The sequence below is a fragment of the Chanos chanos genome, chromosome 2, assembly GCF_902362185.1.
Source record: "Chanos chanos chromosome 2, fChaCha1.1, whole genome shotgun sequence".
NCBI lineage: Eukaryota > Metazoa > Chordata > Actinopteri > Gonorynchiformes > Chanidae > Chanos > Chanos chanos.
In genome coordinates, this window is record NC_044496.1 from 19,760,643 (window position 1) to 19,881,701 (window position 121,059).

Sequence of the window (121,059 nt, forward strand, 5' to 3'; positions counted from 1 at the left end):
TCACAATCAGGTCCTCACCGTCAGCTCTCTGTTACTGTTCGTTCTTAATCAGATCGTATGTACATCATTCACAACATAAATTCGCAACACAAAGTGCAGCTTTAAAAGTCTGTGTGTGTATATGGTCATTTGTTTGTACTAATAGTTTTTGATTTTATGACTTTCACACAATAGTTAACTACATGTTTGGAGGTTAACCATCAACCATCCATAGTGTAGCAGTTTCTGTTCTGTTTAAATCAATCAAAATCAGAGGTCATAGAAGCTAAATGTACATTAAATATTATTTTGTGCAGTAGGGGAAAGTGACAAGTGACAAGTCACAATCCAGAGATTCTTACTGTGTCTCAAAACACATCCCAGCCGCAAGTAATCGATGGAGAACAACTGTCAAGCTGTGTGTGTGTGTGTGTGTGTGTGTGTGCATCTCTGTCTTTTTGTTGAATAAAGAAATAGTGAATGCTCTTCTGCTTGTCAGTGTAAATTATTCAAGTAAAAGATCAAACAAAAATTTAAGAACAAAATTGAGAGAAAGCCATGCTACAACTCAGTTAGAGCATTGACTACTTCCACCTCAGATCAAACCACAAGCTATATTCACATCCAGGTGGGAGGAGGAAACTTATGTAGAGTAGTATTTTCATTATGTGCATGGTTGTATGTGTGTGAGTGTGCATGTGTGAGAGATGCCTCGTAGTTTGTTTTTTAATTCGAAGAGAAAATTGCAATTCTGATTCCAGCTGCCACACATTATGCAATTCAACACCTGTGACCTAAAGTTTATTATTAACATTGTACTAAATAAATCCCAACATTTACAGTAATTTACTAATTAAAAACAGGCATTTGGCACTTGTCCATTTGATATTACTTAATTGTTGTGAATACCTGAAACATTAGAACCCTCATTAAAATTAGCTTACATGGCCTAGTACAGGGATTATGGAAATATCCCATTTGTACCAGACCAAATACTGCTGAACAGTCTGAAGCAGAGCGATGACTCACAAAGCATAAGCGCCTGTGAGCAGGGAGAACAGAGAGCTGTTTAAGAGTTCCCAAGATGAAAAGTGTACCTGAGAACTGATTCAGTGATTTTATATATATATATAATTTTTTTTACAAGTAAGGTCACTGTCACAGCAATGAGGTTCTTTTCACTCAGAGAAATAGAATTGCTCTTTTTTGTTACTCTCCAGAGACGTAGTCATTAATATAGTGATGGCTTCTGCGAATTTCTTGAATGAGCTGGTCAAAACTTTGGAAACTGTCTGTTTTTCATCCAGCGTTCTGAAGAGAGATAAATAAATTATTATTTACAATTATCCATATTGCAGATAGGCTTATGGTGTAGAAACAGCATGATAAGAGCAAGAGACTTGTTTTTGTCACCATGATGATATCATTCCATTCCTGCTTTTAGTCAAAATGTATGCAAAAAAGGCAATTACACTGAAAGCTGTTAATGTATGATGCTGTGAGTCCATTTAGACAGCTCAGTTTAAAAACAACCTATTGTAATAGCAGCAGATATGACAGAACCGGTCAGTGTTCAAAAGTAATTGTAATTTTGGGTAATCACTAGCCTTAGCAAGCTAGGATGCAAAAATTGCGGGATACACTGGCTATCATTCAGTGTGCTTTCTCCCTCACTGTTTGTTAATGCCAGAACACTATTTTCATTCCTAATGTCTCCCACTTCTCTTGGGAATGCAGAGGCTTATGGCGCTCACAGATGTCCTGTGTTGCGTGATAACATTGCTGTCATTAGCATGTGATGCCCACAGAGATCCCAACTTAAAGCCCAGTGGACGGGAGAGATCTTCAGCGCTTTGCTTTCAGCGCAAAGACAGTGAGAACCCATACAGCGGTGAATATGTGCTTGCACCTTACCCTGTGGAGGAGTAACTTCCTGTGAGGAAGAAAAGTGAATTAATGAAGCTATCTTGCGATAGGAAGCAGCCTCTCAGCTGCTTACTATCACAATCTGCAGGGCCTTAGTATTAAAATTTCATGACTATTCATTAAAAGGCAAGCAAAGAGGAATGGAACCAGAGCTCATCTTTAACAGATCACCCTCTTTTCCACATGAAAGAGCAAAGTTAAACACTATATATCAACAATGAATTATGAATATTTCGGCAAAGATTTTAGCTACTGTTTGGCTTTGCGCAGGAGTGCAGAAGTTGTGGGTTAAAACCTGCCTATGTGTTGGAGGCAGCCGGATGTTCAGAACTGCCTCTTGCCTAAAGCACCTGCTTAGATCATTTCTTCCTTTACTGCATTGCATATATTCAAAGTTATCAATAGAAATTGTTTCTGACCGGATGCTATTACACAGTGAAGAGGTTCCTATAACTTACAACTGCGCTACCATGCTCATAGTATCCTCAATGATAGGAACCATATGGTACCATATAAAAATCAATACAGATTAGCATTTGGGACACATGAAATGTATGAGAAGAAAATAATAAATATACGAATGTGGCTCATATATACACACATAACTCTCAGGATGTGCTGGACTTAGGGAATGCACTTAGTTAACGGTAAAAGACGCACATTGATCACTTTATTGAATACAAACATGTGAATTGACAAAATAGCATCCAGTGATTTTATTGCAGAATTGAACTTAGAGCATGAGTGGTTGGTGTGATGAAGAAAATGGTGCTGGCTCAGATAGCGTTTCACTGTCTTCACCAAGAGAGCATGTGCTTTTAGGTTGAGGCAGCCTGCTGTAATGGTATAAACTGAGTCAGTGAAAGATTTTTTTCCCCCACAAAGAAACCAGTTATGTCGCAGACATCATATAACTATGTTCTACTGTATCATTTATCATGACTATTCTCACACTGTGGCAGCAAATTTGTGAGCTATGGTCACTCTACTTGACTGACACAGCCACTAGAAACTCTTACATTTGTGGCGTAATATGTTTGCCCAAAAGTGGTGTAAAATCAGCTACATAGAGGGCTGCTATGCCTTAACACAACTGAAAGAGCAATTATCCATCATGCACCAAATAGTATTGTTTGAGCAAGATAAGGAAGAAAATGCTTGCGAGAACATCTTCTCCCAAACTGATAGGGCAGGTTATTGTTGTTGTAGTTGAGAGTAAACATGTTTGTGATGAAACTGGACTGCATCAGAATCCATCATTTGTCTCTCTGTGGGATATTTTCTGTTATCACACTGACCTGAGCTGCCACGTTAGAAATGCAGCTATGCTGTCATTGTACAACAATAATATGTTGCTTTCACGTCCTGGTCAAATTCCCTGCCTCAGAGATAACTGACACAAAAGGCTTTTCTAGTGTCTGAATTTCCCTAAAAAATATTTAATATGTTGTATCTCCTTTATATCCCATATTCTCTTTATTTGTCGAGTTTTATTGTTTGATTGAATGTCAAAACAATCGCATTTGTTTATTATAGTATTTCAGTAGAACATTTTCCAATCTTTTGTGTGACCTTTTCAACCTATCACTAAATACACCCTTAGAAGTTACAAGTTAAAATCTAAATGAAACTGGAATAAAAAATCTTTTTATTTAGTGACTATCAAACCAAACTTTACAGAATCAAACACATGGTGAGCCTTCATAGTCTGATGCTCTAGCCAGCAATTTAAATATAAATTCATTCATTTTCAATGCTGTTTCAATATTGAGCTAGAAAAGAACTTGTACATCATTTGTAGACTTGTTATAATGGCATTTTTTGTATTATCATGGGAAAGGATTTGTCTTTGAACAAAAAGTGTGTATTGGGGTGTAGTGACATTAAAGTTCATCAAAAGGAATATAATAAAAATCATTTCATAATATATTTATAATTTTAGATGTACTTGTAATCTAAAAGGTATTTGAGACAGCTGTGAAACAATGCCCCCATGTTTCAATATGTGAGAAACCCATGGGAAAAAATCAGATATTATTTTAAGTTATGATAACCTGTAGAACCAGTATAATTACATACAATACATTCTTGGGGCTTAAATGTTTTATTATTATTATTATTATTATTATTGTTAAATTATGGTCTGTGTCTCTTTACATTTTGGAAATCTTTTTTTTTACTTTGTTATTTGTTCCATAAGAACACAATGCAGAAAATATAAATGTCTGAAAATGACTATTGTTCACTTCTTTGTTTGAAAATCTTCAAATAGTAATGTGACAATGCAGTCCATAAAACAAATACTAATTACATATTAGTAAACATAACTAAAAATTACAGAAAATCTAATGGTTACTTTGTCTGTGGCTTGATTCCTGAGAACAGACTTCTACATCTTTATGAGGGTTAGGGTCCTTTTTACATCTGAATAGATTAGGAACCTATGACGGTTGCTCCACTTATGTCCAGTAGTGGTAGGTAGATGTATTCTCTTTAAATAGGATTGCTTGGACATTTGTAATGGAAATAATTTGGTTAATACTATTAATTAAATGTTTAAAGTGTAAAAAAAAAGAAAAAAAAAGAAGGAGAATAAAATAAAAATAAAAAATAAGACTACTAATGAAGTGTTGGGGTTGTTTCATTATTAATTAACAGTGAGAGTAAAGAGGGCCTGAGATGTCTCCATCAGACATAATACTGATGCATTATTTGGGGAATTGGTGATCCATGAAGAAAACCCCAAAGCTGGTTGTGTACACTATACTGCTACACTACACTGCTTCTTGGGGCCAATCAAGACTCTGACCATGTCTCTCTTTACAGCATTTGACAATTTGATGTACCAGGCAATGAAAGCATGGTTTCTGACTAATCATTCTATAATGCAAAATGAGAATTGTTCTGCAGATGTACCCACAACAGAAGCATAATTCTTTACTAATATTACTACAAATTGAATATTACTGCATTCTTTTCACTCTCTGTTAGTCATGAACAGACATACAGATAGACAGATCACACACACATACACACACACACATACTCACCTGGTGCCATAGATCGCTCATTGATCATCAAAGATAGCAGCCTCCTGTTGAAATGAAATCTTGAAAGGGAAATCGTTGGAATCTGGTTTCTCTAATGTCCCAAAGACCATGCAGAGAGATCAAATGGAGAATCTCTGTGGCATGGCCATGCTGTAACTTTTAATCTGCAGACCCGAGGGTGCTGTCATGCTCACTAATGAGGCTCTATTAGGGTAAGTCTACCTGTGGAGAATCACCATGTCCCTCTGACTAACATGAAACCAGTTCTCACATACTACAGTTGCTATTTCCCTTCAATATGAGCTGTAAAATTTTACCTTGTCAAGAAAACCTACATCTCCTAAATTGGAATAAACAACTTAAACTATGCCTATAAATTACACAAGTTGTAGAATAATGTGTCTAATTGTAAGATGTCATATTTTCCTTTTTTGCAGCAGGACTGGTGTCAGAGGAGTCTGGTGCTGAAAGGCACAGTTGTCTCTTTAAAATGCCCTTTTTTCCTGAAATGATTACATTTATCACTGATGGGATAACTGCATAGTTCATTTGCACCTCATTAATAAAATTTCACTGGGAACAGCTAGAATAGCTGCAGCTCTTGCCAATCTCTTTTGTTGAGAGTAACAATAATTAAACATTAATGAAGGTCTCTGCAGCAGACAGACAGCTGAGGTGTGAACAGAAAACACATATAGAGCCCTGCCTTCATCTGCCTTCACTGGTGCAAAGTAAATGTAAAAAGGATGTTTCAGGGTGACTAATAGAGGAAAATGTACTGTGTTTACTCTAATTGACTATAGTGTACATGCAGCGGAGTTTCAAGAGGGTAACTGTCATAATTTTTTCTCTTTCCAAAGCAGTGGGTGGAATTTATTCAAAAGATGCCTTGGCAGTTGTGTGATACTGTGGCAAACAAGCATCATAAGTGCACAAGAAAGAACTATAAATGGACACATTTATACAACACAAGACTTTTGTAGACATGGCAGTTGGCCTATACTGGTATTCTAATTCCAGAAAGGCTTTTTGAAAAGAAGAAAAACATATTTCATAATCGGGCACCCATTAACATGCTTTTTTTTCCTTTGAGGACTGTCAAAAAGACAAAGAGAGAGAGAGAGAGTCAGAATTCAAAATGAATGGATCATTGTCTTTTGTCTTTTTCCCTGTGTTGGGGGTAGTGCATTCTCATAGAAGTGTAGCTGTTACTGCAATGCAGACAAATTTACTGAAGTGGAAGCGTGAGTGCTTTGGTAATGTCCCCTGATAAATAAACATGGTGTCTTTGCCTCACAGATGGACTGAAACTGGATAATTATAACCATTATTGTCTTACATTTAGGTTTTTCAGCAGATGAAAATGTTTATTAGCTTTGTGGATGCCGTCAGATTTCCTGGTGATAGGTCTCGCCTTGGATGCTCAGTGTGCCTATTCACAGGGTTCTACTGCTGATACTGTCAAAAGACAAGACATCTTGGTGCAGTTAAAACGAGAAAAGATCTAAATTTAACCAACCAGGCCATTTTTTGTTTCTTTGATATGGGCTAACACTCACTTGTACATATAGAGAGCCACTTCTTAATCAAGATCAGTGGAAATGGAAAACTGACAAGGCACCATCACTGTGCTGTTGGCTCTTCATACTGTATTTCAGGATGCCCAGACATGCTTCCTGATTAGTAGTGTACAGAAATAAAACAAAAGCATTAGAAGAGAATTCCAAAAGACACTCCTCTCTCCAGCCATCCAAATATCCACGCGCAGAGGCTCATCTTGAGCCCAGTCTCTGAGCCATACGTCTCTGCCTCCTGTCCTGGCTTTGCTGTTATTGATAGAAGTAGGAGCCACTGCCTTTCACAGTAATCCAACAGGATTTCACTTCCTTTTCAGAATGTAATACAACTGTCTATTCTGCTGCCATCTTCATGTCTCTGTTGTATTCCACTCATATGAAGGAGATGTTTGCATGGATACTGAGCTGAGTCCCATTTTTTTTTCACCTTGCCAGAAAAAAAAAATCCCAAACAAACCATTACATTATATCTTTTGTTTTCTGCCCACATACATGCACAGTATTTTCTGTTCCATTCTTTAGATTTTTTTTGACATCTGCAGCACAAAGAGGTTGATTATACATTTAGTCTTGGTACTTTGATTAAAAAGCTGTTAGCTAGCTTTGTCCATTTGTCAGTGACAGAGGAGGGTAGAGAAAATAAATGAGATATTATCAGGCTGGCGTGACAACACCCTAGGAACAGCAGGCAACACACTGAGTGACATGTTTAGCGCATCAGAGAGTTTTGAAGACCTCGCAGTTCAGCATACAGACCCAAGGGGTGTCGTCACTGAGCATCTCTCACACATCTGACTGCTGGAGCTAGCACCCCCCACCACCACCACCACTTCCTCCCGGCCCCCACCCCCTGAGCCCTCACACTGGCAGGAGCACCTGTGTGCTGCAGAGCCTGAGAGAAAGATCAGATCCTTCCCCATTCCTTCCAACATATCTGACAGGCTGCAATGAACCTTAGGGGAGTAAATGAAAACACACTGCTTGTGTCATAAAAAAGAGCTGTAAAAAAAAATCGCATCTTTTTAGCTACATGCACGATGACTCATTGAGAAATTTAAAAAGCATTCTCTCATCTTTTTGTTGCTAGAAACATTGCACATGCCTCTCCACTATGCACATTATTAGTATTACACATACCTGAATGTCATTAGGAAAGTATTAGACAACCTTTCTACAAGCTTGATTTGATATGGTTTTCAACAGTGTTATCTATCATTGAAATTCCTTCACTGTAATTAATATCTATCATTGTAATGAAACTCCATAATAGCAAGTTAAGTATCCTGCCTGAAAGCCCCTGAAAGACACTAAAGATGTGCTTGTCATATTCTCTAGGGTGGAAAATGATCATTTACCATTCACTGCTCTGAGCTTCACAGAAGACTGTTAAGGCTTTAAAACAATTGTGTGACAGAATATTAAGAAAAGGTCAGGGCTTCCTCAACCTGGCTCTTCCATGCAAATGTCATGAAAACCAATCTGGTGAGGTGTGAGGTGGTTGCCAGTGATGGACAAAAAAGTACCGGGTGCTTCTCTTTTTGCCCTGACTGTGACCTCCACACTCTGCTGTTAATTACAGCCTGCTGTTGGCAAGTTCCCCACAGGACTGCCACATCACGTCCAATAGAGCGCCTCAAAATTCTCACAAGACCTCAGGAACAAAAGAGCTTCTTGTCAGCCCCCAATTAGCCTGAGTTTAAGCTCTTGCAACTCATGGTATGAAACACTAAAATCTGATACTTCTAACATCATATATATGGGGGAAAAGGAAAACAATCTTTGATAAATAAGCCCTGAGAATTTGCTCTGTTCATTATATTAACAATATTCTAGTATGTAATTTACATCAGTGGCCTGTGTCAAACACATCCCCTCTAGACATTGTAAAATCACAGGATGGGACTGAAACAAATTAAATGTCATCCAATCAAATATAAATATGGCTATTTTTTGTACTCATAGCCTAAAATAGAAACAATTTAATTTAATATGCTTTTTGTGGGGCTGTTCATTACCAGTGCTTCTCAATCTCAGCCATCAGATCTTCTAGACCACCCAATTTGACTTTATGCCTTGGTTGATAATAAACACCTTAGTGTTACCATTTTAATCATGCTGATAAAACACAATCGTGCACACAGCAATAACAAATTACAGCAGGACAATTATCATAGCAAAGAGTATTGCTCCAGAACAGAAGGGTTTTTCAAAATGATAAACTGAACATGCATTATTGGAAACTGAAACTAATTTGTAACATAATTAAAGATCTTTACAAGGCTAATTGTACATAATATATATTATAGTCTGAGTGGGTACCCCAACCACTCAATGTAATGATTTTTCCTTCACTTTACCTCTCAGATGCTTCAGATTCTATTGATTCTGAACCTTAGATCATTCGAGCTGAAGCAAGCTGCAATGACGCATAAAGGTGATGTGTGTCTGACCTGAGAGAGAGAGATTTTCACTGTAGAGAAGTATGAGCAGCACAGCCAGTCAACCCTTGATAAGCGTTCCCTTGGAGATCCAGTTGTTTATGCTCACCCGCACAGTAGAAGGGAAATGATGGCGTCTTTCTGCCAAAAGGACTGCTTTCAAGGTGGCCTTTTGTCTTTGCAGAGGCTGTAATACGGTATGTTACAGAAACCTTCCTTACCTTGGAGATCTGCTTGCTACAGCATGAATCTTCACACTAAAGAAGAATAGCTATGGACTATTCAGTGTATCTTCATATTAAATCAAGCTGCCTATATACCAATCTGTGTATCTTTATACTAAATCTTTATGTCTTTGCTCTCCACAGTGTGACTATTGACACAGAACATGTTCATCGTCGATGGCCGCTTGACTGAGGGAGGTTTAAGATGGTAATATTTGCAGGGGGAAATAGTAGACAGTGGAACTAATACATTCATAAATCAAATCTTTTACTGAGGTAAACACTCTTTGATGATTTGTCTCACTTTGCGCTCTCCTCCATTTGTACGGTGATACTGATCAGCAAGCAGGGCAGACAGGAAGTTGACAGAAGAGAATCTGGGACACAGAGAGTAATGAAGAACTGTTTCAGGGGAACCTGCCAGACAGAATCAAAGAATTTTGATTGTAAACACATATATATCCTTCATTAGACACACAAATTTGGGTACCAGTGGTTGATAGGATAATCAATAAAGGAAAAATATTCAAATGAATCCTTAACTAGTTTTGATTTGTTGGTGTATAGGTAATGCCATAACGCAGGAAACACCGGCTGTGTTGTATTACAAGATCAGCTTCAGCGTTACATTACAAGTCTCTGGAATACTATTAGAAAAAAGGAAACACATTTTTTGAATATGAAATTACACCATTTTGTGTTTTGTTGATTATAGCAGAAAACAAGCTTATTGACTGAATAAGCTAGACCTAGTGATATGATATTGTGACAATGTGTCTATATGAGAGAGAGAGAGAGAGACAGAAGTCATAAGAAACTTATTTGTATGTCTCCCAGACAGTAGCATGTAGGAACTCTTAAAATCCCAAAAACAAGGTCTTCCCACTCTTCATTAAATATTGTCAATGAACCAAGATGTCACAGCATGGTGTGTGTGACACATGCAATACCCTCCCCTGCTGAGTGAGGTATGTATCTGACTTGTGCGGTACAAGTGAACACTGAAAGCACGGTCGGAAAAGACCATCTGTTTTGTACAACTGTATGTCGACTGAGGAAGAAAGACTCTCTAATCCAACATAAGAAATATATAGGTCAAGAAAGCATTATGTAGAAAAGATACTGCTAACTATATTCCATCTTACTGATTATTCATTGTAATACATCCGAACTGAAATATTGCCGGACTTGTATTGTTGGGATCCCAGATCACATGACCCACAGTCTTCCTGAGCCTGATCAGCAGTGCGTCTGCAGGAAGCTGACCTTTCTACCGAGACATCCAGTCCTGAGAGATTTTAATGGCAGCTTCTTCGTTTGCTTCTGACGGCGGTGAGATTATGTGTGAAGCATTTATGTTCAGCTAGAATGATTTTTAACTGTGGGTCCCTGATCATTTTACACTAGAAGGCTGACTTCAAATCGATTTCTGACCATCTCTATGTCAGCCAAATGCAGCTAAAAGACTCATGATCACTTTGCCTTTTGATCAATATCACCATATTCTTCTCTTCATTTTTCTGGATTTCAACATGGAAAAAGTGTGTCATCACAGAGAGCTATGGGAAATACTATTTGGCAGTAAAAAGGAAGTAATTATTTGGAGATGTGCTTTGCTCTGTTTGTGCCCTCAGCTCTCTCCCTGCTGAGGAGTCCTTAAATAGCCTGCTACTTTATGTCTACCCCTGTCATATGTTGTGCTGGGTCACATGAGGTCTAGTCTGTGAAACAATAAAACGAATGTGACTTGGCTTTCAGGTGAATTACAGATCCTCCACTGCATCCCCACAGTGAGGTTTGCTTTCTACAGGCTCTGTCTAGTGCACAACTCCAGATGCCTAGCCAATGAACAACAGTAAACAATGACTGTTAATTATCATTTGAGGATTGGAAGCATACTGTTCATTAAAGCATTTTTGGATAGCTATGGGTACATTTACCAAACCCGAGAGCAGAGGCGGTTGAAGACCAAAAAAGAGGATAAAAAAGATTAATTTGAGACAACGGGGAAGGAGAACAGTTCTGTCCTATGAATAGATGTTAACATTAAAGGCATAATGCCCTAATCCATTGGATACTTTTTTTTTTTGGATACAATTATGATTTTATCTTACAAAGTGCCATAAGACTGTCTAGAGATCTAATATTCAGTTTCAAGGCCTTTAATACAGCTCTGGGGACTCCATAATAGCCTTGCTGTTTCATGACTTCCACTGGCATTATGAGCCATTACAGATGCAACTCTCTCAACCGAGCCATTTGCAGTTTTGTTGCTGCTCTAAATTAAGCCATTACTTTTAGTGAGTTATATAATACTTCTAAATGGCAGTCATCATATTTTGGATGCTAAGCAATGAATACACGAGTAAAGCCAGGAGTGTATCTTTATTTGATCTAAAAAAAAAATGTAACACTTTCCACTTGTTTAAATTGTTCCTTTAATACAACATAAAGTCGATCCTCGACTTTCACGGGTTTAGCTTTCACAGATTTGATTATTCACAAGTTTGCCAGCAATAACTGGGAATGAAAAATGGGAATTTTTTTTGAGTTTTGCAGCCCACTGCAGAAAATTGCAGACGATGCGCGTAGACTAGACAATTTAAAGAAAACTAAAAAAAGTTTAGTAAGTCATAAATACATAAAATATATGTATTATTAATCTATTTTATCATTTACTACCATAAATATATATACACAAATTTATCATAAAAAGTTAAATTCTGTAAAATGTTTCAGTGCACGCCACGCTCTTCGTCTTGACACTAGGTTTGGGGGGGCCTAGAGATATTCGTGGTTTTTTCACTTTCGTGGGGGTCCTCCACCCCTAACTCCTGAGAATGTGGAGGGCCAACTGTATTCTCAAGCAAACTGCCTCTCATGCATACCTCTAAATAATGTAAGAAAATATTGGAATTCTGGTGTCATTTCTGACTGTCAACATGTTACAACAACTCTGCTGAAAATGTCATTCGAGGAGTATGCATCATCTACCTTTGTTCACCCAATCAATCTATACGTGACATTGTGCTTATTTAGTGAAGGAATACCAATACTGACTTGCTTTTTTGGCACTTGCTTCCTCGAGTTTCTGACAGTAAACTACGAAGATGTGACAGCAAAGATCATTTTTCAAATGAGAGTGAAATGTCAATGAACCCCCCTAGTAATGGGACAATGACAGTCAGTCAGTTATTGACTCACATTAAATCCCAGCCTTTTCTTCTAACCTGTTAAAAGCAAATTTTACATCATTTCTTTTTTCCTGCAGTGCCCTATCCGCTTCATACTAAACTGCAGATTCGTACAGCATGTAATTTTTTTTTAGGAGATTTAAAAGTAATGCTACTGTCAGTACGAACGTTAGAATGGTACACCGTTAGGAGAAGATATGAGCCTTCAAAGTGTTTAAAAAAAATGTAGAATTTACAGAAAAGAAAGTGATTTTCAGCTGCCTCAGCTAGTACTGAACGCAAGAAAAAGCAATTTAAGAAAATATGTATGAAAGATTGAACACTGATGCTCAGCATATTATGAAGCTACAGTGCTGTATACTGGTGCTTAATTAGAATTTGGCACCAGGTGTTTTGTGACATTTTGATTGTATTTGCAAGAAAATAGGTTCCACCAGTTATATCTCAACAACTGCATTTACCCTTTTGTTCGAAACATAAATGGGACATTGAGATTTTGTATTACAAACAAATTTAAGGAAAAAATGTGTGTGTGTGTGGGGGGGGGGGGGGGGGGGGGGGGGGGGGGTACAACACTGGGAGAAATTTTGAACTGTACTGAACTTGTTGCATCAAAGGCAGTTTGCAATGATCATTTAGGCCCGATTTACATTTTTTTTCCTTCGGCCAATTACCACGAACTGTGACCTGTTTTTTAACAAGAAATTATTTTTGCCACAAAAAAATTATGTACCCAATATAGCAATATGAAGAGTACAATGACCACTTCACACAGAGCTCATAAAGTTCCAAGCCATTAAAAAATTCTGAATATATTAATAAATCTGATTCATTTTGGTAATGAACAGCATGGTACAGAGGGGAATCATAGAATTTTTGCAATAAATTATGGTAGTAAGCATCTTTCTTATGCCAAAGAAGTTTTTTGGGGGGGGCTGGACACAGCGCAGGTCACTCTATTCAAGTGAACTCCCTGCTATGGACCAAGAGCCATTCTGAGACAATACATGCTTTGTTATGAGGAACAATGTCCTACTAAACATTTCCATGTGATAGAGTGTAAAATGCAGTCATAAGAGAATACATCTGGCAAGGAACAATGTTCAGATATGCTTTTAACGGTCAAACATTGCTCAGCCAACGTAAATTGGTAACAAACGTACCAAGAAAATATTTTTACCACCATCAGTAACTTACACTGTTGACACCAGGCAGAATGGGTCCATGGATACATACTGCTCATGCCAAATACTGATTCTCACAACAGCACAATGCAGCAGGAATTAGAATTCTTCAGACCTTCCAAGGTTTCTCCTCTGCTCACTTGTTCAGTGTTGGTGATTGTGTAACCACTGGAGGTGCTAATTCTTGTTTACAGTTGACAGGACTGGAACCTGGGTGCAGTTATCTGGTGCAACAGCACATCCATGATAAGGGCTGATGAACTGTGCATTCTTAGATGCCATCTGCATACCACTGGAGGTTGGGACTATTACATGTCTGTTTGTGCCCTGCCTGTTCGCTAACATGATTCTCTCTTATGATTCTCCTTCAACTTCTCTTATAAGTGACCTGTTTCCACCCAGAGGACTGTCACCGACCATTGTCAGTAATCTTTAGACACTGCCATATGTGAGGAGTCCAGGAGGTCAGTCCTTTCTGACATGGTGGAAATGACAGCCAGGCTCCAATGATCATACCAGATTCAAAATTGTTTAGGAGCTCAATTTGTCCATTCTGACATAACAACATGAAAGAGAGGATAAAAAAGACTGATTTTAACCGAAGTTGTCATTTAGCATTATTTTAATAGCAAAAATAAAATGAGTAAAGGATCAATAACACCAGTAAATTAGTATCGCCCACAGAGTGTGCATAGGGAAAATTCATCAAATGTGGTGATAAGAAATGTATTTATGGTGAACAAGAAGCCCTAACTGTGGCAACCATTATGACCCAGAGGAAAAAAACTTTATCACGTGTCTGTTATTCTTCAATATTCTGAAAATTCTAACCAGTCTTGTGTCACATTTGTTCACCAAATCTAAGCAGTATGTCAAGCAGTATATTAGCAAAAAAAAAAACATGACTCAGCCATTTGATCAGTACTTGGAGTTTAGCACTAGCCATGATGTATTGTGGTACAGCCAGCAGGTCATCTAGTTAAAATAACACAGCAAGTTTGCCAACACTAGTGAACAGAAATAGTTCAACGGCAAAATTTTTGTTGCACTAAATATCCTAAAATCTGAATCATTTCAGAGGCATTGTAGATTGAAAAGAATTGAATATAATGAATGACATGGCTATATATATTGATAATTGAATATAATGAATAAAATGACGAATTATTTGGGAGACGAAGGCCTTTTCGGCGAAACTTTGAATGAAGAAGGTATTAGACCTTTGCTGAGATTAGATAGCTAACACTTAAATCACATTGGCATGATTCTGAGTCTGAGGGAGGAGGCAAAAATCACTAATATGGGATTAAATTCATTGTGAGTGTCATGATCATGGATCTGAAAGAGGTTTAAATCGTTAAATCAGTTCTACATCCACTGGGAGTGCATGAAACCAAATCTATTTATGTCATGAAAGCAAATGTTCTCCTTTAAAGATTAACATTTGGGTATCCCTTCATTTTGTTTCATCTTAATGAAGTGTAAACTAGTGAAATTGAACTCAGCTAATCCATTTGTGTGAGATGTAACTTCATTCACAGAATATGTTGTATCACACTTATACACTGGAGCCACTTTCAACAAAGTTCAGCAGGAGTTTTCCAGTCACTGCCTCGGTTATAGCAACTGTGACAGCGAGTCCCCTCTGTGTCTACCAAGGTCAGTGTAAGCTAAATTGTGCTCCTATTTAGCTAACAACTCAAGCATTGAACCAGACTTTATTTGTCAAATAGAAATTGACACCATCTATAAAGACTTCTCAAAGAGTACCGGCATTGGAATGTTAATTTCAAGCAATTTGCTGGAGGTAGAATCGGATGTCTTGTAGTCTACCTAACATTTCTCATCATCCTGCCAGTGCCATCCTGCATACCATGAATCCTAATGAACAATTATCATAGTCGTCATCACCATGAAAAGTTGCCTCAATAAATCACCACACTGCAAGGCAGCACTGCATACATATAGGGAAACCCAGAGAAAGGCAGGGGTATGCCTTAGAGATGAATGTGATTCTTCTTATTTTGTCAGACTTATAGGCACCTAGCAAACATTGATTTTTCTTTACATACCCGGTAGAAAACATGAAAACTCCATCCTTGACCATTTATCTGGTGACACAAAGCTCTACTCCAATACCTCACAACTGGAGCTGCACAAGTAGTCCAGTACAGAACCCCTGAGGAGAGCTGATGAAAACTGAGAGAACTGGATGAGTTTGGCATGTGTTGACTGGATTTTTACGGGAATGATTTTACAAATTTGGGCAGAAAAAATCTGGTAATTTAAAGCATATTTTAATCAGGAAACTTTACATATAACAGATAGGAGTCATTCACTTCCTTCACCTCAGCTGACTCTGTATCTCAGTTGGCCCAGCTTATTCTTTAAATCCTCCCTCAAACTAATTAGAATGTAATTAACTAGACAAAAAAAAAGTATGATGAATATTTCTGAATATGGCACTGACAGAACTGGGGACCTCATGCACCACAATGAAGAGCCACAGTGTCCAGAAACACAGGCTAAGTTTAATAATGCACTATGACTATTGCCATGTGAATTCTGCATCTTTCCTGCAGGACATTTTCAGCATATGGATGTGAGGATAAGGTAACTGAATGAGAAATGTGAGTTTTTAAGTCAGATGATGCTGGACCATGACAAGGAGCTGACTTTCCCACAAGTTTACAGTTCAACTACACTGGCAAAGGAGAGTTGTTATACAGGCTATTGTAATCTTTCCTCAATGTATGACAGCTCTGTCAAAGCACCAAGGAATGCAGAAGAAAACCACCAAAGTTTGTTTTAGCGAGCCATTTGCTTATTTTTTGCATAAAAATGTAACCCTCTAATTAGCAATATTTCATTGTCATTACCAACAGCTTCAAATAACAAAATGCCGTTAACAATGCAAAAATGGGTCCTCAGGTGCCATGTTGTCACTTAGTGTCTGAAGATTGATCAGTAGCACTCACTTGATGGGCACCCTTTAATGAGTATGACAGCTGATGTTGTCTAAGCATTACTCCTCTTGTCGATACCAGAGAAACCACTTCATCCCTTCTTAACAAACCAGCAGGCTATATCTCTCTGATTCCAAATGTGCAGCATGTTGTGTGTGTGTGTGTGTGTGTGTGTGTGTGTGTGTGTGTGTGAGTGTGTGTCAGTGTAGCCGCAGACTGCTGCTCAGAGATGCACTTTGTTTGAATAGTATGCAAGTAAAATATATCCCTTTCGGAAGACTCTATAAAAATTACAGTGGGACAGCAGTGAGATAATTATTTTGCATGTACTGCCTTAGCAGAGAGAATATTTTACAGATGGTTTAAGCAGATGATTGAGGCTCCATTGGAGCAGGAAAATGTAGCCTTCAGGTCAACATTAATACACCATTAACAAGCTCCAAAAATGGGCATATTTACCAATGCACACTCTCAGTTCCCACAAGTGATTTGGAGATAGAGCTCTGTTATTACCCTGTCCATAAACTGGATTACTAATCCACTGCTTATGCAGCATTACCACATCTAAAGGACTGAGTGCTGAGGGCTGGTCAATTTGGCCATGTATAAAACAAGGTCTGCCTTGGATGAACTGGTTAAATTACTCAGGGAGCCCAATGATTCACCCTATGAAATGTACCATATCACAATAACACTGCTAAAAGTGCAGGGGAATTAGTTACAGATTTTGACCAAATTTGAGCCAATTCAGAGCACTAAATGGAAAGCCATAAGTTCAGGTAAGGGAAACTGCTCCGACATATTAAGTTGAATAATATAGCAAAGATGTGGAAAATGTTAGAAATGGAACATAATCAATCAAGTCAAAAATTGACAGTAGTCTCAGCATTGGGCGGATCCCAGTACACACTCTTGTGCATGCAAATCACTTGAAATTTGTTAATGAATGTGACCGACATTTGCGTAGTCAGAAAGAAATTAACAGTGTGATTTTTGCCTCAGATTATATGATTATTTTCCATGAGAGAGAGAGGGGGAGAGAGAAAGAGAGAGAGAGAGAGAGAAGCAAAACAATACATAATCTCAGTGTAATGAAACTTGTTACGGTGCAGGTGGACTGTGCATGTTGGTATGTGTTTATGTTTTTCCACACTGGGAACTGTCCATGTGGTTCCTGACAGGTAGACATTGCGAGGTCATTCAGAAGGTTACATGATATAGTCAGGCTGGGGCAGAGGGTGGACATCTTTCAAAGTTCCTCATGAATATTACACAGTTGTTTGCTTCTGAAAGTTTCTCAAAGACAATGAAAACTTATTAGTAACAGAATATGATTATCAGATCTGTCTTTTGGTATATAAAATGCAGTATTATATCACATAGCTAGTATTATACATGTTGTCTGCTGAGAGCTGAAAACTTAACCTTGAAATTCACTTTGAAATTTTGATACACATATTTTAGTCAAGAAAAATCACACCAGGTCCTTGAAGACCAAACAAAAGCATCAGCTTTTCATGGCACAATGAACGGACGTGCCCTTCAGTTCTGCCTGATTCTTCCAGAGTTTAAAGAACTCCTACATGTCAGGTGCAGTCTACACAGATTAGAAATACACAAGCTCTGTTATTTGTTCAGATCCCACCTCCACACTCTCAATAATCTGGGCTGCAGTGGGAGGCCAGGATGATGTTGATGGTGACTCTGGCTTTTAAAATACTGGTTGGCATTGCTTTGCCTCTTCAGCTCTGGAGCTTATTGCTTTATTGCACAAACTCTCTCCACCCACTCTGTGCCTGACATTTTAAAGGATTTGACCCATACAGTGTATGGTTACCAGTGAGCTATAATAATAATAATAATAATAATAATAACAATAATAATAATAATAATAATACAATTAATAACAACAACAACAATAATAATAATAAACAATAATAACAGTAATTATTATTATTACTGTCATTATTATTATGTTGTTGTTGTTGTTGTTGTTGTAAGCAAGGGTGTATAGCATTAAATGAGATATCCTCGTATTTTTTTATTCCAGTAAAAGTCATCAGATGATTTCAGTGTTCACAGTTTTATCGCCAATGTATCAGTTGAATGTAAGGTTTACCCTATAACACTTTACAGTTTGCTGAAGAAAGAGATAATGAGGAGATAAGGACCATGTTAATCACTTTAATTGCACATTAGTGTTAGATGCAAAGAAAGAAAAAAAAAATTAAATATTCAACAACTGGATTCACAGCTATAAACAATTTGGCCACAGGGGTCATCTTTGTGAATAAAGCAAACCTAGCCTGAGTAAAATTAAGCATATTAATCACTTCAGGAGGCTGTCGTTATTGGAGGTACAGATAAAATGTCATTTAGCATTTACAAGAGGACAAAATGCAATGTAACACTGTAATGGTTCCTCTGCGTTTAAAAACATGCAAGGCTCAGACATTTTTAAGCAAGATATATCTTCTCTCTGATGTAATATATTTTTCTTTTTCTAACTGGGATTCTGTTTTTAATGAGAATGAATCACAATAACTTAATAGAAGTCATTCAGAGTTCAGAGTAACTCTGAATACTCAAATTTATTCACGGTTGAATATATTTGACAGAAAACATTTGTAGCAATCAAAGGCTGCAGTTGGGGTTTTGAAAAGGCCTGCTTTACCAGGTAACTGGATAGGGAAAGTTCTTTTGGGCTTTTGACAAGCACACTGATATTTAATGAATTCTCTGGTGGAAAAAGTTACCATACTGATAACGGTGCCAGAGATCAGTAGTGTAAAAGCGGATTTCTTCTTTATGAACACTAGAGAAATTAACCAAAGCAACCAACATGTATTTCTTTTTTCGTTCTTCCAGCACAGTAGTGTGGAAACTTTTGCAGCTTGACATTAAGTAACCCACTGAACTTGGTTCAGTTCTCCAATCACTGCTGATTTATTAGCCATATGAAACTGTAGTCATGTATGATATATCCTGTGATTGACAGATTGTGGTCAGATACCATTAAGGTTGTAGAACAGACACTGACGGCGTAAATTTATCTGCCGCTCCAGAAAACGTCTTTTCCATTCATGTTAGGTCATGTTGTGGTTTTAGTTTTGTTAACGTAGAGCACACCTGAGATTTTTGTCCCAATTATACTGTTTTTACAGGTGAGGTTGAATAATGCAAACAAAAGTCTGATCTTTCTGTTAGGATAAGAATAGCAAGTCAGTAAATTTGGGAGCAGGTACATGAACCAGTACAGTCAAAACCATTTGGGCACTATCATAGAATAGTCTATTAGCTCCAATGCTCTCAGATTAAAGAAGTGCTGAAGACCAAAGATACCTTGGGAAAAAGGTGCATGTCCAAATGTAACACCATGTTGCCTTTACTGATAGGCATGTAAGAATGATCATGTTTCTGTTACCTATTTGAAAACACACTTTTCATCATTAACAAACCACATTTAGTCAAAATATAGAATCCATATTTATATGTAATCCTTTTTAACTGAACTTAGTCGCATGGTATATTAGGTGCTGGCTTCCTGTTTGGGTGGAACACATTGGTTCAAAGCCAGAATCTAAAAGCTTTGCTGATAGTGCTAATTATATGCCCTGGAATGACTTCCCTTCTGATTGAGAATGAATACCATGAACTTTAAAGAAGTGGAATAAAAACCAACCTTTCAAAGGCCTTATCTAAATAACTTGCTAATAAGTCCATTTCCACTGTATCTACTTTCCCAGAGGCTCAGCTCAGCATTGACATTTCATGTGTTTCTTCTTGGGAAGGTTAAACTCAGTCTGCAAGATTATTCACTGTTCTGATGCACAGCAGGTAATTTGATGGGCAAACAACCATTTACACCAGAGATGTCAGGTAAAGCCAGCAGATATCAAATATGCAAAACTCAACTGAGGTTTATTTTTCCAAGGAACTAAGACCTGCCTGCAACGCTTGCAGCTTCTTAATAACCATACCACTCCTGTCACACTGTGAATGACTTACATTACTCCAGTTAAAGAGCCATTTGAGGAAACATATATACACACACACATGTAAACAAAGATTTAGTAATTTCAAGGTGTGATCAAACATTACTCAGAATTATGATTAGCAGATGGCACATTGAAATTCACCAGTCAGTTTCATTATCCAATCTTGCCATGAATAATGAAATGCGATGGATACTGGACTGCCTCTCATGTCAGGGAGCAATGAATATCAGGACTAAAATGAACAAAATGAGATATCATATTATTTTAATTAAAGTTGCTGTTCCAAGGCCTCGTGGCATGTAAAAGAATGAGTTAACCAAAATGGGATCAGCTCCAGCAAATGCATCGTTTTGAATTCTTTTCATTTATCAGTCCAGACACATTAGGACACTGAGGCTGTTGTGTCTGTGGGATTTTTTTGTTCATTGAAGCCATCTGCACGTAGGCATTGTGGTTTAGATTACACACTTATAACACTCATTGACACTGTCAGCATCGTACAGTTTCCAAAAACTGATTTTTTTGTTGTTGTTGTTTTTACAGTTTTACAGTATTTTAATAACCTCGTTTTAACACTTTTTAAAGCTACCTATGACTTATTTTCCTGCATTTCAGTGAACAAAATTAGCAAGATGGTCAACTGACTTATTCTAAATTCTTAAATGAAGACACTATATCACAACCAAGTGTTTTCATTTGAGGACACTTTGGTGTTGTGAGTTATTTAGAACATTAAATCATAGATCCAAATCCAGAACTCTTAGTCACCTCCTCTCTGAATGCAGCCACCTACTGTCACAACAAGGCTGAAATGATTATTTCTAGACATGTAGATGACCATATTAACCCAGCACGAGTATATATTTACACCTCATCTCGACCAGTCGTGTTCCATTATCGAGAGTGCAATGCAACATTATTGACAGTCATTTCCTCATGTCACTCAGGCAGCGCTCATAAGGATCAACAACAGATGTTCATATATTTTACTTGTGAAATATTTATTTGAAATGAGAGACACATACAGCGGCAGATTTAGGTATAGGCAACGTGGGCAGCCGCCCAGGGTGGCATTTTGCCAGAGGCGGCACGGGGCACACAAAAAATATTCGGAATGGTGACATTTGCGCGATTGGTTTTCTATCGCTCATTTGCACATCACGTCAATGATATCATGTCACCGTGTGGGTCAGTTAACCTTGTCGGACCCTGATTCTAGTTTGTGAGCTAGGTAGGCTACTGCCTGGGAAGGTCTCCCACTCAGTAGTACGAGATGGGGAGGGCAGTGGGGGTGGGATGACCTCAGGTCTCCCCACTGGAAGCCCGAGGTAAGGGGAGCTGGGGAACCTATTGAATAGCACACCTCTGACTTTGTACAGTACTGATGCAATTAGTGAAATCAGTCACACTACGAAATGCTACCAAATAAGCCAAAGTTCATTCGTAATACTGTGAGTATACAGTTTCACAGACATATTGTTGCATTTGATGGTGTTGGGGGATGGGTAATGTATTGATGTCCGAGTGCCAAATCAACACAAATGGGTAGGAAAAGGTCTAAGGTGCCCAGTTTACGAAAAAGAGGAAAGAAGAAGAGGGGAAACGCGCAAAAGATAAAGGTACACATCTTTGTCATCTCTTAATCAGAATAATATTATGCATGTAATGAAATAGGTTAGTATAACAATTATGTTTGTTATATCGCTATGTTGCTTGCTGTGCTATCACACATAGGGCAACAACATTCCATTTTCTGTCCAACTTTCTTACATAACATTGGATATAATTCCACACAGTTTCATCATGGTAATGTGTGTAGCCTGCAGCAAAACGATTACAACCTAAATAGCACATTATTGATTTTCATTGAGGTGACATCATAAATGTTTTCTGAGATTGTATTGACTAAGTCCTGAGCTCAGTGAGGGGAATTTCCAATGCTGTAGGCTAACCTAAAAGACATCTACATTATGCTGATACTTTGTATCTTTTGTGATATATTGGGTCTTTTGGGGTGTCTTATGTCTAGAATTAACCTGCTCTCACAATTTGTCCTACTCTTTCATTGAAGCAAAAAGGGGCTGAAGCAAAAAGGAGCTTTTCAAAGCTGAAGCTCATCAAATCCTACCTGAGGTCCACCATGGCACAGGGACGACTTAGTGGCCTTGGCGTCATCAGTACCAACCATGCAATTTCTGGGTAGATTTCTTATGATGATGTAATTGATGACTTTGCATCAAGGAGGGCAAGAAAGGTTAAGGTTTAGATGGCAGCTGTGCAATTTAGTTTGTGTGTTTCTTGTTTGAAGTGCCATTAAATTTTGGAGCAGATCCAAGTCACAGGGTGGATTCATCTGTTATTTTCTACTTTCATTAACATTTCGGGATAGGGCAATGCGCAAACCCATCGTATTTACAGTGAATGGTGTGCTGCGGCTAAACATACAACAAAACTTAACAGCAACCTCAAACATCACTGTAGAAACAAATGCAGCAGGTATGTAAGAAATAAGCAATGTGTAAATTATCCTTACTGTTTTTTCCAAGTCGATATGACCAAAATAAGTCTATTTAAAGGTTATTGCGGGCTTGCATAACACTCGCATAATCGCTAATCGCTTCTTACAGTAAATTAGCTTTCACAACCATACATTCTGACTTTTTTGTTCTAATACTTTTGGAAATATATTGAGACATATATAGTGGTAGGGGATCTGAATGGGGGGAGGGGGGTTCACCCTGGGCGCCATACAAGGTAGAACCACCACTGGAAATATAAGTTCTTTAATAAGTAAATAGAAGGAAATTTCTTCTCTATACATTGTTTTGATTGAACATCATACATTTCAGATCATTACTAATTCAAGAAAATATTCAGTTTACACTCTTCAGAGTCCAACAAAACCCAGTCTATTTTTAAAGATATGTTGAACTCCTCTGATAGTAGTAATGTCAAATCATTTATGTTATTAGTTATATTATGTAGGAATTTTATACAAAATTTACTCTATGTATACAAATGGGTATAGGTCACAATGAGCTTATTAAAATGAGTGGCATGTTCATAGTATGTTTTAATTGCATTATTTTGTATTTGATAGCAATGTTTGATACTGACTTTTATTTGAACAATGATTTTACTGTGTTTGAGGACATAACAATGATTGTAGTTCTATGAACATACCATCTTATGTTGTGTCACTGTAATAACTCTGAGTGGTCCTATTTTTCACAGCTGTGTTTCCAGCATAGCTCTAAAACACCAGTTCATGAGTTTTGTACATTTAAATGGTAAAATGTGCAAGACTGTACAATCTGTTAAACTAACAAATAGAAGCTGCAAGTGACATTTCTGTTGACAATCTGGGAGTTATTCTGTTTTATCCCAACAGACAGCAACAGGAAATTATACTGTTAGGTTCAGTAAAAGTGCATCTTGTAAACACTGCTTTTCCTACTAAATCAAATTTTGCCATCTAAGTCAGACAAACCCTTGGGAACATTTCTTGTTCTGCCTTGAAGATGAACAAAAGAGGTTTAAACAATGTGTCATCACATTAGCTTTTGAAAAAGGAAGCCACCCTGTTTTATTAGATATGTGTAAAGATTAATCGGTATTTTCAGCCAAATGCACAATATTACCCTTTCCGATTACCAGGAAACATATAAATAATAATATCTGTCATTATATGATACTATGGCACACTTAACATGGTTATTCTTACCTTACACTTTTATTAAGTGTGCTCTTGATTAACAGTTTATATGCAAAGCTTTACTTTGAGGATGATAAAATATTAATAACATTCTGAACTCTTCTTAGATAGCTTTCTCTTCTCCTCGCATGTACCAAACTCAGACATGGATGGGTGCAATGAGATGAGCTTTGTGTCTGATGACTTCTGTCTGTTTACTCCTTTTCTCAATTTTGAACACTTAAATTATTAAATTTGCTTCATGCATTTAGAGAGGACATATCGGAGTCTAATGTAATGTGATAACATTGTAAAGTGCTGCAGTGGATCTCAAATGCCATCATATTCAACTGCACAAAAATATCCACTCTTTCAAACCTACATCAGTTTCAGTTCTGAATACTGCAAGCAGATATATTTTATGAAAGCACACACACACATTTTGACGAGACTCGTTTTGTTATTGGGATATCAAATAAAAACATTCCTCGTTCCTGTTTCTACTTCCACCTCCACTAAGCCCTTTCTGAAATCCTTTTTGTCACCCAATTTAGATCATGGGATTTTTTTTTTTTTTTTAAGTATTCAGAATTTTTCAGTTCTGGAGAGTTGTACGTACATAGAGAGAAGGAGTGAATTTGCCACATGGTGGTTTCTGGGTGGCAAGTATACTGGTCACTTCACACTGAGAAACAAAAACCCAGAGTAACTGAATGAGAAAATGAATAGGCATTTGTAATGACTGAGATTGTGGCAGTGAGACAGGGAGAGAGAGACAGAGAGACACAGACATGGGTGAACTAATACATTTGTACCAGTGAACAAAACAGTGTAACTCTTGTAGGCCTTGTGGCAATTTTCCTTAGCTTAAAGATTAAAGCACAGCGTGGACACATTGTTAACAGCAGTGTGGAACAGTCTTCGACTGTTAACTAAATCATTTACGCTCTCTGCTCTGTTGACAGTGCCAGGTAGCACTACTAAATCACTATCATTGTTTTGACACAGAGTTATAGGGTCTCCAAAGTGGTCTTTTCCTGTACAGACACTGTTAACTATGTCTTCATCTCTGACAGCATTAAAACTTTTCAATTATCTGTCTGAAACACAAATATGGATTTGTCCAGATACCAAACTGGAGGTGTCATTCCTTCAGAATCTACTTGTTTTCGGATGGTTTTTGCGATAGGAAGTGTGTGAAGGGAAAGGGAAATGGAAAAGTTCACTTGTTTTCTGATGTGTTGTACCGGACAGATAGAGAGCATTCAGAGTATGCTGAGGACCAAAGACATATAATTATATTACTCCAAAATTAAGTAAGAGAAGTATTTTTAAGCATTTTTCTTTTTTTTTCTTTCGTATTCTCTAAGATAGTGGAGCCAAATTTAAAAGATAATCTTAACGCGGAAAAAGCAATTCAGTGGTTGGAAGGTGAAAGTGTAAAATGAAGAGAGAATCGGGGTAGGAGGGAAAAAAAAGCCAGAGATGATACATGAGATACATCAAGGAGCATCAGAGGAGGGAGCTGGAGGCAAATCAAAGGTAGATTTTCCCTCTCTTGGGGTAGGAGGAGATGGCTAATTACACCTCAGTATCTCCTTCCCTCCAAGTGGAATCATTCTTTTCCTCAGTAGATCCTTATGCCTTAACTGAAATTCATACCAATCGATACCCTTCTTCAGCAGCAGGGAATCCACCCGTACAAGTGTGCATTAAAGTCAGTCTGACACAAACAGTCAATGAGCTGTTTTCTCACTAAGTTTCCTTTGTCTCTGGGAACTGCGCTGCTGTTGATTTTATTGTCAATGAATATTTATACAGTCTTAGGACAATTTAACTGCGGCAATAAATCAAGGCAGTATGGTAGCCTGGAAGCTGATTTAGTCATCAAAAGAGGATTTATCATGATATATGTACTCTGTCACAAAATTAAAAAAATTTATGTTGATTTAATAATTAAAAAAAAAAAAACGACAGAATGGATAATCAAGACTGTTGTGAAAAAGGCATGGCAAACAGAAAATATAATGACAGGGAACAAACAAATAACTTAGACCCCCCCCCCCCCCACGCCCACCCCCAAGATTTGTAGTAATTTTTTTTCTTCTGCTAGTGTGCATGCTTATATGGAGTTGAAATCTGCTGTCTAATGTGTTTCAGTTGTCTCACATAAGGAGCAAAACACTTGTCTGATATTCAGCAAAAAGCATACACGTCGGACTGCTTATAAATGAAAGCTTATTCATACCATGGCTTAAAGATTAATAATGTGATCATGTTTAGACTCTTTTAAGAAAATGTTTTTCATATTTATCACCAGAAGAATAGGATCCTTGTTTAGTAATACTTTATAAAATTTCCCTGCGATACTTTTTTACTGATCAAGGCCTTCATCAAACAGAAATTGCTTGTGGCTCTTCTCTGTTCTACTGAAGGTAGAGAGCAACACAATCAAGGCCTTTTGTTTTTCCTAACAATCGCTACATAAAACTCAGCCCAATTCAACTATGCCCACACATCCCATCTCTCTCTGTGTGCTTTTTATCCCGGCTCTCTCTAACCACTGCTCTCCTCTCCCAGCGCTATCACCATGGAAACCACCATCATTCAAAGCACTCTCACAATGGCAGGTAAATGGAGAAAAGGCAACTGAGGGAATCCAAGAGCAGTGTAAACCTTGGCACCCATACTGAGGCTGCCACGGGACCAGGGGGCACCGAATGTGTGCACCGTTTTCTTAACGCCGATAACACAGGGAGACAATGCAAATGAAGATGCTCAGTATCTCTGAGAATGGTTTGAGTTTCATCCTTCTTTCAGATTCACACCGAGCACAGTGAGGAAATCCTCCGTGGAGCCAATCACCTCAAATCTGCGAGAAATGAAATATACAGTGAGAGCATTCAGGACACTGTGGTTTAACATACGTTACAGTGGCTTTTGAACATCAAATGAAAGAACCAGCCACAAATGATCAGGGGAGGGAATGTGTGCCAAATCCATGTGGCTGAGATATTCAGAAGACAGAGCCTCCAAAGCCCTAGATTACAAATGTAACGCAATATTTCTCACTGCTATTGAGAGCAACACGATTCCACAATCCATTGTGCAGTGAGCTTTGCATGGACTTAAGTAAAACAATGCAGTGCGTTTTATCATGTTCATTGTAAAAATCTGCCCTTGTTTGTTTTTTTTTTCTGCATGTGAAAAACATAGTTAAGAGGTGTGGAGGTGATAAGCACACAGAGTGATCATTAACTTACCTATCCTACAGACATGTCCACATATAAGGTGCATGTAGCAGTGTAAAAATTAAGCTCACACACACACACAGACACACATTAAAACTAATTGGAAACTTCAGCTCAAGGACAGTGGTATAGAGACAGATACAGCTATCCCATCCAGTTAGAATCAAGAGATGCAATGTTGGAAATAAAATGTCTATGATTTTTTTTTTCAATTAAAAAGGTACCAAAAAATGACAAAGGAGAAACTGTATTGCATTAAATTCTTTGAAAACTTTACTGACCTTAATACAAGATAGAGAGAACATACTACAAGAAGAAGGTGGAGGTAAGACACAATGCATCCCCACACAAAATACTACAAAAAAAGAAACAAACAACACCTTTCAACACATATCTGTGCATGCAGTAATTTACATTTCTTAAAATTATGCAGGTGGTTCTCTTGATTGGTTCAGCAGTATGTATTTCAAATCCCCTTTCACAGAGAACCGGTAAAAGTTTTTTTTTTCTTCTTGCTCTTCATCATTCACTATCAAGGCAGAGGAACAGAATACTAACCAGAGGCGTCAACAGTATGTATGTATCACAATGCTGTGTGTCTCAGACCTTATACATTATGTAACAGGAGTAATCTGTCCGTAACCTTCTCAATGCACTGGTCAAAATCAGGCTTTTTTTTGGAGGAGGGGGAGAATTTATAGATATTATTGAGTGCCTCTAAGCCCTCTGACTTTCCTCTCCCGGTGGTGTTCAGCACTTTCTCTGTATAATATGCTCAGGCAGCAAACAAGGTGGCATTGAGCCTGGAGAGAAATGATGATAATAATGTATTCTTAAAAGACCCAGTATAAGAATATTTGTCTTTGCGTGTGTGTGTGTGTGTGTGCGTGCATGTGTGTGTGTGCTTGCGTGTGTGTGTGTGCGTGTGCGTGTGTGTGTGTGTGTGTGTGTGTGTGTATGTGTTGGAAAAGGACTATTTGTTGAGAATCTAGGGGCATTTTTATATAAAGATGCAGGTTGAAGTAACCTTAATGATACATTTACATTAGGATGATCATGCAATGCGGCCCAAAGTGAATGCATAAATAATTAAACAAATAAATAAATAATGCAAGGATATTTAAATTCGATGGTCGTGCTCACTGATTACTGTAACAAAATATCACTTGATGTCCAGTTGGCTCTTCTTCTCACATGAAGCACTTAATCTGTCATTTCTCGACAACATGATGTCAAGATCAAAGTCTTCCTTCCTTTTACATTTATCTGAGCACCCATGGCTCTAGACCCTGCCTGTGTGCATACCACATACACATATAGTGTTCTTCAAAGGACAGCAGAGCACAGCATGGGAGAAAGCAATGATGAGAGTTTAAGCTCATTTATGGAAATGTACAGTGCTACTCTACAGAGGAGTGGAGGACACATCAAACGAAGTGGGGGACAGTCAGCATGACACTTTCACATTGAGCCATACCATGCCATCATCTCAGGGGCTATGAGATAAATAAAACAAAAGAACTAAAAGCTTCCTTCAGTCCATTCACTTTAAGAATAAAATGTATTAGTAAGCAAGAGAAATAAGCATGCACATGTCAAGCGAATGTAGCACTGAGACACACAACATAAGCAGAACTGATTCCATACATCTCAGTTTAGGAGAACAACCCTAAAATCAAATGTTTGGAGATACAGTTCATAATAACCATCTTAAATGTCAACGTTCTACAGTAATTCTGTGGATTTTATGTTTAGTATGAAAAACATGTCATGGAAAAAGCTAGGAGCATGACAGCACCAAGGGAGGTCACTGTGTGTACTGTGAAACGGACCGTTCAGTCAGACTAATACATTATGTGTCATGTATGAGATGCTTATAGGGAAATGTCTACCTAGAGAGAATAAAGTAGGTCAGAGGTTTTAAGTATTTTTTTGCAGAGCACTGCTATTATGATGAGTTGCAACTAGCACAGTAACTGTTTATTAACGCATGTACCCATGGTTTATGATGCATTATACATGACATAAATAGTTTTAGAAAAGATATAACACATTATGAAGAGAATATTAATGGGATATGTTAAGATTCACAAAGAAGCATATGGAAGACACTGTACTCAAGGTTAAGTAACATCATAGATATTTCTATTCCTTTGCATGTCTTCTTCATATGCGTGTGCTCTCATTGGCCCCGACAGCACAGTTTCCAAGCAGGGTTAAAGCACAGGTTACCTGAACGCTTTCAAACACATGAAGAGCACTAACCTGAATGATAATTCATTTGACATTATCTGTCATTTGTTGTCTCAGGAAAACACATGCAGATTTTGTCACCTTAATACCTCAGATAAAAAACATTGAACCGGAATTGAGAGAGCTGTTCATTGTTGATATTATATGCATTAATTTGGCAGAAAGAAGCCATTTCTTTACACATTACTTCCCACAGTACACCATTCTAAAGTCCAGATTTCATGGGGGTAGGTGCGGGTTAGAAATATTTACATAATGAGGGCTTGCTTATTTGTTTGTTTGCATGGACCATTGCATTTTTGTTCAAAAACTGTTAACAAAAACTACCACTGAACACTACAAAAGAGTGTGAGATACTGCGTAGATGGTTGTAATTTTGTGCAACAAAAACAGCACTACCCCATAAAAATACTCAGAACATGATTTCAGTTTCCTAATCCAACCTTGTTAGAAGTAGTTCCTCATTTTCTATACCTTCACTTTTTCTTCTTAAAGTCAGTATAGACATGGAAAAAGGTACATTTGGAATGTAACACAGGCATAATCACCCAGAGCAACACTATCTTACAGAGTAAAAGATTCATGCTGTGACCTTCCCGATCATTCAACATTGAATTTTTTACTGTTGGCCATTTCAATATCATATGCTATCATATCATTCAGTGATCAAATACTAGAGCATCATAGTCCACTCTTTTCATTCAAATTCCTTTCTGGTTTAACATATAGCTGCCAGTAGCAGACTGATCAAAAGAAGTCTTTGAAGTAAAGGAAGATGGAAGGGAAAGGCCAGAAAACTTGAGCATAGTACCCAGCAAGCAGTGGGAAGCCTGAAAGATTCTCTACAGCCATGGTATATCAGCAGAAGGTGGCAGGAGGTGGCATTTGCAGGACAGTTGTCAAGAGCTACTCAGATCAGAGGCTCCTCATCCTGGTTGGAGCTGCTGTCTGCCCTCACACAGACCTCAGTAAAACAGCAAGATGAGGGCTTTAGTACACAAACTGGGAAAGCAGGCACTGAGCCAAGCAGAGTTCAGCAATCACACACACACACACACACACAACCAAAAGCACACATCTTAGAATCCTTTCAGTCTACACTCTGTGCAAAAACCTTATAAAGAGAAAAAAACAACAATGCAAGTGATGGTATTTTTTTTTCCTCTAGAGCAGCTATCCTCACGTTTCTCAATTCAGTACTGCTCAGGTGTGCAGGGCCAAGCCGGGTCTTACACAGGTGTTTAGCTGTTATTCAGGTGTATTGGCAATTGAATTAGGAGAGTCCACAACTGGACACATGGGTGCAATGGCCTTGTGACTGTAGTACTCCACTACTTGTTTGGGCACCTCTGCCAAGACGCACTTTGCCAAGGCAGCAGGGGAGGCCTGTGAAAACAAAACACATGTTAGAATGTCATGGAAGATGCAGAGCAGCCCCCAAAGGGTTAATATCATCATAATGAGGGCAACACAAAGCACAAGGCAACAAAATCTATTTAGACCTGGGTTTTAATCTAACAGAGATGGGAAAGCACTATTTCCTTTTTGGTCTATTTAGGCAAAAGCCAATAAAAGAATGTGCGGAATGCATATTGTGAAAATGTTTTTTTTTATCTCCCTTACTTTTTCACAAGTGGATCTTTTGTGGCTACTCAAAATATTTGCAGAAATAATTTTCCTGAGGAAATCTGCGAAGCTCTTTTCTCCCCATCTGCACCACTAGCAAAGCAAGCACACTGCCATGATCACTGGCTGCCTGCCTAATTCGCTATGGACCCTCTTGAGTGAAATGCTCTTTTATGAAGAGGTTTGAGCCAATACATTGTGAGTATTTATGCAGCAGGAATTATAGAAATACTCTGATCTGTGAACCATAACTGCCCTCTTATTTTCCCCTCTGTGAGAAGGAAAAGCAGATTGTGAGGTGTAAGGGGTGGATACTGACCGTTTTGAAATCTCTGAAGGGAACAAACTGCACTATGTCTCTAAGGACCGGCTCTCCTTTAGGCGAGCGCAGGATACCATCATCCCCGTCCAGGATCTGCATATCAGTGAAGTCAGCATTTCCCACGCCCACAATGATGATGGACAGAGGCTGATAGGACGCCCGCACAATGGCCTCCCGTGTGTCAGCCATGTCTGTCACCACCCCATCCGTCAGGATCAAAAGGATGTGATATCGCTAGGAACGGAAAGGGCTTCGTCATATACAGGACATATCAAACAATCTTAAAAACAATACTTGTGATGTCTTTCAGGATAGTCTATTTTAACAGCTGCTTTTTCTTTCATTAGGACTGAGTATCAAATCTTAAGCTACGACAAAAAAATTAAGTGCGCTGTGAGATTCCTATAAATAACTCACATAGAAGTCCCTGGGCTGAAGCCAGCAAGAAACATGCTAAGTCCGCAGAATAAACAAATGGCCAGAAATCTCTACATTGATCTCTTTTGGCTCATTTCCTGAAACCTGACCAGTTATGGGGAAGGGGTGATTCTCAAGACTAAATAATTAATGAAGACCCTTGCAAGGACAAAAAAGTGAAAATAGAACACAATGTCAGAGGGTCATATTAAGAATAATTTTAGATGTTAACTACAGGATTGCCACATTCAATGTCCTGGATGACCATAAAATCTATAAAAATAATGACAAAATGAAAACCTGGTTTTACTCGCCATAATGTAATGAAATCTATGCTTTAAATTCTCATCCATGTCAGTTAAGTAGAATGTCTTTGAGAGGGAACTCAGTTCACTGTCAGGCAGGTACAGTGTTTAGTTGTGAGGAGAGCAAACTCACAGAGGCATCTTTGATGGTTTCTTCCCCAGCTGCCAGCTTGGCTATTCGGCTTATGATGGGGGCCACATTGGTGGGACCGTAGAGCTGGATCTTAGGGAGGCAGTTCTGGTAGGCTTCCACTACCCCCTGGATCTCTGAACAGAGGAATCACAAGAATCCATATGACTGTGGATTGTCTTTCTCTAAGCATGGTGAAGGTTTGGTTGTACAGCTAAAGTAGGATATTTTAGAATGAAGCCATTGTAAAGGCTGTGAACTAGAACAATTTCATTGAATGGTCTTTAGCAAGCCAAAGATTCTTCACTGCACGACATATTCACTCCAGATCTTTCATCCTTCACAGAGCAAACGACTTCAAAGGGCATTCAGTCAAAAGAGGTAAGGAATGCTTCAGGGAGATGTTCACAAACACATTTTGAAAGCAATTCTTCTCTCTCTTACCCTCACATTCATCGTCCTCTGGGTTGAAATTGATGGCAAAGTCATGTGAGACCTGGGTTTTTCAGAAATAAAACATAGTCAGTAATAGAGAGCGATATTTGGAAGAAGTTCTCCTTCATTTGCGATACTGCTCAAGGCTCTGTTCAAGTAATGAGAGAAAAATAGAAAAGAAAAAAACGGGCTATTTAAGCACTGTCGCCATTTATTTATTTATTTATTTTTCATGCAGGGCTGTCAAGTCATAAAAATGCGTAAAGAGTTTTCTTTTGAACAAATGACCATGGAAAGCTCGGTCAGACCAGAGAGGATTCTGTCTCTTATTTTTTTTTTTTTATACTTTAATGACTCAGTGTGAGCTCATTTGTCCAGATCCATACATTTCAGTTAATCTCCATCTTGACCTGCTGGGGCTATAGCACTGTATATCTCACTGAGCTCTCTTGTTCACCAGCCCACCTCATTCCCAGGGGCTCTAGTTAAAACCACAGCTAGCTCATAGAAAATGAAATCTTGAGACATCTCCCTGTGCACATGAGGGATGGTTCAGATGACCTGCTAGTCCTTTAATTCCTATATTTGTCTGCCTAACTTCATCCTCCACAGGTTGACATTTCAGGCAAAGAAGCAATTAATAAAAGTGCACATAATTATGAGTTGCAAGGCGTTGACAGATGAAGGTATGGTGCCAGAGAATGTGGAGCAATCATATTTGTGCTCCATAAAAGGTGCTGCTCCCTGCACAATGGCAAATACAGATGCCAGATAAGAGCACATCAATGAATTGAATTTCAATAGTATAAACAATCTCTAGGGTCATAAGGGTTTAGTTAAAAAAGGAAACGAGAAACCTGAGATGGACCAGAAAACAAAGGAGGAAAAAAACAGTAGATAAATTGAGCTGGATGAAAAAAACAGACTCTTACCTCATAATTAGGCGGAATTCTTGCACCAAATCCCAGAGCAGAGAATCTTTTGTCACTGTCAAGGAAACGAAACGATAAAGAATTCTTAACATTTAATTGCTGTCAGCTTCACATGATATAAAAGCACTGCATTCATCATTACTTGGAATCTATGCATCTCTTCCCTTACAGATGCCTTCTTAGATATCAAACCACTTAGTTGGTGTAATCATATGAATATCGACAAATGTATCACCTGCAACCATTACTCTGTGGTTCTGACATCATTAAACCAAGAGCAGTAAAATGTTTTGAAGGCGGGCACGGGATGTGAGCACGGTATCTTGGGTTGTGTATGGATTGTGCTGGATGATGCCAGAGTGGAGCATGGCAGTCTGTTTATATGAGAGATCTCAGAGAGAGTGAGGGTGAGGCAGCCTCAGCGGGAGTGCACAGTCACAGATCTGAACGCTCAGCATGCTGCCACTCACAGCTCAGTCTGAAACTCAGAGGGGGAGGACGAATTGGGGCGGGGGTGCTCCCCCAGGTCAGCACCACAGGAAGAACAAGTACAGATTGCTAAGGAAAAGACACAGGGAATCTGAAATAACCAACACTAATCAGATCTATGAACACTGTGCCAGTCTTTCATTTGCCGGTTCTTAGCCCTATCAGTACTCTGTGACAGGAAACAATATGATTTCCAGAGGGCGAGAAAGTTTACAACCAAGCCACAATCTCTTACTGCCACTATCTCTCTCCCAAGAATGATAAATGATAATGAGAGCGAATGGGGAACGTCTGTTATCTCTACAATCTATCTCAGATTAATATCTCTACATTTACCCTCTTTGGCATGTCTTACCATTCTGTGCCGCTTTGCAGTTGAGCTAATTTCCCCCACATTAGTGCATTTGTTGCCCAAAGGCATGATTCTGTTTAAGCCATTTAGAACGTGTTCACATACTGAGCCATGACAAGTATGGAGATACAAGGACTGCACTATGCTCCAGGCCGCAAGACAAACTTCCTTGCATTTCATTCCTCCTTGAACTTTTTAAGTGATTGTTGCAAGCTGTTTATGTTTCTCAGTTCATCCATTTCTAAAGCATCTGGTGAAAAAAAGCTAATTATAAACACTATTGCTCCTCTGGAATTCCTGAAAAGTGGGTATGTATATATATGTGTGTGTGTGTGTGTGTGTGTGTGTGTGTGTGTGTGAATAATATATATAGCCTATACATACATATTCTTAATCTTTTGCACTCTCTCTGCCAGGGAGAATATGTATTGCAGTGTCTGGTGTCTGATAAGATGCCATCTGATGACTTAAACTTTCACACCCTTGACTGAGAGGGGATCTTTACAGATAACTGTAACATCTTCCCACACAGCCAACTGGTTTACAGATGGATAAACAATTATATTCTCCTGGTTTCTTAAGATGATGCTGCTTATTCAAATTTCTCAGTGAAACTGGGTCAAGGGAGCTATGTCCTGGGGAAACCATTATCCATTACTTTAAATACAAAAGTGGGGAAATTTGCTGAAAGTACATGAGTCAGTTTATTTCTTGCACTCCTCATGCTTTGTTTTTTTGCTCATTCTTTTGGCAGAGAAAGAGAGATAGGGGAGAGAGAGAGAGAGAGAGAGAGAGAGAGAGAGAAAGAGAGAGAGAGAGAGAGAGAGAAAGAGGGAGAGAGAATGAAAGAACAGAAGAACAAGAGAATGAGAGAGTTAAAAAAACAAACACATTGAAAAAAAGTTGAGTCAGCTCTCTGAACACGTACACTTGAGAGAGCTATTTCTAGGAGCAGAAAAACAGAAGCAGGTTTAAAAGCCCTGGTCAATTAAGAGAAAAAGATATGAAAGCTTTTTCACTGTTCCTCACAGCTCATGAAAAATAGTGCTTTTTCCATTTTCCTCAACAAAGTTTCTCACAGTTCCTGAGAGAAAACACAAGAGCAAACATCCAACTAAGGCCAAATGGAAAGACACTGGCCATGTGCACCACTCTACAGGGAAGGATTGCCTGCGCAGCTGTAAATGGATAATCCTGCTTTTAATGAAAGCCCAAAGGACAGCACCAGCCAGGTGCTAGGCAAGAGGACAACTAGCAGAGAGCTGTGGAGAAGGGCTTGAAATACACGTTTATGTGTTTGTGTAGGAAGCTATTATACGGACACGACATCACACACTTAAACAATGCATCAGTGCATTACGTACTCAACATGTTTCAGTATTCTATTTGTCCTCTGAAACACACATTACTTGTCCTCTATAACCCACATTACTTGTTCTTTATACACATGCTATATAAAAAAAATTCATCCATTTGACTCACCTGTGGTCATGGTAAAGTGTCTGCTTAATGACTCCAAATGGATAGCAATGCATCAGCCACACAAAATGTGACCAGTACCTTTTGATTTTCACTTTGGTTCCATCATCAAGGAACCTACGATATGAATTTTTTCTCAAGGCAATCTGCATGCAGTGCACTATATGGAGTGGGGGTCCATGTAAATTAGACTTTAAGAGCAACTGAGCATTTCTGAATGTATTCCATGTGTGAGAATTAGACAGAATGACCGGAATGAAAAAAAAAACCACTTTTCAGACGTACAGTTGTATGCTTATGATCATAATTTGCAGGGAAGAGATAGCGTTTCCATGAATGTTTATATGAAGTTAAAATAGATCCAATTCATTCTTCACATTCGGAGCCTTAAGCAATATGATATATAATGTAATATATAATGTCCACCATGTCTAGATATCATACAGGACCTTGGAAACTGGTTGTCCTTGCTCTTTGGAGGACTGAATGATATGGGCATTGGGAGCCAAAGTGTTCTGATAGTAATCCCACTATGTAATCAACCTTACCAGTACATCAAAATAACAGTCCTTTTCTCCATATTATGAATGCAATGCGTTTCTCTGTGAATGTGTACAAGATATATCCATGCATGTGCCTGCCTATGTTCGTAATTCAGATGGCAACAACATCAAAATTATTCCTGATAAAGCAATGAATGAAATATAAATCCACCTGCATAAAACAGATTGCAAGCAGAGACAGATATGAGAATGTATCTAACAATGGCAATGAGAGCAAGATAGACATGGAGGATGGAGAACAGGATTGATGTGGAAATTTCCTCTCATTTCTTTTTCCCCATGTGTAAACACATCCAAGTATAGATAGAAATATGTGACTACCTCTATCGTGGACCAAAAAAAGTAAAACGCTGTAGCTAAAAAGCTCAAATCCTTAAGCAATTCCTTATCTACATCTTCGAGATAGCCAGCTGTGCATGGCTAAAAAAACACATCCTCACAGTCAGTAAGGGGAAACCCAGACAGCGTAGGTGACAGATCCTGAAGGGGGTCATGTATGACAACACAATAAAACTACAGTACTTCTAAGCAGCAAAATTAATGCTCTTCAAGTACACACCACTGGGAAAATGTCATGGTCTGGCATTTTCCATTAATCACAAAACATTTCCTGTCATTCAACAGGGTGATCCCTTTACGATATGGTCTAAATTCTCATTTGGCCATGTGCCTTCAGACCTAACCATTTTCCCCCTTAGAACACAATCTCATTATTTAATGTGTAATCAGCAATTAACTAATTTTCCCATGGCCAATGCATAACCCAAACAGAAACATAACAAATGCTGAATTAGTCATTGTGAAATAAACAACGTAATGAAAGAAGGGAAGACATTCAGATGAGATGAGTCACTACAACCTATATGAGCAGCCTAAAACGAACATAGTGCAAAATCCACACACGATAGTGAGGAGGGGAATGGAAATGACTTGAGTTCTCACATTAAACCATACATGACAATGACGGATTACTTTTTTCTCTTTTAAATGTAATCAAAAAAAATAAATAATAACAGCCCCCTCTGCTGCCATCAGAATTTTAAAAAGCGGACATGAGATTCCATCAGAGATGCTATTCATTCAGTCCATCTTCTCGTAGCCTCCCACAGCTACGCTGGCTCCCTATGTGTGGGACTTGTGGGGGTTTGAGCCTTCTGTGCCAGCAGAGCCTAAATATGCTCCAGTCAGCTGGCAAAGGCTCAGTGTCTGCTGCTGGCAGCATACACCATGGGGCTTAGGAAGAGCCCAGAGGAGCTACACGGTCTCTGTCATTTGATCAGACAGTCCACTGACTGTTTCACAAGCTGCCAGGAAGCTCCCAATCCATCAGAACTGCGACAGCATCAGAAGTACTAACAGAAAGCAGTCAGACGTGCAGACAAACGGCATCTCAAGTACCCACACTACATCCGGCTCCGCTAACTGGAGTGTTCCCAGGAGCCTGACTCCTAGTTTTGTGTGTTGAGTTTTGTGGTTTGTTACATTTGGTCCTGTTAGCCAGTAACAAACAAGATTCCAATTAACCACAGGCAGAATGGGAAAAAAAGAGCTGTAGAGAGACGCAGACACTCATACATTTCACATTGAGCTCATGAGTCATCAAGCTTTGAAATCCCCAGACACGTCCACACACCAGCGTGTATGCCCTGCACTCATTCATCAACTTAAGTTTTCCCTTTTTTTCATGTATGGAACAAATAATGTCAATATCATTCTTTTTTACACCTGCTCTCCGTCTTCCAGCACATTTTTTCACACCCTTAGTGTCATAGGCAAAATTCCATGAATACTCTGTTCCATGCCTTTAAATATCAGGAGTGACAGATTTCCATTTCCATCACATCACTCAGATCCAAGTGAGACTGAGCCACTCGATCAGTTTATCTGACAAATCCTATCACACTCAGTGTAAAGCATACAGCACACTTCCATTTTCTACACAATAAAAAAGAAGGTTTTCACTGTTAGAGATCAGTATCTCCTCTCTATTTCATTACAGTCTACCTGTCATAATCCTGGCAGATCTCCCCAACAGCTATCAAAGCCTTCAGATACTCGTTCGGCTGGTAAGGGTTGATATAGTGTAGAGAGCAGCTATTACGAGGATCTCCATTAGATGCGGTGAAGTCAATGGCCACCTGAAAGAAATCAAGATTGACAGGTGAACATGTTTACTGTTATAATTTATAAAATTCTACAGTCATCCTATATGTGAAATAATCGGAAACTCAAGGAGCTGTCCGTCAGAATGTATTGTAGTGTTTAAGAGTAAAAGCTTTGCCAATCAGTCAAGAGACCAAACAAAATGGAGCCTGATGAAATCCAAGGGCATAATCAAAAATCTATTTGTACAAACAGTATAAGTGCTTACACTTTACAGCATGGAAATTACATCATCAGAGGGCAGTTTCATTATGTATTCAGTGCAGAACAGAACAGAATACAGAACAGCACAAATAATGGAGATACCGACAGACAATGGCGAACAAAAGTACACATAAATTTAAACTCAGTCTCAAGAACTTGAAAGTCAGTTCCAGTTTAAGCTGTGGAACTGTTGAGGGGCATGGTGTAATTCCGTCATGTGCTGCCTAGGTAATAACCCAGGTGAAGTAGGGTTTAAGGCATCCATAGATTATTGTGCCTTTTTTTAGCAATGCTCTGATGTTGCAGTTCCCATAATTAAAATTCATGTTGCGTCATTAATTCACATGGGAACTAAGTTTTTGCTCAGTAGATGTCAATGTGTAAAGAAAAAAAGAAACTGGATGAAATTTTAATTGATTCTAAAATATTACCTTGGGCAATTTCACACTCCCAATGACATTCAAACTGCCAGCAGACTTTTGAAAAACATTCTTATGTAAACTAATATGCTAGATTAAGGCACAGAATATCTAATTAAAAAGACAGGATATTAAACAAACCCCAGTTAAAATTAAAGATTATCCTGTTCAAAATCAAAACCAGCATTTATATATATATATATATATATATATATATATATTAAAAAAAACATAATTTAAGAGCACCAACCACCAATAAACAAGCAATCAGCCTGCAACGATGGCAGCCTGAATGTTGCCAGGATAAGGTTTGCATTCCTCTGTGCACTAAGGACAGCATGCAGCAGAACACTGGTGCTTAGCTTACTGTGAAATGTATTTGGCATCCGCCCATGATGTAGTCCAAGAAGGAATAGATTCTGTGAAGCTGCAGACAGGAGAAATGGAAAAATGAAATGAAACCATCAATATTATTACAAAATAAAACTTGAGATAGGTTAGAGTTTATTTGTGTAACCGTTTCTATTCAACTGAGTACAGATGGATAACACAAAGTGAACATCTGTGACACATTCATATAGACACACACACACGCACACGCACGCACACGCACGCACACGCACGCACACACACACACACATATACTGTACATGCGCATATCCATGAACATGCATCTTTCTTTTTCATAAGTGAAAAAAATAGATATCCCTAGGATGAGCAAATTGACCTAAATGAAAACAATAAAGTTTTCAAAATAAGATGATTAAAGGGACTTCTGACAGTGACATCAATTAAAATAAATAAACAACTTTCTTTTTGAAAAAGTACATCAATTAGACATACACTCTGGAGTCCGCCCACAGCTCTGTGGGTTTAAATGGGCATGTCAAACTCTCTCTCACAGTAATAATGGTGTTTTGTCCTGTGTGTTTATGCAGCCCAAATCAGCAGTAAAGCCGCTGCCTGCAGAGACGGCAGTGATCCTTTTACATGCGGGTAAGAATGCAGAGCTTGCTCCCCTGTGCCACACCACTGCTGGCCTTACCTTAAGATCATTCAGAATGACCACCCCTGAGTTCTTGTAATTCTTTTTCTTTAGTTTGTATTTTGGGTTGATGCAGTCCCATGTGACCTTAAATGAGAGAGAACAAAGACCCATCTGTCATTTCGTCACTTCTAGTAAATACTGATAACAGTGCTGTGACATTTCATCTGTCTCTTTCAGCTTAAAAGGAAAATGGTTCTTCTAAAATGCACAAAATGCATGGCAGTGGCAAAGTGTCTTTCTCACTAACCTTGTTTCCTGTAGAAATTTTCTGCATCTCTCTAAAAGTGGCATAGAATTCTCCAATGAAGTCATGCTTTCCCCTGGAGTCATAATCCCAGACTAGGCACTGTGGTTGTAAATACATAGTGATTTATTCCTTTCGTCAATGAGCTATTTATTTATGACACTGTTTCTTTATTCCATCAAGTATTATAATTGTTCACTCATTTATTCACTCACTAACATGCACACCTTTAACTTCCTGTCTTCATCACAGCTGCACAGAGCAATTAAAGACACTTTAAAGGGCTCCCACACTGGGTTCAGGTTGTTTTTGATTACCTGAAGGAAAGAAAATTACAATTAGCAGCAAGAAGCCTCACCAACAGCAACAAATAGAAGATTATGCCTTAGCAAACAGAGTTATAATCTGTGATCTTGAAGGTCTTACTTCAGTTCTGTGAACAAGCTGTTCTGTACCATCATCATTGATGCGGTAAATTTCCAAGAATGGATCCGACTTACTGAAGAGATCCTACAATGCAGCCACATGAATGAAATCAGAAACAAAATGATTGGCATCTTCAACACAATATTTTAAACATTCACACAAACAGAGAGACCAGCAGGTAAACCTATGCTTTATACACTCTAGAGATGAGATCTTGAATGAGAGTAAATTGATAAATTCCTTTTTGATGCAGTTCATTGTCTCTCATCCCAGTTGTGACAAATACAATTTCAGAAGTACTGACAATAATCACCTACTTGGTTCAATTGATTCTGCAGAGCTCATTGGATGTGTTTAAGTGTGCATGTGTGGTAGAGGAGAGAGAAAGAAAGAGAGAGAGAACGAGAGAGAGAGAGAGAGAGAGAAGGGGGGAGTATGAATAAGCCATTTAAAGTCCCCATTTCTCACTGTATTAGCTTGGTGCATCTCCACAGGGACAGGGAAAGAGGCAGTAGCAACCCCTATCTCGTTGTCAAGGTAACGACTTGCCAGCGCCTTGAGTACAGACTGATTTAGAGAAGTGATTTGTCCAGACTTAATCCCCACCCGGAATTCAAATGTTTCCCCATTTATACAATTAGCATTCACACTCGTCACTGAAATCGCACATTTGACAACAGCCAACGTCTCTGCAAAGTTCAGTATGGCCACTCTGAATCACTTCATGAAGGACCTGCCTTTGAAAGCACAGAATCTTAAAGAGCATGAAGCTTTCATATGAAAATGCATCTAGATGAAACCAAAAAAGAAATGTTGAACTAAGAGCTATTCTGTAGTTCTATCTGTTAAAATCTCTCATGGAACATAAACAAGCTTACAGAGATTGTCTTTGAGGTATTTGCCTTTAAGTAAGTGAAGGAGAGATCAAAAGACAATTTTACAGAGGGGTGGTCGGGGAAGGCTCTGGCAAATCATATTAATGAAGGATTTACATTCCCACTGATCCTGACAGCATTGCTCCTTTCCCATTGCCACTTATATCAAATACAAGAGTCTAATCGTAGCTGACAGTGCCTGTGAAGGGAGGAGTATATAGTCAGTACAGTTAGGTTTCTTAATGTGCTTTAACTATTCTATACATGTTGCTCAGTCTAATCTGGTCCTCTTAGTCATGTGACCTGACCGATAAAATCGAAAGGTTGGAGAAAATCCATTATTCTATCCAACCATCTCAAAAAATCCATCTTTGCTCCCGCTCTGTGTCTCCGAAGCCCATTTCCAATACAGCAATGCGTGGGTCCTTAAGCAAATCTCAGTCAATTTGATTCTAGGAGACCGGATTAAGGCTGAAGCCTCCCTAACTCAGACAAGAAAAAATGTTATCTGAAGATTCATGTATTTCATCAGTAGTTCTCTTCGGATGAACAACACTTCTCTGCAATTCAGTCTTAACATAACTTGGATCCAGAGTTATCCTGGTACTCCAAGACCTGGATGATATTTACTTTTTGCTGTGAGAGAGAAATCAAAGGGATGTGGAGAAAGGGAAGTGCAATGCAAAGCTCAATCCGTCATCTGCCACGGGAAAAGGTTAACCTGTCACGATGATGTCATAACAAATCGAGAATGACTCCTTGCTACTTCTGGCCTCTCTTAGAGGATTAAACCCCCATTACTGACAGTAGAACAATAACACAAATACAGAATATAACACAGCTCATAAAACATTCTCACCCTTTTTGGTGTACCTGGGCATTTCAAAGAACTAAACAAATATGAGCAATGGCAGAAGTCATACATTTTTACATGGGAAGTAATATTATAAATATCCAGTAAAGAACACATAGGGAACGCGTCAAATTGCTTAATGAGAACGTAGACATGATTAAAATTTTGGCAAAGCTAGTGTAACATGAAAGACACTGTGGCTGGTAGTATGAGGTGAGCTGTGAGAGAATGAAGCACTTTGCAGCACTCAAAGGAGAAAAGCTGTATGGTAAATGGAAATTATGTCAACAGCAATAATATAATTATGTTCATCCTGAGAAAACCACATTTAAATTAGAACCTAATGAGATTTATTGGGGAATATAGCTGGTGGGGATGATTGCAAACAATGTAAAAGTGAATTTGTTTTTTATTTCCTTCAGGAATTTTCCTGTCATTAGCCTTTCTTATGTGGGGTGAATGATATTCTAATAGCCATGCTGATGAGCTCAGCACAGAACATGAAATAAATTAATTACACACCCGCTTGTGCATCTGCTATCATAAATTTGTGATACAGCTGTTCAATGTGTTCTGAATTTCCGCCCGATTTTCATTCTTTGGTCCCATGAAGACCTGGCTCAGGATTTGGCTATATAGCCACGGATTAAACATGTACACCGTGACCTCCACCCGAGCTTAAAAAGGCCACAATTCAGGGCTGACTTTTACTTTAATCATGGAGGTGGTTTGTGAATGGCATCTCAGTTCATGAAAGTGATAATCTGTGCCTCAAGATACATGTGGGTGCTTTGGCTGTGTCATTTAAGGGTTCCAAAAGCTAAGCCACTCAATGACAGAGAAACAGCCTGCTCATTTAGTCAAGCCCCTCGTTTGACATACTGTCTTTATCCCTCCAACTCTGCTCAAAAGTAGGAGAAAGTCCCAAAAGGTTACTTTCCTCATCTAGTGGTGAGGTTATGGAGCCTCAAAGCTGGAGTGAGCGGGTCGATGATCTCCTCAGGATATTGACATGTTGTCTCTCTTTAAACTGCTTGAGATGCATGAATTCATAAATATCAGATGGAATGGAAAAAGAAATGAACAAAAAAAAAGCTGTATTTTGCTGATAATCGCTCAGCACAAGTGTAGCTCCAGGCAAAGAGAGAAAGTGGGAGGGAGAGAGATTGAGAGAGCTAGAGAGGGAGAAAGAGAGAGGGGGGGGAGAGACAGAGAGAGGGGGGGGGGAAGAGAGGGAGAGAGAGAGAGAGAGAGAGAGAGAGAAAGAGAGACATATAAATACAGACATGGCAAATGAGTGAAAGATATGGGGGAGGGAACAGAGGAGATGGTAGGAGAGTTGGACAAGAGGAGATGAGTAAAATGAGTGGGAGGAGAAGTGCAGAGGTGTTTGTGCACTGCACACTACCACTGTGGTAGGAACAGGCACCTGCAGAACCACAGGGCAAGCAGTACACAGTGGGGTGGTTTGTGTGGGAGCTACTGTTTGCACACAGGGGGCCAGCCTGCCATACCATGTCTACAAAGGATTTGCACTTACTGCCATCAGCCTCATCATGTTTCTCTCTCTGGAGAACGTCCGTGACAACAAAAGGGAAGAAGCTGAATGGCCAACTCCAATACAGAAAAGTGCCTTCTTTCAGACACTATAATCACTTAATGATTTTTATTCTGATGGCTCCAATGCAAACGTATATCAGAATCTATTACTCCTCCTTGAAAGCATGCTAAAATGCTAAAATGATTTGCAGTTAGTATAATTATCTGTTTTGTGTAATAAATAACCAATGATTGGAGGGGAAAGAGAAATGAATTCCACCCTAATTTCACCAAAAGTAAAATTACAATGGGTGGGTGTTCATCTATGAACAAGATTTTTTTTCCAGTAGTGACAGAATTTACCTTGTCATCCAGTTTCTTGGCACAGAAGGACAGTTCAACATAACCATTGTTGCCAGAAATTTCTTCAGCATGAACCTCAAGGGAAAAAATGTAATTAATTTGTGTCTTTTGTTAATACTGCTGTATGCAACAGTGTAAATGCACAGGCCATAAAAGAGTATGATGTACAATATAAGGTTTTATGCATCCCACCCTCTTAGATGTTGGTCAGTGGTTGCTCAAGACAATGCACTCCAAAAATGTATTTTGTCGAGACAATCGTAAACATTAAGTGTTAAGAGTCATCAGAACCATGTCACTGATAGATTTGTAAAAGGGCTCATTTCAATGGTTATCCATGGCTGTCCAGTCCACTCAGTACTCCAAAACAGAAAAAAAAAGATACTAAACAGGTACATACAGTCAAGCCACTTTGGTACAATAATATCATGAGGATCACTCAAACTAAGTGTTAAGGTACATTATTGATTCATATAAATATGAAATATTTATTACATTTACTACATTAAATTTGAACACGTGCACTCTAAAAGAAACTACAGCATCTTCTTCATTATGTAGATGAGCTCACAGCTATTCTAAAGACAGGGGTCACTCAAACGTGACCCGTCGCAAAGAACTGACTGCACTGAGGCTCATTATGTGAATGCTAATGGAGTCTAGAACACTGTGTAGTACTAATCCAAAGAATGTATTAATTCCTCTCATCACCCACAAACTGGTTTGATAGCTTAACGAATCCTGAGAACCCCCCCTTCACAAGCCCTAATAACACACACTAGTGAGCTCATGCAGTCTGTGCTCTTCATGGCCTATTCCAGGTGCAGTGACAAAGAGACATGACACCCACCGCTCTTCAAACACTTTGCACCAGCAAGTATTCACAGAGTTAAGTTTTTCCAATGATTTCCTTTCGTTGTCAGTATTGCACTAGAGGGAAAACCACTAAGAGACGTACATCCACTGAAAGTCCTTGTTGTGTGTGCTTTTTTCTGTAATGTTTTGCTCTCAGTCAGGGAGTGTGTGGGTGTATGTAAACAAATGGTCTATGTGTGCCATTGTTTCATAAAGGACTCTCCACATCTCCTTCACATTCTTGGTTAACACTATGTAATTCACAAAACTGGATTCCCTCAGCAAATGCAGAGAATCAGTTGTTCCAAACTAATAGTGAAAATTCACACTTTGATTGGATGAGTAAAACAAAAAAAGCATAACCTGAGTCTGCTTCTTGTCAAATTTGCTAAAACAACATATTTTATTATTATTTTTTAATTAAAAAAAAAATAAGTGAATGAATTTATGTTGTTTAATAAAAACAGTTTAAAGGCTAATTTAGCGTCTAAATGACATCACATCCTGCTTTTTTGTAAAGGAAAGTCCTATGAATGTCATTTTACGATAAATGAAAAAACACACTTACTGTAATTGTGGATTTTCCAGCATATTTTCCATATTTCAATAACAAAGGCTTCACCATCTTTTTCTGGGCCACAATCTGTTGTACAGATAAGAATCATGCATGTTATTGTTCGGCAAAAAAACAAAACAAGTGAACGAATTGTGTTGCAGTTAAATCTGGGAGAATGTCCTCACCTGACCAAGTGTGCACTCAACTCCACCTAGGAAGTCATCGTCACGAGTCCCAATACTGTGGGTTCCATGTATGTCATATACTTCAAAGCGCAGCTTCTGTACCTCTTCAAAGTAGTAGTCGAGGGTGAAAACCTTAGCAAAGACTGGGTGCAGATTGCTCTTGATCACCTCTGTGCGGTCCAGCTGAATAACAGAGAGAACAAGTCATCCAAATGTTGAATTTTTTGAGCTCCATGGGATAGTCATTCAAAAGTTCAATTCAGTGAACACCATGGGAGGGAAGCTCAGGTCAGCCATTTCATTAAAACTTCCTGCTACCTCTAGTATGCTGCTGAGGCAGAGACAGAATCGGTTAGAACCATCATGTATCTGAAACAGTGCTTCTCTCGGAATCTTGGGACTTATCCTTAACCAGTGCCGTTGTATGTTTCCAATTAACCGAGATCACATTCAGCTTTAAATGAAGTCTTGAAGTATTTATATGAAAAAACCCAATGACATATGACAGGAAAGATGAAGTTCTTGTGAAGTCTGATTGTCGAGAGCCCAGTTGAGAGCACAGCTGGGCTAATCATGGATTTACTCTATGCAGAGCCTATTGACTCACGTGCATCAATAATTATACAGAATATGTATTGGCAAGCTTTCCTTCCTCGATTTCTATATGTACATTTTCAAATAAAACAAACTGATAGACATATTTTTACTCCTAAACCTTCTCTAAAACATTGCAATCTTGGGATTCAACAGAAGGATTTTTTCAGTTCAGCATAGGATGCATATCGCACATCAATGTATGTACAATACTGTCAGGAAAACAACCTTATTGCAGCATGTAAAACCAAAAACACAAGTCCAGATCATCACCTCACATTACTTCAATGTTACAAATCATTGTTATTTAAAATATGGTGTCTTAGACATGATGCATTGTGGCTCCATAAAACACGAATGGGGACGAATGACCTTCCTTTCACAGCCTTGTCAGTGGTTCAGTGGTCAGTGTCAATTGGGCCCACATTCTCTGGTATCCTCATATGAGATGTCTGCAGACTTACTAAGTATTACTAATAACAGTTACAGACTGGGATGTTGTTCAGCTGGCACATCCAGTTGCTCTATGCCTGAGCTCATGTATATACACATAAATACATTTTCCATATTAAAAATTGATGAGCCATTTATAGAATGAGCAAAAGAAAATGTTAAGACAGTGCCGCAGCCAAATACACAGAAATGGAAAGAGAGACAAACTCAAATCTAAAAAATATTATCCTGGAAGGACAAGACCACTTTCATTACAACTTGATTTAGAAGGAACGATTCAGAGGCGCTAAATTGATGCAATAAGACACAAAGGGCTGAGTTGTGTTGTAAATATTGTCAAAAGCGATTAGGTTAAAAGGTGGAAGACCTTTTAAACTGTAACAATATTCACAGTGTACTACAGATTTGAGTGCCTTTTATTGCTTTTATAAAATGGTTAACAACATGCAAGATGTAGACAACTGTACTGAGTTGTGTGAAGCATAAAAGCAATCATGCACTGTGAATAACTTAGCATGAAAGTTAAAAAGCATTGGACGAATAGCAAAAAGCATTGAGCTTTAATCTTTCATCCATTGTCATGTTCCCCAAAAGGTCAGAATTCATGTTAAATTTGGTGAGCTTCAGATAAATTTTTAACTCAGTTGCAGTATGTAAGTTTTTAGGTGTTTCTTAAAGCTCATCATCCATTTACTCAAAGATCCCATTGGCCTAAATGTTCGTATCGTGACTGAAGCAGTTATCTGTCAACTGTCAGCTGACTTGAGTATACAATGAGAAAGCTTGTGCCTTGATACACCATGAAAATGCACGTGGCTAGAACGCTGAACTGACCATTCATTATCCAGGCCCTGTCTAATTGAAATGGAACACCGGGAGAACCTCCAGCAAGACTGAGGAGATAATGCCGGCGGAGAGGGGGAATTTCATATAGAGTGGCTAATTTCAGAAGACATAGCAACAAAAGAGCTGCTCAATCAACCGCTGTTTCTCCATGTGCCATCTGTCGGGGCCATTTGGAGAGCCATGACTTGTTTGTTTGTGTGGTGCTGGTGCCTCAGTGACAGGGCTGATGTGATGCATAGAGCCCCTGCTCTCCAGGCTAAGGCTCGGAGGAGAAAGACTGCACAATATTTACTATGGATAGATATCTGAGGTCCCTATCTGAGTCTTCCATTCTGTTGTTCTGCTGGTCACTTCAAGCTGACATTGCCCTTGTGATTCCTTCAGAGCAGACATGAATCTAAAGTCCCTTGGAAACCAATTAAGTTATTTTCATGAGTGTTCAAATGACTAATTTGATCTGGCAAGGCCTGCTAAATACATCAAACTGCCAAAGGTGCAGAACAGAGAGGTCTTTTGGAGTGAATAATATAATGTAATTTAAATAAGTTATAAAAATAGAGTCTGTCAGTAAACCATATGGTAAATAATACAGTGAATGCACCAGTCACAGAACATTTCTGAATTCCCGTGACATGTCAAAGGAACTATAAAAAATCTATAAAAAAAAAAAAAAATACCAGTGTTAATTAAGCCAAGATTCAACTAAATGTCATTTCCATTTCAATAATGTATGTCAACTGACAAAATTTGCTTTGTTAAAGTGCTCAGCTGGTGCACCAGAATCAGCATGTCAGCATGGATTGACAATGATGCTTAGCTGATATATATTCAGCCATTTGCCTCACAGCAGATAAAAAAAAGAGAAAACATTGTCTGCTGTGTAAAATTCTATCTTTGCTTCCCTTGATAAGAAAAAAAGAACAAACACTGAAGAATGGTCTCAGAGAGAAAGCATCACAGTTTGAAACCATTTAAAATATTGTTCAACAACATGATACAGGCTGAGAACAGAAAAATCAACAATTACAATGCCCAACAATTAATCTCATTAAAAAAAGCATAAACGACCCCCCCCAAATCTTCATATTAGCAAGAGAAGGAGGGACAAGGATAAGCACTGAGAGGGAACAAGAGTAAGTGGAAGAGGGGGATTAGCGCCCATTCGTGTTGGCTTCAGTGTAGGCCTATGACATGCGTAAAGATGGGACCCTTCCAATTACAGAAACTGGAGACTGAGGCACCAATCTGTTAATGTTCACTCTGTCATTCACAAAATGACAAATTCGCAGTTTTAAGGTTTGTCTTTAAGTATGTTCAAGCCACCTGTTCTGGTTGAATATTTTGCATTTGTCCAAACTGTATGCAGTAGTCAGGATTTTCAAGAAACAGGCAAGAAAAGTACCTGTACTTTTTTGGGATTAACTTCTTACCACAGTTGACTCTCAGAGCAGCAATGAAAACTAAGGAAGTAATGAGAGTTGAAAAGGATGCTCACAAACTCAATTTAATTGCCATGCAATATCTGAGTCAGAGACAAACTGATGACTTGGCTTGGATGTGTTGTTTTATCTGTAGCAGCATGAGGTTCAGATGTGCTTCTAGCACCAGGAAAAACCTTCAGATCTAATGTGATATAGTTCTAATAAAAGAAAACAGTTACAAAAGGAAGGAACAGTTTGCAAGAACAGGAAAAACATTTTCAAGAAGCACATGGCTTCAACAAGAGGCTTTAAAGTAGCGAAGAAGAGGCCTGATAACCCTCCCTCAAGAGGCCATCAGATTCAGCACTTTATATATGGAAATGATATTTATTCTGTATTGCAGCCACAGAGCAATGGACACCATAGAGATCCATTGCAAAAATGAATATGATCATAATATTCTCTAAATCTTTTTAAAAGTCAGAATGTTTTCATATGTTAGTGAGATTTTTTTATGTATAAAATTGTCTTCCTTCTGACTTCAATTTTCCTCCAGTTATGACATCCCTAGTTCCATGATAATTGTAACCTAACAAAAGGCCACACAGGGCCTTTGAGTGACTACATCCTGGAAGCTTTCCTTCACCAGTAAGATCTAATCAATGAAATAGAGACTAAAGCTAACTCCCAGAATCCCACTATCTCCAATACTTCAGATAATGCTATTACAACCCCATGACACCCCCAGTTTAAGTTTTCATGTCAAATCACACATGTATGTTAATTCAAGAAAGAGCTATAGATGTGCAATGGTAGCATAAAGGTCTGAACCGGGTCCTGCTTGAGCATCTCCTCATTTTTCATGCATTTGCCATGTATTCAGTCATTTCAGGTCATAAATCGCTCTCTTGACCTGTTTCCTTTCTATGAATATTTGATTGATTTCATAGAGAATGGCACTGCACATGAGTTAGAACCATTTCAGATCCTATCAAAATGCAAAAGGTGTTCAATAGGAACAGTCTTCACTGGAACTCATTTGGCTTTGCTCATGTTGCTCAGTTTACCAGTTCTAACAAAGGAGTTGCTTACTAACATGTTACTAGACAATTTGTCCTTCAGTGTAACTGAAAGCGACACCCATATTGTAGGACATAATAATTTAATGCTTTGTCCCTGACATCAGAGACACTATTTTAACCTCATTAAAAATAATGATAGCCATAAAAATAATAAAGTCACATTTTTATGCCCTATGCTCAGTGAAGACATTCAGCAAAGTCTAATTATCTGTTACCTTTTATCTTTCGCAATGTCAGAGCAGCTTTGGTGTGACTTAATTCGTAAACAATTCATGTTTGCATTAAACCATCAGAGTGTTCTATCTAAAATGTACCCTCTGGATTTCAAAACATATTATAACTATCCATACTGACATTTGGAGATATTTTAGCAGTCTTGCCCACATTACCTAAAAGAAAATCATGACCTTTAATTCACATAAAGGCAAAAACAGCACAATGTAAGCTGAACAGTGTCCATATTACTAAATAGTAGTGACATATATAAAGTTTAAATTATTAACAATTAATGAAAACCATGTGCTGTTAAAACACCATGTAATAATGCGTATCCACAAATAACTCCAGTACTTATTTGTGTAACAGAAGTATCGAGGCTGCTTAACATAAAACATGATAACAAAAAAAAATCCCATAAACAGGCCAACACCTGTCAGCAAATAGTGACAGTGACATGAAGGAGATAGACCAAAATTCTATATTTTCATTGATCTGTTAAAAAGAGTCAAATATGAGTTTCTGTCTCATGAACCTACATGCTTTTAAGAACATGTACATAATACTGTATATAATCCTTTCTATAGACTCTGCATTAGCAGTTCAGTCCAGACAGGCAGTACAAATACCCTTAACAACACAGCAGTGTCTAGTGCCAGGATTTGACTTTTTTCTCTTTGACAAAAACAGCCTTTTGCCAGTATCTGAGGAACAGAGAAGGTGCCTGTACATACAGTGAGTCACAATGCTGGACACTGATCAAATAAATCTGGCTCAACAAAGAAACTGACAACATCATATCAGTTTAATTAATATTAAATTGGCTGTTATTTATCATCTATGTAGTCTGATTACCCTTGTGTTTAAGCTGCAAAACATTTAGCATTGTTATTATGATATGGGTGAACACAGTCACACTGAAATATCACTTCTTGTACCGTTTCACTGTTCAAACATTTATTTATAATTATTTTATTGCCTAGTGTCAGACTTGGAAGGTACTTTGGCTATGCATTTGTATGTATTTGGAGAATATGTGTTTGGAATAATAAACTAAACTAAATTTTAAAACTATGTTCAAAGAATAAAAAGGATCTAAAACTTGATTGTTTAAACAGTCATTGATTGTTGAGATTGCTCAGTTAACCCATTAAGCAGTCAATACACCAGTACACACATTACAGGAGCAAAGCTAGTTACAGGTTACACAGTATAATATTATAAAATACTCCTGAACACACTACTGGAAATATCATTCACTCACTCACTCACTCACTCATTATCTAAGCTGCTTATCCTAATCAGGGTCGCGGGGGGTGCTGGAGCCTATCCCAGCGCTCATAGGCCGAAAGGCAGGGAGACACCCTGAGCAGGTCGCCAGTCCATCACAGGGCAAATATTATTCATTAACACATTATTATGACTATGTCTATGCACAGCACTAAATGGCACAATGGAAATGGTATTGTTCTATATGAAATTATATGTTCCCTGCACACGACACCTAAGAAGCATTTTTTATCTAGCAACAGATAGCTTGTGACAAACATTAACCCTTCCTACCTATCCAAAACTAACCTTTCTAATGTTAGCACTTCTAAGCATATCACAGACAGTCTATTAGGAAGTCCTCTGTGTTAGGCGTATTCATTCATTCAAAAAAAAAAAAAAAAGTATCTACTACAAAAGGAATGGCAATTCTACGGAGCCTGAGCCAGCGAGCTATCTCTCACTGGCAGTACTTTGTTCTCTGTGATGTGCTACAAGGCACAGCTGCTGGAATAATGGGGCCAGGATTAAGATTTCATCCTTGAGCCTGACACATTCTCACAGACAGCTCACTTCCTAATCACAGACCTGCTGCAAACTACAACTGCGCTGCCAGATAATGTTTGTCTTAATGTGAGTACTGTGATCTGTGAAAATAAGGCCCCTCTCCTGTTGGGTGACAACACCTTGTCAAGTTCTGTTATGTACAAACAAGAATTATCTAACTTCCAATGCGCTAACTTCCTCAAACGCTCTAGCAGTCTCCATGACCTAAAACACCTTTGATGCCTGAAATGGATGAGACACTTTTATTTCCCTTTCTAGAACAGTAACATGCTGTCAGGGTGATAAAAATACATATATCTCATGAGACCAGTTATTCTGAAGCTGAAGCTGTATTTGAATTCAAAATATACTGAAAGAGGGCCAAATGGGAGAGGAGAAACTCACCTCAGTCCACTGTCCCTGGGTTTGCACCATGAGAATAACACATGGATCAGACTTGTTCAGTGTATCTCGATCCAGCAAGGCCTTGCAGGATACCCGCAGCTCCACTTTGGACACACAGGCTGCTGGAACGCTGCTGAGGGCAGCTGCAGGCGAACTGGCATCCTGTATCTCATTCATGCTGTCTCAGTGAGGAGGGAACAATGGACCAAAAGGTGGCAGGAGGCTGTGTCGCTGAGACTTCAAAGCTAAAATTATCTCAAGAATGTAGCCTTGCTGATTTGTGCATAAATGGGTGTATGAACTGACTGATAAAGAAAGGCTTCAATTTGCGGTTCAGATTATCATGTGAAAGGGCAAAATAACATTAAAGTAATATTTATTTTTTCCTGTGAATAGTTATCAATATTCCTAAAATTTATTTGTGAAGCAGAAAGACCCACAATGGGATTATTTCCACTCACTATGTTTGGGAGGCAATTGGAGGAGGGTCAAGATACCCGAAAAGTCATTAATATTTAGAGTTCAAGAACTTATAAGAAAGGCCGTTACTGAATCTGAACTAGTGTAAAATGTGTTTTGTATCTTGTTGAGGAAGGAGTCCATGCAAATCACAGTATGTAATCCCAGCAGGAAGGAAAACAGTTGAAGTCTTCTTTTTTAAATCCACGGTGATTCCTAAACAAGGGAGGGTGGGAGGAGTCATCCATCAAGGATATATGGTGGTTAGTGTACACTTCTCAGTATCATTTTTGCTTTTGTCATCTTAAGATTTAGAAAATTCATAGAGAAAATTCTGAGGCTTCAGATAAATGAAGTACATTGTAGCACGATCACATAATGGTGCGGCCAATAGATAATCAATAATGGCATGGTTTTTCAAATGTGGAGAGCCAAAGACTGTCAGTACCTCAGTTCTGTAATTGCCGTCCATATTTCAAATGATGCGAAGTAATTGATAGTAAATAGTTAATGTTGTACATAAATGCATTGTCATGCATTGAACTGAATTCCCGACTAAACGTTAAGTAGTTTATGATTAGTGCAACAATCCATCATGACCTGTCGGTAATCACTCAGTCTGGAGCGTGTTCTGGAATGTGTTTAAGTTATTCCAGCTACATGTTCCCAGGTATCAATACATTTGAATACAATTAAATGTGCAAGGGGGACAATTACCAATCATGAATTAACATAAGTCACAAAAACGCCCAAGAGGCACCAGTATGAGCCCTCCCTGATTTCAGCACCAACACACATGAACAGCTACCATTATTACCGCTTCACTGCAAGTTATCTCAAATACTAAACGGAACTGAGGGGTCAAACGGTGGAGACGTCACTAAGTGAGTAAACGAACCCTGAAGACAAATTGCTGCTATTTCACTTTAAGTGATAAGATGAAAATTGTGCATACAATATCGTCTTCTACAAATGAGATAGAAATCTGAAACTTTTCCCTTCAACTGACTAATTTTTGCAAAGACCAGGAAAAAACACATTATCTACAACCACAACAGGCATACAAAACGAGACTTAAGGTGTCACTGAAACATTGTGAATGAAGACTGTCCAGAACTCCTTGACTGATATAACTGATGAGTCAGTTTTCAATTATAAAAGACAGTATTATAGTAGTACCTTGTGTAACGTTCACCCCTGTCATACAACACTCCACTGTAGTAATTCCCAACGCGACCACCAAAAATGACCATCGTCAGATTGCTAGTAAAATGCTTGGCACGCTCTTTGATCGGTCATTTACTCAAGCTGTTTCTTTTGTCGAAAAATAAGTTTAAAAAATAAATAAATAAAATGTTAGGAAGTTAAACCCGGCAGCCTATGCGATGATATCGTACTGGTCCTCACCTTTACAATGGATATTGTAAAAGAAAACTGTACAGCAAAAGTCACAGGTAATCCTCTGATCTACGTAAACTGGTCATTAACAGCAATAAAGGATAATGTCACAAGAAGGATACCTAAGCAATCATTGCAATTTTTTAATCGTCCGCGCGTCTCTATTAAATATTCCGTACTACGTTATTAAAACAATAAGGTTGTACATGGCTCATGTCATAGCTCCTACCTGCTGTTGTCGCTAGGACTTTCACTTGTTTAAACATCTCCTACAGCACAGCTTGATTTTCGGAAACTCGCAAGTAGCAGAGGGGAGGGTACAAGGGGTGTGAGAGCGCAGAGAGAGAGTGAGCTATGCCCACAACAGCGATGATCATACGTGCACCTCCATTGCCCGCTAGAGGGCAACAATAAGGCAGAATACAAAACGATCTCCCCCTCAAGCGCATATGCTAGACGTAAACAGCGTAAAATTATGCGCAGTTTGTGCAGAGGACAAAATTGCTCACTGTGGCATACTTAATGTTTACGTTTGTCATATGCGCTTGTTTTACTGATATGATAAATTCCAGAGTTCTGTGACTGACCAATTAACGACACATAAATAGACGCTTAAACTGATAGGCTATAATCTATCCGAAGTACGTGTGAGTTCGATTGTTTACAGTAGCAAGTATCTACATTAGGCTGTTTAGGCCACCAGAATAATATTTGTTGAGTAGAGTGAATAAGTATTATACATATAAGGATAAACTGAGCATATTAAGTTAGTCCATCCCATACAGACTCGCTCCAGTGACGGCAATAACACACAAAGATTCAATCGTCAGGAGTTGTCTCTGTGGTTTAACTCCCATCCAAACTGATTCAGCCGCGGGGTAGTGAAGACTTTTGACGATCTGTTCACATTTTCATTAAAAATGTAAGGGACAAAAGAGATACAATTTGCATATGTAATGTGGGAGGCAGAGGCCGCAGTGTCCCACAGTGCGAAACATCATTTAAAACACGCCCTCACATTCGATTACACATATGTACGCGATCACACACCAAAAGCCCAGAGCTGTGTAACTGCAAGGCTGCACGAGCAGAGATGGCTATTGTTGTGTGATGTAGTCAGAATGACTACAAGAGGCCGTTTTAACAAATTTTCACAGGTATCAACACCCACACATGCACATGTTGAACACCACGCATACTTCCGTGCTGTCCACTCTCCAAATACTTTAAAGGTACTGTGCACTCAAAACTGTTCAATGCTTATATAATGTAGGTATTGTTCATTCTCAGTTCCAGGCTAAGTAGATGGCCTAAAATCATTGATGGAGTATGCACCACCACTGCAACTCATGTGTCATCTCCTCCCCCATGCATTGGATAACAGTGAACATTATGCAATAAATACATTTCCTAAACATGCCAAATTTTGGGTTGTGGTGCAAAAGAGAATCAGGCTCTGCTCATTTGTGCTTTGCTCTCACCCTCTACCCTCTTTTCAAATCCACAGCACAAGTGCCCCCTTTACCAAGAGGACACATTATACCCACTTGGCTGTTTTGGAGATTTCAAGCGAACCTTATTAATTCTGGAAGAACTATCTTCTGTCTTTGGCAAGAGATGTTCACGTACCAAGAAGAAAGTATGGTTACGCCTAAATAAAACTGCTGAAAACAGGTGCTAACCAATCAGAGTGAAGAAGGCACATTCACTTGCTTAGACAGCTCTTCAGTTTGTTCACATGAAGACAAGAAAATACTGATGAATTTAGATTCTTTCTCACTTCACATATACAAAAAAATGACAAGATTTAACAGCGTCAGTAGAAACCCAACAAGTATCTGAGCAATAAGGCAATATATTAAAGTCAGACAGAGAAATTAGTTTATTGCAGATATGCGTTCGGTACTGTTACAATGCTGGCAACTAACATGGACATAAGGGCTGATAAACCACCTCTCCATTGAGTTCTCAGCACCTCTCACTTTTTCAAATTAATTTTGATACGTTTAATCATCCCTTCTCGAGTACATTGTAATATACTGCAGCTTTCACTTTTCAATGACAATCTCTTTTCCATTCAGCTTCTTAGCCTTGGGAATTGAGATAGAGTCAGCCCCAGTTTAAGCTCTGAGTCCACCTGAGCTCCATCACACTCAGCCGCTTGGCCACTGCCATCTGCTACTACAGGGACAGCAAACTGTTTTACAGAGAAATCCTTGTTAGGACAACAGTGATGCCTGCTTCCATCAGTTCATTTGAAGAAAACCATGGAGAAAAGGTTCATGAAGGACGGATTATAAGAAAAACATGTAGAGCGCTTGGGTATGCCCTGTGAGTACATGGTGTAACATCTGAGAGATTCATATCCTCTTGGAAATAAGTTGTTGTATTTTTTGTTTCAAAGTGACAGAAAACGGAAGCATCATTAAAAAAATAACCTGGGTGACTGTTTTTTACATTTTGACAGATTGCCAAAGTTTGCCAGCACTTCATCAAAGGGAGACTGAAGAACTTATGTAAACTCATATGTAATTCTCTTCCTGCATAATTCCCCTGTGTCAGATATTCTTGGCCACATTGATTTACGTGTAGGCTTTTTGGTTAAAGCTGCCAATGCTTCATTGATTTCTAACCCTTCAAATAGTATCAGTGCCGACAGAGTTTCAACTTTAAAAATTATTCGGCTCATTGAAACTTAATGAGATAATTGTCAGCCATCAACCAGTACTCATGTCATTCATTCAAAGAGCACACCATATTCAAGCTCAATGATTTACTTTACACTGACTAATCAATAACTATCAGGGAAAAGCTGTTTCTGGAAATACCTCATGATTGGAAAAAGATCACATTAATAATTGTAAATATGGAAAATACTGGTGAGCTAAACCAACAAAAATAGACAATACTACCGTATAGGACTACAGTAATTGCATAACACACCCACAACCATCTATGCCTTCAGATATCAATCTTCACTCAAAGGTGTGATATCATTTCAGTCCAAGGAAAGGCTGAGACTTCCTCACACAAAACATATACAAATATTTAATTCCCAAACTTTTAATTCCGTGTTAAGCACACTTTACCCAACAGATAATCGCCACAATAATTGAAGTGCTTGATTAAATGAAGGATACAAGGCATATTGAGAACAGGTCATCCCACAAACATATTTCTCCGTTAATTAATCAGTTAATGTCAGTATACTTAGCAAGCTCAGTTTCCTCATTATTTTGGCTACCAGGGTTAGAGAAATAGATTTTAGAGCCTCCAAAAGAGGGATGATTATTGGGACATGTATGGTAGAAATTTCAGTGACAAAGATTACTTTACCTGCTGAGGTTTCACAGCAAAAATAGCCAAGGTGATGGTGGTATGGACATTTAAAGGAAACTCATCAGATATGATCAATCAGATATGGTCGGAAGTACATACTGCTTGGCTGTGCTTTGATTCTAATCAGGCCAAAGCGATTGTTCCCCACAGTGGAGGACTCTGGTCAACTTGCTCTGGTATTATGGAATGTTGTCCTGGAATGTTTTGGTTCCTCTCAACCCTTTAGAAGGCAAGATAAATGCCACTCTGTCTGGTCATTGTCATTCTATGGTGAAGAGATTCTATCCTGATGGGAGTGGTCCTTTCAAAGATGACAGTGTCCCCATCCACAGGACAGTAGAGGTCACTGAATCACTGAATGTTTAATAAGTCTGAAAGTAGCAGGAACCACACGCAATAGCTACCCTCAGTCACTGGATCAGTAAAATAAATTAGGGGGGATTCTTGAGAGGTGCCTGATAACATGGTTTCAACCACCATCAATGAAACGCCAAATGACCAAATTTCCTGTAGTACAACGGCACCACTTACATCCAATACAATTCCAGACAGTTGTAGAATCTAAACTAAGACACAATGCAGTTGTTTTGGTGGCCCAGAGGCCTATTAAAACAGTGTGATCATGTCCCCATTTTTGGCTGCTACTTCCGTATTGACGACAAAAATTGTCATCAGCTTTGCAGATAACATGCAGTGGTTTAAAGGCACAACCTGAACAGTGGAATGGTCGCTGGAAGAGGGAGACAATTCTGAACAAATATAACCACAATTCAGCTAGATATTTAAATCTCAGATATATTTATCTGAAAGCCATCAGAGGTAATCTGCTGCCACAATCCATCCACTATAAAGTTTTCAGTCCCCAGTTTGGGTGTGACACATAATTAACTATATCGGCATTGATATTTTTGGTTCTGATGGCAGCTTAAATAAAAATAAGCAGCAAAGTCAATAGAATCAGAGTATTACCAACCCATTTTAGTAAGTACATGTGTGACTACCATCTCAAAAGTCAGCTAAAAGTGACTACTCCCCACGAGTGATATTCTTCAGCTATTCTCCTACTGGATATTTTTGTCCTTTGGCTAAAGCTCAAAGATTAACTGAAGTCCTCTGCAGAACATCTCTCCATTCATTCATTCATTTTCTAAGCCGTTTATCTTTATTAGACTGGCAGGGGGTGCTGGAGCCTATCCCAGCACTCATTGGGTGAAAGGCAGGGAAACACCCAGGACAGGTTGCCAGTCCGTTGCAGGGCAGAACACCTCTCCAGGGCCTTCAATTTAAGGTGAATGTAATCTGGTTACCTTGCCTGTGACTACCACCTAGTGGTGAAAAAAGAGCTGTCACCTGCTTGTACTTTGTTACAAGTGACTTGCACATACATTTTTTGTCCTGAGAATTACAGCACCACTTATTTATATCCTTACCGTGAGTTTACTAGGGATTAATTAAGAACACCGAATAAGATTTGGAAATGTCCACAAATGATCTTCCCCCATTAATCTCCCAATAAAAGAAAGGTTGTGCAGATTAAACCAACATATGCTGGTGCTTTAGGGTTTGCTGTTCCTTCAGTAGTGAAAAGGCAAGACCATTACAATGTAAAAGACGCAGAAACACTGGCAGCCCACAAATTATGCAGCGACAAAAAAAAAGAATGTTTTCCCCACATATCTCATGTTTTATTTTTTTGAAAGTTCCATACAAATTGACATTTATTTCTTCTTCTCTACATCCTGCTCTGCAGCCTCCTTTGCCCTCTTGGCACGGATGCCAAACAGGCGGGCATTGGCACGGGCCATGCGCAGACTGGCAAAAGCCTTGAAGTTCTTTTCATCTTCAGAAATTACCCGGGCCTTCTCCTTCTTATACCCCTGCAGAAAGAAAAAAATGAATCAGTCAAACTACAAGATCTAGTAACACAACCCAAGATCAGGCATTGCCCATTTGACTCAGCTGTTTCAACAAAATTTCAACCTCGCAAATCAAGATGACCCCATTGGCCTTTTGTTGTCTACAACATTAAAGTGTTTATCATAACAGAGAACCAAGTCACCCACTCAACTATGGTTTGAAGTTATTGTGTTTGACATTTCCCAGGAACTAATTGTCTGAATGTCACGTACACAACCATTGACGATAAACTGTAACAAAGCAGTCAAATTTGATTTGATCAAATATTCTTCGGTTTTCAAAATGACATTTAAAGATAAAATGTAGTAAAAAATATTGTAAAACTGGCTGATAAATTTGGTTAGAGCACACAACACAAAACACTGCGACTCAAATGATGTAGAAACTAAACATTAGGTACCGCCTGTTCCTGAAATAAAAACACTTCCCGCAAGAGCAGTGTTTTTTTTTTTTAATGAATGAACATGCTGTACTTAACTGTTTCACTGGGTACATTAACACACCATTAACAACTATTATCATCGCAGAAAGAGACAATGCTCCATGCAAACATCTTGCTTGTTTTATAGAACATGACTGTAAACAGACCACGACATGTTCTTCTCAAACTCATACTAACAGTGAGAAGCACGAGATCAGCAGAAAAAAAGGGTTCAAGGAACTTCAAGGTTTTAGACCAATTTCAGAGAGTGTATTTCAAAAACATGAGTTATACTGACAGTTGAGCTGAACATTTTGCCCTTAAACTTGAAAGGACCATTATGAAGAAATTGTTATAGTTGCATCACTATGGCCTGACTAAGGCACTGACTCTGGTTAAAATAAATAATTTTTTTTTTTTTTAAAGGATTAATAACTGTTTGACTCACAGCCCTTAAGATTTTTATGACTAAGTAAAAGGGCATGTGTCTTAATACTGCTGGACCTCCAAGACTTTGGCTCTTTTTTCCTTTTTTTCTTATTGTCATCACAAGAACCAAATTAATAGCCTGCCTTCACTGTGGGGTCTTTAAAATGAGCAAGAACCAGAACTAGATGGGCAACTATGGGTTACTTTCAAAATCAGATTAGAGCAATAATTCTGAACTGATCCCTATGGAGGCCAGTATGATGGGCGCTCAATCTCTTTTAGATTCCGGTGCAAAATGCTCAAACGCTCTGTATCCTGGGTGTCAAGACATGATTTTTCTCTGGGAGGCACAAAAGGAAAACAGACATACATAGATACATAAGATACATACATATTTGATGGGCATGACTGGTCCAGTGAGCTGCGTAGCCATCTTGAGCTCTTCCTCCTATAAAACAAAACAGAAGATCACGGGTTGAGAATAAAAGTCCTTTACATTTTAAACAGCATCAAACTGATCTGTGCAGTCATCAGCTGGAAAAGGGTTCAAAAAGTCATCAACATAGTGCAGAGATTCCGGAGAAATTGTCATCATTTGACTGCAACTTCTAAAATCAACCGCAACACTTAAACCTGCAACTAAAATCCAAAGATTCATAGGTCATGAAAATTTCAGTCTACAGAGATTTAAGTACACGTCCACATTTGTGAACCAATCCTTGGAAAGTCAAAAGCAATTTATCAAGCAGACTAAACTCATGATGCTTGTTTTTACATGAGCCAGAGGGTTAGATTACTTACAGTGCTGTCTCCCTTCCTAGGAGCAGAAGCCTTCCTGGGGAAGAGGATGAGCTTGGAGCGGTACTCCTTCAGCCGCTGCACGTTGGCCTGTAGAGACTCTGTGGATCTGTTGCGACGGCGGGGGTCCACTGCGATGCCAATGGTGCGGGCGGCTTTCTTGTGGATACCAGCAGCCTGACATAAGACAAGCCATTCAATCTAGCGTTAAGAATTCTTGTATTGGACGCTTGTTTCATGAAACAAGACAATCTGCAGAAGAGACCCAAACATGTTTTCGTTTTCTACTCAATTTAAAGGTGAGGAGCAAGAGACAGTCATCAGCAAAAAGGGTTCAAGGAGAATCATCAAAGATTTACAGAGATTCCGGAGAATTTGTCATCATCTGACTGCTCACCATTGCCTCCTTTCAATTCCACTACCATCCTTTCAACACAGAGTTACGATTCTGACTACTGTCAGATGGCTATCTGGTTAAACAACACTCTGAAAAGTTCCTTTTTCAATCTGTTTAAAAGTTGACGACAGCCAAAGGCTAACTACCAGCTCCACACAATCAACTTGTCTTAAAACACACCACAACCGACACCAGGGCAGATACGAATGCTTTAGTCCTTACCTTCAGCTCCTCGAGGGTGAAGCCACGGCCGGCACGAACTTTGTTGTGATATCTGATGGTTGGACACCTGACTGCAGGTCTAAGTGGTCCAGCAACTGGACGAGGTGCAATGCGACGGGCCTTAGCCTGTCGTGCCTTACGTCTGCACGGATGGACAAAAAACAACAAAAAAAAATACATTAATAGCACACACACACACAACTAAGCATACGGTTTCCAGTAAACCACTAGGCATTTAAACACTACACTAGAAAACACACATACACAAAATTCAACCAATCCAGTGAAAGGCAACAAAGGGATTTAAAATCTACACAGCAAAGGCTCACTGGAAGTTTCAGAGGTCAGCATGTATATAGAGCATGTTTCTCTTACCTGCGGATTTTCCTTGCAGGCTGGTTGAACCAGGTGCGCACTCTCCTTTGCCAGTCTTTGTGGAAGTGAGGGTTCAAAATCATGCCATTCCTACTTGGGGCCATGGTTGCTTACTTCCCTAGAGAACATACAACACAAATTCTCAATCACTTACTCTGACCAATTTCAAAAGGACAGGCAACGTGGCAATGAATCGTCTGGTTTGTCGGCCCTTAAACCTCAGTTAGCGATCGATGAGAAATTTGTCTGAACGACCTGAAGCTTCTGAATGTCCAACTAAAGGTGTCTCACAGACATGCTTCAGATACCCATATCAAGTGCTAGTACCTGGCTCGTCTCGGGAGTCACACACTTGCACAAACGCGATACAAGTCGCTTAAACGAGAAACCGTTCTACGTACTGAAATTCGAATGCTCGAATACAATTCACAGACGCTCATGTGAGGTGTTTCACATAATTCAGTAACCCACGGTAAATGAATACACCTAACTGCAGCGTGTAACTTCAGGCTAAATCTTCAATGCTATAATAAAGAATTTTACTGCCCTCACAGACTCTACAAAAACAATAATGTGTGATTTGGTGAGTCAAGAAATCAAGCTTTAAAAAGCAACACCTTCCGCTGTAAGATAATATTTTGAGACTAAGGATTAATGTGGATAAATTTGTTGTTTCATGAGACACTATAACATACCGTCCGGGGAGGAAAATGGCCGAAAAGAAAAAGGAAGTGCCAAAGCAGTGCTTTCTGGGATATATTGCTAGCATCCAATAGTCAGCGACCATGAAGACGGAGCACCGGAAGTTTGGTTTTACTCACTTGCTTTTGGGCGACATCCTATGGTATAACAGCGCGTGGTTGCCCTCTGAAGTCTTCGCCTACTTCCTAATAGCGATCAGAGCCGTTGGTAGCCGGCTCTGGTAGCGATATTACTCGGATAGCAAAAACTTCTTTTCCCAGAATGCACTGTGCAAGGGACGCAAGCGTTCTGTAGTCCAGAATTAACCAGGTTTCTATTGAGTTTTTACTTGGCATGTCGTCAAATGTTTTTGCAAATAAAGGCTTTAAACCTACGCCAGATTTGTAAATAACGAAAAAACATATCAGTCCCCACATTTTACATTGCTTTTATTTTTGTTTGGGTTTTTTAGCCATTTTAGTTGGTGTTATAGTTGTGCACCTTCTCATCCAACGTGTAGAAAAGAGATCATTGAACATGACCATCAATGAACATTTCGTTCAAACCTTAGTTAATATAAACATTTCAATTAGAAAGTCCCATATTGTTTCAGAGGTCCATCGACCGGTGCATTTATTATCTATATCTGAATATGTCCCAGATTTGAGTAGGCAGACGAAAAGACTCCCTTATTAACTAATTCACTCACATCTTAAATGAAATCTCCAGGTTTGGTCAATAGAGGGCATCATAACTCAGTACACTGGTGACTACAATCAGTGAGCGTATCCAAGTCTAGACACACTGAATGAGATAATTGAGGTACAAGCTATTTTTGCATGCTGCTATGTGCTTTATCAGGTGGTCAGGTGCGAAGTGCAAGTATTAGTTCAGTTGTTCATGGAACAGGCATACCTCAGTTACCATGCTAAATGATGCTTAAAGGGTAATTTGCAAATATTTAACAAACTGTCATTGAAATTTGGATCGTAACGATTTCTAAACAAATAATCATGGTGTTAGTTGCAAACTATGAGAGCATGTATAGACACTTCATGATATACAAGCACGCAGCTGGCTGAAGAATTTGATTCAAAATGACGCCGTTTCTAACTTGACAGCCCTGAGGAGGATAATGAACACCAGCCTCTGTGAAACAGATGGGACTTTAGTTAAATCCACATTTGTTGTACGTCAGTAAATGTACTTAATGTTTTGTTACATTAACTTTTATGCACATAATATGAATGTTTTATTTAATCACACGATGTTTAAAATGGTATGAGACATATTATGGAAACTGATACATTATGGAAAATAATTTACAAGATTTGTCAAGAGCAAAAGACTGCAAGGAGGTTATGTTCTCATCATTTTATTATACTGATTCCATTAATGATAATTAAGTTCTATAAAGTATTTATCTCCATTTTACACTTTTCAACTTAGTGTATATTGATGAACTTTATCAGTAAAGGAACTTAAGGCTTAAACGACTGAGATTTGATCTCTACAATCCTCTTGCTTTAACCAAACTTGTCTAAAATTGTAATGCCCCATGGTATGTGGATAATAATGGATAATACCACATGTTCTGGAACCCCTACATGTCTATGGATGATTGAATATTCCATCATACATTCACCAAAAAAATATTTTTCAGTTAATGGGTCCAAATTAACTTTTTTTTTTAATTTTCTTTTCTGCCTGAGTGTGCCTGTGGGCAACCTGTTGGTGCTCATTTATTTTTATAACAGCTACGTGGGAGACAAGAACAATGTTCCCTGAATGGAGCTGAGGGGAATTTTCAGAACAAGCATATTTAAGCACATTTATTTCTGTAGGAGCATTATGAAACTATTATTAGCAATTTCTTTTTAGCAAATAAAATCAAAATAGTTTTTAGATAAAAATTTCTGCATAACTGTACTGCACATAAAGATGGTGAACAATCTTGGAGAGCGCTGTATGCTTAAAGACGAAAAGTATTAAAAACAATGTTGATTTCTTTTCAGTATGACACTCCAAATAAGCATCTGCCAATCCTGCTCCAAGAGACTCAGATTAAGCGCCTTCCTGCTCTAACAAACTACTTCTGATAATCAATAGTTTAGGACTTGGCAGATGAGTTGAATCGAGTGTGCTACAGTAGGTAGAGATCTAGAATGTGCAGATCTGGGGCCTTCCAATTGCATGAACAGTCTCACCTACCACACAGGTCATTATCTTCTGTGAGCACAGCACATTCAGTTTGTTTTTTTTTACCATGTACATGTACTGTCTACAAATTCTTCAGCTGGTCGGTAACAGGGACTCGTGACAAGCACTTCATTAATCATTTATCATCTCTCTCCTGCCACTCATATTTATCTTGATCTGAGGCCAAAGGTCAAGGTGGGCAAAACTGTCATTTGACAAGAGGCAACTCTTTCCTTGTGCACGTGTCCTTTTTACAAAGCTTTCTGATCAGCGTATCAGATAAGGTTAAAGTTAGTTTAAAAACTGCATTTCAGTTAAAACAAAGATAAACAGATGAATACTGCACTATTGCACAAGAAATATTAGGGGAAACTAGTTCGTTGTTAACAATGGTCCTGTAGGAGAAAAAGGATGCATTTACACCCATTACAAGCTCATAATTTGGCCTCTGCTCAACACAAAAAAACATGTTTGGGTCTCACATTGTGAATATTATCTGCATGTTTTCCTGAACACATGCTCACCATAAAAGCTACAGCACAGTCTGGCAGAAGAGAGGCATCCATGGCCAAGGTATACTCATGAGTTCTGTCAATACCAGCTTGATTTCTCTTGAGTACCAAGAACATTTACTGATTAGAGATGATATATTTGCTGCTTACAAAACGCTTGAAATTCTCCAATCATTTTCACTAACAGATAACAGTTAATAAAGACTCTGTACTTTGAACCTTGGTCACTTTCCTTTTTTACAAAGAAGCAGCATGGTTGGAGCCCTGTGGGCTAAAATAAAGCACTTTTGTTAATCTTCTTTATAAGAGGTTTCTCAGAGAAAGGTGTCAGACACTTCTCTCATTAACAGTAGATACGTGGTATCTGACCTGAACCAAATTTCAAGGCAAGAGACTGAGTGCAGTCAGAGCTTAAACAGGAAGCCAGCAATGAAGTTACATCCAAGGGATGCATTTTATTTGACCAGACATGCCATTTATAACAATCACCAGTCAGTCAATATCCTCCTTATGTTTCAGAGCCCACATAAAACACATGAAACTGCCCAAACTTATTTTGCTACAAGGCCTGTGATCAGAAGTCTGTTAAATCTATGGCTATCTATTTACATTACAAATAAGAGATTTGTTAAATATTCCAAGACATTAAAAATTATGATTATGTTGACAAAACAATTACAAACATAAATCAAAATAAATATAATGAACATAATTTTATTAGTCCTCAAATGCCGAATTTATAACAGTAAAAAGAGTATTATTTCTGAAGGCTCTTCATGATTAGTACCATAGATAGGAATGTTGATTTTCAGCAGCGTTACTCAAGTGATTTGATGAATTTCTCATAGGCCGCTTCATCCATGAGAGCATCAAGTTCTTTTGGATTGTCTATGGTCATCTTAATCAACCATCCTACAATAAAAACACATTACACAAAAATTCAATACCACTACAAAGGGTTACATTTAATCGTAGAAAAAGGAATTTGCCTATGACGCTAAGAGAATATTTTTGCCAACACTGTTGCTCCTGGATCTATAGGCATTATTGGTGATGCAGCTGAAGACAATTACCTGCTTCATAGCAAGATGAGTTTACTAGGCCAGGGTTCTCTGCCAGCTCCGTGTTGATTTCAGTTACCTCCCCAGTCAATGGAGAATACAATTCACTAGCAGCCTTCACACTTTCTAAAGCACCAAACTCCTCTAAAAGACACAGGGGACAAATTATCTTGAACACTTAGCACACTGTTTTTACTATAAATGTAAGAGGACAGAGAAAGTCCTGTACTGGGACAGAACTCACCCATTTGCTCAAGCTTTGTCCCAATTTCTGGGAGTCCACAGTATACCACATCACCAAGTGCTTCCTGAATTCAATGCATAAGACATAAAATCAATTCTGAGTGTCTAAAAACTAGCCCAACACAATTTAGCTTGAAAATAAAAAAAGCAACACTCAACTGATTAAATAAGAAAAAAAAAAGTCTCATATCCAGCAAACAGCCTGATTATTTGAGAAGCAACAGATAAAACACAGAAATAAACTTCTTCTTTTGTAGAACAATGCTGACTTCAATGGAAACCAAGTATATAGTCAAAACAACAGATGGTTTAACTGAACATAGTAATGAAGCAGGAAGAATAAACAAATACCTGTGATTGGTAAAAAAATCTGTTTTATAACTTACACATTATTAATGACAAACCTTTGAGTACCCTAATTTACTTACTTGAGCAAATTTGCTGATGCCAACAGTGCCAGTTCCACCCTCTACTCGTACCCATTCATGCTTGTCTGTGAATTTGAGAGCTGTGCACAGGAAAAACATTATGAGTGCATCATTGTAGCGAATTTTGGATCATAAGGAGAATAAAACAGACATTTTAGGACTACAAGCTTTGCTTGCTAGCGTGCCCACTGCACAGTTCCATCAGTTTAATGTCTAGTGATGGAAACTTGGCTCACCTTCTATAATCAAATTTATTCACATCAAGATTTCCTTGACTTTCTCCTGCTGCTGAGACACAAACACCTCTTCCATATCTCTGTGATTTGGAAATAGATCATCTAAAAGTAGCAATTTTATTTAATCCCTGCTATGTACAATGAAAGCCATGAAGCATACTGGGATAGGGAAAGTGGAACTTTTTGGGGGAGGCATGGCCACAAATAATAATGTAAATGGAGAGAAATTACCTCCCTCACAATTGACACTTCATTCATGTTGATCAATGATTAGAGGACACTAATGTACTATGGACCTAAGCCATAGGGTCTCTTGTGCAACAAAGCAAACTAAAATCACTACAATGTTAGAGCACAAAACCTACAACCCATGAAAACCATAGTTAAAAAATACCGAAAGCTCATGATAACCAGAAAATACAAAGTCTCAATATCTGGCGCACGTGTTTCTGTGCATCTCTTAAAGTCACCGTGAGTCAAATGACAGGACATCCAAGAGAGTTTTCGACGGAGATTACCGCATAGCATCTGTGATATGAACAAAACATAAGAAATATGACGTAAACACTGAGGCTAATCCTTATGGGTTTCTATTTCATTCTACAACTGAAACCTCGCATGAGGAAAAGTGATCATGAGAATGACCGATGAAGGTTATCTAGCAAATACTCATGTTAAAGATGCCTGGCGGAGCAATTTCAATGCTTCAACAATTTCCAATGCTAGAATTAGCACATGCAGAGAAAGACAGGTTTGAACCAGATTGTGAACCGAGTCAGAAGCTAAAGCATGGCTGGACTGAAACACTCATTTGTTCTTTTATATGTTCAAATCGGAGTAACCCTAAAAATCGAATAAGTTACTTTAAAGACTATAATCAGACGTGCGAGAGGATGACAATTCCGCTGCTCAGCCACGAGACATTAGTTGAGACACCACTCTGGAGGAGCTTCACTGCCGTCGAGTAATTAAACACACATGATTTTCTTCAGAACAAATTATGACATCTGCGTTCAGACATAAAGAATGGTCGGGTCACGTTTGTGACACTGGTCATGTGGTAAATTGATGTCCCATTACATTTGATCAACTATGCGATTCATAGGACTGAACTCTTTACATGCCGCCTCGTTCGAACGTAAAACTGTAGTATCAAACAAAATGGAATGGTTATCAAGTTAAGTAAGCTGGGAGACCTCTTAAGTGCAGACTACTAGCTAGCTAGCAAAGTTTTTTTTCAATGGGAACATAGTAACAAATAGCTTTCAAGAATTTAAATATTGCTCAATAAGTTTGATGGTGGTCTAATTCCACAAACCTTTTAAAATTATTCAGCAGGTTTAAGGCATCGAACAACGAAAGGCAATTTTCCCGTGAGAAAATGGGCACAACGCAGCAAAATTAGCAAATGTTAGATAAAGCGACTTAGATGGCTTAGCTTAATTAAAAAAAGGAAAAAATCTAAGTTTTACCCTCTGAGAGATGACAGGTCGTGCTAAGCGTCCGTGCTACATTCGCCTGCCACAAAAAGTGGCACGACGACAGTCGTTCAGGTCTTGTTAGCCGTGGTACGACTGCTGAAAAGTTTGCAGAAACACACCGGAGAACAGCACACATCGCCATCTTCACCGATTCTAGCACGCGATGAATAACATACCAACGCACTTGACCGTGAGAGAAGCGCGCGCCGTAAATTAAGCGCGTCCTCGCTAAAGGCTCTTGTAGGCGAACATTGGCTCGTATCGGGACTAATAATATGCCTGATAAGTAGCTGCCTACTCATCACACCCATACGCTGTTCCCAAAAAAACCCCTCTAAATCATTAAAGTAAATGATTGTAGGACTGTTGAAATGTACCGCAGAGTACAGTACAGTGGTCATCTAGCTTAGATTACACTCTTGCTGAGGTGGTAATCACGTTCGCCTTTTGTAAACGTTGTGCTGCATTTTTGTATTTGTAATAGGGTTGTACCACTTCAGCCACTGCTGTAACAGTACAGTGCAATCTCTTCAAAACATGACTTAAATATCTAACTTTTATTACCATATAACAGCTGAGTGCCAACATCTTCACAATTCGTTTTCTTATACACTTTAACGGTGTTAGTTAACCACTGTAAAAATGAGACTTTAGTTGAAATGAGATAACGAGGGCTAGTCCAGCCTAAGCTTATAGTGATCTTAGGTTTATCTATTTGGTCTTCTCAAGTAATGTAAAAATGAACTTCAAAAAGTCTCCGGAGTGGCAAGAACACCTCCCGGCAAGACTGCACATGTTATAATTTCGAGCAGCTCAGCTTATACTGTAAAAAAGAGCAGTTATCACATTACAGTTACACAATCAACCCTAAAACACAACTCACATAGTCCATCTTTCTTTACAGAAACCCCAAATAAATACTATTTAGTTTTAACAGAGAAGACAAGAAAATGTTCACCAAGGTATTTTATTTCTGCAGGCAGAATGATTTTGCCCATATTTAGATTAAAAAAGGGGACAGCTGGACAGTGTACACAAAACTTGATCAACAGTTAAAATGTGGCTGAATTTGAATCTTCATCTGCTTGGTCACTTCAAGCCACGAAACAGATGTAGGAAAAAAATACAGACACCACTGAACAATATGGATTATTTTTCAGTTAAGCCGAGTGTTTGAGGATAAATGTAATGTTGAAAATCATTCCCTTATTGAAGAAGATCTTTTGACATCCAGATAATAACAAAACCCATGACAATTCAAGTTGTACTAAGATGGTCAAATTCTCTGCTTGACCAGTCAACTTGACATTTACTACTCTGCAGACAAAACCATTAGACTGAAGTCCCCTCTGCAGGTGGGGCTGGTTTGTTATCATCAGGTTTCATGGCAGGAAAGAGTAGGACCTCCTGTAGCAGAAAACAAAAACACAGATGGTTACTTTGTTGCACCTTTAAGCTGTCTCTCAGGTACAAGTGTACAATTGGTAAATTCAGCAGGCTGCAGCACTGCAACCAAAAGCTGCAATACACTCTTTAAGCTGCAATACACTCAAGACACTCTGCAAAAGAGAGATGTTTATTGTATTTCCATCAATCCATGAGTATGAAAATTATAGTTCAGCATCCATTTCTGTTGTGCTTCCAGACTGTTTTAGGTCAGCTGCATTAATGTGATGCTTCTCTCAAGCTGTTTATTCTAAACACAAGCAGAAACTTAAAGGGTAAATCCCTTTAATAAATTAATGGTCAAATATCTTTGAACTAACTAGAAAGGTGCACATTGAAAATGAGTAATTATTCATAATTACTGCACACTCTTGCATTTGTATTTTCATTTACATTACTGATTTTTAGATCTAAATTTACGTTTGCTATTTACTAAGTAAATGTCTGTCTTTCAAAGCTATGCACAACAATATAGTGGAGCCTTGTTTTAAAATTCTTTGCTAGAGCATGGTTTTACAATGCATAGTTCATTACTAAAATGCATTAACTCCTTGTAAGAGTAAGCTGTAATCTGCCTGCCGTAGCTGTAGATATGGGTGGAGGGTGGTACCTTAATGTTGTTAGAGTCAGTGAGGAACATGGTGAGACGGTCAATTCCCATGCCCCATCCTGCAGTTGGAGGAAGGCCATATTCCAGAGCAGTGCAGAAAGTTTCATCAATAAACATTGCCTCATCATCACCCTCTGCCTTGGCCTGTGGAGAACAACATTAAAGCATGTGTGCTGGTCAAGAACCAAACCACCCCCTATTCTCTAGATATAGAAAATGGACTCTGGGCATGAAAGGTAGGGGCTGTTCCTAATCTACACTGCTCATTTACCTTTGCCTGCTGCTCAAACAGCTCTCTTTGTCTGATAGGGTCGTTCAACTCTGTGTAGGCATTGCAAATCTCCTTCTTCATAACAAAGAGCTCAAATCGCTCCGTCAGTCCCTTCTGTGATCTATGCCTGAGCAGGGAAAGCAAAGAGGAGAGACAGGAGAAGATAGCAGCTGAATGTGAGAATTAATGACACCTCAGAGCCGAGACACAGAGAAGAGCTATGAATATGCCTCAGATGGAACAGGGTACACAACAATTCCTGAAAAACTGACAGTATCAGACTACAAACCAAGGTGGGTCTTCATGCTTAATTGACACTTTAAATGTAAATCCATATTCATGTTACAAAATTTCTAGTAATAAATTAGACAAAGATTCTATCATGTTTCAACTGATAATAGTTTCAAAAACATACGAAATACAAGTACATATTCATCATACAAAACAAATGTGATTATTCAAGAGGTCAGTGAATTAGATTAGGGGACTTTCAATAAAGCTCCAGACAAGAATAGAATAATGGAATTGCAGCTGACACTAACAAGATAGGCCTGGGCATGTGCAGTGGTCTGAGTAAGTGCTCACCATTTTGCAAGAGGACTCATGATTTGTGGATGGTCACAGATGAAAGTTGGGTTAATACATTTGACCTCCAGGAAGTCTCCCACTAACTGCGAGAAATAAAAGGAAAAGAAGAAAAAATTCTTTTTTATAAAAAGCACCACACAGTTTTGTTTCCCTGAGATAATTAGAAAAAAAGGAGACCATATACATTTGTACAAGACTACTATGACAATGGATACTGATATACATCATAATGCACTCACAGCAGGCAAGTTACATGTTAACATATGTCTGTACCAATATGACTTATAAAACCGCTCAGAACTGCTTGAATGGTAATACCTCTATTATGACAGTACATGATACCCTGGCACTTTAGGGCCATTACTCAGGGGGCAAAACAAGACAAACCAGTAGGTAAAAGGAATTGTTTAAATAGGACCTACATTTGATGTATTCAAACAACTGATATCACTGGAGCGCTATCAAATAAAGTTCAATTTAACAATGACTTCACTTTGACAATTAACATACTCTTACAAGTATAAAGCTCAAATGTTTTACTATCAACGCAAGAATGTTCTAGAATTCATTGCAGTTATTTCACCTCTAAAATTGCTAATATCTGAACAAATTCGGTCTATGATTTGTATTTGTCTGTAAATTCATGGGAAATGTTCCGGTCATGTAGCAGCATTTATTAAACAAGCTTCCTGTTGTACATTCACTAAGCCTTACAGTCTAAAACACAAAAGAACACCTTATCTAAGAGACGAGCGGTTGTTCTGGGAGGAGGGCATTCAACTCCTTTCTGGGCACACAGGTCATCCAAGAACTTTCGTGTTTCTGAGGAGAGTAAAAATGACAGGAAAATAAGACAAAAAGAAACACTTTCAACTGCAGTAATAACGCCGAGCTGTTTTGTATAATTATGGATAATCTCGCTACAAATGTAATGCTGACCTAATTTCTCATTCCACTTGCTAATATTTTTATTTGTTAATATTTAACAGATGTAAAACTTACTCACTGCAAGATTACTGTGCTCCACCCTAACCTTTTAAGGTATGTAAAGGAATGAAGGGATATGAGCATGTTGGCAATGGGTCTTACCATCACTGTCAAATGAGTCAGTTGGCGGCATCTTCACCCCTAACTCCTTCCCCAGTTCTGCAACCATGCTAATCCTTCTGAAGGGGGGAGTGAAGTCTAATTCATAGGCCTGCCCCTCAGGACCATCAGGATGATATGTCACCTTATAACCTCCAGTAATGTGCTTCACCATTCCTATGAGGGGATAAGGACAAATTTAGACCATCTTTCCAAATACTTCTCCATTAAGCTCCTCTACCAAAGACAGACAACAGCCAAAGGCCCAATACACTGAGCATCAAGCAAAACTTAGAAAATACTTGAGATTTTGAAATATCTGAAGTGTAAAACAACGTGATGATATGGTTTGGGTATCTTTAATAAACAATGCTTAACTGGCAAATGCTCATTCAAGCACTGTAAGATGAGTGAGACAGACTTCTTCAGGATCTCATCAGATGCCTGGCACAGAGCACGTGTTGGAGATGTGCAGCTTGCATCATAGCTCAGAAAGGACACACAGGACATTGGGGACTGTTCTTGTGCTGTGCTTGACCATTTGAAATGATGGGCATATACCTGCAGGCTTTTGTTTTGATTGTATTTGTGTTCTTATTTCCATGTTGTGATGTTATGACTTTTGTTGTGCCACCCATTGTTCTGTTTATGCTTTTTACTTATTTGTGATGGAAGCAACCTGTTATTCACCGTCTTGTTTGTTTAGTAAAGATACCCAAAACTGTGCTTTTTCATTAAATAGTGCTGTCAAATATATTTGATACTTTTTCTGATGCTCAGTATACTTTGTGGCAGTTTAAAAAAAAAGTATGTGTATTAGCACAGTGTTCTCAAACTATGGGCCGCAGACCGATGCTGAGGAAACTGCCAGGTCCCCGGCCCCTTGACTGAACTTCTTGCTTTGAAAATAGTAACATTTTATTCAAGATTCTAGAATGTTAAGCGTCCCCGCCTGCGAGAACTTGCTTAAGATTCTAGAATCTTGAATAAAATGTTACTATTTTCGCCTTGTGAGTGACAGAAGCACCGAGCATAATTTGACTGGTGCGGGAGCAGGGCTCTGAGGACTGGCAGTTTCCTCGTCACGGACCAGCCCATAGTTTTAGAAATGCTGTACTAGCAGTCTCATGTCTTGGAAAATTAGGATTGGAAACTAATCTGCACCAATGGAAAGACAAAACAAATCATGTCAAGGCCAACGTCACACGTTCAGCATGGTATCTAATCAAATACTTAAATACAAACACCACTCCAGAGATTGTAAAGTAGTGAAGTGAGTACAATGTGTAATTTTGATAAACCGTGTATGCCTGTTGATAATTTAAAGAAGGATCCTATATAAGTCAGAGTTTTTTTTAAGGTGGTGGTTAGCTAAACTGTGTACTAAGCTAAAAATGAGAGGAAAGGCAATTGATGCTTTTGAGGCCTCCAACAGACCAGACAGCAGTTTCTCTGTGATCTCCATCAGGTCGTTATAATCTGCATAGGCCATGTAGAACTCGCAGGTAGTGAACTCTGGGTTGTGGGTGAGGTCGATGCCTTCATTTCTAAACTGGCGTCCAACTTCATAGACACGGTCAATGCCTCCGACCACTAACATCTACACAAAGATCAGAAAAACAGTTTAATATGCACTGGGAGATAAACAAACGCACTAATAACAGTGTCCAAACCTGGAAATTTTTCTAAACATTTCAGTGCACAATCACTGTAAAAAAAACTTCAAAGAACCAGGCATGCGTTGTTTGCATTAGGAAATGTGATTGGAGACAAGAAGTTACCTTGTGATACAGTTCAGGGGCAATCCTCATGTACAGGTTCATGTCCAGCTCATTATGATAGGTGATAAAGGGTCGTGCCACTGCTCCACCAGGTATCACATTCATCATTGGAGTCTCAATCTATAATGTAGAGGAAATCCATCAGTGGGAGAGAAGTCTGTGCATCTAAAGTTATTTGCTATTTGGATATTTAGAAAAGTTACACTTTCTTTCATTGATGCAAGTTTCTTCTACAACAGCCTGACTATGGCAAACCTTCTTGATGGATATTTAAGCACATCATCAAAAGCTCTTTTATCTGCTCCATCCAGAACACTGCATTAAAAGCAAGCCTTCAGTCTCCAGTAGACAAAACACTCACCTCAAGGAAGCCAAGCTGATCCAAAAAGTTTCGCAAGTAAGTGATAATCTTGGCACGAGTCACAAACTTCTGTCTCACGAAGTCATTGAGAATAAGGTCCAAGTATCGCTGACGGAATCTTGTTTCCTTTAAAGCATGGTTAAGAAAAGAGGTGGATGTTTGTAAGGTTAAAGCAAAAACAATTACACAAAACAATATGCACTATACATAATTTCATTTAGTGTTCACAGTTTAACTAAAAGTTATGTTTTTAAATGAGTACAATATCAATAGGAACTAGTTACATCACTGTATTGTCATCATCTCTTACACTAAAAGTCAAGCCAAGGCTACAACTAGGCCTTATGACTGTGTGTGCCCTTTAAATAGGATATATTTTCCATATAGAAGCTTAAAGGTACTCACTTTGTCCTTAAGGCCAAAGTGGAGGTGAGGAAGCATGTGCAAACATGGAGATAGCAAGGTCAGCTCTATTGGGATAATGCTTAACTCCCCCTTCTTTGTCTTTCCAGGATTACCACGAACACCAATGATGTCCCCCCGTCTTAACCTGGTGTTGATTTTTAAGAACTCTTCCTCTGATTTGTAACTCCTACAAAAACAGTGATGATAACTATACTGAGGCATGTGGTGATAAGTATAGGAGAAAACATAAAGGACAAGTACAAAGTGTAATTATTCTGAACAAACAAAAAGAAATTCCTTATAAAAACCTGTGTTTACAGTGATTGAACATTCTGAAAAGTAGTGACTCCAAAAACTTTGATAACTTCACTTTTTACTGCATGGAAGCACATCACCTTATTAACTAGAAAGGACTAAGTTCATACTTGGAGTTAGCCATCACTTGTAGCTTGACACCCTCTCCTCTGAGATCATAGAACAGCAGCTTGGAACCTGAGGCTCTCTTGGCATGGATTCGACCTAAATGCAGATAACATCATATAACTGATACTGACCCAATATGCCTGGTTCAAATACAGTACAACCTTAACATGCTCTTTGAGGAATTACCAGCGACATTGAGGACAACGTCAGTCAGCTGATCCCCAGGCTGTAAGTGGTTGTATCTCTCAAGGAACTCCGTGAGTGACAGATCCACATGGAACTTGTGAGGGTAGGGGTCTTCAGAGCTACCTTTCAGTGCTTGGATGGCTTGTGTCCGGATCTTGAAGTATTGCTGTGTTGAAATTATTGTTGTTACTACAGTATCACAGGTAGTCACAATGGGTCTTGTTTAATGACAAAAAAAACAAAACAATAAAGATAAAGTCATATGGTCAGTTAAGGTCTGTCCACCTCTGATTTTTAGCTCACTAAACTGTCCTGACCACTTATAAAAAGAACAGATTCTCATGTCTGAGACTTGTAATGACCTCAGCATGGGCTTATGGGAAAACATTCCTCACTACAAACAAAGCTCTTAAAAGTGTAAATCATTCAAGTTAAAAGAAATGCTGGCTCTCGAAATGCAATGCTGACATCATGCAAAACCACTACTGCAACTAAAACCTCTCTGAACCGTTTATAAGACAGTATCACAAAAGATGTAAAGTCGTGCAAGGCTAACATTGGGATCCAGAGACTCCTCATCAGCTCCAAAGATATTGTGCTCTTGCTTGTCATTGGTCTCCTTTTTTTGCTCCAGCTGTTCTTTGACCTTGGCTTCCTTCTCAGCAGCTTTCTTCTCAGCTTTCATGCGCCTTTTCAGCTCACTGAAACAGATAAAGAGAAATGCGCTTAAGAAATTCCTTAGATTACATAGAATTATATTCTAGTGGATTTTCATGGCTAAAAAAAACATTGTGTGGTGACAAAAAGCTGGTTGTTTTTCACATTAAATGGAATCACCACCAACCTTTTGTCACCATGCCAGCGATTCCCCTGAATAAGCACAGGCATGGCTACTGGGCTGGCAAGCTTTGATCTCTGTGCCCTGAACCCAACAGCATGGCACAACTGCTGTCTGGCAACTCTGACCAGAGTCCACATGCTGGACGAGGCTAATTTACCGAATCAGTCAAGAGCCAACCTAAGGAGAGACGTACAAAGCAAATCCAGCTACATTTTGTTGCATAACACAACGGGCGCGAATGCTTTACATGCCTAAATTGTGCAAACTAGACGACTGTACTCTAGATACTCTAGAGTACACAACCTTTTCTAGCCTGCATGTTTTCCTTCTCCTCAGATCAAGCTATCTATGTACACAATTTTGACCACCTGCTACTATTAACGTGTTTCAAAGCTGGGTGTGAGTCAATAACCTTAAATTTCCCTTCTACACAAAAAAATGAGGTTTATTTTGCCACGCTCTTTTGCTAGCTCTTTTGCTAGTGGCAAAAATAAAGCATTGTTGAAACTGCTTAGGTGCATTATTGCACATTACACATGCATCGACAGTTCTGTGTCACACAGAACAAGGCCCACCGAATAAGTCTGACAATTGCCTTTGACAAAGTGAAAGTATCACGACCCAACGCGGTTAGCTAGCCAGTTAAGTTAGCGAATTCAGCCACTACACACAAAGAGGTGCACTGTCTATGGCTATGTTATGATATACTGCTAACTATAACGACAAACAACTAGATGCCTTTAATGACAAATCCCAAAAGTAATATCTGTTGTTTTAAACTGCTCTAACGACCCTGGCCGTATGTTATTTAAGACCCAGCATTTAGTTCCAGCCGATAGGAAAACATGTTCCGCGTAGACAGCGAACCATATTTAGGTGCACTGATGAATTCTGGGAGCAGTAGTAGACAACTTTCAAACAGCTGCCACTGGTGAACATTCACTGCTCAATCGCAAAGACCCTGACCCAGTCCGATGTAAAACAAATGCATATGTGTAAATACAGTTAAATGAAAAAACTAGTGACCAAGTCACGGCGCTCTTGGGGCGTATGGCACAAAACCACAGGACTTGCTTACCACGTTTTCCGCTTCGAGTTTCCTCATCTGATGTAATAATATGCCACTCTTAATAACGAAATATAGCAGCTAGGTAACTCCTAAATGTTTATCCCACGATATTGTCTATCAAATTCATTCGACGGCATATTATTGTAACAATGGTGGTGTTAAGAGCTTACTTTTTACTGAGTTTCTCCCCATCCACAGTGGCCCCGTCCGCCATCTTCTTAGACTAACTACGCCAACTACACCACGCCGGTCAGGGACAGAATGGAAAAGACGAGTATTATCGCGCGAAGGATTGTGGTATACGAATCCCGAGGCATGTGTCTCTGCGGCCCTCCAGAAATTCGCAGCTCCGAGACCTCCGAACGGGAGGGTTTTAAAATGTAAGTTGGTGGAGAAACTAGCATAAATAAGTGGGAAGACCGGATATTATCATTTTCTTGGTATTTTTAAGTCAGCAAACAGAATGATCATTCAAATTTGAGTGCTCTCTTGTTGGAAGATGACAAACAGTTGAACTTTGTTCATGTCTCAATTTATTACGATGATGATGATGATGGTGATGGATAGGTGAAGCTTTCATGTAAAGCTTGTGCTTGATGCAAATGCGGCATAGGATCTTCCTTCAACAATATACAAGGCAACCAAGATCTGCTATCACTTACTGCAGAACAGTAAGTTATGTAAAGGATAACAGTGAGTTATGTTTATGGAAACACAGATGCAGTTAGTGTGCTGTGTTCTTCTCAGTCCTGTGAGTCTTGGTACATCCGTTTAGGTGTATGCTTATAATTTACAATTGCGTTAGACTAACTCCAATATTCGTTTACTTAAATTATCAACATCCAGTAAAAAAAAAGACTTTTCGCAGAACAAATACAAGAGAGACAAAAATACAGCAAAAAGTAAACATTGCAATCTATTTTTATTTAATGATAGCAGCAGATTTACAGAAATATAACTGTGAGAGTATACAAATGCCCCAAAAGCCAACAATATATCTAAATGTCTAAATATCTGTCATTAAATACATGTTTACTTTTTCAAATTTAAAATAATTGTATCCATACCAGTAACCTTCTACTGATATCTGGGTGACAATTACAAAGAGTAAGAAAACCTCTCACTGAGTTTCATATCAAATCACATCCAGTTAGACAGAAAGTGGACACAACAATCATGTGGGAACAAAGTAGTGAATAAAGCTTTTTTCTATGAACAAATTATATGTATCTGGAAAATATCTGGCAATAATCGAGCAAAGATTTCAGATAGTTTCCAGTTAATTAAAATAATCTTCAGAATACCACATAAATTGTTGTGAAACTTTACAAAATTAGGAATTACTTTACGAGCAACATAAATAAATCAAAAGAATTACAGTAGTTACAACTCCCCTTTGTTACAAAGTAGGAGAGGCTGGAAAGAAAAAAAAGTGTATTCAAAGTAACAGATTTAAAATTGTATTGAGTCAAACTGCACAGTAGTTTGAAACAACAATTCAGCTGCACTTGAGCCAGTCATGCAGTGAATATTTAAGTAGAAGTAGATCTGGTGATATAGGGCAAAAAGAAATATTTTATTTGGGTCACTTTGGGTGGTATTTTAACAAATCAATTCTTTCTTTTGGTTTGTAAAAACAGGCAACTCAGTGCAAGTTGTTAATTTTTTCCAAGGCACAAATATTTTATAGAAATAAAAAGGTACCCACTGCCTCTCCAGTTACTGGCATTCTCTATGCTGTGATATAGAATAAATCTATCAAAGCAGATTGGTTTGACTTACAATATAAGAAAAGCACAACAGTAAGGCAGAAACACTGATAATTGCCATATGTAAAGCAAGAAATGAAATAATATTGTTATTAATGTCATCATTTCACATTCACTAATTCATATTATATTTAATCCCATTTCACTTGCAAAAAAGGGAAAACTATCCCAACTTTAATTAGTCCCATCATGACGTGCAAACTTCGACATTGGACACAACCTGACATTCGGAATAGTTAGCATTTATTATAAACAGGAACACACAAAGGACCAAGACTTATGTTGCTATCAAAACTATTTACATACTAATATCAAAAAATATAATATATTGATAATAATAATTGGTCCAGGATTCATGAGGTGGTGTATTCTGCAACATACAGCATTTTTGTAAACACTGTACAGTTTGAATGGCTTAGATTTCCCAAAATATATTCTGTGCTCTCATATTAAATGGGAGGCTGTAATACAATGGTAAAACAGTAAAATATGAAAGAGGACCATATCACTATATCACTGTGTATGCGGCGCCTCATAACCACATTAAAGGCAACATATTTACCTCCGTTTATTCAAAGTCTGACAAATTACACGGGACCAACACAAATGGATATGTGTGTATATGTGTACACATATGTAAATTTATGTAATTTATGTTGAACTGAGACCAAATATTTGGATAAGCCAATCTGCAGAGCTAAAAACTTTGCGGGAAACAACAAATATAAAGACACAAATAAATTAGTTATGTTTTCTATAAAGTATTATAATCTAAAAACAACCAGTTAAAAATGGGAAATGGTAAATATTCACATAAATATTCAAATGCAAGTTTAAAACAGCACTCAGTATAGTAGAGAGACAGAGGGCTAATCACAGACAGCTGTTTTACCCAAAGCAGATAATATGTAAGCAGAAAGTTTTTGTAATCCAAAAGAGCACTGCTCTCTTAAACAGTTGCTCATTAAACAGAGTATTCTCCATTTAAATGCAAGAAGGTATAAAATAACCAAAAGGTCAACACACTTCACAAAAAAGACAACAGTTAACAAAATAGTAATTGGCTCCACAGAGCATTTTCTACATCAGAGAGACCTGTTGTTTCTAATGTATATACGTATTTCCATATTTAAAAATAGCACACAATCATACAAACAACTCCACTCCTGTCAGATCATTTGACCTTGTAAAACTTGCCACACAATTAATTCGGCAGGTTTACAACTTGCCTGATGTTGGCAGCATAGACTAATGGTAAATAAAACAGATAAGTTCTAAAATATTTCTTGTACTCCGAATTATGATAGAATGCTGCAAGCTGGTGACAAACCATTTATATTTGATAAATAAATTTAATCTGTCCAGATAAAAGAAATCTACCACACATTACTTAAAACGTTTCAGTTTTTCAAATGACATGATTTTTCATGAACCATTTAAGAAAACACAAGTATATTTCAGACACAACAGAAGGATATATGTCTGCATGTATAAAATTACAAGCACAAATAGACATTATATAGACATCATTCATAACATTAAATAAACAGGACAAGTCATATAAGACAGCTGTAAATGACCTAAATGTTTTCTTCATTAATGTTATAGCTAAAACGTTTGTGTGTGCACTTACATACTTTTTATGGAAAAAAAAAATTAGGAATGGGTAGCCATGGAGAACGGTAAAGGGTAAGAGATCATTATCGGTGATACTCTCTACAAAATATTACATAAATGATAAACATTAGTAAAGTAGTAGTAATATCTACAGTAAACTTGGGTATAGAACTAAAGGAAGGTCACAACAGAAAGCATTATAAAGTGCAAAGAAGTCAAAAAACATAACAAATTCCATGTTTGATTTTTTTTCTATTTTCAATCATGATTAACCTAATTTTTTTGAAAAAACAACAATGCAGGCAAGCAACATCATCAGCACCCACAGACATCTCTGGAGTAATTCCAAATGCAGAATGTTTGGGTGTCGCAACAGCACAACACAAAAAATGCCAAACATTCTACCTTATGATACATTTCATTCACTGCTATGGACAAACAACAGAGTATCACTCCATGCTCATTTTGACAAACATCTGTTCAAAAAATTTGTTTCGAGCAATATTTTGAAGGCATGTTGACTGATATCCTTCACATCCCGATCTTTTCAGAAGGTATGCAGCAGAACTTTCACAAAAGAACTGAACTTTGACAGGATACAGGCTTAGAGTACAAAAATACCATGTTGTGAATTTGCCCTTTCCAGAAGGCCTCTGAAACCTGAGATGGGTGAAAACAGAGAAATGGGTCATCATTGCTTTGTTCAGTTAGATCAGATAAAACAGTTATTGTATACAAAAAAGTACTGGCAGCCATTTTAAAAATTGTGTCATGTCCATTTAAGGGATCTTCTGAACAGACAAAAGTACTACATCTTATGCTACAACCTAAAGTGTTATCATTCAGACATAAGGGAAACCTTAAATACTTGTCTTGTATTTCTTGATGGGTTCTTTTGATGATGTTGGTATCCTGTACTCTAAACATTTTATAAAGAGAGAGTATTGGTATGTACAGTATGTCTTCCTGTTTCTAGTTTGGATTTAAAATCTTAAATACCTAAACATGGCCAACGACCCTCTCGTATCACCTCTACTGTTTGATCTGGGAGAGGCTGAGCAAACTTACGTTCACAAAAGAAAGCCTGGACACACCTGAATATAAACCTAGTAGGAACGGGAGAGGTTGTTTCCTTGCTCCTGAAGGCTCACAAGAAGGTCATCAATCTTCTCCATGTTCTGAGAGGTAGCAATGGTGGTGTTGCTTGATTCAGACATGGACTGGCTAAGCAAGGACTGTATCTGTCCATCGCTTGCTCTCTGGCTCTGACCTGCCTGGCTAATGGCAATGATCTGATCAGACAGTGTGGGTCCGGAAGAGTTCATCAGCTGACTGCACCCTGCAGAGGAAGAAAGATAACTCATGTATTCTGAATGTTGCTCATTTGAAATAATCCAAAATCATGAAAATATTCTGCCACACTGAGAACCTGGGTTCTCTATGATTTCTCTGTATGCCCAAAACACAAACATCTACTACTTCTAGCCACATGGAAAATGACTACTAGTTACGAGGTACTAGTTGTTTTTGCTTTGAAAAATGTGAATGTAAATGTGAGTGACTGATAGTTTACTGTTCTGGATCTCAAAGAGGAAAAGGCTGGACTGTTGACTCTGGCTGGGCTGGCTGAGGGTTCCATTAACAGTTGTTTGGAAGAGAGATCCTGGCTGCTGCACAGGAGAGGAAGTGGTGGTCTGAAGCCCCGGCACACCATTCTGTGCTGCAAAGAGCACTTCCTGGGTAGCCATTCTCCCTGGCATGTTTGACTGAGCCATAAAGAGGTTTTCAGAGCCGCCCGGCGAGTTCGAGGCCAACTGCATGGGCTGCTGTTCCTGGAAGAGGTTCTGCTTGTTTCCTGATGAGCTGCCTTGCACTGTGCTCTGATCTTGAAAGGACATGGGCTCAGATGGTTCCTGCTGTCTTACAGTAACCATGCCGGTCTGGGAAAAAAGAAGAGAAGGGTTCTGTTGTTCAGGAGAAGTTAGGGTGGTACTGGCCATAGAAGATATCTGGGCTTGGCCTCTGAAGAGCAGATTGCTTGACTGCTCTGGTGTTACTGCAGAGGAAAGTGGGTAAAGTTGGTTGGGGGGGATTTTGTTGGTAGGTGACTGAGGAATGCCGGGGAATAGGGAGCCCTGTTGCGGTTGTGGGGGCTGCTGTGACTGTGATGACTGCTGCTGTTCCATGGGGCTGCTCTGCTGCATGGAGGGTAGCTGATTAGGGGCCTGAAAGACTGACTGGGTATCCAAAGCAGATGTCTGGAAAGAACTAAGGAAATTCAGCTGTTGCTGGCTGCTGTTTACACTGAGCTGACCAGGCAGTCCATTCTGAGCAATGAATGGCCTGGGAGCAGAGGACTGTGATTCAGTGGTAAGGGTGTTCTGAAATAGGGGAGCTTGGACCTGCTCCTGGGTAGGTGAGGTCTTCTGAGTGTGGAAGTGTGTCTTCTGTGGATCTTGTGCCTCTGACATAGGAGCAGGGTTATGGAATAGGGGTGGAGAAGAGTGGGAGGGTGTCGGTGGAAGGAAACTTGTCTGGATGATGAGCTCCTTCGCCTGCTGAAAGAGAGCTGCTTGCTGTTGCTGCTGTGGCTGCTGGAAGAGAGAACCATTATTCTGCACCATGCCTTGTGGTTGACCCTGCTGCTCTGGATGACACTGCATCTGCATCTGTGGCTGAAATAGCTGGTGTTGGAGGTTCTCCAGAACTTGTTGTTGTTGTTGTTGTTGCTGTTGTTGTTGTTGTTGTTGGAGATGCTGCTGTTGGAGTTGCTGCTGCTGTTGCTGCTGCTGCTGTTGTTGTTGCTGTTGCTGTTGTTGCTGCTGAAGCTGGTGCTGCTGTTGCTTTGCTAATGAACTCTCAGACTGCAATGGAATGTTACAGAAGCCATTTGCTTGCAGCTGTCGCACTGCCTGCTCCAACTGTGCTACCTCATCAGGGGGTAAGAGTGAGAGCTGCTGCTGAGGAGTGTCTGCCATTTGGGAAAGCCCTACCACAGCACCAGCACTGCTGCTAGATCTTTCCTGTGTCAAACTGTCTTGTTGCTCCAGGAGGAAGTGTCGGGCTCCGTCCTGACACAGAGATTTGCTAGCTACATCAAAAGAACTGTTGGGTGCAATGTCTTGTTTTTGGATGGTGCTTAAAGTCTCTTTGGTGGAAAAGGCGACACTATTTGACTCTTGCTCTAAGGTCTGCTGGGTATTAAAGACATCTGAGGCCTGGTGGGATACCAAGAATGGAAAAAACGACACAATAATTATAGTAAATAGAGTTTAACAAAGAAGATGCAGCATTCATTTTTTGTGGAATGTGGTTAGTCTGCAATAGTTAGATTTCTTTTCCTCTCAGGTATTAACCTAAAGAGTCATCTTGTACTGAGGGAATCTCTGCACTTGTCATGGAATATTCACTATTAACTTGAGCTGACAAGAAGGAATTTACAGGTGCCACCAGGTGGCAGTATGCGCTATAAAGCCAAATTAATAAACCCGATGGAACCACCTGAAATACGACAGAATGTGCACGATTTCATCATCACGACATGATTACAGATTATCTTTGCAAGTGTGACCTCTGAGTGTTTTTATTCTATGGAATTTTATTTCACTAAACTCTAGAGTAAGTGGGATCTTAGTCTTGCTTAGGTACTGGAAAAGCACAAACCTCTGGGGGCCCAGGACCAAGAAACAGGATATTTAAATCCAGCACTCGGGATGGTCTATTTAAGATGGATTGTAGATAACTCTGGGCTAAAAATTCCATCGTTTGTATTAATGTAAAAATAGTTTCAGTCAGGAACATGCATGCCTCAGCAGTGAGGTCATTAAACATGTTCTGTATGTTTCAAGAAGCGTGAAACTCCTGTGCTTTCAGAAACCATGAACTGAACTCTAAATGATATGGTTGTATTTGAGAATGGAACAGAATCCTCCTCACAAACAGAGGAAGAAAGAAAATTTCAAAATACTAATCGCAGGGTTGGTTTCTTAAACAAGGAGTACTTAAATGGAGCTCTGCAGTCAGAAAGCTTTAGTTTGTCCAGGACACAGTTATCCTCATCCAAAAAAGTGACTCTTTATGCTTTGCAGCTTTCAAACAGTGGTTTAAAAGTACCTTGAACACGTTAGTTGCTGAGGGGTTACTGGAAACCTCCATGGGAGTGACCTCTTCTCTTTTGACAAGAGGTAAAATAGGGGGCATCAAGGCATTCTCCATGGCTGCTTCAGAAGAAAGACAGTACATCAGCTTCAATTCAACTGAATTTTTATATATGAAATTCAAGCTTATTTGACTATGACTTTTTATTAAGAATATCATATGTGATTGGATGTTGGAACCTCAAGTGTTATAATTAAAGTGCATTCATCAATCGCATACAAGAAAAATTAAGCATCCACAAATTAAGAAGGAGGAATCTCTTTACCTTTCATTTGCTCGTAGGAGCAGGGCTTGACTGGGGACAGTGTCTCTTTTTTTACAGCCACATCTGCTGTAAGTGACGAACACAAAGACAGGTTCTTTGGAATACAACAGGCAAGTTTGTGATTGCTAAAATTATGTGAAATTTAACTATCCCTTCTGCTCATTCACTGAAAAAAGCAATTCACAAAGAAATCTGAATGCTCAGTAATAAACCTGAATGAAAGGCTTTGCACTGCAGTGCATGAGTCATATGGAGATATTAATGTTCTACACGCAGAAAATCAAAGCCTTTTAACTGCAAACCCCACAAACTGTTTTCACCTACTGCATCACTGACATTCCTGGGATTCAGTTCATTCATTCCAGAGTTGCTTTGACTTTAGAGTTGTATAGAATGGGACAGACCATTTTGAGTATGCTTCGCTTACTGATACAAGAGGCAGACTGTGCAAACCTGGATCTGGAGTGTAGGTAAATGGTTGAACATCATGAGAACGTCCAGCATTTGTAATCACATAAATCCCAACAGATACAGGAGAGGTGATCGCTGGATTTTGATATGGTGGGACTTTAACAATAAGATGATTCTAGATAAGAAACAAAATAACAGAAGTACTATAAATATATTTTTCGCTATTCACTGAACACAAACAGGACTTAACGTTTGGTTGAATGAACTACTTAATGTAATGGGGAAATCATGCTGTGTAAAACTTTAAAATTTTAAAAATTTGTGAAGTCAAAATAACTTGAATGAGTCATTTGTTTGATAATACATCAATGTATGTTTGGGTGCACTGAACAATCTATTACACCGAGCTTCTCCGCAGAGCCACATAGTTAGACAGTATTAATAGCAGACAAAAGCTTCAGCGCCAAGCATTCACAGACTAGACCTCCTTATATTTATTTACTGTCTCTATTTACAACATTTATGTTGTTATTTGGTTTTCTTGGGGGGGAAAGTGGTGAACTCCAAGGTGGCATTCATCAGTTTGCCCGGAAAACCACCCAATATTTGTTGTCTACAAACACTGACAGTGGCAGTATTCTCTCCATACAACCTCTCATCGTAGTGCACTGGCATTGTATGCCACGGAAATGAGTATGTGGTGGTATGGAAGTAAGTTATTGTGTAGGATAAAATGACTGCAACCGCCACACACATTCAAGACAATTAACACACACACATTTAATACCATATTAAAAGACAACATTTGTGTAACTCTAATTAGATGACCTGGCATAGAAAAAAAATCTAGTTAAACAACCAAGCAACAGTCGAGGACAGTTGAAAACACACTCATTTACCTGATGAAACAGTTCCATGTCAATTTCAGCCTCTGTCTTCCAAGATGTTTCATCTGATAAGAGAATACAAATGTTGTGAAGTATGGGAAATTCACACAGATGTAGATTCATGTGTGAGAAGAGTATGCAAGCATATACCTGATGCGTTTTCATGGAATATGACTTTGGTTCCTTTGAGAAAATTCTTTCCAATGATAAAAATTTCTTCGCCCCCTTTTACTGAGCAGCTGTGCAAACTTTTCTTCAGAATCTCAGGCATTCCTGCAGGCTGGGCTATAGACAGTAATGTAAAACACATTAGCAAACATGGTCAAAATCCATTCAACTGAAACACAGAAAAACTAATCCTCTGACTTAAACGGTAAGAATGAATGTCACCTCCTAATCCTTTTATTGGTATATGTACTGAGATCACCAGTTGGGATCCTCATACAACCTGGGCTAAGAATAAACCAAAGCAGGGGGCACATGGGCGGCATCATGCCCACCGCTGTGAGTTTGAAGGAAACAGCAAATGCCTCCAACATGACACATTTCCATAAAGATGCCTGTAAACTGGGCAAGTAGGTGTCAGAAGAAGATGTCTGACTTTGCATGTTTCAGAGGAAGCATTCACTACTTTTCGATGTCCTGCCCTCATGTAGGGCTAAAACCATGGCAAGGATTTATGAAAGTATAGGTGATTCCAAATTGGGAGGAAAGTCCATCTCACCATTCAAAAAAGCCCACAAAAACAATGACAACAATAAAAAACAGAGCCACGGAGAAACTCACTGCACAGAATGGGAGAGGATGGTGTTTGTAATGTGAGCAAAGAGCCATCAGGTCGAGGGATATTGACCCGAAACACCAGCCTAGCACGGGTGCTCTTCTTCTTGGACCCAGCCACTCCAATACGAGCCTCGACGTCAGCATTCCGGAGTTTCAGGATCCCCACACAGTCCACCCTAATAGAAACACTCTGCTGTCAGCAAAACAACACTTCTCGCCAGCCCTTTTCCAACCTCTGACATTCTGACCAATAACTACGATAAGTACTCCGGAGCAACATTTACACTTATTTATACTAAGTTCTAGAACTTCTTGTTATATCAGTTGTAACACATGTAAAAATTCAAACATGTGCAAAGAAGGAAACGGGTTACACTTACGCTAGAGTCATGTTGTTGCTAGGGTCGAGAGAAACTTCAATGACCGTGGTGCCCTCAATGTCCACTTCCCTGCAGGCAGTGGTGTTGCGTCCGGTCACTCTGCAGGCTTGATAGAAGCCGTGCGGTTTCACACGGCCAGCATCGCTCCCTACAAATACTTGTAGGACCACTGGCTCTTTCACACCCTCCAGCTGTGAAGATCAGGTAACTCAGCATTAAAGAAATAAAGACTGAGCAGAGCCAAAGTATAGCATCTTCTCTATTATTTGTTTAACAGTACAGAGAGAAAAAAGTGAGCAAAAACCATTTTCAAAATGAAGAGCAAGTCTGTGAACATGGGCAATAGGAGCTGACTGAGATGTGGGGATAGCGTTAAGTATTTGAAAAATGTTCTCAAAAATATTATTAATATTCAGCAAAAAGTGAATAGGGTGGTGGTACAAACACGAAGGTAAAATTTACACAGAGGTAAAAATTCTATGCAAATTCAGTTCGTGCAAATTCAGGACATAACTAGTTTTTCAAAAGCTTCAGAAAGCCATAAATATACTGGAATGCCAACTTAATTCAGTTACTTGGGAAAAAGAACAACTTTTTTTTCTGTATATCAGACCAGAGGGCCCACACATTAAACATGTCTTGGTACACAGACCTCAAAGAGGGAATAAAAATGAGACAAAAAAAGTTTTTACAACATTCACCCACAGTTTTCACAAAGGTAAAGGAAACAGCCGCAGGCAAATTCATTGCTTCACTTCTTAAACAAGTCTCAACCAAGATTGAGACAATCACTGATGGGAAAGCTTACTCATTGAAAATCTGTTACGCAACCCTGCAATGAGTGCTGTGGAACAGATAAGGACATATTTGTAAAACAGAGTTCTGTGTGTGTGTGTGTGTGTGAGAGTGAGTATGTGTGTCTGCCTGTGAGCTGGTGTTTGACAAACCTTGACGGTGGGAAAGCCCTGTTGTGTGCGGTCTTTCACAGATCCCCTGCTGCCCTCTGTCAGGTAACGTGCTCTGTGCTGAGTCTCTGGCTGGATCAGGATTTTTAGCTCCTTCCCCTCACTCTTTTGTGGATACTGAATACACAGTGTCCCACCTTTCTGGCCAGATACCTGTGGTTCATCAGTTGAACTAAAACAAATAAAATATTTTCAGCAATAAAAGCGGCCTTCAAATAGGACTTTGATCATTAGAATGGTTGACTTCTTAGATGTGCAACAACCCTTTGTGATGAAAAATGAAAAATCATCATGTGACTGTCAAATTGACACAGTCTAAACCAACAGAAGATGCTCAAGCCCTGGCCTTGAATGTAGACACTTTCTTTTGGTTAACGCAACTAAGTTTACACTATAAAATGTCAAATGTGCATTCACTGTTTTATCAGACCCTGCTCTGGCACCAAATTTGGTCTATGGAATAAATGTGACTGTAGAACAGCTTCACCTGTCCAAAGAGAATAAAGATAAGGATGGGACAGAATGACGAACTTATCAAACAACTCATTACAAAGAGATTGAAAGACATACACCAAGTCTGACCATTGTTTGTGTTTGTCCCTATGTTAGATCTCACCACTCATCTACCAGGGGACAGGAAAGTGTTTTACCTATGGTTTCAGGTTGCTGCTGAAGAACAAAGACTCTTCTTCCTTAAAAATTTCAGGGGGTGCGATAGAGGCAGAAAAAAGCTTTTCCTTTTAATACTTGGCACTTACTGCTAACTAAAGTGTTCAACATGGCTTCAGAGCTTCATTGTTTGAGTAACCAGACACTGAGTATACCTAATAAAAAGTCTCGAGTCTTCAAGAGGTCAAATTCCTCCTGTTGAACAAGAGAGCACCGAAAAACACTTCTAGGTTAGTGAAAGAGAATAGCTATTAAGTCCATACTTAAGAAAGCCAACTGAATCCTCTCAGATGGATTTTACAGACTGAACTGAACGCTTAAGACTCACAGAATTATGCCTTATAGATTTGCGACAGACAGAAATGATATGTAAAACAGATCCCATTTGAAATTCTGGATCAGATAATCTCTTCTATTCTGTAACTTCTTGATTCTTAATGGTGTCTTTCCTTTAGAGTTCATATGGTTTTGTTGATTTACTGTGATATGAAAGCCAAGAGGGAAAAAAGAAACTAGAGGAGTAGGGTTACCTACCTCACTTTCGAGCAGGCCTTAGAGTCTGATCCTAGCTGTGAAAGGACAAAGTGAGGAGCTTTGGCACTGTCTGCATCAAAGACATCCATGCTGGCCTCTCCAGCTGGGACTGGCTTGGGCCCAGGACGCTGACGGGGGGTACGTTTACGGGCCTTGCGGGGCACCTCTGTATTGTCATTGTAGGAACTGGTACTCATGAGACTGAAGTTAGAAACAGAGTTTTCCATCCACATGCTGTTACTCTGCTCACTGTCTAAAACCAATTCATCTTGGCAAGACATACGGCTGTTGTCAAAGAGGTCTTCTGGCGGAGGTGAGATGTTGAGCACTGGTCTCTTGGAAGGCGTCATCTGATGGTGCTGCTGGGATGCCAACCCTCCTCCTGTGTCACCACCACCTCTGCTACAAGCACCAATACTGCTGCTGTTGATGAGCTTTGCCTCCACCGCCAGCATCTCAGCCTTTCTTCTGCTACTTACTTCTCCTGGAATGCCACCGTCTGCAGCCGGGGTGATATCGGCAGCTGAGGTAGAGGAGTGCATAATGGAACTGGAAGAGTTGGAAAAAGCACTGCGGGGACTTCCTGTGGTCTTAGCAGAGGAGACGGAGGAGGCATCTGCAGTGTACACAATTACACAGTAAATAAAAGCATCGGCACTGACAGTGGCTAGTATTCCCTTTCAAGCAGCGAAATACGACTTATATGACTGCCTTTGTCTTTTGGTTAAAATCATATTTTTGCGCATTTCTGTGTGTCTTTGCGGAATGATGAGTGTATGACGTCTATCACAGACTGCAGTGACTGAAGTCAAGCCATTTAAGGAAAAAAAGAGCTGTCTCAGTCACTTTTTGACTTAATGCCCATTGGCATAGCAAGTTCCTCATGTTAAATGATCAAGCATATGTTTATCGCTATGGGAAATAATTTCTTTACATTTCAAATGTGTGACACCACCATAAGACACAACATTATCACAAGCAGTTTATGAACTCATGTTTACATAGGTTTACATAGTGCTGGTAAACAGAGGAGGTGCAGTGAGTACTTAAAAAAGATCACACCCTGGATGACACATTACACATGCTGTGCCTGTTGGTGGCTGACAAAGGTACTTATTTTTATGCATTGAATATAACAATGCAATGTCACACTTTGCCCATAAGACTGCATGAAGCCCCTGGACAGGACCTCTAAAAAGTGTTAATGAATTCATGTTGTGTCACTGAACTCTTTCTAAAACGTCCTTTTTAAAAATGCTAAATGAAGTTGAATTTTTTTAAATGTCATGTCAAATTGCAAAGTAAGCATCTGGCAAATCATGACTAATGTGTGTCAAATGATATGTGCCAATTGGTACAGATCAAAACAATTTTGCTGGAACCATGTTTAGCCACGTAAACAAAACAAACCAGCTTCTGACCTATGAAGCTGAGAGCTGCAGACCATTTTATATGCAGATGCTCCCTGCTTCAGAGGGAACTTCCTGGAATAAAAATAAGACAACGAATAAGTAATAAAAGCTCACCAAAAAAAATTCTAAAATGAGGGAAAGTTTCAGGTTTGTCTACCTCTCTATTTGTTATGAAAATGTAACTCATGGCATCCAATGTTTTTTCCCTTGTCTTGCCCCCTTAAACAATTTTCTAAGGTTTACTTGAGACACCCATTTAAGGAATGAGGATGATATAGTAGCAAATGTTCCATTTTGAAAGCATTTCTTAACAGATGTTGCTGTTGAATATATGATACGGTATAGATCATTATGCTGAAAGAGGCAGGCTGCGAAAATGAGGTGGCAATTTGAGGTATACAAAGAAAGTAATTAAAATACATTGTAATCTGGTGCCAACCTGACAGTCTAATAATTTTAGCTGTCCTAGAACACCCTAAATCACTCTGAAAACCAACAGCTTGTGGTGAAGAGAAAACATAGAGAGAGAATTGTAAGGAGCATTAGAATTATTAAAAAAAATACTCCAGAAACATTTTGATGTGATAAAAGTTTTCTAGGGATTGAGAAGATTGACTTAATCTGTTGGAAAAAGTTGCTAGTGTTTTCCAATAATACAATATGTTGGTAAAGTCTTTGAATAGGAAATTTCCCTAAAGAGTTCCACTGGAGAATACTGTGATGGAGGAGTCAATAATAATAACTGAAACATAAACGTATTTATAACACTAAATTACAAACACCTGACTGAATGTTTCACTTCTCTTAGAAAAAAAGTCGCACCAGTGCAACACATGGTGTGACCAAATTCCAATCACTCCCAGCAAGCCATTTACTATTCCTCCCACAGACAAGTTTTCTCATTCCAAATGCTCAAATATGTGGGAATAATGACTTGATGCAACAATAAGTCAGGGGAGTTAGCTAATATTGCTTTGTAACTTTGATGATTCATCAGCAGTATGATCACTTCAAAATTCTATTTGTTCTATAAAATCAATTAAACCAGAGCCAAAGCAGGAACTGAGGATATACCAATACAATGGGCCACTGTAAACACTCATACAGTAACAAAGAGACATTAAGACATGCAGGCTTGAGAATACAATAGCCACTGGGGATTAGAAGTATAAGAATGCTTTCAAAAATGCAGAACTTTGCTCCCATCAATAATTGTCCAGGAAAATATTCAAGTCTTTAATTTCTAAGTATTTCTGAAATCCAGTCCTCGGGACCCACTTGACAACACTTTACAACCATAACTTCACAATTTCACTTCACAATTGTCTGCTTATTATTCAAGTATCCCATGTTGGCACAATACTATAGTGTAGTCCTGTGGGTCTCAAGAGGACTACAGTAATTTATGCAATTATAAATTAAGACAAGCAAAAGAGAACAAATAATGGTCAAGCTGGAATCACAGTGGATGATTTGCAGATACTTTGAGCGCATGCCACTACAGTGAATACTACACTAGGACACAGAACTCGTATGAGTTAACATATTTCAAATCTGTGAGGACAATTCAGATTTTGTTAAACTCAGAGAGATCACTAAAAGGCAGGTTTTTAAAATAATTTTTACTCCATACCAGAGGATTCTTACTAAAGCTCTTATCTTAATTCTTTTCATTTAACTTAATGCTACAATCTAAGGTCATACCTATCCTCCATTCTGTTCTTGTTTACACTGTAATCTAAAATATAAAGGGTGTGCTTTAACATATCATCTGGATCCACGGGCTGGTACTCCTTACAAATCTGAACATGAGGGTGATCATATATCATCCAGGATAGAGACAGTGCCACAGTGCTGTCTTGTTGAATTGACATAGTGTGGATTTAACAGCCTGACCTCACATCTGCCTTAATTTATGGGCACAGCCCTCAGATGAGACAGAGGACATGGTTGTGTATGCCTTTTCACAGCATTCCAAATTCAATCAGGAAGTCATCTCTCCAAGTGAAAAAGGCTGCCTGACATGATTCAGTTAAAGCATCACCAACATTAGTGGCCCTCATTTCTCAGTTCTGTAACATGACTGTATATCTTTATTGTACAAAGTCACTTTTATTCTCTCTTCATATGAACACTCTAAAGATAACTAAAATGTCTCACTGAAGACTTGTAGTCTAATACCACCAAAAGATGATGTCTCAAACATAAAACACATTAGCACAAGGCCAAGAACAACTAGAACAATAACATATCTCAACGTGACACATGGAGACAAGACCCTGCTTTGCAGACTTATGAGATATGAAATAATTTTTAAAGACTTTAATACGCTTTAATGGCTTATGGAGGAAAAATGACCACTGACGAAAAACTAACAATAAACTAACAGCCAACATGACTGAAAAGGTGACTAACCGCCAACATGACTGATTAGCTGTGCTGAAATACAAGAACATCCATTATTGAAAATCTAAGTCAACAACGTTGCCCATGCAAATAAACCTATTAATGATATACATTAGAAGTCAGTGTCAAGAGGAACCCTGCTGAACAAAAAGCAGATGGTTGCCACACATATACAAAAACAACAGCGAGCGTTTCAGCAGGTTTCTGGCATACTACACCACTTGTCTGAACATGAATACCAGTCACATTGTTTGTTGCAAGCAGCATCAAAAATGTCAGAATTCACCATCAGATAAGATCCCTTGGTGTATGCCTTTATTTCAGATTGTTCACGTAAAACAAACAAGCATGCCAGAATACCATCAAATTTTAACTAAAGGTAAAGTTGAAATGTCATTACAACAAGGTTCTGGAAAAGTGCTGGAAGGGTTTACTACCATCTGACACCACTGACATACTACTGTACGCTGTTGACTATTCAACATTACAGTTTTTTGTCTTTCACCACAAATAATGACATACATTTTGATAACACATAATGATAATGATGCACATAATGATAGAATATCAGGACAATAATAGCACTTTTATTTACAGGAAAGAGCAGAAGAAAATGCTTTAATATTTTAAGGATAATGAATTTTGCATATTTTCATAATACATAATGCATATTTGATTCAATTTTTCCCTTTAAAATCTTAATGTCTAGAACCGACCAGGCTGAAAGTAACTGCAAATCACCTCTGAGGAAATGTCAGGGCTGAGGTATGAAAGACAAGAAATATGATGATCTGATAGTCTCAACAGATGGAGGCAGGTTAAGGGGCTATGTCTTTACAAGTATGAAAACAATATGAAAAATCCCTGTCTCACACAAATGGACAGAGCTCCAGATAATATTTTACCAAAATGAGGTCCATATAAAATGTTGCGATATGGAAACTGCAAAATCATTTAAGATGAAAATCAATCAGATTTTAAAAATATATTTTATACCACCGAATATCATAACAAGCAGTAGTTCAGCTTTGGATAGTCTGTATTGCCACTGCCAGCTTTAGCGTACATATACCTCTTGCCCTGGCCTCCAACTGTTTGACCATCTCATATTCTAAGCTACATTTCCAGTCCATTATTACAACTGTGTTCCAAAAATACCTCCTAAATCTAGTCAGCATGAAATCTTTCAAATAAAAGACATGTAAAAATCTAATAATGTTGCACGCAAAGAATTGAACCAAAAAAGAACTATCCCAGAACCCAACAGAGCACCACCGAGATCAAGCTTTAATGTGAGTTGATAGGAAACACATCTATGGAGCACAAACAAGTGAACATTTCATTTTTGAAATCTTCAGAGCACTGACTGAAATAACTGACTGAAAAAACTTTCAGCAACATTCTGTTTCATTTTAAGGCCAAAGTACAGTACTTTTTACAATAATTTTTTTTTTAGGGCCTGAGCTCTCTTGTATGGTTCTCTTTAACATCAACTAAACTAATTGTTCTTTATTAAGTTTTGAACCAGTCGCCTGCCTTGAGCCTGACAAGAATGTCATTTTTAAGCTGACTGTTTTACACCTCTGTTCATATAGCTTTCTAGTTAGCAAAAAAAGATCAGCATAACCAATCAATATAATATAATTTCATAGAGAGTTCATTATTTGTTCCTCATCTGGTTCTCTCATAATTCATAAAACTGTAAATGTTCAGTTGCTACATTTACCCTCCCTTGGTCTTCACTCCAAACTCCACACAAATGAGTTAATATTTTATATGTCCTGTCTAGTCATGGTTTGTGTTGACCATGAAAGTGCAGCCTGCTTCTTGCCTTAAACAGATGATGAGGTATGTATAATTGCATTCAATTGTAGTCAGTATTAGTGGACACCAGAGACACCACCCTTCAAAAGGCATAGGACAATTCTCAATCATGAACCAGTCATTTGACTGTTAAGACACACTTCAGTCTACAAGCATAGTCCTACTGATCTTCAAGTAAACGCTGAGGGCTATGAATTCAATGTAAATTCGTTTGAAATAATCCTTTTCTTCTAGACTGTTCCTGGGTAGTTATTCAGTGGCAGGTGCAATATATGACACCAATAACTTGGCCAGTGTGGGACCCTTGTTTGTATTGATACCTTTCGTATATTTTCAGTTATTAGAAACATGCTTCATGTTTAGAAAAAAAACAACAATAAAAGAAATTTGAAAATACAACAAAACAAACCAACAAAAAAAATGACAAAAAAAATGACAACACTGAACTCATGCAGTTGATAGTTTGACAAGTCCCTCCAGGACCCCTACCTGACAACAGGACACCAGTCAGCCCTGGTCCTTTTACAGTGCCAGTGGAGTAGTGCTGGAGACTTGAGAGAGGGTGGCCCACGGAGGGGGCAAGGCACAAGCACCATGGGCCACAGTAGCAAACGGACCAATGGATCATCAATTATGGATCCAAACATTTTCAGGGGAAGACATACGTTATTGTCTTGTACCAGACACCTGCTGTAGATATCCTGCCTCACCATCCCCCCACCACCCAGCCAAAAGCGCTCTTCTACTTTTGGAATTTTTCCCCTTAACAAAAGGCAAAACCTAATGGATAAACTGAAAGGGAACGCAGAGTGTTCACTTAAGACAACGACAATTCATGCTCAATTAGGAATCTTAAAAGAAAAAAAAATAACAATATGTTAGATTGCTGCAATGTAATGAAGGTGAGGGCAGTGGGAGAGCAAAAAAAAAGTAAAGTAAAAAGCAATAGAAATGACATCCAATAGCAGGTGATACAGTTAAGAGCTGTCACTAAAAAGGCATCCCTAAAAAAGCAATCCCCAAGAAATACGCTGCGGTCATGTTTAGCAAGTCATTTCTCAGAGGGGCAGTTAGGGAGAAGAAAAAACAGTGCAAGCTATGAAAGCCTGAGGTAAGAGGCAAGGATGTGAAACAGGGAGGGCAGGAGAGGGTAAGGGAGGGCCAGGTCAAGCTCCAAGGCAGGGACGCTGGCAATGGGTGTGTGGTGACAGGCAAAGCTATGAATAGCAGTCTTAGGCAGGAAAAGTGTGAGTGGGGAATAATATCATAGCTAACAGTACCATACACCATGTGCACTGTAACAAGGGGGCTTAGCAGGGCACAGCACAGGTGCAAAGACCCCAGTCAGCACCTCTCTGGCTTACAGAGGCGAGCTGTTCAGGGGGTATACAATCTGCTGTTGGAAAGGGTGAGAACGAATAAACATATAGGCTACAATGAGTTCAGGGCCTGAGCGACAGGCGAAATTCATGTGTGACCAAAAATGAGTTTAAAACACAGGGGAGAAACACTGGACACTCCCCTACCAAAAACCTTTGTGTGCCCACTCCAGCAGTATATTCAACTGGTTCTCCTCAGAGGACAGAGAACCCTCATAACAGTCACACAACTCTCAGGCTAAATGCTCCATTGCATTAAATAAATAGTTGAGTCAGGGCTTTGCAGTACACAAACAAACAAGGTGTAAAATAAAAAAGAAGAGGAAACAGCCAGAAGATGTAGGGCCAATTTGCAGTGAAACCTACAGTCAGTCCCGAATTAAAATTCATTTTTAAACTGGAAAAATACTTCACCTTCCTTCAGCTACAGCCAGCATGTCCTGCCTCGTCAGAGGGATGCAATTGGCTGCAGTTAGGTACTGATGTCCAAAGAAGGCAACGGACTTCTGGTTTACTCAAACTCACCCTAAACCTGGGCACTTTGATAAAGGGGCAGAGTAAAAGAAACTAAAGTGAATCGCAGTTTGAATGTTCACTTTTGAATGTACAAATCTGAACTCAAAATAATGGTGGTAATAATGGTAATTATGGTGTTTGTGGATTCTTTCTTTTTTTCCCTCTTGAATGAATACCAGGGGTGTAACAGGAACAGGATAAATTGATGAGGAATGTCCTGTGCTTTGACGTAGTTACTAATTTTAACAATACAATATGATACTCATTTTTTAAAGAATTTTCCCATATGTTAAAATTTAAAACATACAAGCTAGTCTTCTATAAATAATAGTTCATTCAAATAGCGTTGGCACTAAATAAATAGTTGAGTGACTAAGCGTAAAACCATGTGTATCAACAGTTAGTAATTTTTTTCTTTTTTTTTTTTTGCAAAAAAGAAGAATCATTCAAATTGTGGACAGTTTTGGATCACAAACGGTATTTTTTGTGAGCAGTACCGAAATGGTTATGGACCAAAAATACTTGATTTACATTTGAAATTACCCACATACACACACCCTTGGCAAGGTTTAAGAGCCAATTGTAATTTTGGGGGGAAGCTAGTCTGTCATCCCAAAACTAAATTTGAGAGGGTGTGGTTTTCCCTTACTTTTTCTTCCATTGTAAGGTTTAAACCTTACAATAAAGAGACAGGACAATTTATGATCACTAGTGCAACTCGGCTTTATGTTTTTTTCTGTCTTGACGCCTTAACAGAGTTGATGCTGTTGCAGAGAGAAATCTCTCCTTTCAAGACGGAGGTTTTCCTTAGACTCCAACTGCAAGGCACAATGTTCCCACCAAGGGCAAGATATTGCTCTTATCACATATCATTTGATTCTATACATGTGTCAATTTTCTTTGCTACAATGAAGCCGAGGAATGTTTTTCTTTCCGTCATGCCCTGATGGGAACATTCTTTATCTTTCTTGTCAAAATTTGTTAGGGATCTAGGGACTATCTTCATCTTGAGAGTCATCTCTGACATGCAGTATTTCTGGTCAAGATGCAGTATTTCTGGTCTATCACTGCAGTGTTTGTAAGTCCCTTTGCTTTACAAAAGCCTAAAACCAGGCAATACATTTTTTTCCCCAACTTACTCATGTTCAGCCCCTGTTGGGCCAATGTTAAGAGGAGCCAACCAGCTGGAGCTGTTTAATTGCACAGCTGGTTAACGCCACCACACATGTATGATAAATGCTGAAAGGTGTTCTTTTTGCTCAACCATTTACTGGAAGCTGTCTGAAAGAAGGTGAGGGAAACTTGCAATCAAAACAAATGAAAATGCATAATCATTCTCAACCCTCACAACACCGTTCAAGACTTTCACAGAAATCATCCAAAGGGTGAGGCTTATGTATGGAATATGTTTGCTGTGGGCCACAGGACACCCATGGGAGAGGGCATTTAGGCCTCTAAGCTCCAGTCTTCAGCAGCCTCAGACCTGTGCTTACATGCTAGTAGGATCATAAGCATGTAAACATCAACAGGTGAATATGACAGAATCCTCTCTGCACACATTTTGGCTCTTATGTGCAGGTTTCATGCAGCCTAAACCTAGTTAGAAAGGTCTTGCAGGTAGCCTAAAGAAGTGTGGACTCCAGGAAACAGGATGGAACCATTAGCAGCACTGCTCACTGTTACCATGGTGCTAGAGAGACAACAAAAGTAAGAGCAACGAAACAGAGAAGACAACTTACCTGAGGTAAGAGCCGTTGAGGTGGGCAGGCCCACCTCTCCACCACTTTTCTGACTCATGGTTGCTGTGTTCTGCTCAGTAGTTGATGGCAACTGCAGCTCTTTGGGGAGAAGATCATACACTGATTCTAAAGTAAGAGAGAGGATAATGATGCTTTAATGACATATTCTCAATATAAAGCCCATACAGTGGCAAAGAACTGGAATGCCTCTAAAACATTAAACAGTGATTTAATCTCTGTTTCACTGTATGTTGTGAAACTATGGTCTCATAAACTAACATCAGGTTTTGTGATTTCTGGTAATAATCAACTTTCCCATGTGATACTGTTAAAGGCAATTGAGGCTACCTTTATTAGACTAAACTCAGATGAACTAGAATTCGATCTAAGGCAAACTAGGAAATAACTATAATGTTTGGCTCCACCTCTCACTCAGTAGAAGTGCAAGGTCAAATAAGTTCACAAAATAAGACGTTGCCATGCCCTAATCGGGTTTTCCTGAGCAAATCAAGAGTGAGCAGGTGGATTGTATGAGCTCAGGAGACAGGAATGACACTGAATGACACGACATGGCCCAGAGAGATAAGGCGGTTAAATTGCCACAGGCATTTTTTCCCTCTTCATTCCAGATACCACACTACTCCTTACTGTGTTCCTTTGTTGGTCTTTGCTGTTAAGTAGAAAAAGTATATACTGAGACGAAGCGGATGAAAACTAAATTGCTATGACATGGCCAACTGCCAAGTACAGTCCTGAAACCAAATAATCTGTTTTTTAACATTTCAATATGCTGGTAATTTTTCAACAGAAAAAAATGCACACTGTATTGTATCTTACATTGTACTGATTTTAATTCTCTTTAGTAAATACAACTGACTGTATCTCTCTTGTACCTTTACATCTGGCTTCATCTTGCGCAATTTTGATTTCTGACAGCTAAAACCACATTGCTTGCTAAACAACTGTAATTATCCCCTGTAGTAGAGACTATGAATGGGAAAACTTGCAGTATTTACTCACTATAGAGCTGAATGTACTAGCTTTTATGGAATTGTCAATAGTGCATTACTAGTGGTTCTATAGTGAGTGACCAATGAGGCACAAAGCCTGAGGTCCACTGGAAGAAAACACTTCGATGTATCGTAAGTCAGTACTCTTGTGTAGTGATTCCAACTGGTAATAATTTTACAACATGTCTTCTTTTAAATTCTGTAAATTTAGGTCTAGTTAATGAATAGTCAGTCCTCTTTGATCTTTGATATCATGACAATTAAATACCTGTAGCCTATTTGCAGCAACTTGGAGACATGCAGCAACAAAGCCTACATGGACTGAAATACTTGCAAGTTTTAACACACTACGTTCAAAGGCTTATATAGGATATCTACTCTGAAGATAATCAAGGAGTACTTGTATCTGGTACCAACAAAGTCTTCAAAAGAAATCTTGTCTCCTTCTGCTTGAAATTTACTTAATAACCGCAGGACATGTACCAACCCAGACTATTGTCCAGCAAAGCTGTCAAGCTTGAAAAAGTGTTTATATGTATGGACAACACTATGAGTGAGCCATAGTTTCATACCCCCGCTGTCCATGGATTCCGGACATGTGTCAATGATCTAAATTATTTCCAATCACTCCCCACTTTCATGGAACCACAATCCTTTGAATGTTGGCCCCTATACTCTCTGACGACAGCGAGCTATTTAAGGAGAACAAGAGCACAATGCCCTCAGGCCATGTTTAGTATGCTGATGAGCACTGCTTTGAAAACAGGCTGACTGAAGAGAGGAGAAGGTGAGATTTCCAGTACCTTTTACAACCTTGAGTGAGACGTTTCATGAGAGGAGTCATGGTCAACAGCTAATTCATTCTATCGTTTACTCACTTCTTCATCTAAACTAGGAGTTGGAATCCTAAAACAAGCAAGCTACACATACTTTTCTAAATGTGTACGACACTCTTATATTTCTCATGTTTACCACAAATAAATTGTCAGATAGCATACTCAACAATGTTATGTGTCACATTGAGGCCAAATCATAGTTGGCTAACAAGACTGAAAGCAGAGTTTGTTGCGTGAAAGCTATGTTTCATTTGGAAGTAAAGTGGGGGTGGGGACATGGGGTCCTGAACAATGCTGAGATGTAGTGCATGGTCAGGTCAAGTTTGACAACTAGTTTCTTTAAAAATTAAAAATATATCCACAATGGGTGTAATGGTACAAACAGGAAAAAAAACACAATTAGTGGGCCCATTTCTTTCCAGATGGGCAGATCACAGAACATTAGTGAAGAAGTGGGAAATCTCTCAATTGTAATAGCAGCACATCTGTAATGAAAAGATGCCCTGTTTTAAGAGTTTCAAGAATGTTTGAGATAGGCCTACTCCATTCTTCATTTTTGCAGCAAAAAAAATGTATGTTATGATAAGATTTCTGAGTTTGCAGAATTTTTTAAATGTCCAAATATAAAATTTTCTTTTGAAAAATTTCCTCTCCTATGTTTTCTTTGGCTCTTCTTGGTAAAAAGGTTCCTAACTCGTGATTCAAACTACTTTTTCTGATCATCAGAAATGGAGTCCAGATGAGCGTGCAAACAAGCTTAACATCATACTTTATCAATAAATTTGTGTGACCAACCATTTGGGTGCAGAATTTTAAAGGTGGTGCCCATCCTGTTTTGGCATTCCATACAGTTCATTAATATAAGAGGTGCTGTATGTAATTCCTCACACTGATGAACTCACCAGGTGGATATGTAATCAGAACGCAATCCAAGGAGGAGCACTGTTGTGCACCCTTTTTTAATGACATGAGAGATTTTACACAGCTTAGAAACAGACACACCTACTGCAAGGAAGATTTAACTACCAAACTATAAAGAGACAAAAATAAAGTGATTCCATGTCATAAATAACACAAAAGCCATGAAACATATTACCTTTGACATCCTGAGACTTCAACAGTAAAAGGTTGCCAACAGTTCATATAAAATATTGCTAATATAAAACATATTCTAGGCTATTTTTTAAACAGCTAAACTTTCTTAATAAACAGCAAATGGTTATTTTTTTAGATAAATATTAAACATTTGAATACTGTATAAAATTTGAAATGACATTATGTCTGCAGCCCTGCTTCTAAGTACCCCCCCCCCCCAAAAAAAAAATATATATATATATATTTATCATGCCATCTTTGAACTTGCAGAATTTGTGCTGCTGGGCTGTGCAGGTAAAGGTAAAGGCACATCCCTTGGTTTGCCCAAAAGCAAAAGCACAGTTAAACATCTGTTTGCAAGGGCATGAGAGGACCTAACAGAGCTCTTTCTGTTCTTTCTCCATTTTGAGAGATCTGGATCCTGAGAGTGGTGTTTAAAAGGCCTAGAGCAGCGACTTGACAACACCTTCACAGCCACAACCCAACCATCAAGCAAATATTATAGTACGAACGTCAAGCATACAACACAACCGTCTCATTCTTTCCAAAGAACTTGCTTCAGATATGCATTACTGGTCTTACAGACTGCATATCTTGTTTCTCAACAGGGCAGTGTAAGAGGCACTCACTGATACATGGTGACTGTATCAAGAATCTAAACACACTCTGTCAAACCTGGATCAGTATGAGGGTTCCTACACAATTCCACATTTCTTTCTGCATCAGCTAAAGGCAGTATTGACAGCTTTATCAAGAGGGAACTCTTAAAAAACTAATACTTCCAAGACATTACAGAATGGCTCTCTGTGCCTCTCTTCACTCTGCCCTTACCAACTGCTGTCTTCCCTGGTCTGTCTGCACATGCAGAAACATGTGAACTGTGAGCAGAGCCCTCTAGTAAATAGACTGCCAACCACACAGACAGAAAATATGTACGCTGCCCTTAGACTGTGGCTGTAGAATCAGTAGCTGGCCTGTTCAAAGTGTTTCCACACAATTTTAGTACAGAAAATTCCTATTCTGCTGCATAGTTTCCTCCCTCGCCGACAGGACACAGTGCTTGCTGTTCACATGGCAAAACACACTTTTCCCTTTCACTGAGGAAAAGGTAAATGCTGTTTACTTAGACATAAATATAAAAATTTACTTGTTTTACACCAAAAAAAATCATATTTAAACTGCCATTTAGTACCAAAGATCCAATTTTTAATTAAATGAACCTTCCATCACATTCATAGAGTGTTCCTCTTCAGGGGTGAACATAAACTTGTAACCAGAGAAAAACAGCATGATGAAAATAGTTACCTTTAAAAATCAGATTTTTATTCTGGTCAACTATGTGCCATTTAACCAGAGTAAGAATATCTACGCTCCTCAGCGTGAGCTGTGATCAATAAAACTTACACAACATGTCAGTGAAGTTCTACGGAGGAAAAAACGAAAAAAAGACTCACCATGTGAGACACAGGTCTTAGACTTTCATTCATTTATGCACATTCCTGCTACTTGCTCTTACTAGCCCTGACACCTGGGGTGTGGCAATGTTTTTTGGCTGAGGGCCTGTTAACCCCTAACCCCTCCCACTTTTTTCTTCTTGTTTGCTATGTTAGCAGACCCCTTTCCTTTTGTTAACTAGCTTAACAGGTTTGTGCTTTTGTGATGAGAAAGCTTGTCAAGCAGAAATGGAGACACACTGAAAAAGATAAACAGACAAAGCTTTTTCAGACAAAATGGTGGTAAGACACCGCTTAACATGGTGGAATCACAACATGAGATGTTCAACAAAGGAGAAAAACAAGATTCAAGTGGACATTGCTTTTGATAGTTTAAGGGGCCAGAGACTACCGTTCAGGTGGCAACAGAGATTCAAAGCGAGTCATTTATAGCTCTCCACAAATGTTTACAACTAGGTCCACTTAAAGGCTGCCGATAACACCATAGCAACAAGAAAGAAATGCCCACCGCCATTTCAGGTTTTCCTAAGCTTTAATAAAGCAGCAAAGGCAGATATAAATGGCAATCCTTTATATAATGTCTGACAGGAGAATTAGCTGGAGAATTATACTTGAGCCTGGCTGTTGACAGGTCTAATGCACTATTGTTATCTGGCTTCTTAATTACTCAATGTAGTGTCTAAATTTCTGAGGTCGTGGCAAGAGGACTGTCTATCACATAATCAATCATTGTTAGATATAGGCTAAATCAGTTCTGATGTTGTACTAATTCTGAGATAGCCTAACACTGCTTTGTTATAACAAAATCTACAAAGAAAGAGAAGTTAAAATCACAGTACTATGAAATCATTATTCATTAAAAAAAAAAAAAACAGGATTACAAAAATAAAAACGTAAGATGTGTTTCCAAAATTGCTGCTTTCTGTCATGCAGAAATACCCTCAGTACAGCCAATGTTTCTAGATAAGAGAAAGCAGTCATCTTTGTATGTAAACCACATATTTTCAATATTTCTACATAAGTAAACGCAAACTATTGCCACTGATGTGAGAGTGACAACTGATAAGTGAACAAAACACTGGCTCTAGTGAAACCCCTCACTCTGCTTTGATGGCAGATGTACTTTAAAGTAGTCAAAGAAGATGTTGAGCTTTAATGCCAAGCTTTAAAGTCTGCTGCACTGAGGATGTATATTGAACAGTAACACAGGAGCACCCTTATTAGAAAAAGGATACGACACACCAGCTGTGCATGAACAGATTAATGCGGACAATGACATCCAGGTCCTGTGATCATTCAGAGCTGGTGAACTAGGCATTTACAGTGTCATACCAACGTCATCTACCCTCATGACTCGACAGTGTGCCCACGGCTCAAATGCAGGTGTTGGCACAGCCCATACAGCCAAGTGAGCGGCATGGGCACAAAGTCATCTCAGCTGTGTTCAGAGAAAGAGAGGGGTCATCGTGAGGGATAAAATGCATATGGTATGTAGGCCGTGATACAGAATACGTGTGGTCAGACACAGTTTGATAAGGTTACCAGGAGAGACATAACAATTACACTGTGTTCTTTCCCAGGGTCCCAGTTATTGAGGGCAAGCCCTCCCACAGGTTTCAGGCATATTGCTGGACCATCTTTACCAAACATGAGAAACCAAATGAAATTACTGGAACTGAACAGGAAGTCGCCTCAAGCAAAGATATTTTAATGGTTGTATATACAAGTTTTGTATACTGAACCGAGAGGTCACATAGAGATCGCAGTTGCATGTGCATTTTTTTGTCTCCCTGATGTATGCACATGCATCCAAATCTAAATTGAACCTCGCAGAGAAAGCCAGTAATCGGAGCTCGTGTGAAAGCTACATTAGGTGGATTCCTACATTACTTTTTCTGAATATATGAAGTACTTGTTTATCACAAAAACAGGCTGTGCCACTTTCTAAGGCAATGTGATAAAGCCCCCTTTGTTTATCATCAACAGCAATGTGCCAGTGCTCTTGCTCTTACATTCAAAATCTATTCAAATAACCAGGTGCTTTACTTCCCGTCTGAAACCTGTATGGACGAGATATAGAAAACTGCAAAACCTGTATGGACTGGATATAGAAAACTGCAAAACACACATCTTCTCTTATAGAACGACTGAAGAACAAGCTCAGGCTATCTTGAAAGAAAAAGTTAGGATATGCTGATTTTCTTTTTTTATCAATAGCCTATATTCGTGCCATATTTCCTGTGAATACAAAATAAGCAAGATAACCTTGCCTTGTGTTGGCAGTATGTCAATGCTGCTGAGACAAAAGTCTTAAACAGTTGTTTATCCAACAAAGGCATTCTTGTTCAGGTATCAATGCACAATGCATTCTAGTATTCCTTAGTTTCAAACTAATCAAGACTGGATTCTCTTCCCAAGAAAGAGAAGCAAGACAGATTTCAAGTTTAATTCAGTGATGATAATAGTGATGATGATAATGATGATGATGATAATGATGATTGATGATGATTGTTGACGAAGGCCCTGATCATGTGAGGTGATACTGCCATGAAGAAAGGGTGTAACTATCTACCAAGTGTTAAGGTATATATTGAGTCAATGTCAACACTTTTGGAGTGTATAGTAAGTGCTACAAATAACTACCAAAATAAAGAAAACACTTGAGTAAATGAGGGATACAAAGCACAGTGAAAATAAGTACCTCCATGCAGGTGTGACTCTTGAGTTAATGAAGTAATTCTTATGGCGGGGATGGCCAGGTACAGTATTCGGGATTCGGGACTACCAAAGTGTCCCGGCTTTCACCAAAATTAAAATAATAACAATACTATTATACTTGTTTTCATCGCTTACATAGACGTTTATCATGTTCTGTTCCATTCAATATTACCTAACCCAATCAAAAAACACAATGTGACGCGCATCTGAATTCAACACTGATTTGTCTGTTTGTGTGTCAATCATGGTGTCGTTGTCAATGTGTCTGTCGCTATGACGCTTGTTGCTCTGCCTGACAGAATCTGTCAATAAGCTAACAGTTAGCATCATGCCAAAAAAGAAAGTCGACCTTTTCTAAAGACCTCCAGAAGACTCGCCCATTTCTTCAGTGAAGTAGCCAGCAACGAAAATGCTGTGCTCTGCACACTGCATTTTCAGTTGCGCACGGTGGAAATGCCAACATAAAAGATCACATTAATGAAAGCGCCTATAGTGCATGCATAAACACATACAGTACATGTACGTGTGCATGAACGTACAGTACACTTAAGGGTCCCGGTTTGGGGTTTGAAGATGTGGTAAGCCTACTTCTGATCGCTCCAAAATAGCCAGATAAAAATTTCGATGTGATGCCCAGTCCATACAGTTGTTTTTATAGCACTTCAATTTTAAACTAGCCTTATACAACAGTTTGGAGTAATTCCATGTGTGTTGATATTGAGTATAACAGCACTGGGACATTTTACTATTATGTATCCCTTCGCTTTACAGATGTTCTGATGCAATCGCTGATTACACCAATGAATTCTCTGACAGTTTTATTTCATGCTTTTAAAAAAATATCCCAGTATTGATGGTATTGTAAAATTCATGCAGTGGCATGACGTAACTCCACAGACAACTATAATACAGAAATACCGCCCACCCCTAATTAGCAGGTCTCTACCCAGTTGAATACATCTTGGAGATTTTGGATCAGCACTTGAGACAGCGTTCTCCACAAAATGAACAAAGCACCAAATGTCCCATTCCCCCAACAGAGCTCAAGATGTTTGTAGAATCTAGGTCAAGGCACACTAAAGCTGTCATGGGCAAGGTGGCCGAACACCCTATTAAGACATTCTGTGTTAGCCTACTATGCGCCTTTGTTTTGGCAGTTACAATGCATTGCAAAGAGTAACATTCTATACATAATTCATACTGACCTTCAGAAACCGATGCTAAGAAACAGTAAGGTACTGCAGGTATATGGAAAATCTGCATTTTGTAACAAGTTTTGCCAAAAATAAATCTACTACAGCATTGAGATCCTTAAGATCCTCAGTGAAAGTTACGCTGCAGAGAATATTCAACTCTGTAATCAATAATCATCCAAATTAACAGCATCATTTCATGCACATTGTGTATACTGTTCTATTTATTACCTATATTACTTATATCCACAAGAACACAGTACATTTTAACCTTAACATGCACATCTATGACAGCTCAAGTTTTTGACTCCGTCAAAAAATACTACTTTCACACGTGTTGGGACTGCTAGGTATAATGCCATTTGATATTATTATTACAGCGCCAACATTCTTCCTACAAACAATAGCCTAACCTTGAAGTGCGAACAAAGGCAGACAGAGACACACCTCCAAAGTGCCAGGGGACAGAAAAAAGGAAGGCCTGGGCAACAAAGCGGATGTTTTTTCCATCTCATGTGCAATCATGTGCTTCCTATCATCTGTAATCTATCCTATTCAGTGGTGTGGTGTGGAGAGACCAAAAACCATTGTTTCAAAACCCATTTGGGAAAATTAAATGCGTGGCTTAGAACCCTAAAATATCACTTTAATTGAGACAGGAATCAGCAATACACTCCACTCCCGCATCTCAGAATCTTATCCTCACCGGTTTACAAGGACATGACCATCTCAATACACAGTCCACTAATTATAAGTAGTGTGGGATTTAATGTTCTTGACATAAGAATACTCGTCACTAACTGTCACACTAGGTTCTGACATCGGGGCCTGGGACACCTTCTGGTAATCTAAATCTACACTCCAAAATGTTATGAATTTGTTTTTTTTTCTTTATGTTTACAAAAGATCTCTCAAACTCAGGAATAATGGTGACCGAAGGTCCACTACATCTTAGAGTTTCTGTAATGGAACGTGACTATGCAGCTCAACGGAGTGGCACAGCACAGAAACCAACTTGTCTGCTCTGTTTACCAGTTGGTTCACAGGGAGGAGGTGCAAGAGAAGGGACAGACATTGGGCTCAGATGAAAGCAGGATCTCAGAGCCCTGTGGAATTCAAGCTATTTACATAAGCCAGGCCGCTAAGCACACGCGCGCGCGCACACACACACACACACACGCAAGCATACACACACACGCACACACAGACACACACACAACATGATTGTATAAAACACAATATTGGAATTATGAAACTGACGCTAACAGCTAAGCTGTCAGATGATGGGCAGATGACAGTCAGATCTGTAGAAACACCCATCCATATCAAAAAATAATACAAGGCTGGGCCTACATTCTCTTCTTTTGGTAGCAATCCGAAGATTAACGTGGTGTTCGGTGCACCGACAGAGGCATTTAAAGGGCAGCTTGGACAATCAGACAGGAAAAAGCAGGTACTATCCTAACTGAGCAAGCCTGAAAAACGAGAAATATATATTTGCCATGACATACAGTGCACTCAGCACGCTTGCTTTCAAGCGTTCACACAGCTTTGACAAAAACACTGAGAAACATTCAACTAAAGAACAAGAGACCTCCATTCTTAGTCACATAAAAGAGGAAAAAAGGGCCAATGTACTTCTGCACCTCACCCCAAGTGAATGATTGATGAACAATGGTTTAAGGTTGAGGCTGTATCAGTTCCAGCTATGTTTACAGAGGGGAACCATGAAAGTTTCAGTCCATTTACCCATCAGCCCATGAAATCCACAATCAAACATCACCTTTAGACGGTGGCTCAGAAAGAATACAGAACGAATAGATTCTATCTTCTGAGACTTTAGTGTCACCAGTCTGTACACTTGAACCCTATTAAACTGGTCTCAGAATGAGCATTTATTGATGGTGACAGGCCTGCGCATGTTCTCTATAATCTGGCTACATCAGATACGGAAACTCAGAGCAAAGGCTGAGGTCTTGAAACCATGCAAAACTGAAGCAGGCAGCATAAGACCACTCCTTAAGAATATTAATCAGAGCATTTTGCCAACACTGCAGTTAAGGCTGTTGAATGTGTGATGATTAATCAGAAAGAGTCAAGGAGAACGAGTTCATTATTAAAGTACTATGAGTGATCTGTAGGTGAGATCGGCAATTATGTGACTACTTTACAGTTTGGAAGTTGCAAAGGTAAGAAGTGTCAGTATGTGGAGAATATTATATTTTGTGCTTAAACTATTTGCCCTTTTCAAAATTTTGTTTTCTTAGCCATGGTGAGCTGTTGCTAAACATTTTGCAAAGGAGGTTGGGAAAGCAATCAAGAAGCTATTTTGATAAAAATATTTGCCTATTGGGGCTTTGTGGATTGATTCATGATCAAAACAGGATTCAGCAAAGAGGGCCCTCAGACAAATGGTATCTCTGCTGAGGAACAGGTTTCATCTTGTTCTGGATGTTCACGTCTAGTTTACATGCCCTTCACAGGGTGGTTATCCCTGAGCTCCTGCCAAGCAGTTCAGCTTGATGACCCCAGGCGTGTTTTCACAACATTCCCACGATAAACACAAAGGATCGCAGATAAAGAGGTTAGGCATCATGCCAAGTGTGAGAATATTTTATATCCCTAAAACACTGCTCTGCAGCATCAGCTAAATATTGCACTTGCAAGCCAGAACAAATAATATTAATACATCCATAACTCAGTGTAACAGACATCGCACACACTGGGTTCACTGCAAGATGTGGTTAGACATAATGTTAAATGCAACCAATTCCGAAGAATTCTGACTATTATGAACTGCTTTACACAAATGAAAGCTTTGCCATGCAGCTCACATTCATGGAATTCTTGCGGCTTTCTTGGTCATCTCACAGTATTTCATTTACAGTATCTGATGAGGTCACTCATCTCCTGCTGCTAAAGCTACATCTTTAGAGCACAGCTCTCAATGCTAATTTAGTCACTTCGTTGTATCACTTGTTATAAATCATGAAGTGGATAAATTCTTTAAAATTAGAGTAGATGTACCTATGTGCGATGCCTCTACAAGGTGAGATAAGCATCACAGTTCTGACATTTGACACGCCACTGTGGTGCAAGACACTGGGTCTCATTTTATATTTAGTCTCCCCTATACTAATGTATTTACACAATAACTATACCAATACACCAATACACACAGTTAGTGTGTCAGCAGTGTGTAATCCCAATCTAATTAACCACGCTTACACATTAACACGTGCACAAATATCACCGATTTTTTACCGCTTTCTACCAATGTATAAAACAGCTGCAGTCTGTTTACTAAGTATGCACCAAACAGTAATGCATAACAGATATCTATTTTTCATGGAAACAACAGTGAATGTGCATGGGTTGATGATATGTGGGGTAGTGTCCAACTGTCCATGGGGTACATCTACCTGGTAGGAAGGGGGGAATCAAATTTTTAGTATGTATGTGGTTCATCACAATGATTAAAGAGAAAAACAAACTTCAAAATTTGCGAGCTATTTCAGAGCAAAAACAGTTCTGCATGACGCACCAATCTCAGGCAATTACCCCCACAGCAGTTACATTGGGAGATTTTACCTCTTACCAGCAGACACATGGAGAACAACAGTAACCTCACGTAGCATGCTAATGTTGAAATGCGAGGGTGTTGTTTTATATACTTTCAATGTCAAATGCAAACGTTCAGGCAACTATGTAATCTTCCCAGTCTATATCTTAAAACAAAATTGTAACGTAAGGAGAGGTGAAATAGAGCGGATATTGAAAACGGAATGTCAGTGTGTATGATATAAAATCTTTCCCCACAGAGAGGCTACAGGTGACTCACCGAGAAGGAATGAAAACACAGGATACTGAGATTGCACAACTTTTTCAGGCAGGGTTTTTTTTTGGGGTGGGGTGGGGGGGGGGTTTGGAGGGGGGGGGGCTACACTACCATACTAGCTCATAATTATGCACTGTAACCTGCTGTCAGAAATATGTTATATCTTGTTGTCTCAGTGTTGTTATGTGCAGTATATCAGTAATTTAAACAAGAAATCCCTTCATGTGCCATTACTAAAACTGTACAATTAGAACATACCTTAAAGTTGACCTGTGGCACAGAGAAAATGGGGCAGTTGTATGACTAATTCAGTTATGCCGGGAATAAAAGTGGTAAGGGTGTGTCTCCTGTTAGGGACAACTCCACAGGAGGAGATAGGCTGTCTGATGTGGTACTGGTATAAGCTGTAAACCGATCGAGTAACCTGACTCCTCTCCATCAGACAATGTAAATGTTAGTCCTGGGATCTGTGATGAAACCCCTAAATATTTCATGCTTTTGGTGGCCTGAAAAACATGCCTTTCTCGCTGAGGTAAAATGTCTTGGCAATCAGAATGCACTGACAATCCCTGATTGTCACACAATGCTGTCAGTGTTCTGTCACTTCAAAAAGAGAGCGCACAACAAAACAATGAGAGCTATCCTGCTTATCCTTGCAGCGTCACTGAAATGCCAAAAAAGGTGGCTTCACGGTTCAGGATGTGTTGTCCGTTTCTTACTGTTTTGTTTCAATGCATTTTTTAGGATGCTGAATGATACAGTTCATAGGGAGCTACAAACAAAAAGGACATCATAAACTTTTTATGCATTTCAGAAAACAGTCAGGTAACAGGGGCAGCCTGGCACTTCAGGCAAACTACGACATATTAAAAATATACATACAATGTTTACAATTGTACCATAAGTCCTGAAATTGATCATTACTGAAATAGATCAACTACTGGAATTAAGTTTGGGAATGAAGACAAATGTATGCACCTGCTGGTAAAATTTGCTTCTGAATGTTGATAGAGCATAAACATTGACTTTAAACTGTCTTTTCTGCTGGGTGAGAGGAGAGTGTTGTTAGTGCAGTGTGACTGTTGTCACGGTTGCTGGTGGTTTAACCACTCATGCATTACATTGTGAGTGCTGAAACAAAGTCACTGTCAAGCATAGCAAATACTGGGGAAGGTAATATTTCGACCCACAGCTAATGAATTTTTTTTCTTTCACTGTGGTTTGGTTAATGTTAACCATTAACTCCTGGGAAGTTTTGAGGCAAAAGTTGCTGGAGCAAGCCAATTTTACATTAAGCGACCGATTTGAGTCTGTGTGACAGCTGAGGATTCACATACACAGCACATACAAGTTCTTACGAAATCAGAGTATGGGTTGCTTTTGCAGTGTAAAGATTAAATCGCTCAAACAGGTCTATGCACATCTTGGTAACTGCTGTCATTATTCCTATACAACTAGTATCAGACCTGAGCAAAGGTATGCATAGCTAAATAGTTTCAAACCCGAGGTGTCAATGAACATTCACAGACAATGAAAGAGCAAAACCAAACTTACAACCAAATCTCAAAGAAATATCAAGCAGTTTGGTAACACGGCACTCACACTTTGAAATGAAATATTATACATCACTGCCTTCCATAGGCATGAATAGCCTTCTAAAAATGTTTTACAATAAGTTAATATTTTTCTACAACCTCATATTTCCTGATGGTGATGACACAAAAAATACCAGCTTTAGCAGCTTTAAAGTTACTATAAAAGGCACTTTTATAATGGGTTAACATTTTGTAACATATTTTAACTGCCTCATAAGCATGCAGGTTTTTCATGAGGTGATACTGTCACTAGCTAAGCTCAACAGAGATCGTGTATCTCTCCTTCCTCAAAACAGAAAAGCAATACATACAGACTGTGCCATCCAAGTCTTGTTTGTCAAAACAATGGCACAGCGTGGCTACTTGTGAAACAGCCACTAAAGAAACCCAGTGACCACAGTGACACAGATCACAGATACACACTACAAGGCTCCAAAGAGTTTCAAAGAAACTGTTACACATTCATGGTTCTGGGATCACAGAGTTCAACTGAAGCTCAGATGAGTTCAAACAGGTTCGGTTAAATTGTCTGTGGACATTACAGAGGAAGACTATTCTAGGTGAAAAGAAAGTTTCCCAACTATACATTAGGCCATGAGGTAGACCTGACCCACATCCTTTCAGGCTTGCAGTTACATTGCAATTTTGCTTTGACAGCATTGTGTTGAAGGGATGCTAACGTGTTGCAAACCAGCTATTGTAACACACAGTGCATTGTAATACAAGCTGAGGAGGCTGCAGAGCACGCTGTAAGAAAAGAGAAGGCGTGAAAGAGATAATTGTTCTTTTTTTAAAAAAAGGGAAAGCTCTGCTTCATTATAACTGCTGCAGAAAGGGGAACAAACTACTATAAATATACTCACAAACAAAAGGTAAAGGAAGGTGTTGCCCTCAAAAACTGACTTGAGTATTGGCATATAACAAGTGTGTTTGACTTTTCTGAGCATTTCATGAAGATAAATAGAGCCTGGTCTTTATTTATGTGTCAAGACCTATTTCCTTATGTTTAAACTGAAAACATGAGAAAGCATTTCTTTAACAGCATATGGCTCAAGTGCAAAGAAAACTATGAGCTGTTCCAAATAAACTCTCGACTTTCTTTTGGCTTATACAAAAATCTCTGAGAGAAACAAATGAAGACACACCACACATTAATCAACCTTCCAACCAACTTTACAAATGCCGAGTTGTAGAAATGCAGGTCACATAGATTTTAAAAGAATTTTTGTGCGGCCCACGTAGCGGTATAAAACCTGACTTTTATACGTCCATACGTACAGACATAAGTCAGAAGTGGATATCTTCTGAGAATAATTTGACACTGAAACATCTGCATTTCTGCCTCACCCTTTTCCCACTCACACAGTTCCATGTCTCTGACTATACACCAAAGCTTATAAACTGCTACCTGGTGACAAATCCATTCAAACACCTTTTGGAGTCCCTGGAGGTGTTACCCAAGTCTATGTGTCAGACTGGTTTGAAAATTTAAAAAAACAGCTCACCAAGGAGTTTAAGACAAAAGGGAGATATTTTTAAGTTCAGTGCTCTTGACAAAATAATAAAAAATCAAGAGGCAGATTAATGAAGAAAAGATGCACACTGATAAGTACCTAATTTTCATACTGGGAGAAAAACAATGTGTGGAAAGGGAACATTCAAGGGAAAGAATAAATTTCCTTTAAATATAAGCTTCTTTCCCTATCTTAATCCAAAAGGTCAAAAAGCAAGGTATCACTAATCCTGCTTTGTGCAAGATTTGAGATTGCATACATGTGTTTATTTATGTGTGAAATTGTAATAGTAAGTGTTAGTATGGATTTACCAAAATAAACTATGTTGCATTAGGTATACAACCAGATTAGGGTCAAAAATTGTAACAGTGTCATTTCAAGTCAGAGATGGCACTAGAAACCGAAGAGACCCCAAATAAGCCAATTAAACCCTGAACACCCACATAGTGAACATCAATTTACTTGTTAGAATGATTATGATCTCTGTTTAAGTATGTGAGGACAAGCTCTCAGTTCATTAGACTTCAGCTGTCTTAGTTTGAAATAAAAAAAAGCCACAAAATAGAAGTAACGATGATCTTGTTATCAGTTTTAGAATAACTGTTTATTTTCTATGAGAACGGCAATATTTTGTGTCTCTGCACTGCTTACTGTACTTTCAATGGTACATTCTCTGTTAAGCATTTTTTAAGCACTTTAAGAAAAGAGAGACTCAGGGTTATAGACTCTTTAGTTTGTTAATCTAAAGGCTTTTTTACATTAACAAAGTACCTATATGATTTGGAATATGAAATAAAATGCAAATGTGTAACTATAAATTAAGAAAGCTGAAATAAAACTCTTCTACACTGTCTGAGCACATATACATGTTTTTTATGATGGTGTCAGCAAACACAAACTAAGGTATATTACAGTGCCTGTGATATATCAGGGAAAGTTCTTACCTCTTTTCCCAAAGGTTGCTTCTTTGTGACACGGATGACAAGTTGTATTGACATACGTAGTGACATAGTTATATAAATAGTAACTACAGCTAAGCATAGTGGCCAATGTCACATAGCAGTCTTTGTTTGGGCTGGGCAGTGTGGATTCGAAACAATGCATTCCCCAACAAATATTCAAAACATAAGTCTTACGAACTTACACACAGGTCTCCGTGACATTTTGACATCATTTAGGAGATGTACAACCATATGCCACCCTGCATCTCCACAGCACTGTACCCATCACTTTATATGATGTCCTAGTTCATTAGTACACACATGCAGCTACCCAAGATTCTTCCTTGGTCCTCATTTTCACCTCCCACAATCATTCCAAACAGTTTTATGAGCCTTTCCAAATTTGTCTCGATCATGAATAAGCAAATACAGAGCAACTAAAAAAAAAAGTTAGAAAGCTTGTAAAACTAGTGGGGTGATCATTTGTGACATCAGTTTTGTAATGAACAGATTGTGTAAATTCAATGTTTTCGCAAATACCACATCATTGGAAACAAAGAATTTCCTTTCACTGTGGAATAGCATGGTTTGCACCTTCTTATTAACATGCAACACTGCATCAAGACCAAAGCAAATGAATGCTTGGTTCTTAATATAGCATGCAGACCATCAGTGAAGTTAACTGTAATCAACTTATATATAACTAAAGGTTTATTAGAGTCAAAGACCATGTTGTTACAATAAGGGTTCTATTACAGATATGGACAATGAAACTCATTTACTATACACACTTAACAATGTTGTAAACGATGGTCAACGTCAAGTTATCAAATCTTGCTCTTAGGGTAGGCTGGTGATTCCATTTGTAAATTCAGACAGTCAGTGGAATAGAGATGTGGACTGTCCTTTTTTCTTGTTTATAAATTCGTGTTCATTCTTGAGGATAGCCTAACTGCTTTTAAAGAGTCCCAGTGCCTATGACCTTTGGTGTAATGTTGAACTAATTATAAGAGCCTGGTAAACTCCTTTTACAGCCTTGTTTTTGCCTGTTTTCCAAAGCAACTGCTCCCACATGCAGACTGTCGAAACAGAAGGAGCATTTGTCCGTCGTAGACTGGGTTTCAGTTTTCGTGCATGTAGGCCTTGCTTCAAAAACAGAAAAGAGAGAAGGAGAACCACTAAATTTATATCAAAAACAGCTACCAAACAGGAACATGGCATTTAGGACTGTGTTCCATTTCCACACTACACAATGCCCTAATGATGAACTAGTTAACGGGAAGAAAACAAAAATAAAAGATAAGCAATCCCCCATAAGCTTTGGTGTCTGAGCCTCAGCTGTGCTTAAAATACCTGAATAAAAACAACAGCAGCAGCCAGCAGCCCTTTCCCTGGATTACCCACAAGATTATTCCTTATATAATGTGGGCACTGGTTCCAGCCCCAAGTTCTTAGCCAAATGGAGAAAATGCAGAGAATAAACTATGCTAGAAGAAAACACTAACAAGAAACTCTGTACTAATGACAGATTTTTAAATGTGTTTCTAAAAAATCAATTAAGTTGCCACCTTTGATCTCCAATTTCCTTAAAAGTTGGACCAATGGACAGAAAGAGCAACGAATCTTCACCAACAACAGGAAGAGTGTCTACTTCACAGGAAATTGAAAATAAAGCGTTGGACAGAAGTAAGAGGAAACTGTGAATGCATAACGTGATTCACAGCATACCTATTACATGACTTTATGCTAAGAATGTTTGAGCAAAGTCAGTTTATTCTTTGACAGAATGCTTCATGGCGACTGCGCAGGCAGCATAAGAGTAAACGGCCACCGCTTTATAACATCCTTATTAAGGAATAGACTAGTCAGTGATAACTTCAATGGCTTTGTGGCAAATTTATAAAAACTGAAAACAGATACAAAACAATCGTATCTTCTCTCTGAACATTTCCCCCACTGCTCTTTGCCTTGAATTACTCAAATGTGCATTGCATACCTGGCATAAGATGCGAGTTTACAGCAGAACGTACCATTTCGTTTGAACTTCCTGACTGTACTTACAGGAGAGTGGCAAGAAACAATTAATTTCACGTAATTTCTGCTGCTAAAGATAAAATGCCATAGCTTCTGTTCTCCATAACAGTAAGGTACATAAATCATACCGTAAACTGTACAAGAGACTTAATATAAATTTATAGAACATTTAAATACCTAGATCACATCTAAGACAAGGAATGTGTTCCATACCCTGAAAGTTTCTGCTAACATTTCTGCTACGTTTCTACTGAAGATCTCCGAAGCACTACAAATACTCGTGCTTCGTTATCTGCCGAATGAATGGAGCACGACCTCAGCAAGACCGCTTGCTTATTTTATGCTCATTCACGTTATTATCTGTAGCTGATATCGCACAAAACTGTCAGTATATATGTAGGCGAAAACACAAAGTTGTCGTGCAAGGGATTAGGCGAGCGGCCAGAATTTGTGCTCTTTCAAGGCGAACAAACCCCATTTAATCAAATTGAAAAAAAAAAATCTATATCAGTCTTATACGTTAAAGTTTTGTCAGACAGTTTTAAAAAGTAACGTGGCAGTGCGCCTACCAGCAGAGAAATGTGTGTTAATTTCAGAAGGAAACACTGATATCATGATATCACGTGTTAAATCAAACTCTTACATACAACACTAACTGACTGTAATTAGCGCGTTGAGGCAAACAGAATACTGGCGTCGTGCTATAGGCAACTGGAATTGACAGCTATGTTGACGACAAAAAGGCCCGTTTAAAGCGTCTGTTGACAGCCTCGCGGTATACTCCGCCCCCCTATTTTATAAGGAGCCATGCGCCGTGTTGGATGAAAAACTTCAGGGCTCGTTTTATTTCTTCTCAAAACTGCTTCTCTCAGTAAAATATAAATAAAACATTATTGTACCAATTTATGTCTGTTAAACTGCAGTTCATGCGACTTATTACTGATACTTAACACTGAGACATATTACCGACAGCACAGTGACGACGGGCTGCATCAATAACATTCCCTAACGGAATGAATCGGATAACTCGAGAGGACAGTTGCAGACCTTAAACTACAGTTTATTCAACTGACTAACCTAAGAGTCTGAGAAACACGCTAACAGAGCAGGTGTGTTAAAATGACTCATACCTTACGTACAGCAAAAGCATTTCTGCTAAGGGATTACGGATGAAAAGTTACATAGCTAAAAACAGAAAAAGTTACCTTTGGAATAAAGGGAGTTTGGAGAATTCAGGTCGATATCCGCGCTGAACAGCGGTATGAAATCAGAGGGCATTGCAATGCCTCTGAAACGGTGGGAAAAGTCGCTTTACAGTTGGTATGAGTCGCTCATAGCAACTAAAAAACGACCGTATGCCTCAGTTAGCCTCAGGGAATAAAAAACAAATCAATAGCGAAATACTAAAATATACGATTAACTTTGTCGTCAATCATTCATCAAATATCCGAGATGTTTCCACCAACCGTTGTACGCGTACACAGCGCTGGCAAACTAACAGAAATAATAGCACTTTCTTCGGTTTGTGTATTTCCCATGCGGCCCCTCCCACCATACGCAGGCGCACCATGGTGTAATCTTTGGACAGAGACCAGACACGTGATTATGATGCTAAACAAACCCAGATGAGTAGAAGTATGAACGTTTTATGAACATACAACAAGTACGAGTTTATCTTTAAACCCAATTAGTAGAAGGGCTGAATTCATGCAAATTAATTTATGCAATATTTTTGATTTTAAAAGTAACTCATTGGAGCTGTAGTATGATCATTACTCTCTCTCTCTCTCTCTCTCTCTCTCTCTCTCTCTCTCTTATGCATAACACACTCAGATACACACACACACGTCCCTTTGGGTTGATGTAGGAAAGCTCTTGGAATGTAGAATGTGGAATCCAAAAATAAGTTGGCACTAGTTAATGAACAACAATTATTCGGTCAGTTGTTTTGAATGAGTTCAATGCTCTTTCTATAAAAAGAGAAGAAAATCGGAAGAACAAAACTTCAAAGGGCCAAAAGTCCCAAAGATTATGGCCCTGTCCTTGAATTTAATGGTCTTTAGAGGCAATCTACAATTCAATTGATAAGTGAACCTTTTCACCAGACA

At 38.8% G+C, this 121,059-nt stretch overlaps 5 protein-coding genes, 1 long non-coding RNA gene and 2 other non-coding genes across 13 annotated transcripts; 1 reads left to right on the forward strand and 7 right to left on the reverse strand.

Annotated features, from left to right (window-relative positions):
- Positions 1–30,982: 30,982 nt before the first annotated feature.
- On the reverse strand, positions 30,983–53,523 carry cpne7 (copine VII). Its single transcript, XM_030794278.1, has 15 exons — positions 53,347–53,523; positions 46,515–46,697; positions 46,342–46,416; positions 44,919–44,993; positions 41,289–41,372; positions 41,090–41,179; positions 40,866–40,964; positions 40,616–40,702; positions 39,938–39,997; positions 38,789–38,922; positions 33,902–33,956; positions 32,979–33,030; positions 32,538–32,671; positions 31,680–31,916; positions 30,983–31,120 (listed from the first exon to the last, which is right to left on the reverse strand). The coding sequence occupies exons 1-15, from the start codon at positions 53,521–53,523 to the stop codon at positions 30,983–30,985; spliced, it is 1,680 nt and encodes a 559-aa protein (XP_030650138.1).
- Positions 53,524–60,200: 6,677 nt separating this feature from the next.
- On the reverse strand, positions 60,201–63,840 carry rpl13 (ribosomal protein L13). The gene is made up of 6 exons (XM_030765800.1): positions 63,797–63,840; positions 63,102–63,219; positions 62,727–62,868; positions 62,111–62,284; positions 61,701–61,757; positions 60,201–60,419 (listed from the first exon to the last, which is right to left on the reverse strand). Exons 2-6 carry the CDS (start codon positions 63,203–63,205, stop codon positions 60,261–60,263), a joined length of 636 nt encoding a protein of 211 aa, XP_030621660.1. The 5' UTR covers positions 63,206–63,219; positions 63,797–63,840; the 3' UTR covers positions 60,201–60,260.
- LOC115806242 (small nucleolar RNA MBII-202) lies at positions 61,823–61,903 on the reverse strand. Its single transcript, XR_004025144.1, has one exon. It is a non-coding gene; the product is annotated as a small nucleolar RNA MBII-202 (small nucleolar RNA).
- On the reverse strand, positions 62,409–62,491 carry LOC115806243 (small nucleolar RNA MBII-202). The gene has a single exon (XR_004025145.1). It is a non-coding gene; the product is annotated as a small nucleolar RNA MBII-202 (small nucleolar RNA).
- A 3,083-nt stretch (positions 63,841–66,923) lies between the features above and the next one.
- gcshb (glycine cleavage system protein H (aminomethyl carrier), b) lies at positions 66,924–70,162 on the reverse strand. The gene is made up of 5 exons (XM_030766230.1): positions 69,934–70,162; positions 68,226–68,305; positions 67,799–67,862; positions 67,567–67,698; positions 66,924–67,405 (listed from the first exon to the last, which is right to left on the reverse strand). The coding sequence occupies exons 1-5, from the start codon at positions 70,082–70,084 to the stop codon at positions 67,311–67,313; spliced, it is 522 nt and encodes a 173-aa protein (XP_030622090.1). The 5' UTR covers positions 70,085–70,162; the 3' UTR covers positions 66,924–67,310.
- Positions 70,163–70,893: 731 nt separating this feature from the next.
- On the reverse strand, positions 70,894–79,249 carry kars1 (lysyl-tRNA synthetase 1). 2 transcript variants are annotated; one of them, XM_030764612.1, is made up of 15 exons: positions 79,180–79,249; positions 77,944–78,117; positions 77,656–77,800; positions 77,100–77,265; positions 76,916–77,009; positions 76,491–76,677; positions 76,086–76,211; positions 75,725–75,844; positions 75,381–75,543; positions 73,947–74,120; positions 73,594–73,679; positions 72,855–72,940; positions 72,270–72,396; positions 71,999–72,142; positions 70,894–71,349 (listed from the first exon to the last, which is right to left on the reverse strand). In XM_030764612.1, exons 2-15 carry the CDS (start codon positions 78,075–78,077, stop codon positions 71,275–71,277), a joined length of 1,827 nt encoding a protein of 608 aa, XP_030620472.1. In that variant the 5' UTR covers positions 78,078–78,117; positions 79,180–79,249; the 3' UTR covers positions 70,894–71,274. The 2 variants fall into 2 exon arrangements, with proteins under 2 accessions (XP_030620472.1, XP_030620473.1); XM_030764613.1 differs by lacking the exon at positions 77,944–78,117 and having other exon boundaries at positions 79,180–79,243.
- On the forward strand, positions 72,396–77,104 carry LOC115804272 (uncharacterized). Of its 2 annotated transcripts, XR_004025107.1 has the most exons (4): positions 72,396–72,562; positions 73,847–73,898; positions 76,036–76,121; positions 76,598–77,104. It is a non-coding gene; the product is annotated as an uncharacterized LOC115804272 (long non-coding RNA). The 2 variants fall into 2 exon arrangements; XR_004025106.1 differs by lacking the exon at positions 73,847–73,898.
- Positions 79,250–79,914: 665 nt separating the features above from the next.
- Positions 79,915–120,405, reverse strand: nfat5b (nuclear factor of activated T cells 5b). 4 transcript variants are annotated; one of them, XM_030765905.1, is made up of 14 exons: positions 120,157–120,405; positions 100,724–100,849; positions 91,448–92,063; positions 90,227–90,416; positions 89,280–89,470; positions 88,903–89,075; positions 88,267–88,401; positions 88,129–88,181; positions 87,272–87,404; positions 86,819–86,881; positions 86,509–86,612; positions 83,969–85,613; positions 83,490–83,734; positions 79,915–83,055 (listed from the first exon to the last, which is right to left on the reverse strand). In XM_030765905.1, the coding sequence occupies exons 1-13, from the start codon at positions 120,227–120,229 to the stop codon at positions 83,502–83,504; spliced, it is 3,735 nt and encodes a 1,244-aa protein (XP_030621765.1). In that variant the 5' UTR covers positions 120,230–120,405; the 3' UTR covers positions 79,915–83,055; positions 83,490–83,501. The 4 variants fall into 4 exon arrangements, with proteins under 4 accessions (XP_030621765.1, XP_030621764.1, XP_030621763.1 ...); XM_030765904.1 differs by having other exon boundaries at positions 86,509–86,615; XM_030765903.1 differs by having other exon boundaries at positions 86,819–86,884.
- Positions 120,406–121,059: the final 654 nt, after the last annotated feature.

Bases quoted from the DNA above. Each gene is read 5' to 3' on its own strand.
- gcshb (XM_030766230.1), bottom strand. From the start codon at position 70,084: ATGGCGATGTGTGCTGTTCTCCGGTGTGTTTCTGCAAACTTTTCAGCA. The intron at 68,306-69,933 runs GTAAAACTTAGA...TCCTGTGCACAG, and splicing joins GACCTGTCATCTCTCAGAGG to CTCTCAAATTCACAGACAAG. The intron at 67,699-67,798 runs GTGAGTTCTGTC...TGTGTCTTTTAG, and splicing joins GACAAAGCTTGAGCAAATGG to AGGAGTTTGGTGCTTTAGAA.
- nfat5b (XM_030765902.1), bottom strand. From the start codon at position 120,229: ATGCCCTCTGATTTCATACCGCTGTTCAGCGCGGATATCGACCTGAAT. The intron at 89,471-90,226 runs GTTTGTCAAACA...TGATCTTCACAG, and splicing joins AGGGCTTTCCCACCGTCAAG to CTGGAGGGTGTGAAAGAGCC. The intron at 88,402-88,902 runs GTGAGTTTCTCC...TACTGTCTATAG, and splicing joins ATCCTCTCCCATTCTGTGCA to CCCAGCCTGCAGGAATGCCT.
- rpl13 (XM_030765800.1), bottom strand. From the start codon at position 63,205: ATGGCCCCAAGTAGGAATGGCATGATTTTGAACCCTCACTTCCACAAA. The intron at 62,285-62,726 runs GTAAGGACTAAA...GTCTTATGTCAG, and splicing joins TCACCCTCGAGGAGCTGAAG to GCTGCTGGTATCCACAAGAA. The intron at 60,420-61,700 runs GTATGTATCTTA...TTCTTTCTGCAG, and splicing joins CAGTCATGCCCATCAAATAT to GGGTATAAGAAGGAGAAGGC.
- cpne7 (XM_030794278.1), bottom strand. From the start codon at position 53,523: ATGAATGAGATACAGGATGCCAGTTCGCCTGCAGCTGCCCTCAGCAGC. The intron at 41,373-44,918 runs GTAAATTCTGTC...GCTGCATTGTAG, and splicing joins CCAAGAAACTGGATGACAAG to GATCTCTTCAGTAAGTCGGA. The intron at 40,965-41,089 runs GTGTGCATGTTA...TTACAACCACAG, and splicing joins ATGAAGACAGGAAGTTAAAG to TGCCTAGTCTGGGATTATGA.
- kars1 (XM_030764612.1), bottom strand. From the start codon at position 78,077: ATGTGGACTCTGGTCAGAGTTGCCAGACAGCAGTTGTGCCATGCTGTT. The intron at 75,544-75,724 runs GTAACTTCTTGT...ATCTTTGTGTAG, and splicing joins CCCCTGAACTGTATCACAAG to ATGTTAGTGGTCGGAGGCAT. The intron at 72,143-72,269 runs GTAAATGAGCAG...TGTTCTCCACAG, and splicing joins TGTTTGAGCAGCAGGCAAAG to GCCAAGGCAGAGGGTGATGA.